The sequence below is a fragment of the Sciurus carolinensis genome, chromosome 6 (assembly GCF_902686445.1).
Source record: "Sciurus carolinensis chromosome 6, mSciCar1.2, whole genome shotgun sequence".
NCBI lineage: Eukaryota > Metazoa > Chordata > Mammalia > Rodentia > Sciuridae > Sciurus > Sciurus carolinensis.
Window position 1 is genome coordinate 19,311,492 of NC_062218.1, and position 144,179 is coordinate 19,455,670.

A 144,179-nucleotide genomic window follows, 5' to 3' on the forward strand; every position below is an offset into this window, starting at 1 on the left:
TAAAAGTGAGAATATGAATAATCATACCCATTCTGATTTGAATGTACAAGTTACCCTTGGGCATCAATTATAACCTAGCTGAGGACATAAGTAATAGCTAAAAGCTGATAAATGTGTGTGTAGAAAGTCCCTTAAAATATAATCACTTTCCCATCAGAGAAGGAGCAAGGATATCATAACCAGGCAATTGGGACACCTTGTCATTTATGTATGAATTGGTCAATAAAGAAAATTGCTTGACATAGGGATGCTGCATATGGAAATAGCTGCAGAGGTGAGGGAATCTTGCCTTTAATGTGGGCATGTCTGTAGTATGTCTTCAGAATCATAAGGTCCCACATCAGGCAGTAGAGTTGATGTATGTATAAATGTTCCAATAGCTAAACAGCAGATTGCAAAAAAATTTCCTCATACTATTAAAAAAATCGCTTGTTTTAGTTCTTAATTGGAATCTGAAATAATAGACTCCAAAATATATCTATGACATATAAAAATTATAAAAGACATTTTGGATTTATTATTCAAAAGTCCCCAATTGTAAGTTTTCACTTATTCCTTTTTTTTTAGTTTTTATTTATTTATTTATTTATTTAAAGGGAGAATGAGTTGTTTTATTGCCTTAGTTTCTCTGTCAGTAAAAACTCATTTCCATCATTTTAGAGAGGAAAGATAATTTTAAATGGAATCTCTATTTTCTACTGCATTTATAATTTTAATGTATTTCCTTAGTAATAACCACCTCACATATATACAAATGACCCAGTAATCTATATATCCGCTTTTGTAACTATTACAAAATTAAATTTATTCATACAAAGATTTGATTCAATTTTAATGAGCATTCACTTATTCTTAATTCTTAAGCTACAGTCTTGAGTATCCAATCTGCAGGAGGCCTCTGTCAAGTCCCCTCTAATAGAATATTTTAAAATTGAATGTATTGCCTTTCAAAATTTTCCCCATCTTGAACTCCTGTTTGATAATGAAGATTCATTTCAGGTAGTTGAGCATTATTGTTTCAGGATGGGGTCTCTGAAGGCAGATGCTGAATGGTGTTTGGGGTGCAGGATTTTTTTTTTTTTAATTGTCATCAGTCAAAGCAAAGGAAAAGAATGATTAGGAAAAGATAAGGACTCAGTTGGTAGAGTGCTTGCCTTGCAAGCACAAGGCCCTGTATTCAATCTCCAGCACCGCAAAAAAAAAAAAAAAAAAGATAAGGTCAAAGTTCCATGATGACTGAATGAAGACTCAGATGAAGCTATGAGCCAGCATGGGACATCAAATGGTCCTCAGCTGCTTTTTCCCTTTCTGTCCCTCTTTGGATGTTGGCTGCCCTGGGAAGGTGTGACCTTGAGGCAAGTGGTCAACCCTGAAGGAACCCACCATGCAGGCCATCTGCTGGCCCTGCTTGCTCTTACACAGCTGAGCAGCAAGTCCTCCAGGGAGGCATTACTGTCTCTATCACATTCTGCATAACCCTCACATAGACATGCACTCACTCCATAGGTCCCATAAATATTGACTCTAAATGTTTTTTTTTTTTTCTTCTGTTGAACCCTTTACAACTTTGTTATCACCCTCTTAAATCTTTTTCTTCATCTTCTTTTTTCTTTCTTTGCATATCTGTGCCCACTTCCCTGCCTATTGTCATGCTAGGCAGCCTGAATGGTCTTCTTTCATGCAGTGCTTAATTACACAGCAGTCTCCTCTTTCCTTCTAGACAAAGTCCACATTTGTCTTTTTAAACACCTGTTCCTCTGTCCTCCTACGGTTTGGACTGCTATAATTCTCGGTGTGCCATGCTCTTAAGCATCTTTGTGCTTCTGTTGGGGCTCCTGTTCTGACACAAATGCTTTCCTTTACACCCATCATGTCAGTCTGGTAAATATTCAGTCTCCTGTAAGAATCCTTCTGTCAGTCAATTTATAAAGTTCTTGAAATCATCAACATAAATAACAAAAGCTTCATCTTGCGCCAACTTGTATCCTTATTCTTCTTAATGTACTATTGGCGTGTGCAATTCCTAACTAAGAGAAATGCCTGATGCATGTGGACCCTAAGGTTTGATTTGCCTAGTAAAGAAAGGGTGGGGATGGGTGGGGAAGGGAAGAGAAAGAAGAGAAGAGGGGCATGGAGAAGGCAGTGAGAGGAAAGAGGAGAAGGACTAGATATCCAAATATCAGCTACTTAAAAAATGAGGTGGTTTAGTCACCTACTTGCTCTGTGACATCAGGAAAGTTATTTCACCTCTCAAGAGTTTTTTAATCTGTAAACTGTAGCTCATGACATTACAGAAATTTAATGGGGATTCAAGTCATTATTTCTAGCACTTTCTACTCAATAAATTGTAATCATAACACCTCAGAATATAGGGATCAAATTAATGAGACATCTAATTGGTGTACCCACAAGCAAAATAAATAATTTGTTTTTAGTGTTATTTCAGTTTGTGTTAGTATTAAGTAACTGAGTGTTACATAGGACACTGATAGACATTAGTAATAAAATGATGAAAAAATTGAAAGTATGATATTTACTCACTAAAGATCTTACAGTTTAAAATATTTGACCACTTTTTAAAAATTGTATTTAAAAATCCCATTCTTCAATGTAAAATATATGTGTCTTAGGATCCTATTTTCTTTTAAACTTACATTTAATTATATACTGATATGAAAAATTTTCCTGAGTAAAACTAAGTTGCTGCATAGAGTAGATCTCAAGTCATTGATTACAGAAGATCCAATCATTGACTCTAAATTTAAAAACACTGTTTTAAAGAATTTGAGTTGTAAATATTGATACTCTCAAAATACCAATATTTAATTTTGCTAAACTGAGATTATGGAGTTGCATCTCCATTCTTTCATGAATCCTTGCTAGCTGTCTCTAGAGGGCATTAAAGCAGAAGTTCCCACATATCTGGATGCTTTTTCTATCTTTCTCTTCTATGACCTCATAAGCAGCTTGTATTGTGTCTGACACACTGAAGATTGGATAAATCTTTGTCAGATGAACAATCATTTGACATAAATATTTCTAATCAGCCAGGCACAGAGGCAGACACCTGTAATTCCAGCAGTTCAGGAGCCTGAGGCAGGAAGATTCCAAGTTCAAAACCAGCCTCAGCAACTTAGTGAGACCCTAGGCAACTCAGTGAGACTTTGTCTCTAAAAAATATTTTTAAAGAAGGCTAGGAATGTGGCTCAGTGGTTAAGAGCCCCTGAGTTTAATCCCCAGTACAAAAAAAAAAAAAATCTAATCATTATACAAAGAAGTACCATGTTTTCTTGATTCCTACATCAAGTCCATTTAAATTGTGATGAGAGGTCACATTTTGCAATAATCTTGAAATCTTGGAAGCAAATTTCTTTTGAAACCTTTGGCACTGATATGGAAACCACAGGGTACAGCATCAGCTCAATGCACAATGTACTTAGTAGGGGAGATTTAATTTCTACATACTTCCTTGTTTTATTTCACATTCTTTTGAAGAGCAAAGTAGCAAAGATGCTTCTAAATTTCTAGTCTGAGACTAAAGTGGACTTACTCATACTTTATTAGGAGTTTAAGGTGGAAGAGTATCACTCTGAATTGCCCAGAACCACAGGTGTGTCACCTCTGCCCACCTCATCCTCCCTGCCACCCCCACCCACTCCTAATGGAAAGATGACCAAAGCATTTTGACAAGGTACTAGTGGGACACTGCCACCTATACTGTACTGAAGAGCAGTGGTGCTATTTTTTAAAAAATATTTTTACTTGTTGATGGATTTTTACTTTATTTATTTATTTATATGTGGTGCTGAAAATCTAACCCAGTGCCTCACATACGCTAGGCAAGCAGTCTGCCACTGGCTACAACTCCAGCCCTGCAGTACTGCTATTTTAAACTTAACTTATTATGAATGGACAGGATATATCTCTAAGGATAATATAATTAGTCTAAAATTAAATAATTGTCATAGTAGTACATCTGTATAAATGAACTAAAAGCATTTAATTGCATACTTATATGTACACATGTGATGCAAATTATGCTAAAAACTCATACTCAGTTTCTACTACATAATTCAGAAAAATCTCCCCATTTCAAGGTCCTTAACTTGATCACATCAACAAAGTATCTTTTTCTATTTAAGGCTCCATTCACAGGTTCCAGGAACTGTAACGTGGACGTTTTGTAAAGACCATTATTCAGCCTAGAACAATGCCCTTAAGTGCAAATATTCATAACATAAAATTCATTTCCTAAGTGAGAGGGAAAAGCAGATATTAAGAAAGGAACTTGATTATGCAATAAGACATAAGCATATTCAATAATGGAAGATAGGTAAGCCACTTAGGAAACTAGGTATTTAGTACCACACCATAATTCACATGCAATATAAAGGTTAGCTTAGCTAACATATTGAGGATGAAATTAAAATGTGAATCTAGTTATAAACAGAGTGTTCAGAAAACATCCATTGTTCTCTAAATTGTGCAAGGTAACCGGAATAGTAAAGACAAGAAGAATGGCTATGTTCCTAAATGTCCAGAGAACACAACGGATTAGAAGAACAACAAAAATGCGTGTGTTAAGAATTCACAGACACACATAAAGTGAAAGTGAATGAGAACTAAATGCAAAATACTGAAAAGCAATGTTTTTGTGAAATATTTAGAATGCAAATGTGAGTGATCTCCCAGGTCTACGTGATGACCCTCAAACTATGATGTTTTATGGTATAAATTTAAGTTGTGAACTATGATGTTATGCTATACATACATGATGAACAAATTACAACAGTCAAGTAAAATGATATAGCATCACCTCACATGGTGAACTTTCCTTCTTTCCTTCTTTCATTCTTTCTTTCTTTCCTCCCTTCATATGTTCACAAATTCTAATCCCTTATCAAGTGCCCAGTGTACAACACAATATTGTTGATTGTACTCCTCATGCTGGACTTTAGATCTCTAGTCTTCTTCATTCTCCAAAACATAGCTTTGGATTTACACTGTTTTAGGCTTAAAGCAGGTCATTAGAGAATTATCTTTCCAAATGAGTACCTTGATTGATGGCTTCTGCCACTCAACATTCTCCCAAAATAAACCTTCTCAACAAGCTTTTTCATTTAGGGAAAGGGAACTGAATGAAAATTCTATTTTGAAGCCCCTGGCTCCCAGGTCCTTTCATTAATATAAAACAAACAAACAAATAAGAAGATGTAAGAGCAAATCAACAACAACAACTTCTGAATTAACAAAAGCTAAATACAATTAATCATGATAAATCAGCTCAAAACTTTTCTAATTTTATAACACTATGGTTTGACATTTTCTCTTTTGGCATTTTGACATTTTCTTTTTATTTCAAGATAGTCTGTCCCATAGCATCTATGTAATAGAGGAAAAAAATTGATCTTGTTATCCATATGACCACCTTGAGGGCACACTGCAGCTTGCAGAGCACATGGTGATACTTAGGAAGTCAATAACAATGTCTAAATAACACAAGTTTTAATCACAGTCATCTTTTATCATCATGGATGCTCCCTGGGATGTTTTTAATTTGATCATATTGAAATGTGCTGTCCTGATTTTCATGAATTAGGACAAAGTCACCCTTACTCACCATCTGAAGTCTCAGATGTTCCTTCCCATTCAGTAATCAAAATGAAAATGACTTTCCTTGGCAACTCAGACAATTTTCTGGTTAATTATGTGGATGTAATTCTTTGATTATTTGCATATTTTATACTTGGGAAGCCCTCTTTTTTATTGCCAGTTTATTTTAGTTTTGTTTCATAAACATATTATTTAAGATAGTTTATGATATTTTGTTACATTTTAAGAATTTAATAAATATACCTGAAATTCTTTCTGACACAAAACAGATGCTATACATGATGAAATTATATGACTTTTTTTTTAATTCACAATATTTCTAAGTGGTGTTTATATACAATAACTATTTTGATCATGAAGGGTCATCTTATAAGATAGAAGTTAAAATTAGTAACAATACTTGTATTCATTAACTACACTAGATTTTGAAGTAGATATAGAATCCCCATCCTCACAAAATGCAGGATTCATTCAGAAATAAATTATTAGCCAAAATCATACACTCTAGTTGAAATAATTTGTGTTCCGAAGTTATTAGCCAAAAGAATTATTTAGAGTACATATATTATCCAACTGAATGAACTCTGCAAACAGGTTGTCTGAATTATTTGAATTACTGAGTCAGCATACCATGAGTGAATGGATATGAAAAATTTCTACATCCAAGGTTATTTCTTCTCAACAGGCATCTATACAGCTAGCTTTTCAATGGCAGGGATGGTAATATGCTGTGTGCCTTCTCATATGACCATATTTTCTTACCTTTATAAGTCTCTTAAGAAACTACTGAGTTTTTTTTTTTTAGAATGACTTCAAGTCACTAATCTTTGCCAACTGATGAATTCAGAAGTATTTAAAATTTGTTATCAGAAAAGAAATACAGAAAAGAACAAATATATTATTCAAAAGTGTTGTAAACATCCTAAATACAAACCAAATTTTCTGACATTGTATGTTGGCTCAATTTCTCAATATAGTGCTGGAAATGTATCTCAATAGTAGAGTGCCTGTTTAGCATGTGCAAAACCCTGACTTGATTGCCAGCACCACACACACACACACACACACACACACACACACACACGCTCACAAACAAGTACTCAGTATCCCAATTTAAAAATCTTTGAAAATGTTTATAATATCTAATATCTGCCATTTATTGAGCATGTAACTTGCTATGTGGGTCAAACAGGCATTCTTTTATTTATTGCTTTAATAATTTTAAATATGCTCATTCTGGACAACTTGTAAAATACAGGAGTCTGCATAACAACACTGATTAAACCACAGGCAGAGAACTAAAACCCTTCTCTGAGAGCATTACCCTGAACATTATGCTTCCAGAATCTGAACAAATAAACCAGCTGGGCTGCAGTTTACCAAGAGAACATAAATGCCTCTATCTGGGAATGCCCATTTCCTGCAGAGCAAAAGACACTAGAGGTTAGTTTTACATGCCCTGTTATCAGAACCCAGGATTTGCAGGATAAACATCTTCCTTAAAGATGTCAATTGATCAGGTATTCATATTATATAAAATAAAGAATAAGAAAAAAACAAAAAGGAGAAAAAAGAACAAAGAATTTCATGTGTCACATTGGAATCTGGGCAATGATAACTGGTTTTAACAGAAGTCCTCAATCATCTGTAGTGCTCTTTATCTTAAATGTTAAAGAGGTGGGAGAGTTGTACGGAAAAAATAATCTTGACTATTTTTTGACTCTTGGTTATTAAGTGCTCTGGAGACATGGGGAAGACAATCAACTTCACTGCTTTGGGTTTGATAAAACATGAATGAAATGAAATAACTGTGACTCTCATCACATTGCACTCTTTGTGTTAAATTTTAGATAATTAAATGACTCAAGCAGATGTCTGATTGCAGAAGGATGTAGTAGATGTGAATTTTCTTATTCCTCCCAAATAACCCTGGGCTTTACACATAAGATAATATTAGAAGACTCTGAAAATTAGAGACATAAGACGCAGATAAGCCTTTTCAGAATCCAATAAAACACCCAATGGCATGTTCAGTAAGTTTTATTTTTGTGTGTATCCTGGACATGGAGCTGAAGAAGTTGGTGTCCTGGAAAGGCCAACTGATATAGAAAAGTAGCCCTAATTAAATTCTGTAATCTTTATGCAAAAGACTAGGAAAAGCTCAGTCCAGCAGAACAAAAGTTTTCAGGTAACAACCGCAGGACTCCAGCAAAACAGTACAGGCAACAAAACCAAGCTGTTGCCTCCTCCCACCAAGACAAGGAAAGGGTAAGTGGGGCCCTGGACCTCTATACTTACCGGACTTGACAAGATGTTCTACCATCCTGTCAGGGGTGTGGCAGAGATAGCCAAGGAAAGAGCAGGAACGCATCCTCAGTGAAGCCAGGTCCACCCTAACCACAGTGTCATGGAGACCATAGGGGAACCTGGGTTTCCACTCCACTCAGAGCTATGAGAGATAACAGTCCTGTCCCTGTTGGGTGAGGTTAGAGGAGGCCTCAGGAAAGGTCAGGACTTGGACCACTGCCATGCAGGTTCATATCCAGTTCCATTCCCATCCCATTACTGGAGAACACATAGTGGACAGGTACGATGAAGTATTCTATGACCTTCTGACCAAGGTGATATCAGGAGAGCTCTAGTGGCAAGCTGGAACTCACAACTCTGTCTGAGAATAATACAGGTGATCCTTTGACTTGTGTCACTGGGGGTAACTCTTCCTTTTTGCATTATTCAGTGGCCTAGGAAAATCAGCCCAAATTATCTGCAACACCCCAAAGCAGGAAAATATCCACTTGAATGAAAAAAAAAAAAAAATAGGTGCTCACACCAAACTAAAAAAGATGAGAGAATTATCTAAAAAAAATTTCAATTTAGCTATTATAAAATTTTACAGCTAGCAATTATGAATACATATGAAACACATGAAAAAGTACAGTTAACAAAGAAACTGTCCTCAGCACAAAATAAAAAGTATAAAGTAAAATCAAATAGAGGTAGCAGAATGGAGAGGACAGAAGAAAGCGTCAGTGAATTGGAACACAGAATAGCAATTACACAATCTGAGAAACAAGGAGAGAATAGATTGAAAAAATAATGAACAGAGCCTCAAGGTCCTATGGGACTCTAACAAAAGATCTGAAATTCATGTCATCAGAGACTCAGAAAGAAAGGAGAAAGCACTCAGAAGAAAAGTAGCTAAAAACTTCCTAAATTTATAAAGGACATAAAACCACTGACTCACTAAACTGGGTAAACTCCAAACAGGATCAACTCAAATAAATCCACAAGAAAACACCATCATAGTCAAGCTTCTAAAATCTAAAGACAAAGGAAAGATCTCAATATAGCAAGAGAAAAATGATACTTCATGCATGTGGGAAAACCAATATGAATGTCAGTAGGTTTCCCATCAGAAACCATAAAAGCAGAAAGAAAGTTTAACAATATTTTTCCAGGGCTAAGAGAAAAGAACAACCAGCCAGAATTCTATTTACAATAAAATATATCTAAGGGATTAAAGGAATATCAGGGTCAGTTTATTTGAATGAAAAATAAAGAATTATAATAATAATAAAATCATCAGCAACAGAACTATTATAATAAAAGAACGGTTGAAGGTAGTTCTCAAACCAGAAAAGATATGACAGAAATAATCTCAAGATGTTAAGAACAAATGAGAAAAGCAGATGTATGTGTAGATATTATATCACCTTCTCCTAATTAGTTTTCTAAATTATCTTTGATGATTAAAACAAAAATATCAATAGCATCTGATGTATACTTAATTATACAGAGATTAATTAAAACACATTATTAACTGGGGAAGTAAGGGAGACATAAAGGAAGTTAAGATTTTTGCACTTCATTTGAAATGGTAAAATGTCATACCAGTTGACAATAATATATTATGTGTATATAATACAAGGCTTAGGGCAAGAAATATAAAACTGCATTAAGATAAATACTTAAAGAGATTTCAAATATATCAAAATGGAATTCTAAACTATATTCAAGTAATGCATCAGAAGGCAAGAAACAGAAACAAAACCAATGATTGTTCAGCAGAAAACAAAAATAAAATGGCAGCCCTAATATATAAATGATATCAAAAACTGTACCATGCCCTCTAAATTGAAGATGAGGCAGAATGGATTTTAAAACATGATATAATCTTCTTGTTAATAATTTCACTTCACATAGGATAGATTGGTTATGGAAAAACCTGTAACATACAAATGGTCATCAAATGAAAAGAGGAATATTAGTAGTATCAAATAAAGAAGATTTCAGAACAAAAGAAATTCACAAAAGGGAAAGAGGGACATTAAATACTGATTGATCAACCCAAGGAGACATGATAACTACCTAAATTTGTATATAAGAAATGAAGGAAAAGCAAAATATGAGAAGCCAAGTCTAGTAGAACTAATGGAGAATCAGAAAAAATATCACACTAGAAAATCTCATATTCTCTCCTTAACAACTGAGAGAACTTTTAGATAGAAGACATCAAGGAAATACAACACAATACCACCATCAGATGAAAGCATCTCACTGACAAGGTTTAGATGTGGAAGGCAAAATTGTCCAGCACAGCATCTTTAAATTAATTCTGTTTTTTTTGTTGTTTGTTTGTGGTACAAGGGATTGAATTCAGAGATACTCTGCCACTTAGCTACACCCTAGCCAGTTTTATTTTTATTTATTTATTTATTTATTTTTGAGGTAGGATCTCACTAAATTTCTCTGGCTGACCTCCAGTTTATGATCCTTCTGCCTCGGCCTCCCCTCCAAAAAACAAAGAACACCTCCAAACAAACGAAAGTTAAACAAAAGTTCTGCAGTTAATTTAATGTTAAAAAAGAAGTTTCAAGTGCAGAAATACTTCATCTGAACTTATATGAAATCACTGCATTTGTAAATTGTTTGAATCAGTTGAAGTAGTGCTGAGAGGGAGATTTATAGCATTAAATAGATGTTTTTTAAAAAGTTGAAACATCCAATCATCTACAATCTTCTCTCAAAATATTAGAAAGAGTAAGATAAACTGAAAGTTAGCAGAAGGGGGAACTTAATTTAAATTAAAAACAGAAATCATTGAAATTGAAAATAGAAAAAATATATAGAAAAGAGAAGATTCTTAGAAAAAAATCAATATAATTGAAAAACCTCCAGCAAAAATGACCCAAAGAGAGAGAACCACATATTATCAATATCATGAGTTAAATGACATATCACAACAGAACTGACCAACATCAAAGTTATTATAAGGAAACATAAATAACTGCAGAAACATACACTTGAAAACTTGTATGAAATGGCTCACATCTTATCCAATATGATACATATAAAGTGAATAACCCTCTAACACTAAGAAAATTATGTAATCACAAAATTTCCCCTAAAAGAAATCTCAAAGACCAGATAGATTCAGTTGAGAAATCTAACAAATGTCTTAAAAAAAAAAAACTCAAATTCTATACAACCTCATTAGAAACATAAATTTAAAATTATGAACACCATATCACTGTGCAATTCTCAGAAAAACTAAAATAAGTACACTGATGACTGAAAATGTTGTCCGGAATCCCAATAAACATGACCATTCCTACATTGCTGGTGCAAATGTAACTGGCTACAAATACACTGGAAAATATTTTGGCAGTTTCTTTAAAAAATAATAAAAACTGATAAAATTGTAACTACAATGTGACCTAGATATTGCATCCCTAGTCATTTATGCCAAAAAAGGAAAATACAAGGTCACACAAAAAAACCTGTAAATTTATATTCTCAGCATCCTACTTGCAATAGCCTGAAACTATGAAAAATCCAGCTGTCCCGCATCGGACCAATCATTAACACAGTGTGGTACACCCACATCATGTAATTACACAGTAAATACAAAGGAATAAACCATCCATATGTACTACAATCTTGATGGATCTCCAGAGAACTATAGAAAATGATTTTTTTAAATTTCAAAAACTTACATCTTTTAGATTTCATTTAGATAATGACCTTCAATCTTACAATGATGTGCAACTATTGAAATGGAGTGTAGATTACTGATTATCAAGAGTTAGAGGAGGGTTGCCAACTCAGGTGGAAAGTGAGTATAGCTATAAAAGTGTGTCTCGAGGGATGCTTGAGGTGGTAAAAATGTTCAACACCATGTGTCTCTTGTTCCATGTCAAAATATTTTGGTTACTACATTTATTGCATAGGATGATATCATGTGGGAAACTGAGTTAATGACCACAAAATATATTATTTTATTCCCAGAATATGAATCTATAGTGACATTAAAATGAAAACATTATTAAAAAGAAAACTCTAGGAAGTAAGATCAAAAATCGTGAATGGTATGAATCTACATCATATACAACCATAGAAATGAAATGATGTTCCCATTGGTGTACAATGAATCAAAATGTAGTCTCTAAAAAATAAAAAAAAAGAATAATTTTTAAAAAGCATAGTTTTATATTTTTGGTTTTCTTTTATAATTTCCTAGTTATTGATTAATATGCTCATTCATTTTTATTGATTCATTCATTTGTTCTTAGTATTTTAAAATTTAGTTACTCTACTTATGGATGCATGGATTTAAAAAGGATATTTTGAGATACTATTTACTTGGACCATTTCATCTACTATACTCTATTGTTGCAAATAACCCAAACTCATAATAATGATAAACTTACATACAGTCTCCTGTCAATTTAGACAAAAAATTCCTTCTTGATAAATCAGTTACTTTCTACTTTCTACCAAACACTAACATATATACTTTTTTCTTTCCATTCAATAAATATTTATGAAGCACGTATTCTCTAGCAAGAGTTGTTCCTAACTAAGAATTCTGGGGAATATATAGCCTCTTCCCCTTGCATTCAATTGGCTGGGTACAGGGGTGAACAGGTGGACACATAAACGAATGAAACATGAATATCTTTTCAAATGTCTAACAGATATTGTCTACTTTCCCCTGGAACTTTTAAGGGAATAGAGAGGGAGGGGTCAAGGGGAGGGTCAGGGGAAGTACTAGGGAACAAAATCAACCAATTTATGTGATATCCGTGTGTAAACATACCACAGTGGATCACGTATTGATAGATTAGATAGATAAACAGATAGATATACATACAATGCAATAATTGAAGTGATAATAATAATAGAAGAAAGATCAGTAAAATTGAGCAAGTAGACTGGGGGAGGGAAAGGGAAAGTCATGGAGAATGAGATTGATCAATTTATGTTATGGCATTAGGAATATGACATAAAGAATCCCACTATGATGTATAATTCTGCAGCAATAAAAAATTACAAAATGATCAATTGCCATTTTTTAAAAATGTGAGAATAAGTGAAATGGGTTTCATAAAGAAAAATGACAACCAAAAGCTCTTCTTTATGAAGTTTACCTCTTAGGACAAGGTTCATCATGACTTCTGTTATTGGGGTCTGGACTACTCTCTTCAGTGGGGAACAGCACTGTACTTGTTATCAATATGTCAATCTTCTATCCACCACATGCCAGGAGCATCTACTTCCCCAGTTGTGAAAACCAAAGTTTCCAGGCTTGCCAAATGTCCCCTGGACAAAGGGTCAAGTGGAATTTTGGTTACAAATCAGTGCCTGGGGACTCCTGAAGGGTTCATTACAGGAACTTCGGGTGGGTATTGAACCATTCTACCAAGACGATCTGTTCTGAAGCTAACCTGTATGAAGAGAGTAAGTGGAACGATCTAAATATATTGACTGAGACCAAATGAAGAGAAAGAGAGAAAATAAAGTCAGAGAGGGAGTAGAGAGCTTTAGAGGAATTCTGACTATGGCTGGTAGGATGAATCCCTCTGGATACTTTTTGAGCACAAGAGTAACATGGATTCCATCTTGGATTGCCTGGAACTTTCTCCATGATGTTCACCCAAAAAGTGGTGATTCCTGTGAACTCTTAGCCTTGGGCAGACTACAGGTATTGATAATGTTATGTAAATGTAATTTTAATAAAATTTTAATGATCATTGTGGTCACTTTAAGTATATAAGATGAGGTGGAGATTGATGGCAGAAGGTGAAATATATCAAAATATTATAGTCATAATCTATTCAAGGGATGAATAGATTCAAGGGTGGCTTCTTGGTACCATTTTATTCAATTGTGGACATACTGAGTTTAAGATGTGTATGATACATCAAACTTGAAATGTTAATAGAAATTTGGTGCAAATATGGAACTAAAGAATTTGGACATAAATTTGGGGGTAATCAGTTTAAAAATATTTTTTTGCCTAAATTGTATTTCATATGTGAAAGTAATAATAAACATAGTTAAATAAGAAAATGTGGCAGAATGGAGAGTCCAACCTGTGTTCATGAAGCAGTTGTAAAATGAGGTAACACTAATTAGAAGGGTTATGGTTTACAAAGGATATTATGTATGAAAGTGAGGTATTAGAAATGTAGACTCTGGTTTTGATTGATATTAAATAAATAATTATATGTTGGGAGTTTGGAGGAAAGTTCAGCACAATAATTTGGGGTATTATGAGAAAAAACTTGGGAATGCATTTTGGAGAGGGAGCTATAAATAATGATTTTAAAGTTTTGTGTTTGAGGAACCAGTGGCTGAATCATCAAATACCTTCTGAAAAGCCCATTGATGAGGTTTTTGAAATAGAACTTAGAATTCTGCTTTTTAAAATTCAATGAAAGATTGCTAATATCTCTATTATCACATAAAATTAGGGTTTAACTAGGCTCAGAATCATCCAGCTAAGATAGCATTTCTTAACCTCTCTTCTAACCTGGAGTGAAAAGGTGACAAATTCCTGACAAGAGACAACATGCTATCTCCAGACCTTGTTCCTAAAGAATTGGGCTCCTCACCCTGGTAGGTAAGCACCCACAAGGGTATCAGCTAGCAATAAATGGCATGAATTGAGGATGCCAACACAATTATACTATTTTCAATATATACCAATAAAATATTAAATATTTTAAGAGAATGTTAAGAAATTTTGGGGTTTACATAGTTTTTAAAAATCTCATAGAATTATGAATAAACGCTTCAGATATGGAAAGACATTGTTCTATCTTGAAATGAGCTCCCATACACATATATACTCAACATTCACACACAAAATATGTTAAAAACAGAAAATTTGCCAAATGATGCATTTTTTTTTGCTTTAAAATTTTACAAGAACATTTTAAATTAATTTCATTCAGGTCACTTGCTTTAATATGTCTTAGATTCACTGAATGGAAATATTATTTAATTTTGTATGCTTAATACAGATAATGTTTTTTCTAAACATAGAAGGGATTTTACTGCTAAAATAAAAGATTACTTAATGCCTGAATGGCAACCTAGTACATTATGTGGCTGATTTTCATTAGTTGTTTTTGAAATGAGCCACTAGTTTAAAGACGTACCTCATATTTTTGAGCCTCCAAAATTATATCTGTTTCTATAATACTCTATGGTCCTAACTGTAGCAGTATTTAATCTTTTAAAAATAATGAAAAGAGAATAAAGAAGTGATATACAGAAAAAAATAGCAAAAATCGACAAATAGGATTATATCAAGCTAAAAAAAAAGTCTGTACAGGAAGTGAAACAATCACCAGAGTGAAGGGACAGCCTACAAGATAGGGGAAAATATTTGTGATCTACATAACTGACAAGAATTAATATCTGGAATACAAAAGGAACTAAAAAAATACCCTCAATAGCCAACAAACAAACAAACCAATTTAAATGGGGCAAACTAAGTATATATTTCTTAAAAGAAGGCAAAAATACTAAGCTTATATATAAAAAATACCCAATATAACTAATCAGGGAAATATTAATCAAAATTGTGATATTATCTCATTTCAGTAACAATGGCTATCATCAAAAATTCTAAAGATAACAATTGCTGGTGAGGACATGGAAAAAAAGGAAATGCTTATGCACTATTGATAGGAATGTAAATTAATACAGCCATTGTGGAAAACACTATGGAGATTCTTTGAAAATTTTAAAATATAATTACCATATTATGCAGAAATCTTCCTATGGGGTACATAATCAATATGTCAAGTAGACATCCCACTGCCACATTCACTGCAACACTATTCACAACAGCCAAGAAATGCAAGTGTCCATCAACTTATTACTGGATAAAGAAAATATGACCAATATATCAATTACAATCCTTCCCTGAAAGAATGAAATCCTGTCATACAAGACAATATGGATGGAAATAAAAATCATTCTGTTAAGTAAATTAAGGACACAGAAGACTAATACTCAATGACCTCAAATATTTGCTAAATTTTTTTTGAAAAGTTGATCTCATGCCAGCTAAGGTAACAATCATAATCACTAGAAGCTGGGAAAGTAGCATGGAAGGAGCTATAGGAAGAGGTTGATCTATAGAGACTGTGTTAGCTTTCCATCATTGTGATAAAATTCCTGAGATAATCAACTTAAAAAATGAAAAGATTTATCTTGGTTTATAATTTCAGAGGTTTAAGTCTACGGTTGCTTGGGCCTGTGGTTTTAGGCTTGTGGTGGTAGAGCAGATCATGGTGGGATGAGGTCAGTTCACCTGTGGTAGTCAGGATGGGAGAGGCTGAGGCCACAATATCTCCTAAAACAGAACACCTCCATTTATCCAACATCCTTCCACTGAGTCACACCTACTGAAGAGTACCATCTCCTTATATCATCACAGGCTGGGGCCAACCTTCAATGCATGGGTCTTTGGAGGACATATCAGATTCAACCTATAGTAGGTACTAAGTTACAATTAGGAGTAAAATGTTCTGGCTTGTTAATGTGCAGCATGATGATAATACATAACAACAATGCACTGTACTGTGAAAAGACTGAGGAGGGAATTTTGAATGTCTCAACACAAAGGATAAATGTTTGAGGAGATAGATGCATTTAATTTGATTTTAGCATGCATGCATCAAAACATTACCGATACCCCATAAATAAGTGCAATTTTATTTTTTTTTTAATTTATCGGTTAAAATAAATTTAAACTAAAATGGAAGTGACATGTACTACAGCAATATTAAAATCCTATATTTTGGTTATTTACTAATATGACATATAATTTAGTACAAGAAGAAAAAAATTAGATAAATAACATGTGGCTGAACTATGGGTGGGTATCATGGTTTGGATTTTAAATGTCTTCAGAAGGTTGATGTGTTGAAGGTTTGGACACTATTGGGAGATGGTAGAATCTTTAGGAAGCAAAGCATATTTGGATGAAGTAGGTCATCATGGGGAGTATGCTCCCGAAGGGTGTTTTGGAACCCTATCCCCTTCCTCTCTCTCTAGTAGCCATGAAGCACAAAGTTGCCTGCACCCAAGCTCCTTTCCATGATGTTCTGCCTCAGCATAGACCCAGAGTAATAGGTCCAACCAGCTGTGGGTGGAACCCTCTGAAACTGTGAGCCAGAATAAGTCTTCACCCTTATGAAATTGATTGTCCCAGGTATTTTGACACAGTGATAGAAAGCTGACTAGCACAAAGGTTTTTAGAATTTATTACTTTTCTCTATGTTTTGGGATATTTTGTCTTGTTTTTCTTTACTTGAATGTAATAGTACTAAACATTCTATGTGTCCAGATGCCAAAACATAATGCCTATCTACTGGAAGAGTAATGTGCCATTTTCTGTCTTCAGTGGCTTGTATCATTAAATATATTAACTTTTAAATATTCAATATTATATTACAAATGATACTTGTACCTTCTAAATATAAAAGATCAATAGATGTTCTATATGTTTATGTATGTATACTTTTATATACACACATATACATACATATATAAATATATACACATGTAAATATTTAAAGAAATTATAATATGATCATAAACACTGAGAAAGATAAAATGATAGAATTTTATACAGTTTTAGTTTTTGTTGAACTGCAGTTTGTAAAATCTTGCAATTTGGATGCATATTGTCTATAATTTTAGTTGTTTTAACTTTAAAAGTCTATATGATGAGAGATACTTTATACATATTAAAATATCTACTTTGAGCTGCAGGAAGTACTCAAAGCATAAGTATATGAGCAATGATAGTCATTTGTGCCACTGAAAACTCTCATAATAGAGTTTAAAATAAAAATGAATAATGTAATAATCTGTCTAGAAGTAATATGACATACACTTACATTTTGTTTCCAAGCAAAGCACAGGAAGAACTAACAGCGACTGTGAACTGGCACCAGTGTGTTGACATAAAGAAAAACTCACTTTTAATCAACGTGTTTCTCCTAAAACTTCACCACAGTGTTTAGATAATAAGTCCCATAATCATTCAGGCAACTAAGGAGAAGGTTGCATTTTCCGAACCTGTCTTTACAAGTTCTTCTTTCTTCCATCTTAATTTACAAAGTTTGGAACACTTAATAGGAAAGAATGGTTTCAGTTGCTTTGAGGAAATTAAAGAACTGAAATAGCCTTCATTTTGGAAACAATCAGTGGAGTAACTTCTATGTGCCAAGTGGAGTGTCAAATCAAATCACTTTAGAAAGTGATCCTCGTGTGTCTGGATTTCATTAACCAGTGGGAACAAATGAATTCTTGTTACTATCTACAGCTTTGTTGCTGCTGTTTCAGAGTCTACAGAGACATCACACAGCACTAATAAACTTGGCCAATTTGCCTTTTTTGAGCTGCCTCTGATAACACCAACTCCTGACTCTACCTCCTACAATGATTAGCAAACTGCCTTTGCTGACCTACCACTGCGTATCATATGTGCGCTATTGCAATCAAACTGTCAGCTTGGAATCAAAATTCATTATCTCCACATGAAATGTGTAGGGGAAGGTTTCCTTACTTCTATATGAGTAACATTCATCAAAGTTCCAGTTGAAGATTGCATGGCCTCAAAAGTATAATAATTTTGTTCCCCAAAGAATGCTCACAAAAGTTTAATGTACCTGGATTGAGGCAATCCAAGTGACAGGCATCATGTTTTATCTGAAGCCAATACTCTTATAGTTCTCAGGACATCAGCAGCAACTCCAGATCTGATCTTTGCTGAGGGCAGATTTCTTCCGGGGCCTCTCAGGGTTGACCTTGGAAAATGCATTTGGAAGGAAACTGTAGTCTGCCTATCTGCCCAGGCATATACTTGTATATTTACATGTGTATATTTACATGTGCAAGCATATTTCTCAACAATTGAGACTATTTTAATTATTGACACCTTGTGTGAAACAATCATTAAAAGTAGATATCTAATAGGCAAATATTTGCTAATGATTTTACCCACTGCATGTGTGAGTTTTATTTTGGAAAAATAATTTTCAAGAGCCTTGAAAAAAAGCATATAATTTATGAATGTATTGTGTCAAATGACTCCACACAATCTCAGTTTTCAATGGAAAATGAAATTTTTTCTTATAGTCAATCTGTGTATCAGAACTACTTAGAATTTTAGATTTAAAGCAAATCAGGAAACATGTTAGAGATGCTAATTCAGCACTGAGTTAAATAAAGGAAATGTAGATGTGTGCTCTAATTATATGAATTAGAATAGAAATAGAAACTTCAGTGATACTTGAGAAACAGGGAAGATGAGTCGAGTACAGTGAAACTAAGGACTCACTGGAAAACTGGGTGTCAACCTTGCTTATTTTTTTCTCAGGAATAGAACAACCAGATTCACTAAATGCCTCAAGACCAATGTCCTATATGGAAAAGGAGAAATAAAGGCAGCATTCTGCAAGTACATATTATCAATATGATATAAAAATTTAGGTTTTTTCCCTACAGTCAATGGTGAATTTATAAAGATTAGCTTGACTTTACATAGGCCTATTACTCAGGATTGTGATAACTGCCATTACAATGGTAAATAGGAATAAGGAAATAAAGTAATGACCTCATTACACTAAAGAGAATCAGTTTCACAAATTAGTTTTATGAATCATTCAATTACTTTTTCTTCTACAATTGTAGTATCTGATATATGACCAACTTAATTTACCATTTTTTTTTATCCATTTGGGCTCATGTAAGGGTTTTATGAGGGAATCAGGAGTAGTGACTGGTAGGGAAAGGAAAAAGAAGTAGGAGGAGGAGGAGAAGAAGAAGGACGAGGAGGAGGAGGAGGAAGAAGAGAAGAAGAAGAAGACAGAGAGGAGGATGGGGAGGGGAAGGAAATGGAGAAGGAGAGACTGAGACTTACTGATATTTTTATCTATTGACCAGTAGGAAAATTTTGGGAGTCAAAATTCTCAAGGCTTCAAATCTCAACTAAAGAAACTCTTCTGGAATTAAACATGCTTGGATCTGCCCTTATTTTAACCAGAAAAGGGGTTAAAATTTGTTCCTCACCATTCATTTGCAACATGAGGCCTGAGAGAATGGAAAAATAAGAAAAATAGAGTACATCAAACAGAATCAACCAGTACCTGAGAAGAAAGTAGATAGTATAAATTGATAAAAGTGAAATAAATAATTATAGGTGATTCTATGCTTCACATAGGGAATAATTTGAAATTAATATGCAGTGTAAAAATAATTAAAAGGTGTTAACCTATTAGGGTGACTTTATTTATTTACCTTGGATGAGAAAACTTTAAAAGCATAATATAGTATATTTAAAAGATTATAGCTATATCAATATATTTATATTATACACAATGCCATATGATATATATACACACACACACATCAATCATTTTAGAAATTTAGTGCCTTTTCTATTTAAATATTTAGTAGGGAATTTCATAAAATAAAGGTCCCTAGTTGTTATTTATAGAGGGGAATGATCATATATTATATTTTCTATAACAGAGCATACCAATATGGGATTCAAATAAACAAGTTTGAGCAAAACCCTAGGAATCAAATTCATGACTTTTACTGAGTATACATGCATTTAATAATTAACTATATATCAAAGAGACTTAAGATTAAAAATTTTATTCTGGATCTTTAATTTTTCCTAGTATTATTTAGCTTTGGCTCAACTGCAGAGTGGTGACTAATGACCCTAACAATCTATTTCCCCAAAAGGGTTTATTTACCTGCTGGTCAATGGTCATGAGTTATTCTACTTTTTATTACTCAAACCAATGCCTAAAGTGGAGCAACATTTGAAAGAAAAGAGGTTTATTTGGGCTCATAGTTCTGGTACGATGAAGAGGGAGGACATGTAGTGTTGATGGTCTTCCTGCTGTTAGAGTCACAGGCAGCTCAGAGCATCCGAGGGCAGGTAACAGGGAATGCTTTTCTGGTCTCATTCCTTTTCTTGCAAAGTCATCAGGATTCACTCACCAGGGCTCCACGCTCATGACCATCTGTAAACCAGTCAGCTCTAAAAGCCTCACCTCTAAACCCCATTGTGGGATTCCCACCCTTTTAAAATCCCTCAATGGGAATGGAATTTCAATGCAGGAACCCTTGGGGAACACACTCCAACCATGTGCAAAACAGCAGCTATCACCTGCATTTCGGGTTCTAGGCTGATGGAAAGGGAGTCCAAACTAAGTCCTGGTCAGTAATTCTTAAAGTGGGTGATCAGAATATATTTTGAATAATGATACAATGTATCACACTATGTAACAAGAAGACTCCAATTGTTCTAAATACTTGTGCCCCCCCCCATGATAACTAGCACACACACAAAAATAAATAAATAAGTGAACATGCTTTTCCTAATGGTGAGTATTAAAATAATCCTAATTCTATGAAACTTTAATTTCAATTAAAAGGCCACAAAACTGACTGGGGACATGAAGAAAATTACTGTTGTTCAGAAAAATAAGTTCAATATTTAAGGCACTATAATTTTGCATTTTTATAGTTCAGCAGCGTTTTGTTGATCTATAGACCTACGAATAAAACATTCTGTTCTTATTTATTTATTTTGTAGTAGCTCAGTGCAGACTTTTTGTTCACATACTCCTGCAGCTATAGAATAGCAAGCAGCAAACTATCTTTAAAGAAACTCTTGGTTAGGACCAGAATTATAATTTCCTTATTATGATGATTAGGGGAGACAAAGTGATAAGAGCAAAATTTCAGATCAAAAGCTGTGTCTCCAGTACTGACAGAACAATCAGTCTTTGACTTTTATACAATAAGAAAATTCAATATGCATTTCATAAATAGAAATAAATGGACAACCTCAGAATATCATTTTAATGAGTGTGACTTTCCTGACTGTAACCACACATTCGGTATTCACTGATGCTTCCTGTGTAGGATAAGAGTCAGTAAGACTTAAAAAGCACTTAAAAACCATAGCAGACAATGGAAAGTAAAAAGGCCATTTAGATTTGGTGAAAAAGAAGCATAGCAATATGCCTTCAAAAGATTCTCAAGAGGCATCAGTTTAGGACCCATCTCATGGAGATAAGACCAAGCATTAATGGATAAAAATATCAGAAGCACTATAAAATTCATCCTTTTAAAAGAAACATTGAGTTCCATAAATGCATTTTCACCTTTTTTTTTTTTAACTTGGTAAACTGCTTTGATTTAATGTTATTTATGAGTACATGAAAAACATACTCTTTGTGAAGGTTAGGACTCTAGAAATATTTTATCTCATTGTTTTTATTTCTGCTCAGTCAGTTCCAATACTAAATACTCAGTGGGATTTCAATAAATATAAATCAATGATGATAATATTAACTGCACTGAAATAAACACATGCAAGTTAAAAAATTACTTATTAAGTCCATGTGCATTTTAACTTTGAATTTATCTTTCTAAACAACTTCAAATCAGATTTATTTGGCTTTGCCTGTCTTATTTTGATGTTAAGTGAAGAAACTGCAGATACAGACTTTTTATATTGATGATGCAAGATGTATTTATTAGGCTCATTCTGTGGGCAGGTTAGTGTGCTATCTCTTTTGATGTTGCCCACTGCATTCCGAGGCAATGAATCCTTATAAACTATAAACTCAATTATAGCCTGGATTAATACTTAACACATTAAATTTCATAAGTTATACTTGATTGTACAGAGTAAGTAAATTAAAATTTGATTTACAATTAAAACCTTATCAATCACTGAAGAGTCCAACCAATCTGTATATCTGTTCCCCAGGTCTCATTTAAAATTGTGAAGTGACTTTGCAGGTAATAGGAGTAATCAGTTTTAGGCAAGAGACAATTGCTTATGCAATACAGTCATATTTGTAGTTGATCAGCAATGGCATGATGATTTATTGTTCATGAGATTTATCAGAAAGTTTAACTTATATAGTGGAGCATTCAGCCTCAAATCTGAAAACATCTTACAATTGGGACATGTGAATACTTTGTAAATATGCTTCATATTTTTGTTTCTTAAAAACATAAATATCAAACTAATTTGATTTCCCTTTATCATTTAGTTCAAATAACTTAAAATATGACATAAAATATTCATATGATCTTATTGTTATCCATATAAAAATATATTTTCAAATCATTCATAATGTGAAAAAAAATATTGCGGAAGGTGTGTATATACACGAATACAAACATATATATTTTGTAGAAAAGAAGAATAGTTTTCACTTCTATGACTATGAAATACTCATCTATTGTCAGACATTCAATAAAAGTAATACATTTTGGGTTTATTAGCATAAGTTGCTTAATATCAAACGTGGAGAACAATGGTGTGACTAGTCACATTGCAGAAGGCTGCTGATTGAAGAAGGAAGCAACATATTCCCAGACGGTTGGTGGTCTCTGTGTACAAGGTCCAAGGGAGATAGAAATGAATAAATTATAAAATAACATTAAAATAAGGAGATATGAGGTTGTATCAATAAATAAAAGATCAAGTGTTCACATATTGTTGATTTTGTGTTTGCTTTGCATTAAATTATAGAAGAGAGGAAAAGAGAACATGTTCCTCATCACAGTCTACAGTATTCATCCCAAAGTCCTGCATTCAGCATAGCCTGATTAATCAACATCTTGAATATTTTATCTCTACATCTGTAAATCTGAATAAGAATGATTTACTTACCTCAAAGGGTTATGGGAAACATCAAAAAAATAAATGAAAAAAGGTTTTAATAACAGTTCAATTAAAATGTACTGTTGTAACATTTCATTCAATTGATTAAATTTTTCCCACTGTTGGCAAGTTTTTCAAAGGTATAAAATATATTTATTCCTTCAGTATAATGCCCCAAATTCACAATGATTAGTAGATGGTCTATAAAAAAATATTTGCAATGATGACATTCTAATGAAGAAATTTTATTTAAACTGTGTTTCATAAATAATTAATTATGCAAATATAATTATAAAATAAATAATAAATAGAAAGTCAGGACTGGGGTGGTGGTGCATGCCTATAATTCCAGGGACTCTGGGGGTTGAGGCAGGATGTCTGCAAGTTCAAGCTCAGCCTCAGCAAATTATCAAGACCCTGTCTCAAAAAGTAAATAGACCTGGACTTGTAGCTCAATGGAAGATCACCCCTGTGTTCAATCACCAGTATCATAAAAATAAAGTAAAAAAAGAAAAGAAAGTCATTTCTAGTTAATTTAATCAATTTATCTTCTTGAGATAATCACATCATTATCTCAGTAGAAAATGTAGGTTTCTGTAGATGATGCAGAAAAAGCATTTGACAAAATATAGCATGCATTCATGTTTAAACCACTGGAGAAACTAGGGATAGAAGAAATTTGCCTCAACATTGTAAAGGCTAAATGCGACAAACCAAAAACTAATATCATACTGAATGGAAAAATCTCAAAGTATTTCCTCTAAAAACAGGAACAAGATAAGGACACCTACTCTCACCACTCCTATTCAACATAGTCCTTGAAACTCTAGTCAGAGGAATTAAGCAAAAGAAGGAAGTTAAAGGGATATAAATATGAAAAGAAGAGCTCTAATTATCTCTATTTGCTGATGATATAATCCTAAATTTAGAAGATCAAAAAAACTCTATCAGAAGACTTCTAGAGCAAATAAATTATTTTAGTGAAGTAGCAGGATACAAGATGAACACACATAATCAATTGCTTTTCTATATTCTAATAACAAATCTGCTAAACAAGAAATTAGATAAACTATTCCATTCACAATGAGCTCAAAAAAATAAAATACTTGGAAATCAATCTAATGAAAGATATCAAATAATTCTACAATGAAAATTATAGAACACTGAGAAAAGAAATTGAAAAAGACCTTAGAAGATGGAAAAACCCCCTATGTTCTTGGATAGGCAGAATCAATATTATTAAAATGGCTACACTACCAAAAACATTACACAGATTTAGTGCAATTCCCATCAAATTACCAATGTCATTATTCATAGAGCTATAAAAATGGGAAAATAAGATACCTACAATAGCCAAAGAAATTCTGGGCAAAAAAAGTGAGGCTGGTGGCATCATAATACAAGACCTAAAATATATTACAGAGCTATAGTAACAAAAACAGCCTGGTACTGGCACCAAAAGAGACATAAAGACTAGTGGAATAGACAGAAGACAGAGGGATAAACCAAATAAATATAATTATCTGTTACTAGACAATAGTACCAAAACATTCATTTGAGAAAAGATAACCATTTAAATCAATGTTGCTGGGAAATTGGAAACCTATATGTGGAAGAATGAAAATAGACCCCTACCACTCACACTGCATGAAAGTCAACTCAAAGTGGACCAAAGACCTAAGAATGAAACCTGAAACTGCAACTGCTAGAAGAAAATGTTCACCCAGACTCTGACGTGTTGGACAGAAACCAACTTCCTTAACAAGACTCCAAAAGTGCAAGAAATAAAATAAAAAACCAGTAAGTGAGATGGCATCAAATTAAAGAAAACAAACAAAAAAACTTCTGCATAGCAAAGGAAATAATTAATAATGAAAAGAAAAAGCCTACAGAATGGGCAAAGATCTTTGCTATCTTCTCCTCATATAGGGCATTAATATTCTGAATATATAAAGAACTCAGAAAATCTTGACACCAAAAACAAAACAAAACTAAAACAAATAGCCCAATTAATAAATGGGCAAAAGAACTAAACAGGGACTTCTTAAAAGCAGAAATACAATTGCCCAACAAATATATGAAATATGTTCAACATCTCTAGCAATCAGTGAAATGCAAATCAAACTTCACTAATATTTCATCTCATTCCAGTCAGAATGACAGTAATCAGAGTGCAAGTAATAATATAAATAAACGCTGATGAGGTTGTAGGGAAAAAGTATACCATACGTTGGTGGGATTGCAAATCAGTGCAACCACTCTGGAAAGCAGTAGGGAGATTTCTCGAAAAACAAGGAATGAAACTATCATATGACCCAGCTATCTCACTCTTCAATATTTATCCAAAAGTTGTAAAATCAGCACACTACAGTGATGCAGCCACATCGTTTATAGTAGCACAATTCACCAGTTAATCTATAGAACCAACCAAAGGGCCCAACAACAGAGGAATGAATAAGGAAAATGTGGTATGTATACACAATATAGTATTATTTGACCATGAAGAAGAATGAAATTATGGCATTTGTTGGTAAATGGATGGAACTGGAGACTATCAGTGAAATAAGTCAGTGTCAGAATGTTTTTTCTGATATGTGGTATCTATTCTAAAATAAGCAAGAGAAAAAAGAGATAGAAAGAAAGTGAGGAAAACAGACAAGGGGGCTTATTCCTTCAAAATACACAAAGGACCCAGGTGGACTTCATGAAGGTAACTGATGGGGAGGGGAAGAGATGGTAGAAGGGGAGAACAGAGGAATATATCCTAACTTTCCAATGTACATTTATGAATATACCATGGTGAATCTCACCATCATGCATATCCACAAGCTACTAATTAAAATAAAAGTCTATAATTAAATAGCACAAAGATCTGTAGAGTTGAGGAAGTGAACAGGGGTAGGAAATAAAGGAGGGGAAAACTGGGGATTGAATTTGAGCAAATTATATTCCATGCTTTTATAATTATGCCAAAGTGAATTTTAATGCTATCTATGACTAAAAAGAAAAAACTCAAAAATAAAAATTAAAAGTAATCACATGCAGATTTTTGTAAATCATGCCTATTTTTCATTCATTAGAAAAAGTTCATCTAGGTTTGCACAGTGATATGCAAACAATGTAACTTTGGTTTATTCTTCCTTATTTATGGGATGACAGCATAGTTCTTTTAAGTTCGACTTTAACCTGTAGAATTGTATACATTATATTTTGAAAATTTACAGAGTTATAAAGGCCATAGGAAATGAGCCTATCTCCCACTATAGTCTAATAAGAAAGGGAGTACATTGAGAACACATTACCTCAACTTCTCAGAGCAGGCCCCCCAGTGAGAGCCTTTCTGAATAGAACCAGCTCCAATTCCCGGAGCCAGTGCGGCGAGCTCTGGCCCACAAGCAGCTTCAGGGACCAGGACAAAGCAGCCAGGGACTTCCTGAAGCAGCCCAGCCCCCTCCGGCGGGAGATGCCTTTCAAGGCTAGCTTCTCGGAGCAGACCGCCCAGTGAGAGCCTTTCTACACAGAGCCAGCCACAAGTCCCCAAGCCAACAGAGAACTCCGACCCGCAAGCAGCCTCTGGGATCAGGGCAGGGCAGCCAGAGACTTCTCCAGGCAGCCCTGCCCCCTCCGACCGCAGGCTCTTTCCACAGGGTGATCCAAGATGGCGGACTAGAGGGTGACTGCATCTCCAGTCGCTCCAGAACCCAGGACACAAGAAGGGGGGGTATTGAGAGACTCGGACTAAAATAGAGCCATGGGTCAAGTCTCCCCCACCGGGAGAAGCTCGGCCTGGGTGGCAGGCATGGATAGGGGCGGCTTATCAGATCAGGGCAGGGCAGCTAGAGTCTTCCCCAGGTAGCCTTGCACACTCTGGCGGTGGGCTCCTCCCACACGGCCAGCTGCACGGTGCAGGCCTCTCAGTGAGAGCCTTTCCACACAGAGTCAGCTCCAAGCCCTGGAACCAGTAGCAGGCTAGGGGCAGCTTTCTTCAGAAGCACTGCATTATCAAGTTCCTCCAAGACTTCAGGCTACTGAAGGCTGGGAGGTGATACACTGGAAATCTACAGGGACAATATAAGCCAATAGAGGAAATCTGCAATATCTCAGAGTCCCACTGACATCTGACCAATATGAGAAAACAAGGGAAGAAAATGTCCCAAACAAACCTAGATACTATATCAATAAAACCCAATGACAGCACAGCAAAAGAAATGTCAGAAAGGGAGTTCAGAATGTACATAATTAAAACAATCAGGGAAGCAAAGGAGGAGATGAAAGAGCAAATGCAGGCATTGAAGGAGGAGATGAAAGAGCAAATGCAGGCATTAAATGATCGCACCAATCAACAGTTAAAAGAGCAAATATGGGAAGCAAGAGATCATTTCAATAAAGAGTTAGAGATACTGAAAAAAAAACAGAAATCCTTGAAATGAAGGAAACAATAAACCAAGTTAAAAACTCCATAGAAAGCATAACCAATAGGATAGAACACCTGGAAGACAGAACCTCAGACATTGAAGACAAAATATTTAATCTTGAAAACAAAGTTGGCCAAACAGAGAAGATGGTAAGAAATCATGAACAGAATCTACAAGAATTATGGGATATCATGAAAAGGCCAAATTTAAGAATTATTGGGATTGAGGAAGGCTTAGAGAAACAAACCAAAGGAATGAACAATCTATTCAATGAAATAATATCAGAAAATTACCCAAATCTGAAGAACGAAATGCAAAAACAAGTACAAGAGACTTATAGGACTCCAAATATACAAAATTACAACAGACTCACACCAAGGGACATTATTATGAAAATACCTAACATACAAAATCAAGACAGAATTTTAAAGGCCGCGAGAGAAAAGAATCAAATTACATTCAGGGGGAAACCAATAAGAATATCAGTAGATTTTTCAAACCAGACCCTAAAAGCTAGTAGGGCCTGGAACAACATTTACCAAGTCCTGAAAGAAAACGGATGCCAACCAAGAATCTTATACCCAGCAAAACTTACTTTCAGATTTGAAGACGAAATAAGATCCTTCCATGATAAACAAAAGCTAAAGGCATTTACAAAAAGAAAGCTGGCATTACAGAACATTCTCAGCAAAATATTCCATGAGGAAGAGATGAAAAACAACAATGCAAATCAGCAACGGGAGGAACTAGCCTAAAGGATTAGCCAAATAAAGGAGAAACCAAATCATGTCAAAAACAAAAATGAGTCAAATGACTGGGAATACAAATCATATCACAATAATAACCCTGAATATTAATGGCCTGAACTCATCAATCAAAAGACATAGACTGGCAGATTGGATTAAAAAGAAAAATCCAATAATATGCTGCCTGCAAGAGACTCATCTCATAGAAAGAGATACCAATAGACTAAAGGTGAAAGGATGGGAAAAAACATACCATGCACACAGACACAGCAAAAAAGCTGGAGTATCCATCCTCATTTCAGATAATGTGTGGACTTCAAGCCAAAACTAGTCAGAAGGGATAAAGAAGGACATTAAATGCTGCTTAAGGGAAGCATAAATCAGCAAGACATAACAATCATAAATATCTATGCCCCGAACATTGGCTCATCCACATACGGCAAACAAATCCTTCTCAATTCCAGAAATCAAATAGACCACAACACAATAATAATAGGCGATTTTAACACACCTCTCTCACCACTGGATAGATCTTCCAAACAAAAATTGAATAAAGAAACCATAGATCTCAATAACACAATCAACAATTTAGAATTAACCAACACATATAGAATATACTAGAATATACCATCCAACAAAGAACGAATACACTTTCTTCTCAGTAGCACATGGATCCTTCTCTAAAACAGACCATATTTTATGCCACAAAGCTAACGTTAGCAAATACAAGAAGATAGAGATACTACCTTGTACTCTATCAGATCATAATGGATTGAAATTAGAAATAAATGACAGAATAAAAAACAGAACCTTCTCCAATAACTGAAGATTAAATAATACACTATTATATGATGAATGGATAACAGAAGACATCAGGAGGGAAATAAAAAAATTCTTAGAAGTAAACGAGAACAAAGACACATCATATCAAAATTTCTGGGACACTATGAAAGCAGTACTTAGAGGAAGATTTATTTCATGGGACGCATTCAACAAAAGAAGTAGAAATCAACAAATAAATGACTTAACACTACTGCTCAAAGTCCTAGAAAAAGAAGAGCAGATCAACACCAAAAGTAGTAGAAGACAGGAAATAGTTAAAATCAGAGCCGAAATCAACGAAATTGAAACAAAAGAAGCAATCGGAAAAATTAACAAAATAAATAGTTGGTTCTTTGAAAAAAATAAACAAAATTGATAAACCCTTAACCACACTAACAAAGAGAAAGAGGGAGAAAACTCAAATTACTAAAATTCGGAATGAACAAGGAAATATCACAACAGACATGAATGAAATACAGAACATAATTAGAAGCTATTTTGAAAATCTATACTCCAACAAAACAGAAAACCTCGAAGACATCAACAAGTTTCTAGAGACATATCAATTACCTAAACTGAACGAGGAGGACATACACTACTTAAATAAATCAATTTCAAGCAACAAAATAGAAGAGATCATCAAAAGCCTACCAACAAAGAAAAGTCCAGGACCAGATGGGTTTTCAGCCGAGTTCTACAAAATCTTTAAAGAAGAGCTTATTCCAAAACTCCTCAAATTATTCCATGAAATAGAAGAGGAGGGAACCCTCCCAAACTTGTTCTATGAGCCAATATCACCCTGATACCTAAACCAGATAGAGACACATCGAGGAAAGAAAATTTCAGACCAATATCCTTAATGAACATCAACGCAAATATTCTCAACAAAATTTTAGCAAATCGCATACAAAAATATATTAAAAAGATAGTGCACCACGATCAAGTGATCAAGTGGATCACCAGGGATGCAAGGTTGGTTCAATATCAGGAAATCAATAAATGTCATTCACCATATCAACAGACTTAAAGTTAAGAATCACATGATTATTTCAATAGATGCAGAAAAAGCATTTGATAAAATACAGCATCCCTTCATGCTCAAAACACTAGAAAAAATTGGGGTAGTGGGAACATTCCTTAACATTGTAAAGGCCATCTACGCTAAGCCCATGGCCAATATCATTCTAAATGGTGAAAAACTGAAAGCATTCCCCCTAAAAACTGGAACAAGACAGGGATGCCCTCCTTCACCACTTCTATTCAACATTGTCCTTGAAACTCTAGCCAGAGCAATCAGACAAACCAAAGAAATTAAAGGGATACGAATTGGAAAAGAAGAACTCAAACTATCCCTGTTCGCTGATGACATGATTATATATTTAGAGGAACCTGGAAATTCCACCAGAAAACTTTTGGAACTCATAAGTGAATTCAGTAAAGTAGCAGGTTACAAGATCAATGCTCATAAATCCAATGCATTTTTATACATAAGTGATGACTCTTCAGAAAGAGAAATTAGGAAAACTACCCCATTCACAATAGCATCGAAAAAAATAAAATACTTGGAATCAATCTCACAAAAGAAGTGAAAGACCTCTACAATCAGAACTACAGAACACTAAAGAAAGAAATTAAAGAAAACCTTAGAAGTTGGAGAGATCTCCCATGTTCCTGGATAGGCAGAATTAATATTGTCAAAATGGTCATACTACCAAAAGTGCTATACAGATTCAATGCAATTCCAATTAAAATCCCAATGATGTACCTTGCAGAAATAGAGCAAGCAATTATGAAATTCATCTGGAAGAATAAGAAACCCAGAATAGCTAAAGCAATCCTTGGCAGAAAGAGTGAAGCAGGGTGTATCGCAGTACCAGATCTTCAACTCTACTACAAAGCAATAGCAACAAAAACAGCATGGTATTGGTACAAAAATAGAAAGGTGGATCAATGGTACAGAATAGAGGACACGGACACAAACCCAAATGAATACAATTTTCTCATACTAGACAAAGGTTCCAAAAATATGCAATGGAGAAAAGATAGCCTCTTCAACAAATGGTGCTGGGAAAACTAGAAAACCATATGCAACAGAATGAAATTAAACCTCTGTCTCTCACCCTACACAAAACTCAACTCAAAATGGATCAAGGACCTTGGAATCAGACCAGAGACCCTGCATCTTATAGAAGAAAAAGTAGCTCCAAACCTTCAACTTGTTGGCTTAGGCTCAAACTTCCTTAACAGGACTCCCATAGCACAAGAAATAAAAGCAAGAATCAACAACTGGGATAGATTCAAACTAAAAAGTTTTCTCTCAGAAAACTTAACTCTCAGTAATGTGAAGAGAGAGCCTACAGAGTGGGAGAATATCTTTGCCACTCATACTTCAGATAGAGCGCTAATTTCCAGAATCTATAAAGAACTCAAAAAACTCTACACCAAGAATACAAATAATCCAATCAACAAATGGGCTAAGGAAATGAACAGACACTGCATAGAAGAAGATGTACAAGCAATCAAAAGATATATGAAAAAATGTTCAACATCCCTAGTAATAAGAGAAATGCAAATCAAAACTACTCTAAGATTTCATCTCACCCCAATTAGAATGGCGATTATCAAGAACATAAGCAACAATAGGTGTTGGCGAGGATTTGGGGAAAAAGGTACACTCATACATTGCTGGTGGGGTTGCAAATTAGTGCAGCCACTCTGGAAAGCAGTATGGAGATTCCTCAGAAAGCTTGGAATGGAACCACCATTTGACCCAGCTATCCCACTCCTTGGCCTATACCCAAAGGACTTAAAATCAGCATACTACAGAGATACAGCCACATCAATGTTCATTGCTGCTCAATTCACCATAGCCAGATTGTGGAACCAACCTAGATGCCCTTCAGTTGATGAATGGATAAAGAAACTGTGGCATATATACACAATGGAATATTGGTCTACCATGAAGAATGATAAAATTATGGCAGTTGCAGGCAAATGGATGAAATTGGAGAATATCATGCTAAGTGAGATAAACCAATCTCAAAAAACTAAAGGACGAATGATCTCACTGATAAGCGGATGAGGACATATAATAGGGGGTTGGGAGGGGTTAGCGTTAGGGTTAGGGTTAGGTTTAGGGTTAGGGATAAGGAGTGTGGTAAGAATGGAGGAAAGAAGGACTGTATAGAGGGAAGAGAGGGGTGGGGGGGTGGGGGGGAAGGGAAAAAATAATGAATCAAACATCTTTGCCTTATGTGAATTTGATTACACAATTTGTATGCCTTGACTCCATGTACAAATAGAGAAACAACATGTATCCCATTTGTATACAATAAAAAAAAAGAGAACATCTTACCATTCATATGTAATAAATATTATCATTTCATAAACTATATTTTAGTAGTTTATCTATTTAACTTTAAAAGCAAACAATATCTTCATATTTATTATTGTTTTCAGGTTAATTAAATTTCAAAAATAAATATAAGAATTTACAACAATTCAAAATCATTGTCATGTCCTTTTTTATTAATTCATTCTTTAGTTATACAACACAATGTCTCTTTAATTCTAAAACTGAAAATGAGGTTTCCATCTCTCTAATCTGTAATAATATATAATAGTTTATAGAAGATTACTGGTCAGTTTACATTAAGCAGCATAAACCTGAGTGGGCTAACTTAATAAAGCACAGTGGGAAGACCATTATCCAAGTGGGAGGCTGGCTTAATATACTGTCTACCTGTAAAATGCCAGTCATAAAAAAAAAAATACTGACTCAAGATTTATAGTTGTAGATAATAATTCAATGTCAATGAAAACCAGGGCACATGCTTTAGCAACAGAAAGCAACACAGGAGAAAATTGTGGTCTTCTACTACCATGATGAGGGCCAAAGAATATCACTTAGCATTTAGCAAAATACAAATATATATATTATATATGTATATATATATACACACAAATATATGTATATATATACACACACACACATATGTATATATTGTTCATTTTTTACATACACCTGACTTTATATAAAGGAGACTTAAACTGCATTTATTTTATCATATTTAGTAAATAAGTGATAACATGCAGCAACAAAACAGAAAGCTAGAAAACGTATTGAAAAAAATTATTTTTAGAGTAAGAAGAAAGTCTAGTCAGATAATATTTAAATGATGAGCGTTCTACCATGTTGATTTCATAAAACACTATTATAAAAAATAAGTTCAAAAGTAATCAACTTTTATATTTATATCATGTTAACTACAAAAGCAACAGGAAAATTTAAAATTATAGTATCAAATATCTGTACTTTAGAAGGTAGAACTTTATTCTCTGTTCTGATTGAATCATTTCACTTGTGTAACTAATCCCAGAACAGCAGTACTCACCAGCAATAAAGCTCACGAAGATAAGTAAATTGGATTAATGAGTGGGAAATTCATATTGGGTCTGATCTTAAAAAGGAATGAGCGTATGCAGGTAGTTAATGTCACACATATTCCTTTGAAATATTGCAGTATTCAAGACATTAAATGCAGTTTAAAAAAAAAAGTTTTCTACCTCTTTTCCTCCTAATGTCAGTATTTGGAAACAAAGCAAAGCAAAATTCATGCTCTTAATCAAGGATTTGTCTGTTTCTGCAAGAGTCTAATTTCCCAGTTGGCTTTACATCTGATGAAACTACAAAGAATGACTGTGTTAACATTCTAGGCATCTGCAACACATCACATCAAATACATGCTCGAAAATGTCTTAGATAGGATTGTAGAACAAGGAATTGAAAGAAAAAAATGTTTCTGTTTCAGTTGTGAAAATTGTATGTGTAATGTCCCGTCAAATTCCGCATCTAAATTTGACAGCAATAATATACTGTACATCAAATCACCTATCTAGCTCCATCACTGATAATGATCATATGAAAATGGCAAAGTTTATGCTTCAAAATATTCAAAAAGCACTGTAATATGTGCTGAATTTCACTTATTCCAGTTATGAATTCTTCGTCCAAAAGCCTGATTGTGAATATAATTTTCAAGTGTGCGAAGCAGCAAAAAGGTTGAGGTAAATGATATTAACAAATCGTACAACCTTGTTCTTTCTAATTAGTAATGAAAAATAATCACAATGGGATCTCATTTTATTAAGTGACCATTTTGTTTCATACTGCTTATTTCACATTTTGTTAGGAAAGACATGATTCTTTTGAAGGACACAAAGGACCAGAGGAAAATATATTTTCCAGTTAACATGAGATACTTAATACAAAAAAAAAGTGTCTAATTAGTCTCATACAAGATCAGATGGCTTTGTCCCCAGGAGATGAAAGGTATATACAATATATCCAAACCCACCAGGGAAAATATTCATTTTTCCCAAAACACACAAATAAGTTAATTCTTCTTATAAAAATAAGCACAGTGGTATTCATTAAAATGGTAAAGTTTTCCATGAACTATCAATAGCTTATTATTTTAATTAAAAGGGAAGTTTCCTCAGAAGGCCACTCACTGGGAGATAAAATATGTGTAATATGTGTGTGTGTGTGTGTGTGTGTGTGTGTGTAGTAAAAGTGTATTTTCTATTGAAAATGCTTATTGCATTTTGGAAGCAATTTCCATAAAACAGACTGACACCTTCTGCATATTCTCAAGTATCATCTTTGCAAAGTGAGTTACTTCTTTGGAGGGTCTAGAGGGCTAGTCCTAAGCAACAATGTAAGAAGAGAAATTTCTACTTTTTCCCTCTTATTACTCCATTGTCTCCAAAGTTCTATAAGCCTATAAAATTTTACTGTCTTACTATTCTGAATAATCTTCTGCAAAAATACTGTGAACCATTTTCTCTCCCTAGGCTGGGTGACAAACTGAATTTCTAAGTCTTCTTTATTTAAGCAAAATGACCTTATGCTATGATCTGAACTTGAGGGATCATACTATTAAGTATTCATTTGATAGGTTCCAAAAACAAGTTTATGTAATAAATATAAATGGATTAAAATGGTTTAATACATTAGCTGATGGTATATTCACTGAGACTAGATTTATGTACTAAAATAAAGCATGGGTACATAATCCAAGAATATTATTCATGATCTCTTAATTTATCATATTTGGAAGTGGAAAGAAAGGCTAGGTTTAAGAAGAAAAAAGTATAAAATCTTAGGAAAAACTTTCCATAAATTCTCTTGGTGTTATTGTAGAGGTTCATTTATATATTATGTATTTTTTAAATATTTTTTAGTTGTCAACTATTTATTTTATTTGCATGTGGTGCTGAGAATCGATCCCAATGAGTCATGCATGCTAGGCAAGTGCTTTACCACTGAACTACAACCCCAGCCAGATATATTATGTATTTTTGATACTCACATTTTTGAGTAATTTTGATTCTTAGTGAGTGGTGTTTTTGTGCACAAAATGTGTTATTTGGCTCTTTAGTTCTACTAGTATTCATACGTAGTTATAAATTATTGTCTAAGGGCTATATTCAGCACTTTTGTTGGGTGATACTGGGGATAGAACTTGGGGATGCTTTACCACTAAGCTACATCCCCAGTCCTTCCCTTCTTATTTTATTCTTATTATCATTAATATTATTAATATTATTGAGACAGGGTCACACTAATTTATTTGAGGACTTGGTAAGTTGCTGAGGCTGACCTTGAACTTGGGACCTGGTGCCTCAGCATCATGAGTCTCTGGGATTACAGGCATGTGTACTGTGCTAAGCTATATTTAGCACATCATTTCTGGTTTAATACAGTGTTTCTGTGCAATATAGCAAGCATGTCAATGAAGTTATTATGTAACAATTTGTTTATTTGTATAACCTACATTAATTAAAAAGTACCTCATTGATGTGTGATACCAATATATAGTTCCAGAAAGCTATGCATCAATCATTAACAATGTAATTTCATGTGCTAAAAATAAAATTGAATAGTTACATACAGAAAAAAACCTGAAACATTTTTAAAGTGGTGTTTCTATATGCTGAGCGAAAATTTATATCCAGATAAGTGGCTAAATGACAAGGAAGCATGCTGGAGAATCATTTGTGTCATAAATGCCTAGATTTCATGAAATGTGCATTTGTGGTTTGAATTTTAGGAATTCCTAGGACTCTACCAAGGAAATAGGAAGAGTAAGAAGGTCATAAAATCTTGGGAAGAAATCTTGAGGTCAATGATATTAAATGGCATAGCATGATTTTCTTAAAAAAATAAAATAAAAGCAAAATGGCAAATGAATCTTAGGAAGAAAAATAAACCAGGTAAGAGAAAAGAGAATGGAAAGAAAGAAGAATTTTTAAGTAATACTGAATTGTTAATATTTTCTAGGTTCAATGAATTAGCATTCAATTTTAAAAGAGAAAATTGACCTTGGTAAAAAAAAAAAAAAAAAAAAAAAAAAAAAAAAACATGGCACAGGATGGTCAAACAATATCAGAAAAATTAATGCTAGAAGATGGAAAATTAAAATGTAATTTATAAGCAAAGCAAAATGAAACAAAACATATCATCCCACCCACAGCAATGGTCAAACATAGAATGAAACAGCATAGCTGGAAAAGTTCAAAATGCAAATAGAACTCTATTACGAAACTGAACTGAAAAGCACAAGGTTTTAGAGGATAAGACAGGTCTTAGTGGTAGGTCAAATTCTATGATGTCCTTGAGTCAGACTCTCCCTGTCTCCCTCTCCCTCAGTGTCTATGATCATTTTTAACCTCCAGAACATGGTGAAGATGATGGGATTTCATCTGACTCCAAGTTCAGCAGCTAGAGAAAGAAATTCTCTTTCTGGTTTTGTAAGATAGACTGAGCAAGGTCATATCGACTGGAACTAATAGGCCCTCCAGGAGTTGAAGGGACCCTCTGGCTAACACCATGACCTCAACCCTACAAACACAATGAACTGAAATCCATCAACAACAATATGAACTTGGAAGACAACCTAGAGTTCCAGATGGAAACAAAGCCCCATGACATCTTCAACCCAACCTTGTGATCCCTGAGTAGAGGAAGCTGCCAAGATTTGTCCAAATTCCTGACCCATGGACTTTGTGACATAATAAATATTCATTTTTAAGCCACTACATTTGTGGTAAACTTTTATACCACAGGGAAAAAAATAGCGTCTTCATTAGTGCCTTGGAGACAATGGAACTCGGTGGCTAAGCAGACAAAATATGAATCTTAACCAGGATCAAATCCTAGTTCTGATAGTGTTGTGAGCATTATTTCAGTTCTCTGTACCTCAAAGGATGTGCTATTATGCATGTCTCCTAGGGTTGATAGGCATGTTGAATTAAATCAGGCCAAATGCTTGAAGCATAGTGAGTACTCAAATAAATGCTAATTATGCTTATAAAGATTTGGTTCTGAGAGTTTTAGTTTGTTTTATTGTGCTTTGGGGGAAAAAATAATTGAGCTAATTTGTAAACTGAAGATAAAGGACAGATGAAGCTAATAATCCCCAAGATAGAGGTTATTAAAGAGCATGACCCTAAAGGAAAGAGGACCTGGAGAACACACAGAATAAATAGATGTGACTGCAAAAAACATAATTTGGGTTCTATGCATAATGTAACATTAAAACAGAATTTAACTTACTTTAGTGAACATACTGATAAGTCTCTAGCAAGTTCTTGAAACACAAATGAAACAGAACAAATAAGTAGCAAGACCTTCTTGAGCATCTATTCTTCGTGTTAAATAAAGAGTGAAAGACTAAGAGGTAGACATTGTATATGTTAAACTGTTTTCCTAATAATGGGTTGAAATTCTTTTGAATTTAACATATATCAGTTATATATTACTTATATTTCCTATTTATGCATATATGCATATGAGTTTATTTACATACTTAGATCAGTCTGTATCTGTTCAACTATCTTATTTTAAACATTCATAAGGAGATGCATTAAATTACATTTTCTCTGCAGAAAACTCATACTTAGAGTGACTTTAAATAAATTATCTGAGTGATTTGAAGTATGTGTCTTCTGAACATATATGAACATACAATTATACTAATATGTATCTTTACAAACATGCATGTCATTTTCACATTTAGGAAATAAATTTTTTCCATTTGTCTTTTTTAAGTTATTAATCCTAGATTCCTTAGGTCCATTGAGTAGTTATACTTTCAGGGATAATTTTGGAAAACATTTTTCACACTCTAATGGATATCCTAAGTACAAAATATCCTTCAAATGAACTTCATTTATTTGGTATTACTAACTGATTTTTTTTTTCATTCATTGATTTATTTTTTTCCATAGGTGTTTCCTGTATGTGTATTATTATAGGGTGTTTTCAGAAGCTAAATTTTGTGTTATAAAAGAATGATTATAGTAAATTTTTCTAAAATACTCTTATTTTAATCAGTGTTAATAGTGAATATGTCTGAGAGATATTGCAGTCCAGTCTACCAAAAGGAAAGAGTCTGCTTAATTTACTCTTAGGAATGCATTGGGATACTGACTAAAACAAACAAACAAAAAATACATATTTTTCCAAGAAAAAGCATCATTTAGGAATCCTCTTTGATCTTAATTTTTAAAAAATTGACTCCTTATAATTGTGGTGTACATGAGAGATTTTGTTTTAGTTTAGATTTGGGGCCTATACTATCATGAAGTGTGTCATCTGATTTGTAGATATGAAGTCATTCTAACAATCTATGTGGAGGATTCTTACTCTCGGTTACATATTCTCTGAGATTCAGACAATATAGTTTGCTCTATTTTAAGACCAATTTCTTAATAACCAGAAATCATGGTGTCATTCTATTTATGGAAATAAACAGATGATCTTCAATAAAAAAATGATCCAACTTAACATATAAGTTACCTTGGATGCGAGTACTTCCTGACAAGATTAACCAGTTGTCCTTTAGAATTTTTAGAACTGCAAAACTAAAATATGAGAACACCATTTGGACTTCTGGGTGAAGAAGGTTGTGATGGACAAATTAAGATGTAATATAAAACAAGAAAAACAGTTTTGTTTATTAGCCCAAATAAAAAAAACTATACTAAAAAACTTTTCTAAAGGTTGTTGTTGGCTTATTATTAAACGGCTCCTATTTTTGCAACTTTCTTCTGTGACTGCTTCAGGCAGTGCTGAAGGTGTATTTGTTGATTAAACATGAGAAGATTATGAGCAACTTCAAGAAGGCTAGATATTTCAGGGTAAGTTATTAGTCACTTCCTAGTTATTTCCTCATATTTCCTTGGTACATACATTAAAAGAGAGGTCTCAGGTCTCTTCCTCTTTTTAATGGGACAATAATCCCATCAGGGGACCTTATCCACATGGCCTATTCCAACCTTCACTGCCTCCTAGAGGTTCTTCCTCCAGATATTATCACTTTAGAACTTCCACATATGAATTGGGGAAGTTATAAACATTCAATCCATAGCAGAGTGGGATGAGGCGAATTCTTAATATTTTATTATGAATTTATTAGAATGGCTATAGAATTCTCAGCAATCACAGGATATATCTCAGATATTTGAGGAATAGTACTAATATATCATTTTTTCTCAAAATCTGGTGGGAACACAGGATTTAAATAAATGCCACAACCTTCAGCAAATGTATTATTACTGTTCTTCTGTTGTCATTTTTTTCCCATTGGTTTTTTTATTGGATCATTTTTAGTTATACAAGATATTAGTATTTACTGTGATATGATTATACAAGCACCGAATATATATTATTCTAGCTAGGTGTCATTTGTTGTTAATGAAGTTTCAGGAAATAGCCTTGCTGCCTTTGAGAGCCTGCATTCAGTATTTTCTATTTTCTTAAAAGAATATAGACTAATATGGGTAGATTCCATGCATTACTAATTCTCCATCAAAATTCTTATAAGAAATTTAAATCAGAAAAAAAAATCTCAGAATTAGTTTAACAGAAGAAATCACACACACATCCACACTAGAGTACTGACATCACATCCTTCTTCCTTCGTGAGGAATTCTATGGTCATTTGATAGCCTGATTCTAGTTACATAATCTCAAGTCTTTTCTAACCACACAAGGACATATCTGATAGTCATTTCCAAGATTTCAGGAATACCCAGCAACAGCAAAGTATCTCAGCACAAAAATCTGTTGTTAATTGCTCAATTTGCCATGGCATATGTTGGCATATGTAGATTCATTTTCTCTTTAATATCTTGTGATTTTCTTTCATAATGATCACAAACTGAAACTCTTCATCTTTTCTAAATATTTAAAGAAATGCTGCTTTGGGGTAAGCCCAAAGAAATATTCAAGAAACACCCTGAAGAACTTGAAAAGTATATTATGGTCTTAGACTTAGAGAAAAAAGTTTTAACATATTTTGGTGGAGAAAAATGTCTAAAGGAAGTCATAACTAATTGCTTTGTCATAGGCAAACATCTAGCCTTGACTTATTGATGGCAAAGATTATACATATGTAATTACCATATACATTTTCAATTATTTTTCTGAACTCTAAGAAAATGTTTGTTTTCTTGTTGTATTATGCATAATAATCAATTTAAATTCCTGTGTCATGACCACATTTTAAACCTTTTAGAGAAAAAGAAAACTGAGTGTTTTTGTTTTCCAACACACACTAGAAAATAGCATGTATCAAGGAATATTTATACATAGATCAGCAATAAAAAAATGACCATACTAGAGTGCTGATTCATCTAAAAAACTACAATTAAATCAATTTTACTATTCACCCTATAATAATATTAAAAATGTTCACTTATTATGTGGTCTTAATATACCATGAGGCCCAGTTTTCCTCTCTGGCTATCACTACCCATCCATGATAGCTCTGCCCTAGGACAGGCACCTTTACAGATTAGATAGTTACAGACTAGTCACTTGTAATGGGTGTAAGCCCAGGCAAAGGGCTTAATTTCCCTAACTCTAGAGGTTACATTAAGGAATCTAAAAGCAACATGTGTTCTCAGGGTTATTTTGACTCTGGCATAAAGCACTACACAAATATAAAGATGTATTATGTACATTAGTGGGCTTTTCAGATATTTCCAGGGACAGCCAACTTGAAAATAATGAGCTACCCTGAACAGCAAATGAGTATAGCTATTTGAAAGTGTGGTGTGGTGTGTGTGTGTGTGTGTGTGTGTGTGTGTGTGTGTGTGTGACTCAAATTCAAAATCTTCATCATCTCTCCCTAAGATGTCTGAGAGTCACTTACATAACCTATCAAGATACTTTTAATAAGATCTTTCCCAAGAAGGGGCCATTGTTCAAACTGGCTTACATTTGAAAATTACCAGTGTCCTTATTGATTTTTATTTTGAAAATTGCCAACTTCAAATTAAAACAGGATGTCTTAACAGCACACTCAAGCACTGATGTAATGAGGACAGTGTAAAAAGGCCCTTGGTATTCCCATTCTGACAATTACCCTTTCCTTAAGGCAGCTCAAATGACTTCAGATACTCTCTCCTCTCTCTCTCTCTCTCTCTCTCTCTCTCTCTCTCTCTCTCTCTCTCTCTCTTTCTCTCTGTCTCTGTCTCTCTCTCTTTCTCTTTCCGTTTGGCATCCATGTCATGCTGATGGCTCACACTGAGTTTGAGTCAATTATAGCTTGGTACCTGTAATATTTTCAAAGGAAACACTGTTAAACTAGTTCTTTTCCTGAACTGTAATTATCCAGTTAATTCTTTTGAAATTTAAAGTGGAAATTTCTCTTCTTTCTCTTGTATGCATACTTTGTTAAATTGTATACACCATTCTAATCTGGAGAAATTTTCTGAATCAAAATTTAAAATCCAACGCACCAGATCTGTGTCATTCGCATACTCCTCAACATGTACCACTGCCTTTATGAAGGTAGTAATGTGTTAAATGTATTATTTAACACTAATAAATATGAATATATTAAATATATTTTATTAGCCTTAGATTGATGTGTGCAATTTCAGTGACTAGTTCTATTTGAGTATGCTTGCTCAACTAATTAAAAGCACCTAATGCATTATCATGAATTCACATTTCTCCATTTTTTAGAAGAGAATATTAAGAAAAACTTTGTCAAAGGTTTACTGACAAGAAGATGTGCTCCATTTAGCAATCACAATTTCAAACTGCCAAGTTGAGTACTTATTTCAAAAAGTAATCTGAAACTAGTTGGCATCATGTGCTCCTAAAACCAAGACTGACTTCAATGATTACTGCATTTTGTTTTAAACTCTTACGTGTACTTTAAAAAATAGGCCATTCTAGAAATTTGCTTTGGATTGATATGAATCTTAACTGTCCTAGTTCATAGAATGCTTTTTATCCCCATTTTTCAAAAGGATATAATTCATATCCTTATCATTATTTAGCCAATTGATTTATGTAAACCCTTATAAATGTATAGGATGTCTTTCTCCCCAGATTACTGTCAATTCTACTTATCTTATTTGTTTATAGCAATCCAAATTTAAAACAAACAAATCCTATTATTAGTTCCGCCTTCCCCTGAATTACCAGTAAAAATGTGGTAGGTATGTCATTTTCCACACAAACATGAATTCAGTTGATAAATTGTACAACAGACTCTATCTAGCTCTTAGTAACATAAAAATAGTACTTCAAATTTTATGAAAAATAACTTTTGAGTAAATTTCAACCTGGGCAAGCAGTGCATCATGAAAGTTGAACATGAGGCATGACACTCACTACGGAGGTCCTTGACAGTGGAGCATTGCTCAGAGGTTGATTGCCCACTATGAGCTCTTCTACAAAGAAACTATTCATGTACAATACAACCTGCTGGAAAAGGTCAGGGGGGAAGTCAAGACCCTTAAAGCTGGGGAGTTTTATATCTTAACAATTCTTTGAAATGTTACTCACTAAAGTGGAGTGTGTATACTTCAGATCACCTATAGGCAACTGGGAAGGAAGCAAAAAAAGGGAAAAAAAAGTATTAAAGTGGGGAGAGGTGGAAAAAAAGTATTAAAGTGGGGAGAGGTGGATGTGAGTTCCTGTTTCCATTTACTGGGTCTCTTACTTTGAATAATACAAAACAAAAATTTTCAATGGAATTTACTCATTTTAAAAGTGAACTTAATTTTCCTATAGGTCTAGAAAATAGATTGTGACTATAATAGCTATGCTTAGTACTACATGAATATTTACTTTTATTATTGTGTATTCATATCTCAGATTATCAGAGGCTTATGATGATAATGATTACTCTCATTTATACAATTAGAAGCATCATCATTCATATTACCATTAGTATTGTAGTGTTAGTGCTAATTTCCTGGGTTTCTGTATCCTAAGCTCTATTTACTTCTGGTGTTGAAAGTTGTTTTGTCTGCTGAACCAGGGTAGTGCAATGATAATCCAGTTAGAGTAAGAAGGACTTTATTAAATTCTGTTCACATTTAAACCTTAACTCAAAGATGTACTTTTATTTATTTATTTATTTATATTTTTAGACTACTTCATAGTGTTTAGTAAATTCTCATGTATAATATATATATACTACATATGAGCACATGCATGTTCATATATATTATTTTATACTGAAAAAATTAAGGGTATTTGAAATAAATATTGTCTTTGATCTTGATACTTCTATTCCCTTGAGTGATCAGTGTCAATTATTTGTTTTAAACTGCTATTAATGGATCGATCTATAGCATACTAACATGGATTGAACTAATTCCTTTCAATCGGTGTAAACGAAAAGTCCATGATGTTATATCTCACTCATCAGTGAGATATAATTCACCTGTAACTAGACACCAACCTGCATTTTGCATCTCAGTGTGGTCAATGCCAGGAACACAGTTAACATAGAGACTAGCATGTCATGCCAGGCTCTCAATAAAACACCAGTGCTGTAGTCTGAAAGCACATGCACTTCCTAAATTCAATTTTGAAAATCCTAAACCTAAGGGTTGTTCAGATAGTATTGAGAAATTATTAGATCATGAGCACTGAGCCCTCATGCATGGGACTATACTCTCCTCAAGAGGTTCCAGAGAGTCATCTGTCCCTTCTGCCATGTGAGGGTATGCTATACAAGGAAAAGTTGAAGGTGCTATCGCTGAGAAGTGAACCCTCACAATGCACTGTATCTACTGATGCCTTAGACTGCGCTTCTCAGCTTTCAGGACTGTGACAAATGTTTCTGCTATTTATAAATCCCTCAGTCCCTGCTATTTTCTTAGAATAACCTGAATGACTTAAGACAAGTTGTCTGCTTGCTCTGGATTGCATGACTGTGAAAAGACACTCCTAGTTTAAAAGAATGGTAATATTTTGTCAATGATATAAAGTGTTTTCTATTTAATTTCTATTATCTGAAATCACAATTTATTTTTCACTAGTAATATGCATTATTTACATTTTAAATCATAACTGTAGGTTTTGTTTTCTATTTTTTAATTTATGTTTTACCCACTGGGTATGAATCTTATACATATTTTAATCCTTTCTTTCCCAGTTGATGATATCAATGCAATTTCTTCATTGGTATTCAAGGTATTTGTCAACAATTCTTTACTCTTCATCTTGCTCAACCAATCAACCATAAGACTGTTGCTCACCTCCAAATATGATTTCTGATTTCCTAAGCCTTTACATTTTCATCTACATTTAAGGATTTTTACTCCCTATCTGATTACACACCTAATCTTTAAACAAAAATTGTGAACAGGTAGCTCATAAAAAGATTTACTATGTGAACTAATAAAGGAATCTGCACATGGTTTGAGACTGTGGACCTTGTGAGAGTGAAGGCTCATCTATTACTTTCTTAAAAATATCATTTTAATTGTAGATGAGTAAATACTTTCATTTTATTTATTTAATTTTCTGTGGTGCTGAGGATTGAACCCATTACTCACATGTGCTAGGCAGGGACTTTACCACTGAGCCACAAACCCAGCCCTCACCTATTACTTTTGTAATATATAAATGCATTAATCATATATGTACATTTATTTATACAAGTTCTCAACCACCAAGTTGAAATAAATCAAATTGCTTCATAAGTTAACTTACTTTTAATTGATAATTTTAGTGACAGGTAAAAATACAGAAAATAATAAATTAGTAAAGTCTATGTATGATTCTAAACATTTGATTGACTATGATTCTGATTTTGCTATCAGGAAAATTGTATAAAGCTCAGATATCCACAGTAAAAGACCTAAAGTTATTAATAAACAAAATGCCTATTGATAAATAGTATTCTCAAAGTTTATAAGATTATTGGAGATTTTTTTTAAATTGGGTCTCTTTTTCTTTTATTCATTTAATTGAAGTAAATGTCATGCTGGAATATTAGCTGGAATGGAATTATCAGATGTGCTAGGAAGTGAGCCTATGAGTAGAAAATACTGAAGAAAAGCAGAAAACATTCACTTTCCCCTGTATTTTTTTCTTATTAATGTAGAAACGATGGTCCAGTGGTACTTATTTTCAATATCCAAGAAGTCCTTATAGAGTTTGCCCATTATAACTGTTACATAATAAGACTTTATTTACTAGGGAGGGTAAAGAGAGAAATGTATTCACTTTTATCTGTAAGTTCTACTTGGTCAGTATTGCCCCACTTCTGTGGACATAAATATTGTCAATCATTCAGAATTGTATTAATTTGAAAATCAAAATGTAGACAAGTATCTAGGAATGTGTGAGGGAGAGTGGGCTATTATAGAAGAGATTTGGATTTAGCAGGGTATAATTCCATCTTTATACAGTAGAGTAGTATATTCTGGAAGCTAATAAATAAAATCTCAGAAGAAGTTTTGACCAAATTACATGTTAAACAAGTTTTTAATATTAAGTTCAAGATAATGAGATTCAGGTAAAGACTTGAGCTTTATAAAGTATTATAAATTATTTTAAAATTGTGACTTGCCCAGTCACAGTAGGAATGAAAGGTTGCAGATTATTTTGATGAATAGTAACTTTACTTACCAGCTTCAATGCCAAAGGTAGCACTAATTAAAGTGAAGAATAATTTACTAAATATTTTACTTTGGCAGTTAATCATCTGATGAAGCAGCATTTTTATTCCATTGTTACATCGTTTGATTTTGGATATCACTATTTTCCAATGTATCAATTAATAAGATGTTTTAAAAATCAAATTCATCAAAATATTGGATAGGAAAAGCTATTTGGGATAGTCCTTTTAGACCTGGTCTTGTGTTTGGAAATCCAGCAGACTTTTTCTCTGTGTATTGTCTAGCTTACCCTTGAAGTTTTCAGAGAGCTGAATTATTTTACACCTGTTTTGTGCTGGCAATATTATTGAATGCATTCTTGTCTGTTAGCTTTTGTTAGTAGTTTGTTAGTAGTTATTTATCTTCTTTTTCTTTCATATCACTGACCTTTTTTTCTTCTTGCTTGTTGCCTACTTTTGGAAACAGAGTGATGATAAAAATTGTAAACAAAATAAAATAAAGGGGACAAAAACAACCTTACAAGGTAGAAGTTGTTTTTCTGGCAGTAAAAGAATTACCAGGAAAATAAAAACTGGAAATCTGACAGGATTAGTTTGCTGTCCTGTTGAGTTTATGGGTGCTGTAAAGAATATCAATGAGGAAAAAATAGATGATAGAGGACCACATTATAAATTTTACCCACGAACTTCTTCAGTGAGATATGGGAAATAAAATCAAGGTCTGGATACATTAATGGTTAGTATGTCACAAAGGAGAACCAGTTTTCCATGTGCTTCTCTGTCAGGTAAAAATAGAAACACTGGAGATAGAGCTTTCTGTGAATTAGTGAAGTGAACTGCTCAAACCCCTGATAGCTGGGCATTACCCTACATGCAATGAGAACTGGCATAGACACACATCTGAAGACTGTTGATTGGTCTATCTATTATGAGGAACAGTAACAAAATCTACCAAGGATCAGAATCAAGTGTGATAACTAGATGGAGGAATATTGCCATGAAGATGAAGAGTAAGTTATAAATCAGAGCTTGCAACTAATTTTGTGTATGCAAACCATGTAGTCTGCATGATGCAGAGACACTGCCAAATGTGGACACCAAACAGTTCCTCACTCATGCTAGTTAGAGGAAGTGGTCTGTGGGATAACTTTGGAGTACTATGATACAATATGAAGGGGAAAAAATGTCATTCATCAAAGACCCTATGTCATTATTACATTATATCAACCATAGGCTCTTTTTGGGAGAAAATTAAACCCACAAAATTGATTTTTAAAGATCTTTAAAATCTGAACAAATGTGGAATTCTTTGGTGGAATAAATTAACCTATGCATAGATGCAAACATTCTCCACATAAATATAGACAATGTGTAGAATCACTGAAATCTGCTCATGAACTCCAATTCAATTATTCTTCACGTTTTCCTGTATGTAGTAATATTTTTCTATATTTAACAAAGAGAGCTCATGGGAACAACTACCTAATATTCTAAAAGAAAATTAGCTACATATTTCCTATGTGGTCAACATCAAAGAATTAGCTAAAAATACAGTATCTTTTAAAAATCAACATTTTCATATTTAAAATTGTCATTTTTGATTCAGTAGTTTAATACTTTAAATGCATAGACTATACGCACACAATCATAAATAAAAACTGCAAAACTGTGAACACTGTTAAATTCCATTCTTGTTATAGGAATATATACACATAGATACAAAAATAAATTGCCAGAACAATATAATTTGAAAGCTTTATACTTATTTCCTATATTTGACTTATCTATTTTTGTCTAAGTTTTTGACCCTAAATGTGTACAAAACTTACTCATTAGAGGCCAACATTTCTTAATGACATACATTTAAACTATGGATATTTATGAGAAACATAATGCATCTTGAAGTCTTCAACTCTGTGTATATGGTTTGTACCTTAATCGTTTGAAAGGAGACATAACCAGTAAACCCAAATGTAAATAGTGGAAAAGTTGCAAAAACTAAACCTCATCCACGGCATACCACCAACATAAAAGAGGGACCAAGAAGCAACTCTAGCAGTTCAATGGAATATTTGCTGAAATGGAGTCAGCTATGTCCTGTCACCTCCATCCACCCACAGCTACCCCAGGAACCATCACCATCACAGCCAGTAGTCAGTAAAGAAAATTAAGACTCAGTAGTTTCTGTAAGTTAACATGTACCACAGAGATGTTTGAAAACCTAAATAGAAGATAGCAGACTATTTGCAAATCACATATGAGTTAGAAAATACTCAAAAGCAGGGCACAATTGTCTTCCTTTGGTTCTGGAACTAAGCAAAGCTGCTAAACATACCTGTATGTAAAATTAGAGTTGGATAGGAATTTCTAGACCATATGAGAAGACTGGCCAGGGAGGAGGGTTAGCAAAAATCCTAAAGATTACTGTTACATATGCCATACTATTGAAGACAGTCAGCTCTAAAGGCAGTCTTCTCAAATAAATTCCATTGGGGAAACATATGTTTTAAAAGATAAAATGAATTATAGATGCTTAATGTAAGAAATTTCAAAGTTTTTTTTTCCTGCTCACTATACTTTAAATTCTTAAGCAAAATCAACAAATGTCATTCACGTAATAGTTAATGATTTTCTTATTGTTGTCACCTGCATTAAATTCTTTAGTGTTTGTTACCATAGTTAATAACACCACCATTATATAAAAGGGGAGGCTGAAGCACTGAAAACTTAAGAGAGTTGACTGAAACCATATGAGTTCCAACAGAACAGGTACACACACTATAGCCGTCTCAGTCTAAATGACCATATTTAATTCATGCACCATGCTGACTTTCATGACCATATAAACCTGTAAAGAGAATGATGATTTATATTGGGACATTCACTTTTGCTATGATTAATTTCACTGTGGTAAATAATTTTCAATGCCTGCCCCATTTGGACATCTTAATGAGTGTCATTACTAAACAAATTTGCATTTCTAAGTAGAAATAAGGTGGGTGATATTCTTTGTGTGGGTAATTTACTGTCAAAAGGGGATTATGTCATTATACAGTAATAAGGTTCTTATATTAATGTGCTTTTACAACATTAGAAATAAGAATATAACTTGTCCTTAGTGAACTGAAATTGTCACCTAGGAATAGCCTTGATGTTCTCAAGTCCTAATAAAAGCAATTAAAAAGTAATTAACATTGATTATGTGTTTTTTAACAAAACTTGACATATTATGTACTATTATCAACCTACACTATTTATTTTAAAATACTATTTTTTAATTATCTTTCAGTATATTTTAAAATGAAAATATATTAGTATCTTTTTTCCAATTGGTACATAACAATTGTACATATTTAGGAGTGCAGTAGTTTGATATTTCAATACATGGATATAATATGCAATGATCAAATCAGGATAATTACCATATCCATAACCTCAAATATTCATCATTTTTTGTGTTTGGAATACTAAAACTCCTTTGCTGTAGCTATTTTGAAACATAATGAATTGCTGCCAACCAAAGTTGGGGTTGTTCTCAGTGTTAGAGTGTTTACATAGCATTTGCAATGTCCTAAGTTCAGTCTCCAGAACTGGAAAAAAAAAAATGTTAACCATGTTCACTCTACTTCCCTGTAGAACACTAGAACTTATTTCACCTACTTAACTGTATTTTTACCTGAATACCAGCTCTTCTCTAAATAATATTTTTATGTGTAAAATAGGTAGATAGGAAGGTAGAGATATTTGTGTTATTTTTTCTTTTAAAAAGATTACATAAATGGTATGCCTCTACTTCATGTACAAACAGAGAAACAAGATGTATCCTATTTGTTTACAATAAAATAAATTTAAATAAAATTTGAAAGTAAATTTCCACAGATATGATGAAAGAAAAAGATAAACTAATAACACAGGTATTTCTCACAAATCAAAAGTGAACATGGAAGAAATAGGAAAAATCAGCAGAATTCCAAAATTGACCAAGCTGTGTATTCCCATGAGAGGCACACGTCATTTTTTCTTACAGCTACTGTCAATTATTTCTGATTTTTGGTGTTTACTTATACTTGTATTTCTATGTAGGTGGGCAGCTGACAACTATTTTGAAACTGACATATTGAAAAAGATTATATATGTCTAAAAGTTGTAAACTTACAGAATTTCTCTACCAAATATCAACTCAATATTTGAGATAATAATTATTCTATAAAATAGTAACATCATGATTTGTTAAAAGAAGAAAGGAACACCATTTCACACAAAAATATCCTCTACTAAATGCAGGATGAGGAAAATTATTGTGTATAAATAGCAGTATTTTATAATAAAAAACAGTATTGTCATTTTAGCTCAAGTGAAATCATTGGGTTTATATAAGAATATATTCCTTTCACAATGGAGATATATAAGTTAGTAAGCAGCTAAAATTATGTTTATTATTAATAGGTGGAAGTCAATAAAATTTTCCTTCAGGTGTAGAACAAATACAAAAACTTACCTTACTTGCATTTCAATATGTGACATATGGTCAAGATAAAATAGTCTGGTAGAGTGTGTAGAAGACAAGGTAGAGTTAAAAGAGCAACTTTGTCATGATGAAAGTTAATATTAAAAATGTATATTTTTCTGTCAAAAAGTTCTGACCTTATGAAAATTCAGGAGCATTTCTGTTTGGTATTTAATATTTCATTAAATATGGGCTTTGAACATATGATCAATATTGTTAAATATATATGCTTCTTTACCACTACGATGCATTGAAAAAACTAAACAATATTAAATAATTTTCTAAAATGGTATACAAACTGTTTTCTTAAACTAACTATATATCCACCTATGAAGAGATTTTCTTAGATCATGATAAAGGAAAAAGTAGAACCCACCTTGAAAGAATCTGACAAAGGTTGGTATTCTGTTTGGTCCCATGTTTATCAGGAGTGTTAGGTATCTGTCTAATTCAGCAACATGGTATACATAAAATGAACCCATGCAGAAGTTAATGAACAGATCAAGATCACTCTGATTTTCTGATTCAAATGTTGTATTATGTGGTCCAAGACCTTTTGTTATAGAATTAATGAATCCATTTGAAATTTTAAAAGGGGAGAAAAAAGCATTACAGAAAATGTTTATACAGAACACAACTAAATATGTGATTTTTCTCACCCATGGTGATAGTTAAGTAATATTCTCAAATGGTAACTCCCAAACCAATAAACAAATGTGTGGCCGTTCATGTAAATTGATGTGCAAAATTCTAGTTTTATTGAGGATGGTTTACCAAATTCCAAAAGACAAACCAGTTATTTAGTTTGTATAAAATATTATTCATAAAAAATTTTCATGTATTTATATTTTTATATAATGATATTTAAATAACTTATAATGTAGAAATTTTAATAGATAATTTCAAGTGAAAAGTCTTAAAGACTGTGAGGACATAATAATTAAAGTAAAATAATCAATATGTAACACCTAACCAAATCTGTAAATTACTTATGATAATATCCTTGCAACTTTCTTTAATTTAACAGAATTTAAAGTAAATGAAAAATGCAGTTGTTTCATTATTAGCATGTGGTTTTCCAAGTGTACATACATTATAATAAAATACTTAGATCTTTATATGACAGGTAATCCCTTGAATTTAGGGAACACCAACAACATTAAATTATTTGCCAGTTGGCTTGTTGTTTGGGAAGACTATAGTGCATACTTACATGATGCATGGTAAAAGGCATGAGGAAGATAGTTTTGCTCCTCTAAAAATGATTTTCTTGGCTAGTCTCTTTTCATTAAAACTATCTTCATATATTAAGTTTTTTCTTTTCCTCAAGGGTCACCTCCTTCATGAAATTGGAATTCCGCTTTTTATACCTGGGACCAAAATATCTGACAAGAACAGTTGGAGAGGAAGAAAAGTTTGGCTCATAGTTTCAGTGTCCTTATTTCACCATCAGCCAACTCTGTTGCTCTGGGCCTGAGTTGAGGCAGAACATCATGGTGGAGGAATATGGTGGAGAAAGTTGCTCAGCTCATGACAAGTAGGAAGGATATATGGGGTGGGAAAGAAAGGAAAGAAGAGACCAAGGATGGTTATAGTCAAAGAACACACCATGAGGATCCTTTTCCTTCAGCCAAACCCCACCTGCCTACAGTTACCACCCCAGTCGTCCATTCAGCTATCAATGGATTACCCCAAAATTGGATTATTCCACTGATGAGGTCAGAGTCCTAATCATTCCCTAAAACCCCTATCGCTGAAGCTTGCTGCATTGGGAACCATGCTTCCAATACATGGGCTTTTAGGGACATTCCAGATCCAAAGGGAACATAAAGCAATTTTAAACATACATATTTTGGTAATTGGAAGACATTATTTTGAGTTACACAAAAAGTATTAAACTTATCACCTGTTATTAGATAACCAAAGAGAGTCAACTAGACTAAGGGAAACAGATTCCTACTGAGGATATTCCTAATTATAGTATTACCTAGAATACCCCTATTATCTCAAATACTTCTACAGCATATCTCGATAGTATTCTTTTCTCCCAACCAGGATACTGCTCATATTTGCCTGCTCTTTGATACAGTGGCTATGTGAAGGCGTTAGCCTAATGCTCCTGCTCTCCTTTCTTCTCCATTAACCTGCCAGAGGGTCTTCAGTTAGTAGTAATGCTAACTGAAGGGTTAGGAAAAAGAAAAGAAAAGAAGAAAAAGGGAAATCTATGAACACTTAATAGAAATGATGGGAAGAAAAGATGATGGAATCATGAATATTGGAACCAAAGATGTGAAAATGTTAATGAAAAAGATTTCTAGGAAAATCATATGTAACACAAGGGAAATGGATGTACAATCTGACTTTGTGTATCTTCTGGGACATAATTTATTTAGCTAATGGCAGATTTGTAATGAAACTTTGGCAGTTCAAGTTCAGCAGTTGTGAATTGTCTTTATGTGTCAATTTATGGCAGGCAATTGGTTTACTTATGTTTGTTAAGAAGATAGTTACAGGGAAGAAAACTATGGGAAGAAGAGGCAAAATAAAAAAAAAAAATAGAGGCATGGTTATAATACAACCATGAGATGGAAACAAATGTGACTGTCATCTCAGAACCAAGAAGAAAATTGCTGGTCACATATTCACCGCCCAGTAATTGAAAGTGTGAATGAATGAATTCTTTCATAAAGTTCTGTTGTTTGTTTTGGTACCTGGGAAGAAATCAGGTGCACTCAACCACTGAGCCACATCCCCAGCCCAATTTTGTATTTTATTTAGAGATAGGGTCTCCTTGAGTTGCTTAGTGCCTCTCCATTGCCAAGATTGCCTTTGAACTCATGATCCTCCTGCCTCAACCTCCTGAACTACTGGGCTTACAGGTGCATGCCACTGTGCCCAGTCAGAGAGATCTATAAAAAGAACAATGCATTCATGTTACTTTAGCATCATGTCATGTCTACATAAATCATTTTACAAATTGGATCTATGAGCAAATTGCTCTTCAGAATATGAGAATGAGAATTTAACATGTGTATACAAGTCTATGAGACTAAAGGTAAAGGCATGCTGAAAGTTGAATTAAGGTCAGTTTTGAAATTCAAGCATTTTAAAATGTTGACAGCATTCACATCAATGGTCATCAAGGAATAAAGCAATAATATAAAAAAACATACTTGTTCCCAATATACACACCTAATTACTAAAGTACAGATGACAGTTAGAAGAGCTCCCCTTCTTAATTATGACTAAGTTCACAGAATTGAAAGACAAATATTTCTATCAATAGTTAACTGAGAAATTCGGTTTTTATTCAAAATTGGTATATTTATTTCTCTGGTGATGGACATGGCCAGTGACTAATTCTCTAAGAGTTGGGGGATACCCAATATTGAGGGTGTGCTTTTGTTTTTTCTTGTTACTGAGTGATAACCTGAAAAAGTAGTGAAGCTTAGGACCTAATCTTTTATTTAAAATACCTACAGAAATCAGATATGACTAAAAAATGCTATTGTTTTGGTAAAATAATCTCATCTCTAGTTTTTCAATGGTATGTTTTTATTGCAATGTATAGAAAGCAATTTTGACAGTGAAAGACATTCATTAGGTGGTATTATTAAATGAGTCCTAGATTCTCAGCTCCTGGCTTACAAAAGATAAATCATATATCTCTTGTCAATTTCCAAAGAGTTTATAGTTCTTAAGCAAATAATTTAAATTCAAAAACAAGCATGTGAGAAATGGTTATTAATAAAAGCCACAACAGGAGAAAAACTGGTTCCTTAAAGTAGAAAAAGTCAACTAGCCAAATTTATTAAATGTCCATGGAGAAAAATTTTGTTTTTAAATAAATCCAGCATAATTTTGATTTCAAAATAAATTGATCTACAAACACTTCATAGCCTCCTTGTGTTTGTTATTTTTGACCATTTCCCTTGATGAAGAAAATATTTCAACATCATTATCCTTCTAGCTAAATTTAATTTTTTAGAACCAAATGGAGAATAAACAAAACAATAAGAAACCCACAAAATATTAGTACAAATTATTATATTACTTAAGAGAAGATAAAATTAAAAAGTGGGCATGAACATTTTAGTTTTAATCAACAAATATCCAGTGGCTATTATGAGTTAAAGTAGATTGAAAAATAGAACTCCATAATGTTCATTGTACTTATCAAGAAAATATTCATATATGTTTTGACAGATACATATTAGAGAGATAGGTAGATGATGAATGGATGGAGGGATAGATAGATAGATAGATAGATAGATAGATAGATAGATAAATGATAGATACTCTCTTGCCCTGATGACTCATTACCATCTTCAGAAGATCTTTCTGGAATGAAAATTGAGTAAAGTTTATTCTTCTGTAATTTTACCCAGTAATGAAATCTCTCATTTTGAGATTTCAGGACAAGAGTCATCTTACACATTTCTCTGGATTTTTATCTGTTTGAAGGTAACCAGTGGATTTCAGTACCTGATTATAAACTGCATGAGTGGAAGAATAGAAATGGGTGGATAAACAAATCCATCTGGAGGATAATCTTATCTCCACACTACTACTAGCACCACAGTTTAGATAGAGCATATGTATTAAAAAGTAATTAATGTGAAAATTAATTCAGTGCTATTTAATAGACTATTAGCTAGTCTGCCACCAAGATCTTGATCCTAACTTTCTGCCATTTACTGTTTGTGTCATTTTGTGCAAGGTGCTAGAAAAATCATGATTCTAAACCTGAGTTTTGTTTTTCGTAAATTCCAAAGAAGAATGCCTGTTGTATAACCTGTGGGACTTTGCTTCTTTTGCTTTGTTTTGGTTTAGTTTTGTTTTGTTCAGAAGATGTTTCAAATAAACTACTTCTATGAAACAATTAAAAGGGAACTATTAAGCTCTTGGCTTGCTCATTCTTTTTTGTTTTTTTTTGCTTTTTATTTTCATACATTTGAAATAATATTTTATCATTCCACTGGTTTTTCCTTCTCCTTTCTGCATCTCCTTGGCTCTGGTCACCTATTGATCTAATTAAACTAATTCTGTCTAAGCCCTTCCTCTCGGCAATTTGGGAAACTCAAAAGGAAATGTCAGAGAGAGAGAATTTAAAGATAAGTTCAATAGGAAACTTTGATGCACTTGAGGAATCGGATTTAAAACTAAGTACAATAACCACAGACCAGTAGACTGTGTGTAAAGAAAGAAGTTGACCAGGTGATAGGCACCTTGCCTTACTCTGCCATCAACAGTGAGAAAATCATCTGAAAAGAAAATAACTGAAAAAAAAAAAAAAAAAAAAAAAAAAAACTAGGAGCAGGCAGATGAAAAATCAACCACAGCAAAGATACACAAATAGGATACACTTCTGTTTGGAGGTTATAGCAAAGCATTTGGAAAAGAGAGATATAAAAAGAATAGTAGGATGGAATTCCAAATAGGCAAATGATTGGAGGTAAAGCATAACAATACAGGTCGGAGTGCAGTTAACAATGAGGAAGAACATTCTTTGCAGGTTGAAATTTTCTCTAAAAGCTTTATTTTAATTGCCAGAGAACTTAATAAGTGTACTTTTTTTTTTCCTAAGTGACAATTTAGGAACAGAATTGAAATATTTGATGAACTATTGAACTCACAAATGTCATGAAAATAGTTCTGATTTAAAGTAGAAAAAAATTCTCAATTAAATGTACACATACGCTTTATGGGCTTGAGCAAATATTAAAAGTTAATGCAAAGCAATATTATATTGATTTTAGCATAATTTTTCTGTAAATAATATAGACAGTCACACTTGAAATAACCAGAGTGAAAAATAGATAATTCTGTTTTTGAACTGTAAAGCATGACAATTTTACTGTTCTGGCAGGTGAGTAATATAATTTGAAAAGTTATTTTCAAGCAAGCAAATGAGTTTGCCCTGGGTTTTCCATGTGTTCCAATCTAATTCTTTATTTTTCTTTCCCTGTTTTTTTTTTTTTTATTTTAACCAAACAAAATTAAGTATATACCTACCTTGTTAAGACTTTGAACAGGACTATTTGTTAGTATATTAGTTAATCTATGTAAACATTAATCTTTTTAAAAGGCAGATCTGTGTTCTCTGCATTAAACAAATTTGTTCGCTTTTAGAACTAATTGCACTTATAGGAGACATATGTAGAATACTAAATACAAAGTACCTACTACTAGAGAAATCAAGGTACTTATACAGATTTTTTTATATAAAGGAAGATTTTTGTGTGTGTGTGGGTGTGTGGGGTGCTGGGGATCGAACCCAGGGCCTTGTGCTTGCAAGGCAAGCACTCTACCAACTGAGCTATCTCCCCAGCCCCTAAAGGAAGGTTTTGATTAGAACAAATAACATGGGGAAAGTGTATGGAAAAATGAATTTGAGTCTTTAAACAGAAGTCAGTCTATTAAAGAACCTTATAGGAGATTATAAGGCGTTTGTACATTATTCTTGGAGATTTGAAAAAACTTTCAAAGGCTTTTAAGATATGGCAAGACAAGATGACATTTGTATTCCCAGCATAGAGTATGGATTCAGTTTGGAGAGTAAATTGTAGGACAAATTTAGAACTAATTAAAAGGAGAGGCTAATACCAGTTACTGGTCCAGGAAAGATGCCATTTTATGTCAGGGTGCTTGACATGCTAATGAAGAAAAAAAATATGCATCGGTTAAGACATCTGGAGTTGCAGGTAAACAGAAATTCAAACTTGATTTGGCTCAGTTATATAGTGTATTAGTTTATAATTTTCTACCAGAGATTTGGAGATCTTACAAAAGGCAATAAGACATGAAAGCACAATTTCTCAAGTTTGTCTTGCTCATCTCCTTACTATAATACTGTAGGTATGGAATGTGTTCCCAACATTGATATGTAGGTTTCTGTATGGACTCAGGCAGCAATTCAGAAACATCAAGGATACAGATTCTTTAAACTCTTTCAACCTACAGTTTTTCTGTCCACATATTTACATGCATAACAGACTGGCTTCCCTTGTATAGAAAAATTTACATACATATTTAGGAGTATTTATTAGTTCAATAAAGTAGAATGTCCAGTGATAAGCAGAGTTTATAAAAGTTTGGTAGATTAACAAGGTCACCAATGACACAGTTTCTCTGTACACTGTCATGAACATTGCCAGCTTTACTCTAAAATGAGCTCTCCGGGTGGAATAGGATGGCTTCCAGCACAGTGAGGGCCAAGGGCTGCCTCATTTGCATCCAGCTCAAGAGGGAGTGCTGCGACAACATGGACAAGTTGTCATGAGCTTTCCTCTTATTGAACTAGCTGAACTAAATGTTTCACAAATGCACAGAAAAGAGCTATGAATTCTCTGCTTTCCTTCCTGTGCATCTGGATTCCAAAAGCCTATTCCTTTCAACACCTTACCTTCGTTGCAAATTTGCAATACAATGATTTCAGTTTTCACTAACAATGAAAAAACATTTCATTTCTCATTTGACAGGTGATGCTTGTGTCATATTTCCTTAAGGCATAAAGGAAAAAAGGTGAGTGACACTCAACTCCTAACAATAAGTGTCCACCAGTGCTGCATGAATTTAGTGTGCATGATAATATCAAAGGTAATTTATTAGATCTGGAAATTCAAACTATGCTACATTACCAATCTTTTATAATTTGCTTGAAATTTGTGAAAGATAATTTATACAGTTAGCATTGTTTTAATCACCTATGGAGAAAAATAGTTTTAAATGATAACAATTTTGAAAACTGAGATAGCCATATTTTATGACTGATAATACATGTTTTACCCCAATAATTACAGCAAAAATACATGCTTCAAACTTACATTTTAAATATCTTTAGTTCTTAGTACTGAACATTATTATCTTAGTGAGGAACTGATAACATGTACTGGTAAATTCATTGTGTAAATGTAAAATCAGCTGCTATTCTAGAAGGTTTTGAAATTCAAGACAAATTGTGTCAATGTATTGTAAAGAAATAAAATGAAGGAATTTTTCCTCATTCTTAAAATTAATATTTTCCTTTAATAAATATAGATCACATATTTACCACAGCCTGCCCCAAAACTACTTCATTACCAATATTTATGTACTGCTTTTTGGTTTGGCTAATGATGAATGTTTTGGAATGCTACATTAACTAAAGAGGCAGCATCATAACTCAACAACAGTAGACAAATACAGCAAAAGTAGTTTTGGTCAGTAAAATCAAATAGTTTATAGAGTTAAATGAAATAAAAACTTTTGGTTCTGATAAGTGTAAAGAAATAATTCTGAATTAGACTTTAAATAATTGAAAATGATCACTTACATAATGTCTAAAAGCAGAGGAAAGATCATTTTACAAACGTTTTTACTTAGAAGAATTTTATTTTGTATATTTTGCTGTTTAATGTCACTGAGATGTATCTCCTCACGTGAACGACCAATCTTTCCTAAACTTAAAAGTAAATTCAATAACATTATTTTGAAAGTTTAATTATGCTTTTGGAGAGTTAAAAAACATTTGTTACAGAATAACCAAGTTACTTTTACAAGCTAAAAAATTCTTTAGCAATATTTACTTTTTTAAAACATAAAGTGTATATGACGACATTTATTGCTTGATGCATAACTTTTACTTGAAGTATTTTGTGAAGCTCTTCAACTAGATGAAATGAGTGCAATTGTTTTTTATGTCCAACAAATTTATCTCTTGTTTTATAGTTGGGCTGTTTACTTAGTATTATATTGAGTATAAAGCAAAACAAAGCTATTTAAATATTATTTTAAGTATTTATAATATTATTGTCAAATAAATAAATCAAGGGTTTGAGACTCATGTTAGTTTTCCAGACACCAGGAAAAATAAGCCATAGTGGGCTCAGAATTACAATAAGAAACTCAATTAAGGCCGGGGAAATATAAAAAACTACTTTGATGCCTTTAAAGGAAAAATAAATCTTCTAATATATGGTGAAATAGGATTGATAGAAAGAGATCATGTTGAAGAAAGAAGTGTTTTGGATAAATTAAGTTCCAGTTATTCTAGTGTATTGAAAGAAGATAATGGGGTATATTGTTAGGTGATATCCATATCCTCCAAATTCCAAGTGTTCAAGTTGCCTTGGATCATGTCTGAGACAAGAAATAAACTAGCATTTCAAAAGATTAAGTGACTTATTAAACTTGGATAATAAAAGAAATTTATTGAAATTAATCTTAGCAGATCTGTGCTTAAAGTCCAGAGTATTCTCCTGATCCATCTTAAGTCTTCTGGTCATGATTTATATCCTTAGCAATGAATAAGGAATAATATACCTCTCTGAGGATTCATACAGGCTCTATTGGCAGAACATTTGATGTGTTTGGTAAACTGTGAAGCTGCATTCAAATTTTAGAAATGAGAATTTTAACTTCAATTTTAATACTGGTGCAATATTGAAATATAGTCGAGATATGAAACCAAGATCCAAGAAAAGGAAGGGAAAATTCACAGAGGTGCTGAGGAATAAAAAGATTTTGAGTTAATAGACTTAAAAAGAGTCAAAATCATTACTTTTTAAGCAACGTTTAAAAAAATGTATTAACAAGGGCTGGGGTTGTAGGTCAGTGGTAGAGCACTTGCCTTGAATGTACGGGGCACTGGGTTTGATCCATAGCACCACACTAAAAATAAATAAATAAAATAAGTTATTGTGTCCATCTACAACTAAAAAGATTTTTTAAATGTATTAACAACAACAAAAACTTTAGGAGTTTTATTTTAAGTATATATCATATTATTTCTTCAGAAAACCCTAACATTGGCAAACTAATTAGTCTCTTCTAAGTTATTTAATCTCAAGTGCTTTCTGTTATATATCCCTTTGAGAAAAAAAAATTGAAATGAGTGGAATCAACCCAAAACATCTTTTCTCATTTCTTATTTGATTTAATCCGTTTGGTATTTTAATATTTACTTGCCACAGCATTTTGAACATTATTGTCTCCGGTAATCATAATAATATGAAATAACTTGAATGTAGCAGTCTAAATCATTATTGTCATAGAATTAATTAATTCAGATAATCATATACATTTAGAACTACATGCATTTTTACAACAATTAGATAATTATAATTTCAAATGCTAATGTCTATTTTTGTGAACAAATGATATAGTTGTGTCATATTAAATTAAATTAGTAATGTCTTACTGTTTTAGTAATTCATGTAATTGTTCTGTAATTCTGAAAATGTTTGTAATAAGAATATACAAATGAGCTAAAGCTCATTTTTATGTAAACAGAGTAATTAATACAGAAATCTCAAATTCTCTTAACTGTCAAAATCAATATGCTTATAACTAAGAAAAATCCTGGCTTAATGCCTTGAACAACTTAGAAAACATTAGGAAATTGGCTTTGAGCACAATAAATATATTCATAAGCATGTAAATGAGATTTGAGAAGGTATTATATAAGAAATGCTGGAGGTTATGATACTGCATTTCTCTTTTTTTCTCTGTGATAATAAAGAAGACAAATTATGACAATGTTCATTTGAATAGAAATAAAGGCAACTGATCTTAGTACGAGAGAATAAAAATTTATGGAGTTGATCACAACTGCAATCTTTCTATCTTTCTCTTGGGGGTAGTGTCATTCTTATACATGCTCATTAAAATTTAATTGGAACAAAAGTATACTTACTCTCTTCCCTCAGAATATTTAAAAATATTACATGTATCTCTAAACACCAAGTTATAGTCAATTACAAATCATGCTTTTGATCTGTTTACATTTTATTTTGAATATCTCAAAAGTGTCAGTATTATTATATTTAGAAAGTAGTTTTAAACTCCAAAGATAGAATGTTAATGAAAAAGAGCACAAATTTATCTTTTGTTTTATTCTATTTTCATTTGAGTGTGTCATTTAGTGACATTTTTCAACATGGAAATTTATATTCTCTTGGCCCATTTTATATATTTATGTTTCTTTAATGTTTTAATTCTGTACAGTTTCTCTATTTTCCATTATCGTTTGTTTTATCATTCAGATGTTGACTGCTATGTCAATTTTCCATTTCTTTTCTGAGTAAGAATTGGAAAAATTGTAATAGAATTTTATGAGTACTCTTAAACTTTCTGTCATACCTCTTGGTTTTGGCTATGTAATAAAATTTGAATGGTCTCTTCTCAATGTGTAAATTTTCACTCTTTTTCCTTGTTTACATTTTGGACACTTGTCCTCAAATCTGCCTAATCTTCTATAATTCACAGGGTCCGAAGCATCCTGTCCAAAGAATAAAGCTTCAGTCTTCAGTCTAGATCAGGAAAGGATGTATGAGAACAAGGAGTTAAATAGAGAATCATGACCAATGTGATCCTATAATATATAAAATCAGAAAAATGAGAGATTACACTTCATTTATGTATGATCTATCAAAATGTATGAATGTATTCTACTGTCATGTACAACAAATTAGAACAAATAAAAAAATTTTTAAAAATAAGAGAATTGAGAAATCTAGTATTTCTCTTTGTCAGTCCAAGGTTTATAGAGTTTTAGAGTTTTCTGGTCCTTTGGGTACGTGGTACCTCTGATTTTCATCTTCACAAAATTTTACTAATGATACCTCTTCTCTTAAGACATTGCTAGTTGGTTTATATTACCAACATCATTTCAATGATTTCATTGGAAGCATTGAGAACTGATGTCAGTATAAACAATTTACCATGTTTTACCTGAAGCATCCCTTAATTTTAAATGTGTGAAATACAATTTATTGTTAATGTTGTATTTAAAAAGGATAAAATATCATTTCCAAGGCAGAAGACTGGAGAAACCTTGGGCTAAATTCAGTATTAAAATTTCATAATGAAATAAATATAATTGCAAAAATTGTGTTAGCCCTACTGAGGATGTGAAAATGAATAACAGATTCCACTCCCAAAGGACCAGCATTATCATTAAGGAGATTTAATGACTATTATAAAGTGATTAGGATGTAAGGAGGAGAGAGGAAAATATTACTAGAAATACTAACCCAAAGGGTTGCATAGAGTAAGGCATACATTTGGAAAAATCCCAAAATAACTTAGAAAGTTTCAATCAATGTGAACTTGTGAATGTTAGTACATTTACTGTCATTCATGATTAAAGATGGGGAAGGTCAGGCTTGAGGATGTCACCTTGGAGAAACATGAGTAAAGTGTGTCATGACAGTGTATGTGTTTGAGGTCACTAAATTGGTTCATGGGCTGAAGTATAGAATATACATGGAGATTAGGGATTCTGGCTGGAAGAAATTTCAGTTAAGGGTCCTTTTCCTGCCAGGCAACGTAGTTCTCATAAGGTTTTCTAAGAGATTTAAACCCTGGATTCACAAGGATATGTCCCTAGCCGGCATAAATCCACTAAGGAATATCTGAAATTCCAGTGGTTACTTTGGGAAACTATGCATATGAATATGATTATTCATCTAAGACACTAATTACAAACAAAAGAAATTATTCACATTTGGAGGTATCTCCCACCCTACCCTCCACTCACCCTTCCTCTTCCTTCTGCACGCTCTTCTTCCTCTGTAAACACTTTTTTTTAATGTTTATAACCCTTCTTTTTTGTTTTCTTGTTATAGGAATAAACAGTGGTATTTTAACCATATAATTTGATGGAATTGCCATAGATTTGAGTTATGGTTTAATTTAGATATAAAAACACTCTGCTCTGGGTCTTGAAATTAATTTCTGTGAACTTAAACTTCCCAACTTGGAAAATAAATAAAGTAATGCTTTTACAGTAAGTATTCCATATCTGTTCCAAAACAGATTTTTCTCAATGTTTTTATTTTTGTTCCTTTTTCCCCTTCTTTTGGGAAACCCTGTTCGGTACTATATACAAGCTGTAGGGATATGTTGTGCTGATCAATACTGAAGAATTTCCAAAACACAGAAAAAAAATACTTTTTTGTGCCTTTAATAGTTTTACCTATTACAAAACAATAACTTAGAAGGAAATGTTCAACTGTGAATTTGGCACAAGAGAGTGGGAACCTCACATTCGTAAACACCAAGCAGCAAATACAGATGAGATGACCTAATCACATTAGCCTAAGTGCCCTGATCATTCTGCAGTACTTTTTTCTTGTGTGTCACTTTAGTGCTTCAAAGCTTTACTCCACCTTCTTTTAGGGCAGGTAAGTTCAATCCCTTTCAATAGTTTTGAAAAGTTTCTCCCTATTTAATTCCATTCAGGTAATTTATTTTGATACCCTAAAAATAGTCAAAGCAATATGAATTACATGTTCTTGAGAAAAACATGTAAATCATTTTTGGTTTTCTTTCACCTAGATCTCTCTTATGTCTGTAAAAACCTAAAAGACTATTACCTTGTTTAAATGTAATAATTCACATATTCCATCACAGATAAATTATAATATATATAATAATAAATACATTCTACTGTCATGTACAACAAATTAGAACAAATAAAAATAAATAAATAAATAAATACCTCGTTTGCTATTATTCATTAAGATGAAATAATAGAGCCAATGTTGCTTAATATAGCAATAAGATTATACTATTTGCATATTTTAACACAGACATACTTATAATTCAAATGTTTATAATTACTAAAAATGAGAATAAATTGAAAAATTGAGGGCATATTATAATTTTTTGAAGTTTGTGAAATGATTCCTTCTTGCTTAAATTCATTATATACTTATTATTTTAAATATGAATCATTAAGATGTTGAAAAATAGAATGATTCTATTCATACAGCAATATGATTAACTAAAAGCTAACTTGAATTTTTTTTTTTTTTAATTAGAATTTAGGCATTTTTTTTTGTAAACTGTCTTAAGTTATCCTGCGCCTAGATATCAGAGTCTGCTTTATCACCAAATTGTTAATTATTTGAGCTTCTGACATATTGCTAAGTTATTTTGACCAAAATGCTTTTAAAAAGTTACTTACTTTAAGAAAATCATTTTTATTATTAATACTTGTTTTAAATATATTGTCTCTAACTGTATTTTCCCTTTGTTTTTATAGCTTCTTTCTCCAAAACTCCTTGAGTTTATTTTACTAAAACTCATTCCATCTGTGTTTTAGACCTAACTATCTTCGGGTTTGTTGTAGTGACCTTGACTAAAGCCATATCACTGGGTAGTCCTGGTGCCTGGCATTGACTTTGTAGCATGGGTCCATTGGTTACTGTTTACTAATTGAGCAAGATTTAGTTGTCTCTGTAAAGTGATAATCATTTTTTGGTCTTCTGTCTCAGAACAGAGAAAGAGAGCAAGGTGGAGGGAGAATAGAGAGAGAAGTTTGGGTTTCTTCAGATACTTTAATTTTTAAAAGGACAAAAATAGCCTCTTTTTGAGTTCACAAAATTGAACTACCAAAGGGAATTTTTGCAACATCTACTTCTGCTCCCAAAATGCTTTTTAAATGTTTTATAACAGGCATGAAAGTAAGCAGACTATGTTGTGCCACAGTTCAGAGAATATATGAACTAGAGAGCATCAGTAAGACTGTCAAACTCATCATCAGAGAAGTTCATGAAATTGGACAGGCAGTATTTCAAACAGAGCTATTGTAGAAATAACACTGTCACTTGAGGTAAAGTATATGATGCCTTAGAGAAGGCCATTTTATTTTCCTTCCCACAGACTTATTTTTATATAGAATATTAATAAAAATGCTAGAAAACAAAAAAATATTAAATTAAGTATGATTTTTTTCAGAATTTTCATTTACCCTTGTGGCATTTTTGGTTGTTGGATGAAATATGCTTTTGTATTTTATTTAAACTCACTTGGCTTCTGCCTTAGAAGTGTAGTGCAAGTGTATGTTGAAGTGGCAAAAAAGAATTTCAGGAGAACTCAATATTTCTGTGCTATTGATAATCTATTAGAAGATTCAGCCACTGATGTTCAAGAAAGGAAAAAAAAAAAGAATAGAAAGTCTGGCACAGAATTTGAGAAACTGCCTTCAAAAATTTATCACATGATGCTGTGAACATGTACAGTGTTGAAGACCATCACTGGTCATGTTTCATTACAACAATGCTGTACCTTCCAGTTTAGGCTAAGGAAAGATGAAAAGGAAGTGACCAATAACTGACAGCAACATAATTCTTTGTCCCTACGTTAAACAACTCTGTGACTAATTAAAAAAAAAATTTACTTGAAATTTTACTTGAAGAAACAGTGGTTCTTTTCATTTATGGCATGAATCAATTAAAGAGCTTACAGGACTAAAAATTTGTTCCACAACATGTAGTTCAGAAACTAACCTGAATCCTTGCCCAGAAGTCCAAGGATGTTATGTGATAAATCCCAGCTAATGCCATCTAATTGCTAGTCTTGCTATTTCAGTGTGGAAATGCCAGAACCTAAAATCAATCTTATAAACATCCCATCTTGATTTTTCCAGTTGAAGAAGTACATAACAATTTTGGAAGCTGGTATTCTTCCTTACAAGAGTAATTCTAGTAAACATGTTTGATTAGTTGACAGTTGAAGTCTAACAGTCCTATGTTATTTAAAGCGATTCACTGCAACAGGATCTTAGGATTTTTATACTATTGTGGAAAAATAATCCCAGAACATGTAGGAAGTGTCAATTTCATTTAAAGAATCAGTAATCTACATCCATGTGAATTTTATTTATACTCTATGTGTACATACAGTGGAAATTACCACTTATATATAAAGCAAATATAGATAACAAGGACAGAAAATAAAATTGTATTAATTCCTAATAAGATATTTGATTAAGGAATAAAGCATGTTATTTTTAGAGGAGTTACATTGTTACAGATCAAATGGAATTTAAATAGAGGATAAAAAATAATTAAAAGCCATAAAAATAATTCCCTGATACTATGAAGACTAAGAAAAAAATATTTCATATTAAGATCTGATAAGGACATTGATCAAAATTACAAATTCTAAGATAACATGAAAAAACATCTTAAATTTAGGTTCATTTTTTTACGTTAGCTTTTGCATAGAGACTAATCTGATGCAACTCAACAAAATACAAATTTACATTACATTATGTACAGTAGTTCTATTATTTACAGTTAATTTTGAAAATTCTTAAAATAACAGCAACTTTAATTTCACACAGACTACTAGCATCTGAATGTGAAATACTTTTGGTAAGGTATCTAAAGGTTAACTTAAATGTCTTAAATATAACTCTTCTGATAATCCTTAAATGCAATTTAATAAATATTTGAAATTATGGGAAGTATTGAATGACTATGAAAATCTATAGTTAAAAAACTTACACTTATTTTTTTGTAATGTTTCTATGAAAAGGAAATAGTACAAACAATGAACCACAGCTGGAGTTTAAGCAAATGGTCATCCATTAAAGTTTTTCAAAACATTTTAAAACATCTTCTCTTATGGTTCTTGACAGCTGAGGGCAAACAAGGTTCTTTGTCAATTTATGACTAAGCCAATACCTATAAAGATCCTCTGAGATTACTGTAAGCTCCAACTAATGTCCATTTCCTTTATGCTACGTTTGGGCATTCAAGAATGATGTCTTCCTAGGTGGCTATCTGTCTCCCAGACTCATTTACCTGAATGTATTAAATGAAAAGTGATGAGCTTTGGGGGTGAACTTAATATTTGGCACATTAAAAGCTAATTTATTATAGATTAATATGACCTTAACAATACCATCTTTTCTTCATTTCATTTTACTTCTCAAGTGAGAAAAAAAAAAAGACCTTATGGGATAAGGACAAGCTGACCTAAAACAGGTTATGTATTGTAACTTTTATGTATATGTATAACATATAAACATGTATTATTCTTAGTTGAAATTCATGTGTAGTCAGACTTCTAGATCATAATGAGGATCTAATTTTGATTTTGAAGATTGGGTAGGCTTTATTGTTTTACATACCATAAATAATAAGTAGCATTTTTTATTCAAGTAGAAGTGAGTTTTGCTTAAAATAACTAAAATTGCAAATGCACTATTTTGTGTGAAAATGCAATTTATATGAAAAGAACACAGTCTTAAATTCTATTCTTTATAAAAGACTATTTTTTAAAACTACATAAAATAATGCTTTATAAGATTGTATCAATAATTTCAGAATATATACATAGATACACATTGATATATGTATTATCATAATTCACACATAAGCTAGTGTCCTTGGGTACATACATCATCTAGGACTTATTTGGATATACCTATAAAGTTTTGTCCTACAAGCCACTGAAGTGCTATGGAAAACTCCCTTCAAGGAAGAAGGTATCATGGCACTAAATTCAGGATTATTTTTTCAAGTCCCTAGACCTTCAAAATTTTGAGTTCCAATAACAGTATTAAAGAATTAAAAATTATTAGAATTAACATTTGTATTTGAATAACAAGTAAGTATAAAACTAATGAAATTTGCTTCAAATGATCTTAATGGTGAAAGTATATCCAAATTCCTTCAGTTCCCTTCATAAAATGAAAAAATGAAATTAGTATCTATCTGCACAGAGTAACTAACACACGTTTATTATGGCAATCCTACATCTAAAGAAAAATTTTGCCCATATAATATTTTTGACCTTTGCCTATATAATATTAATTTTCAATTTCCATATATTTTAACTTTGAAAATATTTTTATGACATCTTCTGGGTTTGAGGAAGCAGCTGGTTTGGCAGTTGCTGTATTAGCAGTGGGAAGACAGAACTGTGGCCAAGAACAAAGGGCAACTTACTTGCATGAAAACTATCACATAAAGCTGAAAATAAATAAATCACTTCAGTCTAGAACTTTTTAATCCACAATCTTAAATGTAAGTATTTCCTAAGCCTGTGGAAAATTAAAAATAGTACCCTGAGTATCTTGACCTTAACATCATAACTCAAATGCAAATGTGAATTTAAAAATATCTACTGAAGAGACAGAATTGCATGAGACCTTATTTAGTTGAAGTGATGCTAACTTTTATGTAGAGCTAATTACAGAGGTTTGCAGCTATATAACAGAGCTAGGAACAGAGGTTGTCCCTCTATGATAGGTTAGGGACACAACACTGTCTCTGTTTCCGTGCTACAGCAATGTCAGGACAGTAAGGCCAGGAAGGTTTTCCAGATGAGGTGACATTCCAGATGAGGACTGAGGGATAAGTAGGGAAGGTCAGAGAACGGTATTCCAAGTAGGGAGACATGACAGTTTCAAACCAAAAGACACTATAAAATGGAAAATTAATAACTCTTTGTAATTTATTATTGTTTGCTAGCCATTCATTCAACAAGTATGTATTAAGTAGTAGCCATTTGAGTGCAGATAGGTCTTAAACCAAAACTTCAAAATTTGTGTTCAACAGTTCATTGTTTAAGTTGTTCTCAACTTACGTGCAACCAGCATCTCATCTTTACAAGATACAGTGCCATAACTTTCAGGAATCTAATCTGAGAACCTGGGAACTCAGCTCAGGGCAGTGATGAAAAGTGTGACAGAGGTAAAGGATGGGTGTAAGCTCAGGGAAAGGGTCAAGTGGAGAAAGGTGCTCTTCACCCTACATGCTCCCATACGGAGAGATGCTGATCAGATCATATTCCAGGCCTCTGATTCACTTTTATTCAATGGGGTTCATGAGAGTAAGAGAGGCTCACTGAAGGGGAACTTGAGGAGAACTTAGACATAAATGACTTAGTCTCTGCCTTATTTTCTAAACAACCACTCTGAACACCTTCTGGAATGTTATGAAGTCCAAAGTCTCCCTGGTTATTTTTACTGTAATGAGAATGTTAGAAAACCACAAATACTTGCTCTCTGAACTTGCCTCTCAACTACTTTCATACCATTATCGAGTTTACCACTTTGCTCAAGACACTAAACCCACCCTATCTTGATTTATCCATCTATTAAATAAATATAATTTTTGAGAGTTAAGTTAGTATTATTAATATTTAGAAGTTCTTAGCCACATTCATCACATAGCAAGAACGATTTAAGTGTTATTAAGTAAATAAACATGATTTATTAGTTCTTTTACAACTCCAACAGTGAGGGCTAAGGCATACCCATGGTTTATCTCATTTAGGTCTTTGTTAAATACAGAAAGAAATTTGGAATGTGCTCAAAGCATAACAGGGAGCACAGTGTGAATCATGGATTTTAGGGAAGTAGGAGGAAGAGTTAGACAGCTGCTGCTGCAGGCTGGATGAGATGAGATGATATGAGCTAATAGAGCAATTCTACAAAGATATGATGAATGTGGCAGAGAGATTGCTTTGGGAAATCTTTCTTACAGTTTACAACACTTCCATATAAGCCTTTCATCCCCTTAACACCATCGGGGAGAGGTTTTCATTGTGGTCAGACTACTCTCTCAACCACCTCTAGGCAGCCTCCATTTCCTCTCACACAGGTGTCTTCTACATGTAGTGGATAAAATGGTGACCCTCAATGTGATATCTCCATGTGCAAATTCTGGAATCTATGCACAATACACTATTAAGGAAAATATCATCTTTGCATGTTTAACAAAGTTAAGAGTCCTGAGATGAAGAGATGACCCAGTATTATCTGAATGCAGTGTCAAATGACTTGTCATTAATAGAGATAGGAAGAGAAAAATATGGGACAGACAGAAGAAAATATATGGAGAAGAACAAATGTTACCCAATGTTATCAGCCATAAAACAAATACTACAGGGATACTGAAGGGCTAGACACTATTAATGTGACTTTAGAATTGGATAATAGTTAAAAGCTGGAATAATTTGGAAAATCATGATTTAAAAAGATCTGAATTTCTTTAAAGAGACTATTGGTGAGAGATTAGATGGAAATCTCTAGTACCTTAGATGATAAATATATGCCATAAACAGAATCTTGGTATAAATATAAATGTTAATACACAGCAGAAATTGACCTAAGGGAGAAGTAAGGAATATATAATTGGAAATGTGAGGAAAGGTAATTCTCATATAGGGATGAAAACTTGTCTGAGTTTTGTGCTTTTTTATGCTGAGCAGAAGTTGTGATGAACTTTAGCTGAGGAGATTCCCAAGGAAAGTGTTAAAAGGGCAGTCTAAATTTTCTTTGCTGGGTATCAAAAAAATATGAGAAAGAAACAAAAATTATTTCAGGAAGTAACTGTTAAGCAAAAAAAAAATAATAATAATTTGATAATTTGGGAGGTTCAAAGTCTGTCAAAATTGTGAAGAATATTAAAATTAGGAAATTCATCATGGGAAAAGTATACTCTGGCAACAGAACAAAGAGTCAAGGTGGTCAACTTCATGCTGAAAATTTCTGAATTATGGAACTATTCAAAGATTTCATCGGAAGCCAAAATAGAAATAGTGCTATTAAGGAAATCTCTGTAGAGGATTGTCTTATCTAGTAAGGTATCTTTGTGGCACACACAGAAAAACAAGTAGATTTTTGAGAATGACTGAGTGCAGAAATACCAAAAGTGTGGACTAACAAAACAGAATTCAGGCATATGATAGAAATCTTTTGAACTTCCAAAATTCTTCAGGCAAGAAATCAGGATGTCACACCATTAAGCTGTGAACATGTGTAACCCTTTAAGGAAAAGAAAGAATGGACTTGAAAGCTGATACTGAGGGAGCAGGAGGAAGAGTGGAGAGAATCAATGGAATCTGAAGACCAGAGAGCCAGGTTCGAGTCTAGAGAGGGAAGCTGCAAGTCATAGATCACTCCCAGGCCTTGAAGCCTAACAGAAGTTTTTGTTTCTTTTTTTTTGCCAGATTTGAACTTTCTTGGGAATGGTGAATCTTCCATTGCATATACTGTCCTCTTACGGAAATGGAATGTATGTGCTCTGACAGTCCTACTATCATATTTTTAGGGCAAACAACTTGCTTTCTAGAGAAATTTTAGTTCAGTGTGGATCATATCCAAAGTCTCGCTCATTTAAATGAGTTAATGATGAGACTGTGACTTTGAAGCTTCTGATACAGAGATGATGATATAGAGATGATGATCTAGGGATGAGACATAGTTGACATTTCTGGGGATGTTGGGATGGATTGAATATATTTTGCACAAAAGCTGCACATGATTTTGACAGGCCAGAGGATGACTATAGTAAGATGAATTGTCCAAGATATTTTCTCATTGCAAACCTTGGTATTAGTAAATGTTAACTTCCTTTAGAAAAGGATTTTTGCATATGTAATGGAATTGAAGATTTTTTACTAAGAAATTATTCTGGATTATCTGGGTCAGACCTAATGGAAAGTGATATTATATGGGTAAGGCAGAGGAATCTTTGATATGGCAGAAAATGAGAACATATAGATAAGGGAAGGCTCTGATGTGAACACAGAGGGAGAGATTGGTATAGTGTCTATGAAAGACAAGGAATTTCCAAGACCAAAAGAAACAGGAAGATTCAAGGGATAAAATTTCCTCTACAGAATGTGGAGGCAGTGTGACCCTGTCCACATATTTACTCTGCACTTCTTTTTTTCCATGGTTGTTAAAGAATAATTTGCATTTTTTATTATGACAGACACAGGAAACTAAAATGCCCTAATAACTTCCTTTCATGTTTAATTGCATATCTGGACTATTTCTCTGAGGGCATGCACTAAGAAAACTGAGAAAGATTTTGTTAGTTGGAACTGAGAATCATTTTTATTTCCTTCAAATATATTAAATATAAGAATCCTCTAACACATTTTAATGCAAATATCATTTAAGCACTTCAATGTATGGGGCCAAAGACCAGTGGAAATGCCTGTGCAGATGACATGAACGTGGAAACAACGACACTTAGGTGGTATTTAGAGACATGAGACAGAGGTATCCTGTTTTACAGGTTGTGAATAAAGAGGGAGAGATTGGGTAAGCCATTCCCTGGAGGATTTCAGTATTTCAAGTACCACAAGAGAACAAGAGGAGTGAGGAGTAGTAGCCAGTAAGGATTTGTGCCTTGTCTGTCAAGTAGTCCCAGCTCCATTTCCATCTTTGACCTCCCAACTTAGCCTTCCTCCTGTCATTTACTTTTTCTTGATTCAACATCACAGTATTGAGACCCCTTGCTTTGTATTGATTGTTTCATACATTGTATATGAATTCTTTCAGCTAAATTTTTTTTTTAAGTGTTTTAAAATTTTTCTTAATCAAAGACCTGTATCATATGAAATTGGAACCAAAAGAACCATACTGATATTGTCACAATAAATCATTTTTCTGTTCAGGCTTTTAACTGTCCAAAGGGAAAATGAAGACATAAGAAATGTACTGGAGAGGTCATCAGTAGAGGACAATAATAATTGGAAGATAATGGTAGCCAACAGAGGACAATAATGGTTGATAAAATTTCTCCAGCCACTTTTCTTGTCTGCCCTACATACGAAGCTATCTCCTTCACTTCTTTTTAAATGACTTAAAAGCTTGTCTCTTTATTATTATTTTTTCTTAAATTTACTCTAGGTCAACCTAATGTTAACACATTCATTGTTTTACTCTCTTATTCTTACGTTTATAACTTTGATATATCTGTGCCCACTCGTTATCTTCCAATACTTAATATTCACCTCCTCTTCTCCAGTTGGGAATATTGATACCTATAATAAAGGAGACCTACTTCTGCTTCCCTTATTGCTGTTTGAGGCTCTGTTACTAAAATAAGGTGGATGACATAAAAGAAGTATATGAAAACTCCAAAGTTATCTCAGAAATAAGATGGATAAAGTGCAGATAAAGCATTGAACTTAGAAATGGAAGCTTTGGTAGATAAGCAACAATATGAAAGGGATATGTGTCAGTTGGAACATGTGGAGTCAAACTACTCTAAAATCCTATTGCCCTCCCTATTAAATTACCTTTAAGTAAAAACTATATTTTTTACACAACACTTTTCATTGGTGATCATTATCACTTACATTTAAAAGTAATCTCAATGGATACAGACTTTAATTTTTTAAAATTTCAAATGTGTTGCTACCAGTAACAGAGTACGTGTCACCAGCTTAATGGAAGTTGTCCGGCAGCAGATGGCAAGGACTCATTACAGACTGGAAGGTTGTGACCTTATAATGCAGTGACAAAATATGGCAAAACTTTCTTCTGTTCTCCTTTGTAAGGTATATCAGTTTCTGTTGAAGTTGTAAATTAAGAAGTTATAATACATAGCCTTGAGTTGAAGTGTGTTTCTCAAAAATCAGATGTTGAAATCTTAAACCTCAGTTCTTCAGAGTATGGCTATTTTTAGAGACAATACATTTAAAGAGGTAAATAAGTTAAAATATGATCATTGTGATGAGCCTAATCCAATATAACCAGTGTCCTTATAAGAAGCGCGTGTTAGGACACAGACATGCGCAAAAGGAAAAACACGGGAGGACAAACAGAGAAGATGGGTATCTCTAAGTGCAGGAGAAAGACCTCAGATGAAATCAAACCTGGTGACACCTTAGTCATGAAATTCTAGGATCCAGACTCAAGAAAATGAAATTATATTGTCATTAATTGCTCTCGCCTCTATTAATAGTTTTGTAAAGAAAGATAATAACTTAGCATGTAGATAAGCACATGACAAGAGAGGAGGGAGGAATACCTTATGTTGGGGAATACCTTCTCCAAGGGTAGCATATGCTTATTCATTTACAGCAATTCAGTTAATGGGTTGAAAAAGCCATCTGCTGCTATAGCTAAAGAGAGGCAGTTCCAAGCACTGGACCTGGAGTAGAGGAGATAAGGTTGTACTTCAGGTCTTTCTCTAGAATCTGCAATTAAGAGTACAAAGCCAAGCAATGGAAATCACTCTAGGTAAAATATATAATTTAATAACAAATTAAATTACTCTAGGTAAAATACACAATTACTGCTTCATACCAAACCCTCCTTTTAGCAGTTTTTTCAATGGAATCAGATGAGATGGGGTTGTGATCAGAGCACGAATTACATGAGATTTCAGACTTAAAGTGTTCATTCCATGGACCTCTTAGGGACCTCTTAGGGATATTCTTTTTTCCATGGTTTGAACCTCTGAAGCAACAGAAACTCCCTTTCTATAATGAGATGGAAGGTCTTACCTTCTTTATCACCTGTTCTTTGGATTCTAAGGTGGGTAGGTAAGGAGTCTTTTGTCCCCTTTCATTGGAGATGTCAGTTAGTGCTCAAACAATAATAAAGCTTTTCTTTGTAACACCCTCATCCAATGTTTACAATCCTGGTTATAAAATTCTTCTCACCCAAGACAGGATCCCAGAGTAACACATAAGCCCTTTGCTTTAACTTCAGAGAAGTAGAGGTATCAGGTCCCATGTAAGCTAAAAGATTCAAAATTTTGAATTTCTTCTGCTTTCATGCAGTCTGTTCTACACATGCAGGGTAATATTTCCTCTCCTTATCTAACTCATGAGGGACTGGGGTACAGGGAAATCACAATGGCATTAAGATGTCCTAAGACAAAATTAATTTTTTTAAAATTCTTAATATCTGGTTTTGCTCTAGTGAATTTTTATATGTACCCATGAGTGTGTGTGTATCTATTGATCTATATTTATAAACATATCTGTATCTATCTGTATCTTTCTCTAGACCTGTATTCATGTATTCATGTTTATTTATCTATCCGAGCGAGTAGGGTGACATCTGATACTTTCTACAGATTGAGACTTAACTAGTATCTATACACCCAAACAATAAAGCAAAAGGCAAATATGTGAGAATTTTTCAAAGGTTATTTTTTCCTTTTGTGCTTTTAGAATTGTATTTTAAAAAAAAGAAAGAAAGAAAGACACAAAAAGAAAGATATTCCAAGTCTAGCCTGCATCTTTTTAAAACAATCCCTAGGCCCACAAATGTACATCGATATAAGTGTCATTTTTAAGCCTTTCAGACTCTGAAAAGGACATCTGTTTCATTGCCAACTTCACATGTGGACAGAGCACATAATGGATAAAAATAAACCTTCCAGAAAGAAGGATCCAGAGGCCATAGAGGACAATGAAAAATGTAACTCCTGCCAAAGAGCAAATCCAGTCACTAACAGATGGTCTAACAGGAATTAACTGCACTGCCAGCGCAAGGAGCCTCAGTTCCTTCCCAGGCTAATGGCTGCCTTGTGTTTCCTATTCTTCCTTTTTCTGAATGCAGGCTTTGAAATGGCTTACTCATTACCTCAATACAATAGTACAGTGAATGTGTTAGGAACACAGAACTTGAATTTTAATTTGTAGGTGGAAAGTAAATGATTCTGCCATAAATCATAGAAGTTAATAAAACTCACTGTTGTGCTTTATCATTACTGTTAAACAAAACAAAAGCTATTAAATATATAGTGAGTTTTGAATGCTTCCCCCATTACAGACCCTCACTGGGTTGACCACTGAATGCTGGCTCTTCTTTAATGAATTGTGTATGCATGCTGCTGGATTTAGTCCTTCCTCATCAGGGAACTCCTTTCCCAAACTTCATTTGCAAAATCAAGAAGCAATAATAGAGGATAGGTTTCATGCTTCCTAAACATTAGACACTGCCACTTTGGTTCCTTAGTGATCCACTCACAGATGTCTCCTTGTTGGGACTAATGACACGTTAACTAACTCAGGCTGACTCCTTACTCCCTGGCGAGTGAGCAAGATCAAGGCTCAAAGGCGGTTTCAAAGGTTCATGACGATGATAAACCGGACCACCGTCAGGGATTGGTTAACAACAGTTCCGCGAACATGATCAACTCGTGCTTGCCATATAGTCCAATGGGACTCTCGCCTGCGTGAACCCCCCACCCAGCCTTGCTGACCTTTAAGCCCATTGGTTCCCACCTAGCCCCCACCCTACATAAAAGTTGTGTGTTTTCCTCAATAAACGAGTTCCTGCTGTGAGGGGTCTCCCTGACTCGTCTGATTGTCCTCCACCGGGAGGGCTGGGGAGCGGGCAGTCAGTCGGCCTTACCTATCCTGATCTGACCTTGTTGGGGAGTGTCCCCTTCCCTTGCCGTTGGTTGAGAAGGGCAAGGGGGCTGAAGACCCCGACATCTCCTTGTCTGGTTATTTAATAAATTGGATTTGCTCTTGTTGCATGCTTGTTTTCAATGCATGCTTTAAAAATTGCTATAGTCCATTGATACAGAGTTCACTCTGTAATAGGAAATTGCATTTTGGTTGTATAGAAAAGACTGCACATCACATAAGTGTCCTGGACCTTGTATGGAATTAAGTCATCAATTGGGACATTAAGATTACCTCTCCCTGCTCCTAGGAGTAGGATAGAAAGCTTGAAATAGAAACAAGATGATCTGCCCAGATATTTATGTTGGTAAACAGATAATATTAGGCAGAAACTTGATAAATTTTCTTCACTTCTATGATATCATTAGACTCTCTATATGGAGCTGTCATGAAGCCATTTTATCCTCCCTTGTGAGGAGTATCAGTGTAAAAATTCTGAGCCCAGAAGTAAGTGGAGGTATGTAATTTTGTCAAGAAGCATTCATTAATTACAATTGGTATATCAAGAAAACAATGATAAGTGCTGGAGAAGATGAGAAGAAAAATAAACATTTTTACACTGTTGGTAAGTTGTATGTTATTCCAACCACTGTGGAAATCAGTATAGAGGTTCTTCAAAGGACTAGAAGTGAAACAACCATATGATCCAGCAATATTGCTCCTTGGTATGTATCCTAAAGAACTAAAGTTAGCATATAAAAGTGATATATGAATACCCACGTTTGCAGCAGCATAATTCACAACAGCCAAATTATGAAACCAGCTTAAGTGTTCATCAGTGAATACATAGATAGATAAAGACAATGTGGTATGTATACATAACGGAGTTTTATTCAGTATTAAAGATGAATGAAATTATATCTTTTGCAGGAAAATGCAATGTACTTGAGAACATTATGTTACATAAAATAAGACAAATTCAGTAAGTCAAGGGTCATATGTTTTCTCTCATATGTAGAAACTAGAGAGGAAAAATGAAAAGGAAGTTGTAGAGAGATGGATATCAGGAAAATCAAAGGGAGATCAGATAGATAATAGGAAAGGGATGGGGGAAGGGAAGAGGAAGGGAAAAGGTAAATGCTGGGGAATGGTATTGATCAAGTTATATTGTTATATCATGTGCATGTACGAATATGTAACAATGAATCTCACCATAATGTATAATTATAATGTATCAATAAAAATAGAAATGTATAAAAAGTTACAGGTGCCATGCCACTTAGTCCTTTCTCCTTTAATATGGCTCTTCCTGATGAATGGAATGAAAATTAGAAAGCTGTTGGATTGCCCAATTAGAAGTGGGTTGACTTTGGGAATGGAGGGTACATAAGATGGAATACAATAAGAATAATGAATTTTTATTTATTTTGGACAACAGCATCATGCATCATTTGATTTGTAGACATCCAAATACATTTATAAAAGAAATACATTTCTTTTTTAAAAATTCTTTATTGTCTGTAATCCTGGTTATTTGTGGTAAAACCTAATCAAAACTAGTTGTCCAAATAAACTATTAGAGAACATCTCTGACCAGTTTTAAAGTCTTTGCTTTTTTCTAGATACCACTTAAAACTTTTTCTCTGTGAATAATATTTATTTACTGTCATGATTTTAAATTTATAATCATATCGTTAACTGCCACCTAACATGTTAAACTTAGAGCTCCCCTCTATCATAACACATACTTCACCATTCTCTAAAATCTATTGAATAGATTTATGATAATCTCACCAAAAAGCAGTCATCAATCACTCATACATTTTCTCTTTATTCTTTTAACATTTATGATTTACTTCATGCATTTTGTTACTTTATGAAAGAGTGAATTATATTCCAAGGTAGTTTCATATTTTATTGTTAGATTCTCTTGACAGTTATTGTAGGAATATGGTTACACTAAGCCACTGAAACACTAATTATAGACAGCATTATTGAGTTATGGTGCATGTCAAATGGTATGATCCTTAATTCAATTTTCAAACTACCACAAAGGTAGTTGTTATGGTTTAGATGTGAAGTGTACCCCAAAAACTCATGTGTAAGATAATGCAAGAATATTGAGAGGTGAAATGATTGGGTTATGAGAGTCTAACCCAGTCAGTGAATTAATCTCCTGACAGGAATTAACAGAGTGGTAACTGAAAGCAGGTAGAATGTGATTGAATGAGGTCGATGTTTGAGGGTGTGCTTTAGGGTATATGTTTGTGAGATAAGCATAGTCCCTCTCTCTGCCTTCTGATCATCAAGTCAGCTGCTTCCCTCCACCACACTCTTTTGCCATGGTGTTTAGCCTCACTTCTGGCCCCAAAGAGTGGAACCAGCTGTCTGTGGACTGGGATCTCTGAAATTGCAGGCACCAATAAACTTTTCTCTCTTAAATTGTTATTGTGTGTGTGTGTGTGTCTTTTAGTCATAGCAACAATAACAACAAGAACCAAAGAATTGACTAAAACAGTAGTTAATAATAATGTGTAATGCTGAATACTGTCCCCCAAAAATATATTTTCAAATTTTGTCCTCGTGTCTACAAGGATAACATTATAAATAAATGCAAGGAATATTTCTTATTCCTTGCATATATAATTAAAATAATATATCAATATGTTTGCATCCTGGATTAGAGATGGTCCTACCTTTATTGAGAGTATCCTTAGAGGAGACAGATTAGATGAACACAGAGAAACAGCAGGAAGATCATGCAGAGATAGAGGTAGAGTTAAGAGTTACAAGTCTAAAAGCCAAAGAACTCAAGTGTTGCCTCAGCTACTGGAAGGTGGAAGAGACACATATAATAGATTCTTCTTCACAGCCTCCAAAGGAATCGATTCTACTAACAATTTATTTTGGAATTCTGGCATCTGGCACTATTTTTTTTAAACACTAAATTTTTTCGCAATTTATTATGGTAGCCCTCGGAAACTGATATAGATATTATTATTATGACTTATCATGGAGTAGTGACAACTCTTGATATCTATAAGTGAGTGTTTCCAGGGTTTTCCATAATAAAAATAATACATAGATGTTCATTTTCTTTCTATAAGATAAAACAATATTTGCATATATTCTGAGTACATTCTCTTATTCATTAAAATTTTCTCTATACCATTTATAATTCCTAGTGAAATGTAAACAGTTTTCATGCCATATTGTTTAAAGAGAAAACACACCATCTTAAGTTTAATTTCATTTTCTTTTATTGTAAACAAATGGGATACATGTTGTTTCTCTGTTTGTACATGGAGTAAAGGCATACCATTTGTGTAATCATAAATTTACATAGGGTAATGTTGTTTGATTCATTCTGTTATTTTTTCCCTTCCCCCCACCCCTCCCACCCCTCTTTTCCCTCTCTACAGTCCTTCCTTCCTCCATTCTTGCCCCCCTACCACCACCCCCCATTATGTATCATCATCTGCTTATCAGTGAGATCATTCATCCTTTGGTTTTTCGAGATTGGCTTATCTCACTTAGCATGATATTCTCCAATTTCATCCATTTGCCTGCAAATGCCATAAATTTATCATTCTTTATTGCTGAGTAATATTACACTGTGTGTGTATATATATATATATATATATATATATATATATATATATCACAGTTTCTTTATCCATTCATCAATTGAAGGACATCTAGGTTGGTTCCACAGTCTGGCTATTGTGAATTGAGCAGCTATGAACATTAATGTGGCTGTATCTCTGTAGTATGCTGATTTTAAGTCCTTTGGGTATAGGCCGAGGAGTGGGCAAGTATGTGGGGAAAAAGGTACACTCATACATTGCTGCTGGGGTTGCAAATTAGTGTAGCCACTCTGGAAAGCAGTGTGGAGATTCCTCAGAAAGCTTGGAATGGAACCACCATTTGACCCAGCTATCCCACTCCTCGCCTATACCCAAAGGACCTAATTTCATTTTTGATCTGTTGTTGAGTGAATCCATTCATATGGAACCCACAGATAAGGAGGGTCAATTGTATCTGTGAATTTAGAATTTGATTCAGATTAATGGATACAGGGTGACAGGATAAAAATGCCTAGGTGTTCTTGAAGAGAGGATAGGTAGAAATCTGTATATTTAGACTAATCTGATGAGGGCTGAGAAAGAAGTGAAATCCTTCGTAAATAAAGCTTCTATCAGCTTAGAGAACTTGAAGGGATGATGGTGGAAATACGACCATTAAAGCTGCTTCCTGTAAAATCTCAGAGGAAAATGAGGAATGCGTTATTGTGAACTGGAGGAAAAGTGATCATGGATAGAGCAGCAGCAAACCATGCTCCATTGTGTTCTACCAATGGATGGAAAGGAGGATTTGGAAACACTAACTTGAATATTTAGCTGAGGATTCTTTTTTAAGCAATGTGTTGAAGAGTTCAGTCAGCAGTGTCCTTGATGCTTACAGTCAGAAGAAAAAGACAAATTGAAGATGGAAGAACTATGTAAGAAAAAAACAACATTTCTTGATTTTGGGGATTCTCTATCTAGACTGCAAAGATCTAAGGAGGAAATCCACCTTTTAAAGAGTATGTTCTGAAGAGGGGATTAAAGGTGTGATCCGAAACATTTTTGTCAAACAGGTTAGACGTGATTCATGGATCCAAGCAACCATGTTGGCGGATGCCAGAAATAGAGATGGGATCTTTCTGAAAGTGCACAAATCTTTTCCTGATGATGTGGAGACTCTCATACACAGGAAACCTGCAAAGTTGTTGAGAAGGTTATACCAGGAGAAACACTTCCAACTCGGATTGAAAAGGAAAGAAAGAGGATGTAAAGAGGGGGGTTTATCAAACTTCTGGGATTCCACAGACAGGAAATGGATTAACTCAGGTACAAACTTGCAGTACAGAATAAATGACTATAGAAGTGCTTAGGGCAGTAGGGCCACCGCCAAGTGGGCAGCAAGGTCTGTATTGCTAGAAGACACAATGCGGACATGGATGTGAGAAACATAACTCTGAATCTCTTAAAGGACATTTAATCATTTAAGTTATTCAGTTTTTGTCAATTTGTTATACTAATCCTAGGAAACTGATAGATAAGGTATTCATTTTTAAATTTACCGTTATTACACAATTAAATTATACAATTAAGTATAATAAAGCAAGCATTGACATTTGACTTCATTATTTTACTATTTATCCTCACATATTAATCACAGTATATGATTTCTCCTTTAGTTGATATTTTCTTTTGACATTCTTCCAGCAGAGGATTTCATGACTGAAAAAATTTAAGGATGAAAGAGCAACAAGAGTCCTTCTCAAAAGTAGTAATTATGAAAGCAATTTTATCAGACATATTTGTGTGTTGATGCCCAATATTCTGGCAAACATTAGGAAATTCCAAATGAATTGCCTTTAAAATTATATATATATAATAAAATTATATATATATATTATATGTATATATGTATAATATATATGTATATATAATATGCATATAAACACATGTCTATATTTTTATCCACATAGAGATATAAATACAAATTTTATGCTTGATTAATTTCTGAAGTTTGTTAATCTTAATTTTTAAAGCTCTCATTTCAAATTGAGAAAATTTAAATAAGTTATATACATAAACTCACCTATGAAGATTAGCTAGAATTTTCATAGGAAAAAATTCCTGATTCTCTTTAAATTCCTGTTTTTAATATAGTCTATAATCTCTACACCTTTTCTGTGCTACAAACTTCTCTGTTTTAGTGTTACAAAAAATATAAAGTTTAGTTTGTCCTAAGTTTATTTATTCTTCTAAGTGAACACTTAAGTTTTTTTTTTTTCTTTTTTGTTTTATTAGTTAAAACACATAGACACATCTTCACAGGACAATAATGTGTAGAAAAATGTTCTTACATACTTGCCTAAATTATGTATTTGATTAAAATTGCTGCAACAGCTATGCCTTTCTAACCAGTAAAATGAATCTCATGCATCAAGGTAATGACTAGACCTTTAAAATGATATATTGTACAGCATAATACCTCTAAAAATGAGCTAGGAAAGAATAATTACAAAGGAAGTATATGTTTGAGAAACAACTTTTGCAATTAGAGGCATGTGTGTAAGGAGTGCTATGTCTGTATTTGCTTGTCCTATATATTATTAGCATCGAGTAATTGTGTTATAAAAATTATAAGGGAGTATAAGCTATTAAATTTAAAATAAGGGTTTATCCATGAGAAAATATTAATTTTAAAGTTAGCCACATTTCATCATTTTATATTTGTGTGTCAAAAATATAAAGAGTGTGCATATAAGTTAGCAACAGTTTATTTTCTAAGGCTAATGTATGTATCTTACTAGCTCCATAGTCTTTAGCTCCTTGGTAATTTGATTCTATGGTACTGACACCAATACTGAAAAAAAATGTAAAAAAGATGAAAACATAAATGCTTTAAAAATATCCAAGATTCTCCATAATATACATTAACTCAGTCTTTGAAAAAACATGTAGTCGATTCACTTTCATGAAACCTTGAAAGCTCTCATACATGATCAATTCAGAATGGAAGTACTGTTCACCAGTGAAAATTCTATCAGGCTAAAGATAGGAATACAATTAAAAAAATAACTAAATATCCTAATCCTACTTCCCTGTAATAGAGAAACCTATAGGCAGAATGGGAATTAATTTTTTTAAACAATAAATCTATTTACAATCAATGTGACTTAGTAGTGATAGAATGGAGTTAACTGCTTTGTACAGACTAATCTGGGAGATCATAGGTCTGTAAACAAGAGATAAGACAACACTGTAATGATACTTCTTTATATATATATTGTACTTGTAGACAAAAAATGCTTTCATCAGATAGTCTGTTTTTTTGTTGTCTCAATTGCCTATTTGATTGAAAAGTTAAGGAATTTCTCTGCATTAACGTCTTTGCATTCCTTTTATTTAGATAAGAAAACAAACTTTCAGAAAAAGTAGCCCAACCACCTTTCTTTAGTAACTAAGATGGTAAATGAGAACTATAATTTAATGTTAGGTCTTGTCAAACCTGTCATTTTACTCTTCTAATTTATAGTAATAGATATGACAATTATAAATACATGATATTAAAAGTATATTGATTAATTGTAAATCCCTGAGATCCAGTTTATTGTAGTATACTTAAAAATTATAAAGTTTGTGATTTTTCTTTTAATATAGGGATTTGTTTTCAACACAAACACTTAGGTAGATGATTATACAGTATTATTATATATATTATGTATTATCCATCAGAGAGTATGTGCTTTAGATAAGTGTCTTCCAAAGACCAGATGTTAAGTTCTTGGTCCTCTGCTTGGTTCTATTGCAAGGTGTTAGAACCTTCATTCACATTGGATTTGAATGCAGTTGACTCCATTCCATCACCATTAAAACACATTCACTGATTTTAAATAGACTTATTGTTTTAAACATTTTAATTTCTAAGCTGTTTAAAACCACGTGAGAAGTTTAGATTACTGAGGGTGTGCCCTCAAAGGGAATTGTGTGATGCCATTCTCTTCCTTTTTGCACGCAGTCCTGGGGTGAGGTGAGTGAGCCCCATCTGCAATGCACTCCTGCGGTGGTGGATGGTGTGCCACAGGCCCAAAGCAATAGGATCAGTTGCCTATCAACTGAAACCTCCAAAACAGTGAGACAAAATATTGCCTTGTTCTTCTAAGTTGATTTATCTCAGGTGTTCATTATAATAACAGAAAGCTGGCTAATGGAGAGTAAAAAATAATTTTAAAAAATAATAAAAATTAATAAATAAAAGTCAAAAAGTAAATATCAGTTCAACATAAAGCTAATTATATGCAAAAACAATGATTCAAAAATGTATACTTAGAGATATACTTAACAAAGCCCTCAGAATTAGAGATAATGATAGTAGCCAAGTGTATGGTAATACAGAGAAATGTTTTATCTGGTTTTGAGTGTGGATTATTCAACAAATGGTTGTTTAGAAAAGAGCATCTGAAGGAAACCATATGTAATAGAATTGAATGAATCTAAACCTACAATGAACATATGAAAAACACAGAAGTATGAACTTTTAGAAAAGTAAACAATATATTCACAAAAAGTAATATTGGAAAACAAAGAAGCAAACGTGAAAGAACATAAGTCAGAATAGATGTGATCATTTTATCTATCCCAACTGTGATCATTTACCTAATTCTAAGTAATGAGAACATTCAAAACTTTGGCTCTGTTTTGTTTCTAATGTACTGACTACTACCACCAAAAAAAAAAAAAAAAAAAAAAATCCAACCCAGATCTCTAAATAGAATTTGTATCAATGCCAATATTACATAGAACAGTGGAGTGGTATTTCCCCCTGAATAAACCATTGACAGGCATTTCAACAAGCTCCAAAATTATAATTTAAACTAATTATTCATCCCATGTCTCCAGAATGTCTCCTCTTAGGATCGTATATTTTAGTGAGAGGCACTATTATAATTTACCCTGTTTCTTAAACTACAGTAGTGAATGCCTTCCTTGATTTCTTTTCTCCCAAATTGGTCATAGTTGAAAGATCACCAAATTCTCCATTCTGTGTTTCCAACAGTGTAGCATCCATTTACTTTTCTCAATCAACTATCATTGTCAGTCATACCATCATCACACCCTGCTTAAATTGCTAACATATTCTCCAAATCTAAGCTTTTGTTCCTCTCAAATTATTTCTGCACCCTGGATTAAGAATGATTTTTCTGAATCCCATATTGACTATAGTACTGCCTTATTAAAATCTATTTTACTTCCATCTAAGCCTGAGAAACCTCATGGGTTTGTTGTCCTTACATGTCTCTCATAGTTCTTCACCAGTTACCAACACCTTACTTCTAAACAAGCAATTTGCACAGGACACCCAGGATATGTAAAACCTGCTGGATTGTTCTTGCCTATAAGGTCTTTGGGGATATTGTTCTCTCCATTTATATAATTCTTACTTTCTCTTCTTCTAAGTTACTGGAGAATGAAATTGATCAAATTATGTTATGAGCATGTACAAATATGCATAAGGAATCCCCTATTTTGTATAATCATAGTGTACTCAGAAAGAATAAAGACAAGGACAGCAACAACCTCCCTTATCTTTTCTTTACCTCTGTCTGGAGTAGACGTCACATCAGATTAGACTACAAGTATAGCCACAGCTTCACACAGGACCCAGTTTTGCATTGCCTTACTGATCACCATACTGTATGGAAATTTCCTGTTCCTTCTCTTTCTTTCCACCACACAGTGAGTGTTTGGAGGGTACATAGCAAGTCTTGACCAACCTCAGAACCTCAAAAATCTTCATATTCCAATCAGTTTACTTTTAGTTTTCATAAACATCTGTGTAAAGCCTCATGAGGCACTGGTGTTAACATTCATGTAGGTGGACCATCTTATTTTACAACTAGACACTACTAAGCAAAACCCAGAGCAGAATGTTGAGACTTTCTCTCAACTGTTTATAAGCAAGCTAAATCCTTAAAGTTAAAACAAAAAAAGAACAAAACACACAAGCTGTGCCTGGTGAATGCCTGTAATGCCAGCAACTCATGAGGCTGAAGCAGGAGGTTCATTTGAGTCCAACCTCAGCAACTTAGCAATATCTTGTCTCCAAAAAAAAAAAAGAAAAAAAAAAAAAAAAAAAAAAACCAAAAAACCAAATAACATAAAAACAAGAACACAAAACAAAATGACAACAACAAAAGAAACTAAAAAGGCCTGGGAATGTGGCACAGTGTACAAGTGCCTTGTAACCACCTACCTTATTTAAAAAAAAAAAAAAAAGACTTTTTTTCAGAGACAACTTCCTTTGTAGTCTGGTCTGGTGGTTATTGAAACCCATGTCTCCAAAACTGTAGAGAGATCTAACCCAACACAAAAAGATCCTAATGGTGTTTTCTTTTCTTGTGATTTTTTTTTTTTAAATATTTGACCCCAATGTACATGAATTGTCCAATCTGCAGGTTTCCAACTATGAAACACATGCTCAAGACATTCTTTAAAATAACTGGCTATCTTATGACCTGGAGTAGCAGTGGTAATCTGAAACTATAACTCAAGACCAAGGAGTATTTTAGAAATTAAACAGTATAGTATATGTATATTATATGTACAAAATGCTATATTCTACCTATAATACATATGCATTACTTATATTTGTATAATGTATATGCAAATACATTTTGTCGTATGCCTTAACATAAATCTATTTTTGCCTATATATTGTGTGCACAGATGCAAATGTGAGTGCATGTCTTGTAACCCAAATTGCTAAATTTGACTTAACATCACTTAAATCAAAATGATCTCTCAAAATGTATGAATGCATTCTACCACCATGTACAAGTAATTAGAACAAATTTTTAAAAATACCTAGAAGTAAATTCTGCATTCTGAAGAAACCCTAAATGCTGACCAATTCACTGGAAAATGAGTCTCCTACAGTTGCTTTATTTTCCCTAAACAACAGTATTAGGTGTTTTTGATTAATGTAGTGAAATTTTGCAGTAATTATAAGTTTTCTTTGAGTATCTCATCATTATTCTACAATATGCCTTACTGACTCATCACCAGAAGTAGTAAATCATGTGTTTTATGGTAAAATATTTACATTAATAATTTATTTAAAAGTTCCAGAAAGCTCTCTGCACATGTAATACCTAAAATTCATCTCTATGGATTCTCTGTATGTATTTATTTCTTTTCTCGGGGGGAGTGGGTGTGGTACTGGGGATTGAACTCAGGGGCACTAGACCAGGGATCCACAGCCCCAGTTCTATTTTGTGTTTTATTTAGAGACAGGGTGTCTCTGAGTTTGTTATGGTTTTCATGCAAGGTGTCCCCCAAAAGCTCATGTGTGAGACAATGTAAGAAGATTCAGAAGAGAAATGATAGGATTTTGAGTGTCTTAGCTTAATCAGCGAATTAATCCCTGATGGAATTAACTGGTTGGTAACTGGAGCAGATATGGTGTGGCTGGAGGAGGTGGGGGTTGGGGGATGTGGTTTTGGGATATATATATTTGTATCTGATGACTGAGTCTCTTTGCTTTCTTATCACCTTCATGTAAGCTGCTTCCCTCCACTTCCTCCCTCCCTTCTCCTGCCATGATGTTCAGTTTCACCTTGAGCCCCAGGTTATGGAGCTGACCTTCTATGGACTAAGACCTCTGAAACCGTGAGCCCTCAAATACACCTTTCCTCCTTTATGGTTTTGCGGTCAGGTCATTTAGTCACAGCAGCTAAATAGCTGACTAAAACAGAGTTGCCTAGTGCCTACCTTTTGCTGAGGCTAACTTTGAACTCACCATCCTCCTGCCTCAACCTCCTGAGGCACTGGGATTACAAGTGTGGATCACCACATCCTGCCTTATAAATATTTCAAGGTATCTTTTGTATAACAAATAGCAGAGTAAATTCTATTATATAATTTCAAAAGGATTTAAAGTACTATCTTGAAACTGTGTTCTTGACATTAAAGACTTCTTTAGCAGCTGAACTTCTTTGGCATCTGCTCTTAAGAGAAACCTTTTACAACTGGTCCCATCTGTCTTTCAGGTCTGTTTCTCTGAGGTTCACATTTGTACCCCAGCATGTTCTGAGGTTCTGCGTACATATGCAGAATCCTGTAAGGTCAAAAAATAAGACATTCAGAAATATATGCTATGTTTTACTTATTTCTGTTTCTTTTTACTAAATTGAAAACTGACTGAAAACTATCTATTTTTTAAAGTTAAAAGAGACAAATTGTTAGAATTAATATTTTTATTTGGATTATTGATATTATTAACAACATTTTTTCCTTGAATTATTATTTAGATTTTTATTAATAACACTTATTATTTGGATTAATTTTTTATTTAGGAAATAGAGTATAATATGAGAATCATGTCTGTTTTCCCTAATAAAAATCCATGTTGATGGACAAGTACAAACCTCCTCTACTTTAATATTGTTTTGGATTTTGTTTCTTTACCATAATTAAAGACTACATTATGGCTTTTACTTGATTCTCTGATTGAAGTAATGTAATCTCAGTGGTGTCATGAAACATGAAATAGAGAAGCAGGCTTGATTTTCAGAAAAGCAGATAGGCTATTGCCTTCATACCAATCCCACACCATGATAATGATCATCTGGAGCATAGTGTTGTTGATTTGGAAGCTGAAATGTGATAATACTGAGGACCAGTGTCTGGGTCAATTGGGGTTACTTTTGACAGTCAAAGTAAAATCTTGGATTAGTGGCTGGTATATAGTAAGCATGATCATATTGTCATGTATAACTAATTAGAACAAATTTTAAAAATACAGATGATGATTATCACTTTTTAAACATGATTATAATAGTGCAAATGGTTGCTATTATTCAAATTTCTCTTACTATTTGAACACAAACTGAGATTTCAATTGGATTATGAATAGTAAACATGACAGGAAAAATTATATTATTCTAATGAAGAATATAATGCTAGATTTAAAGATGACGATTATTAAAAATTTGTTTAAGATTCAAAATAAATAATCTATGCCAGAGTTTATGCAACAAAATTCTGAGAGGGGAGAAACATTCTAAGAGAATAGATAGCACCTGGCCAAAGAAGGGTGGGGGAAAGTCAGAATAATTTGAATATGCCACTACAACCTGTCTTTCCAGCTTTCCAAGTAAATGAGAAAAATTGAGTAGAAAAGAAAGAGAAAGAGAAGTGAGTTTGAGTTTAGGATTTGGAAAAATGAAATTCTGAAGAACAAAGGATATCATATTAGAAATAAGGACACTTTATAAATGAGAAAGCTGAGATGCTTTATTGTAGGTAAGTAGATAATAATTGAGAGAAAAGTTAGTCAGAAATCTAAGATAAGATACTTAATAGAGAAAAGGATATAAAGAGAGAAAATAAAACCTTGAGTTAATTTAGTTATAAAATCTGTTAACTGAGTATTTACATGTGAATGCATCCACTCAGAAGTGATAACATCTATAACTGCAATGTAAAAAGTATACATTTCTTAATATCTGACTAAAGAAATTTCAAGTTGATACAAGGAGTAAAGTAAAACTAAGCCATCAGAAAGCAATGTTGCTTCTTTTTCCTTTTATTTTCATGATAAAAATCTTAAAACCCATTACAATTTTTATGTTGCTTCTTAAATCAGAAAAAAGAAAAAGAGACTTGGATAATTGTTATATCCAACAAATATAAATGGAGAACCATTCTTAAAATGGTACACCTATGAAGTATGAATATGTATTTGAAGATGCGTCTGTGTCACTACTTTTCAACATTACTTTCCCCCAGTGGACAATGTTTAAACAATACATAAGCTGTTAGTGTTCAAAGTATTATAATTGATATACTTACATTATTGAAGATTGCATTTATTTTTCATCTTACATATTTGACCTAACACTTATTTTTTTGCTACATTTTAGACATCTAGACAAGAAAACTTACGTCAGTGTTATACATTATACAGAAGAAGTGATCCTTACATAGCTTCCAGGGAAAATAATGACATGAGAGAGTAGCTTTATATGAATTTTTATGAAGACTCCCTGGATCAACTCATTAATCTGTCTGTTGAAGTGAAGACTGAGTTTGATTAGTTGTATAATGATTTTATCCTATTTTATCAATTGTGATGGTTTGACTTTCATCTTTAAAAGCTTCAACTTATTCAGTTGACAAGTGACAATAAACATACAGGTTAATGTGTCCTGTTTTAAAACAACTTTTTAAAATTTATGTTAACTGATACTTAAAAACCATTGTTCATTTTACTGGGGTACTATATAATGTTTCAATACATATATATGCTGCATAATGTTCCCATCATATTAAATATAAACGTACCCTCAGACATTTACCATTTCTCTATGTGGAAATCTTTACAAATCCTTCCTTTTAGCTCTTCCAAATGCACAGTACAGGACTGTTATCTACAGTCATCCACAGTACAGTAGCACACTAGGGTATCTTACTCCTTTCTACTTATAGGTTAGTGATCATTTCCCTATCCCACCACTACCTGCCTGGACTAAAAACACCATTGTTTTTAATTAAAAATTTCTCCTTCAGGCTCCTGAACTGACTGATATCAACATTATAAAATTTCTATCATTGGAAACAATTTTAGTATTCCCTAGATCTTGTGTTTCAATGTTTACTAAGCATAAAAATCAACTAGTGTCCACCATTATAATTACAATAGAAAAAAAAATCTTTTTTCTCTGTCTTGTAAAAACAAATATTGATCACCATGTTTACATAATATTACTATAAAATATGTACAGAAATTGTTCTGGGTTCATATGCTATAATGGAATAAGAATTCAAAGTTTTTTTTGGTTGCAATTCAGAAGGAAGTTAGTGCTTTCCAGTTTCTTTTATATCCACAGTTAACCATTACAGTTAATCACTAATTCTGGTATAAATACAAAAAAGCCCCTTGAGTTATATTTTATAAATGTGTTTATTTAATAAACATAATACTGATTATATTAGTATCCATTTGTACATTTTCTGAGAAAGTTGAAATTCTGAGTAGGATTATAGCACATAAGCATGATTTGGCAAATAAAAAATCTATCTCAAAAATATGTTAAAATAATTTATGAAAATGGTCATTTAGTTGTCACGTTTTTATAAATAAACAGTCTTATAAGGAGAATTGTGTAAGTATTACATGTTATTGAGACAGAAACTATGGCATAATTAAGGAAAATTCATATTATGAAAACGATGCTTAATAATGAGAGTAAGAGGTCTGCGCCTATCCTTTGTGACGGGGTCCAGCCCTAGCAGGGGTCGTAGTGGTCACAGGTGATGGAGTAGGCGTCGGCGAGGTGGAGAACAAAGCAACACAAACTCAAGGAATGGATGTTAAGTTCTAAATTTTATTTTTCCCAGCCAGCTTTTTATACATTAAAAGGTAGGCAGTTACACATGTTTTTTCAGAACAGGAAAAGGTCCCAAGGAGAAAAACAAAAATATTTTGTATGATCATTACTAGACTAGACAAGGAAGTATTCTAATTATTCTAGTAATTGTTTACTTGTGATAACCTATAACAAAACAATAAGACATTAATATTTAACTAATCGTAAAGGTTAAAGCAAGCTCAGTAAGGTTAAATAAACGTCAGTCGTGTGACTACTGCTGTAGTTAATAAATGTTAGACATTTAAAGCTAACATATATGATATCATCTTATACTGTGTGAACTTAACATTGAGAAAACCTTTATTTCTTCTGTTCCTGTTATTCCTTCCTGATGGGGTTGGAATTATTTGCCTAGTGTTTCAGGTCATCTGAGAGTAGTCAACAGGGTATTGGCAGCTAGAATCTTTTTGTACTTTCTCATAGCAGTCTTGGTTACTCAGAGTTTCATAGCAAATGAGTAAATCTGAAATCACTGTTCCATAAGAAGTCTGATTTTTATGTTCTAACTCTGGTTCTGTTAAGACCCCTATTTTCAGGGAAAACGCATAAAACATTAATAGTAAACCTACACATATTAAGCAAGCAAGGAAGGAAAGCCCACAATCCAAATTCCCAATGAGATGAGACTTTGCAAACATCTTTTTTACTCAGTGGAATCCTTGTCAAGCACTGAGGGGAATTGCAGGTGGCATAACACCTTTGCTGTCAAATAAACTTGATATTAACAGTCAGCCTTGTTTTGACCTCTGGTCTTTGGGGAAACAAAATACCTTTTGTGTCTGTGGGTAATTTGTGCACATGTGATTTATGCCCCTAAACTTTCTCCCCTTTTAAGGAATTTTATTTTACCCTCGACCTGCAGTCTATAGTATTTTCAACATTTCTTTCCCTTTATCTGTTTCTTTCTAAATATTAAAAATCTTTAATACTCATTCACCATCAAAATTTTCCTCTTTGCAGTCTGCAGCCCTGTGAACTTCAGCCACCATAAATTCTTGTCTCTCATTAATAGCATCTCTTAGAAAGATAACTACATCATTCTTACTATTTTTTCCTCAATAAAGCTCTTATTAACACATGTAAGTGGTACTCATGTGATGTTCCATACATGTGTACAGTGTCCACTGATCTATGTAACCACCCCTACCCCTCCACCATCCACAGTACTTCAACTGCCTAGTCTACTTTATTTTAGTTTTCACATAAGAGAGGGAACATATGGTACTTGTCTTTCTGTGTGTGACTTGCTTCACTATATGATGTCCTCCAGTTGTAACCATTTTGCTAAAATGCCAAGATTTTATTTTTAATGACTGAATAATAATCCATTGTGTACATATACCTGTTTTTCTTAATTCATTCATCTTTTGGTGGGTATCTAGGCTGATTCCGTATTTTAATTATTGTAAAAGCACCACAACAAACATCAGTATTCAGTTATCCCTTTTGTATGCAAACTTCATTTCTTTCAGATACTTACCAAGGACTGGAATAATTGAATCATGTTATAATTCTATTCTTAGGTTTTTGATGAACTTCCATACTGCTCTCTATAGTGACTGCACTAAATTACATACTCACTATCATGGAAGAAGGATTTCTTTTTCTCTGTATCCTTGACAGCATATGTTTTCATTTATTTATTTATCTCATAATAGGCATTCTGAGAAGAAATGGCATTTCAATGTACTTTTAGTTTTAGTATGATTATTTTTTTCCTTGTGGATAATTATATTGAGCATTTTTTCACATATATATTGACCATTGGCACTTCTTCTTTTGGGAACTGTCCATTGAGATCATTTGCCCATTTATAATTGGATTACTTGTTGGGTGTTTGTTGTTGTTGCTAAGGTTTTTGAGTTCTTTAAATATTCTGGATATTAATTCTCTCTCAGATAATAGCAAACATTTTCTCTGATTCTGTAGACTGTTCTTCATTTATTAAATTGTTTGCTGTACAGTTTTTTAATTTGAAGTAATCCCATTTTTTAATTTTTGCTTTTGTTTCCTTCACGTTTGAAGTACTATCCTGGAAATCATTACAGTATCACTATCTTGAAGTGTTTTTCCTAGGTTTTCCTCTGGTAGTTTTATAGTTTCAGGTTTTACATTAAGGTCTTTGATCCATTTGAGTTGAATTACAGATAGGGTGTGAGATGTGGGTCAAGTTTCCATCTTCTACACGCATCAAGTAGTCAAGAGGCTGCCCATTCTACAACCTACGTTTTTAGTGCCCTTGTACAGAGTCAGTTGACTGAAGATGTGTGCTTTAATTTGTTTTTTCTTCTGTTCCATTGGTCTGTGTTTCTGTTTTTATGTTAATACCATATTGCTTTCATTGCTATGGCTCTGTAGTTTGTATTGAAATTAGGTATTGTGATGCCTCCAGATTTGCTGTTTTTGCTTAAGATTGTTTTTCTGGGGTTGCCTGCCTAGCATGTGTGAGGCACTGGGTTAAATCCTCAGCACCATGTATAAATAAATAAATTAAACATTTATCAACAACTAGTAAAAATATTTTTAAAAAGGCTGCTTTGGCCATGCAAAGTCTTTTGTGCTTGTGCGTGAATATTTTGATTTTTTTTCCCCTAGTTCTTTGAAGACTGTCATTGGTATTTTGTTGGGGATTGCACTGAATCTGTAGATCATTTTGGTTAGTATGGAAATTTCATCATTCTTCATTTTTTCAATCCATGCACATAGGAAGATGGAAGGTCTTCCTGTGTTTTAGTGCCTTCTTCAATTTCTCTTCTCTGGTGTTTTGTAATTTTCATTGTATGCTTCCTTTGGTTTATTCCTGAGTATTTGAGTGAGTGTGTGCACATGCAAGCATCTATTGTGATTGGTGTTAATTTCATGATTTTTTTTCTCAGCAATTCATTACTGGTTTATAGAAAAGCTAATGAATTTTCTAAATTGATTTTGCACGGGGAAAACCTGGGAGAATGTCTCCTAAGATTAGGAACAAGACAAGGGCACTCACTTTATGATTGTTATTTAATGTAGAACTCAAAATTTCAGGTTGAGATTAGGCAAGAGAATGAAATTTTAAAAATGCCAATAGGTAAGGGAGAGGTCACATTATGCCTGTTAACTGATGGTGTGATTCTGTACTAGAAAAAACTGAAGATTCCTCCAAAGGACAATTAAAATTTTTAAATTCGGTAAGGTAGTTGGATAAAAAATCTTACTATTAAAAAAAAAATTGTTTTACTCTGTCTACTACCATTAACCAACTAGTGGTTATACATTTCAAAACCTTGGGGGTAGGTAGAGATACAAATTTAGGAATCACCAAAATTTTAAAGGACTTTGGTAACACATATTGGGGAAAAATGTTTCCCAGAGATGAAGTATGGTATGTGAAGTTTGGAGGAGAAAGTTTAGAGCTCAAAGTACATTAGAATTTAAAAATGAAACAAAGAAGTTGAATAGGCATGTCCAGAAATATTACAAGAAAAGTAGAAGAGATTGGCAAGAATAGTACTGAAAGATTAGTATTTCAAGAGAAAATCTGGTCAAAGGGATCAAATGTCATGCAAAATGTAAGGAAAATTATACAAACACAATGGTTATGGGTGACTTTTTTGACTAAGGTTCCAGTGCAAAGGTGGAGTTGAAGTAGGAGTTATGACTTCGAAAAGAAAATAAATGGGCATTAAGGATACAGACATAATATTTTTATATATCTATTTTAACAAGTCTTGCTGTGATACAAAGTTGCAAAAAAATAGTTATGGTATATGGACCTAAGGCAAAATTGTACTTTAAAATAATACCTTGTCTTTAATAAATAAGCATAACATAGAGATGTAAATAAATACTCAGAGTACAGCAACATTGCCTTAACAGCTTTTCAGTATTTTATTTAATTTCTTCTCATTAAATTTACAGTTTGCTACTTTTTTGATTTGTTAATGTCACTATTTGGAGAAAATAATCCCAATAGAAACTATGTTTTCTACTTTTCATAGCTAATGTTGAACGTTGTTTCTATATAACACTAGTATTTTGTATTTTTACTTTAAAACACTGTTCAATGAAAATTTTCTCAAGCTTAGTGATTAATTATATTTATTCCCATTATCCAAACACAGTAATTTATACTCAGATGATTTAAGTTTATAATTTATCTGTTTACCTAAATAAGCATGTTCACACTTAAATATTTTGTTTCAAAATAAAAATACTTGGGAAAATTCTAGACAAGAAATTTCTAGGCCTTTCGTTAGGTAGGCAAGAACACTCAGAATTATAAGTCAGTTAACTTGTGCAAGAAAAGCCTAAGCAATTGTTGTATTTTGGGTCTTAAATGTCCTCTTAAAACTCATATTGAAGGTTTGGCCACAATGCAGAAGTGTTCAGAGATGAGTCCTTTGGAATGTGACAGGATTATGACTACTCTGATCTTATTTTAGCCAGCTTTTTCACGATGTGACCAAAGAAACTGTCAAGAACAATCACAGGAGGAAAAGTTTATTTTACAGCTCATGGTTCCAGAGGTCATAAATGGTCAACTCAAATCCTCAGGACCTGGGGTAAGTCGGGACATCATGGAGAAGAACATGGCGGAGGAAAGTAACTCACAGCACCACATCAGGAAAGAGATAGAGAGAGGGAGGGAGGAGGGGAGAGAGAGAGAGAGAGAGAGAGAGAGAGAGAGAGAGAGAGAGCGCCACCAAAAACTGCTCAACAAGTACACAATATTTACAACAAAGGCTTGCCCCCTGGGACCCTGGGACCCCATCCTCCAGCTGAGGGTGGGTGGCAAAAGGACAGTGTAGGTAAAAAATGATCAGGTCTGATCCGGAAGACTGGAACTGGTTCCAAGGGAAAGGAAATTAAATAAGGACACTTCCCCTCCTCCAACCTGTTGCTAAGGTTACCTGCCTCCAGGGGATTGTTCCTCCAAGGAGTTGTTAATGAATATCCCCTGGATGATCCCTTTCTTGTCTGCAGCCTAGGTGGCTTCCTTCCTGCCCTTGAATCAAACCACCTTTTGGTTCACATAGGCAGAATGGGAAGAGAGGACATGAAAACAAAGGAAATTTAAAATCTATAAAAGGGGCAGGACACTCCCACTCCCTTGGGTACCAACTTGTACCCTTCCTCCTCAGAGGAGCCTCTGTCCCTCTATCTCTCTCTTCTATCTTTTAAATAAAACTTTTTGCTCTTGTTTTCTCATTTCTCAGGTGTTCATTCTTGAACATGAGGAAGAGGACTCCCTGATTCTCCACACCAGTATCATAGACACACCCTGCCTGCCTACATTTACTACCCAGTTAATCCCTGTCAGAGAATTAGTTCGCTGATTAGGTTAAGACTCTCAAAACCCAGTCATTTCACCTCTAAATATTCTTGCATTGTCTCACACATAAGCTTTTGGGGGACACCTCAAATCTAAACTATAACAGACCTGATGCATTAGTCCATTTATGAATTGATTCCTAATTGGGTGTTGAGAGAGGAGCTTTGTTATAAAAGCCAACTCTCTCTCACGCTCTCTTTTTCCCAGAATAACTTTAGAACATGATTCTGAATATTCTTTGAATTAATTACAATATTTATTTAACAAAATTCACAATATTTCTTAGATGCATAAAATCATAATGAAGTCTATGTATTTAGCAGATACACCTTAGGTGAGTTGCTTCTATTATTAAAATATTTGTCAGTTGACATACAGGAAGGATAAATATGTCTATGGCAAATACAATCTTGTCTTTTAGAATATGGAAATTATCATTACAAAATAATGAAAAAACAAAAACCACGCCAATGAGAAGTAATTCATCAGAGTTTTAGAAAGAATAAAATGTCCAAAAAATTGAGAGATACTGATAATGCCAGTCTCAAAATCATTATTTCTTTTCAGTAAGTTTCAAAAAAACAAAATGGACAAAGATTCTTTCCCTTCCTGTGTCAACCTCTCTTGTAAAACTTTGCTCTCCATCTTGACCTTGTATGAGATTATCTGACTTTCTCGTTCATTGAGATGTTAATAAAAGTGACAGTTACAAGCTGTAAAAGTCCTTTAACAGTTGAATTTTTCCTTTTTCTTGTTATTTTGTGATTCCTTCTAGTAACAAGAAGTGGAGAAACCCAGACTGGCCTGTGAGGTATGAAAGACAAAAGACATATGTCCTCCTGATAGACACAGGCTTCCAGCTGAAAGGCATCTGAGCACAAAGAATCATGCCCAGTGAGACTGGCCAAGTGGGAGTATCCCTCGCAAAATTGAGAATATGTGCAAACCTCTTTCAAGTGGGAAGAGCTTGCTACGTACACAAATTGGTAAGGTGTTGCTGTAACAAAATCTAACGTATTTGGTATTGTCTTTCAAACAAGGTTTGTTTGGCTATGTAAATACGACAAGAGAATTGTCAGCAAAGATTCTGTGATGTCTAGTACAAAATAAAACAAAAGAACAAGAGGCAAAAATCAATGGAGCTACAAAAGTAAGGAGTGATGTGCTACAGCAGATTTAATAAATAGTGATCCATGTTATGTATTTTTGAGACAAATAGTAAAACTGTTCCTTGCTGTCAATTGGAAGACAGTAATTGTAACTATAATGCTATTATAGATCTTGGTAAGAGGACGTCCTGGAATATGATCAAAGTGCTGATGGAAGTACATATATGATAATGTATAGAAAGAAAATGCTGAGTTGTTGGAATCATTTGGAAATATAAACTCTTTCCCTATTCCCTATTCTGTTTTAACTCAAAAAAAATATATAAATGATCTCAGGGTAAAGTTCAAATCAAAAGTGTGGCTACAGTACACTTGTTTGAGACCCTTGAAAGATTTAAGGCAGTGACTAGTCCAACCTCTCAGTTGGGGGGGAAAAAAGATTTTAAAAATCTTCAGGCTTCTACTTATACCAGGCTCACCCAAAATAGAGAAGCCCTTCTTAAATGAATTGTGAATGTGGTTTTTAGAATGGACCCAAATAGGAGATTTACAAAGTTTTTAAGGGACTTGTCCTACCTTCTCATATTGGAAGGGACAAAGACAGTTCAACACCAAGACAAATCCATGTGGTTTTATCTCTTCGCCATAGTAGTCAAAATTACAAAGCTCTTCAACTACAAATCTGAGCCTTTTCTTAATGAATGGTTTCCTCAAAGAGGGGAGCCATGGGCTAAAGAGACAATGCCCTAGATCCCAGCCTCTCAAATAATACTTTCAAGAACTGTTTATTCTCACAATAATTACTCAAAACTTGGAGAGATTTTTCATTACATATATTTATCATTTATTGTTAACCATCTAGATACGAAAACTATGAATTAAAATTTTGACATTTAAAATAAAATCTACTGATGGATAGTATCACATAATTTATAAAAGTAAATATATTTTGCAAAACAAAATGATTTTAATGAAATGGGTAGAATTGTTTTGCATTTTACAAGTGTTATATGTTTTGTCAAATAGAGCAGATATAGTTCGTATCTGGTATCTCATTAACTATCTCATATTGTTTACTTCTTTAGTCATACATGTTTCTGCATCCAATCAGTCTGATATATTGCTTCAGTTAAAGAATATAAAGAAAATTCATATATATACACATATATATATGTTTATACATATATTTAGCAGGGAAATGGAAATGTATTTACTTAAATTTTTGAGATAATTGTGGATATTTTTGTCAAAAAATACGTGAAAATTTGACAAGTAATAGATTCTTAAAATCCATTCACTTATTTTGTAGTTTGAATGAATCTTTACCTATTAATGTGTCTCTGATATGTAGAATAGTTACTTGGATATGTTCATAATTGATTTATGCATATCTTTTAAAATAATCATGTATTTCATTATATAATTTGTGTCTTTAATACAAAAACTTATTTATTATAGCAGCTTTGTGAGTATTCAAATACTTTCTATAGTAATGGTCTTAATATCTGAAGATGAGTTTTACTTATTATTTATCATTCTTATTTGTTGATGAGCTCTTGTGGATCATATGAGCTTATAAGTTTATATATGTATATGTTTCTACATACATAATTAATTACTTATTACTTTTTTATAATAATATGTGTATAATATCACTTATCTAATAAAAAGGTTTTATTTATTTGGAAGCTGCAAGTTTGTGATGGAAATAAGATTTCTCAAATTCTAGCATGTGATTGAAAGATCACATTATATCATCGGCCACAAATGTGGTCATTCCTCCTGGAAGTTACAAGTTTGCTTCATTTATTTTTCATAATATATCCAACAAATACCCCAATCTGAATTGCCATAGTGTGTCAGTTCTCCTTCCCTATAAACATTAGATTCCATGAGAAAAAAGGTGGTCTAATTGAGGTTGGAATTCTACCTTGTATATACTGTTCTTTGATACAATTTTCACAGTTCAATATGCAGTTGTCATTCTTTATGTGTACTTCCCGTTGGATCAAGATTTAATAAATTTGATCATTTTATAGTGTCAAGGTCATTCAAAATGACACTGGGCTCTTTTATTCCTGAGTGTTGTGCCAAAGAATCCTCCTAGTCCAGTTTGGTATCACCGCTGTGATTTGTGCTCACGTGCCAGCAATTTTGCCCACTGTTGATTTTGTTCTAAAAGAACAAATTTGAACACAGTGGGAATAAAAGTAAATAATTTCTTAAATATTTGAAATTTTTTCATTTCTGTATTTAATGTCCCCTGCCCCAGAGAGGCATACATTATCACAGGTTTGCAAGGAACACTTTGGAGAACAGCTAGATTTTGGATCCACTCCTATGGAAATGTAGAGAATGGACTAGAAGTCACTCACAGGGATTTTAACTGGGATCTGGTCAAGGAAATTTCATGTTTCAGCGCATGTAATTTTGGCAATATTTGACATGGGGAATTGCAGAAAAACTGTGCACCAAAGACTTCTATGCTGTGATCTAACAATCCAGTCTCAGTTTGAGGGGATTTGGGTCTATTACAGGCAAGCTAGCCTTGATTCTACATTGTTAATTAGTGTTTGTATGTGTGTGGAGGGAGAGGGACAGGTTGTCTTTTATATTCATAAGTCATTTGATCAAGAAGTGCAGAATATCAGAGATCATGAGATCCTAAACTTTAAACCGAATGCTGAAAGCATGACTTTTAGTAGTTCTGCCCTGGGATGACTCTCTTAAGCTTCTGGGGGAATTTGAAAAGTTTATGGCCAAAGGCCTAGGTGTGACAGATTGTAAAAATGCCCACAAATTCTTTCTTTCTTTGTATCAACTCCCCTTTCTGTGTATTTGTTGATGGAATCTTATTGTCTTTGGGATTTAGTCTATGCTTTGCATTGACCAACTACTAAATAACAAACAAGATGTAAGCAGAAGATGTAAAAGCACTTGCAGAGTGAAATCTGTCTTCTTTCTTGTTGCTTTTAAGAGTTCTGTGAATGACACTGTGATATATTCCAAGTTAAATTTTTGAGGGTCAGAGTTGTATGGTTGATCACCCCTACTGATCCAGCTTGAACCAGCCAGTCCCAGCTGAGAGGCAACTGACCACAGAAAGTTGAGGGCAACTTGCTCTCAATAGGAAAAGTTCTTTCCAAGTCAGCCCAGTATAATTGCCAACCCTCAGACTCAATCAAATGAATGTTTGTTGTTTTCACTTACTATCTCATGAAATTCTTTGCTACTCAACCACATTTGGCTGAAAACACACTCTGTGTTCCATCTGTGTGAAGCGTTCTGTGTTCTTTACAAATAATTGTATTATTCTGAGCCTATGAAATTCACTTCTTTCAGATTGCTTCACACCTTGCTCTACTGCATATAGTATTATTCATTCAGTCTCCTGCAGTGTTCTTTTATCTCTGTTCTTTATATCCTATATAATGGAAAATCCATTTCAATTGATTTGATTATAACCATAATATAACTCTAAATAATGTAATCTTATAAATAAAAAATGAATGTAGTTAGGCTGTTGATCACATGCAATAGAGAAACTAGATGTTGAACTACTTAGATTATCAAATGTAAGCCATTTTATTATGAAAAGCAATATCAGTAATAACTGAAGACAATATAGTTCTTTGGTTTCTTTTAATAAATATCTTCAACTTAATACATGATTTAGCTAGCATGTCTAAAGTATATTAGCCATGATTATATAGTATGTTTGTCTGCATGGAGAAAGAGCAAGCTGTAGTTTCTTAATGAGTATCAGTTACATATGAAAACGACAATACCAATTTCATGAGTTTATTTGCAGGTATGAACTTTTAATTCTCAGTGTTCAGAGCACTTACCCAGCATGCTGGATGCCCTGGGGTCAGTCTCCAGAATCAAAGATAAAGAAAAATAACTTTATCATTTAAGAATCACATAAAAATCAATTAGCTGAGGAACACAGACAAACATGCACACACGCACAATCACAAAGCATTTTGTGTATATTCATCCAGATGTTAACATATTCCTGGATAGTGAATGCAGACTTTTAGATTTCCAAATGCAAAATTTCATTTTTACTTATTTTTGTACAGTTCCATGCAAAAGAACATGAACATTTTAAGATATCAAAAACTAGTGTTTCATTTAGTTGTCTTATTCAATTTGGTTTCATGATTATTTCAAATTTGTTTGCTTTACATGTCATTATGTTTACTTATTTTTAAAGAATAAAATGATTTCTTATAATTCTTATAAGTTACTTATGAAATACAATATTGAATCATAATTATGGTCTATTTTTAGTCCTTTCCTATTTATAAGTACCTAAATATTTGACTTCATATGACAGTAAATTGCCTGAACTATATAAAACACAACATGATTGGATAATATTCACCAAATTTTTCTAGTGGCCTTCAAAAAAATAAACATCAAATGTAATTAACTATTTATTGAAATATTTAGTTTGTGACTAAATATCTGTTATTTAACAGAGATATTATAGGCACACGGATGGGTTCCTTTAATTTTTTGACAATGGGGAGGAGACTGTATTTAACTGTAGTTTATTGTCCTATGTTTAGAAATTGCCTCTCATCATTAAAAATAGATTTTTTTCACATTACAGTTAGTCATATCACAGTCATTCTCATCTTTAGTTATTATTCAAAATAGATAAAATGGGACCGATAGGCAAAGCCACACCAGAGGGCTTGAGTGTTCTAACTGATGCATGTGCTGCTTAAAGACACTCATGGTCATCTTTCAGAGCATGAAGCTTTTCTCTTCCCCTTCATCCCTCCCACTCCCTCCTCAATTCCTCCCTTTATTCCATACACTCTTCTTCCTCCCCCTACCTCTGCCTCTCCTGCATTCCCTCTCCTTTTCTCTTTTTTTTTTTACTCTTTCCCTCCCGACCTCTCCCACCTGTATTACTCCTTTTCTTCTTCCATTTTTCTCTAAGAAAAATACAAAGATTGTACATTTCAGGGAATAAATGGAATGACATCTCTTTGAACTGCAATATTTAACCACAGATCTGAAACCTTTTAATGAAAAACTCATGTCCTATTTGTTTTTTTTTTTTGTCTTTGTCATTTTTATGTTCTTACAGTAAGTACTTGAAAGACTTTCAGTAGATAAATTGATTTCCATTTGGTAAGCTGAATTTAAAGTACTTCACAACACTTTCTTTCCATGAAGACTTCAATTATTTTAAAGTAAGAGAATCTGTATTCTTGTGCGTATAAAGTTGAGACATGACATGCATTTTACAAGACTGCAAACTACCTGTATATATCATACAATATATACGCAATCCAATATGTAAATGCATAAAATAATGGCTGGCACACATACAAGTTTATAGACTACTTGTAGTTTTCAGGATTTGATGTAATTCAGAGAAAAAACAACCTGTACCTATATATAAAAGAAACTTAATCTATCTCCTAAATAAACATGTAGGCAGATTAATGTTGTCTAGAGACAGTGCAACTGCTCTGTCCCAAAAAGCCATGGGAGATAAAGGTTTCTTCCAGTTTATGGTCTGTAAACACAAAAGGGTGACCTTTTGTTGTCATCAGTCCGGTTTCTAACACTAAGTCAATCCTTTACACCTAAAAGGTGTGAAAAAATAGAAAGAAAAGGAGTGCAAGAAGCAAGAGATGTATCATCTCTATTTCAACCAAGGTTCCAAAGTTATGTATCATATTTCTAGTTTCTTCCATTGTCTAAAACTAGTCAGATGATGGCTCTTAGCTTTATAAACCAAAACATAGAAATAAAGGGTTTTTTTTGTTGTTGTTGTTTTATTTGTTTTTTTCTGGGAAACAAGAAAATGGTTAAAATTTGAGAGAATTCAATTATCATAAAGGAAAGGAAGAATAGTTGTTGAAGGACTACTGATAGATCCAACAATAGTGTTTATTAAATTATATGAAGTTTATTATTCACTTGATAGCCTAGAAATAAATTCAGAGGTAACAATGCTGACAAATTTCCACTTATTATAGCTTTTTTCTAGTTCAATTCTAAAAGGAGATATCCTATAGTATTCTGCAATTGTCTTTATATTATATAGATATATGCTTTTTTAACCTACAGGAGAAATTCCTCCTCTCTCTGTAAGAGTCAATAAGATACTTTTACATCAAATACAAACATTAAACTTATACTGGAATGTACTCATGACTAAGAGTTTATTGGTAGGTTTCCAAACTTTTACAGAATAATACCTAAATATAAATTGAATACATATCAATAGAGAGAGTGGAGAGATATCTTGAAAACAATCCAAACTGTATCATATGCATAACATTAAAATTGTTCATAGCTCACTAAATGATGTGAACTAATCGTTATATCAATGATTGTGGTATAACTAGATAGACGATAAAGACAATTATCCATTAGTTCCATTTTTTGATAATATTTACATGCTGACCCCTGAGTAAAGCACTCCATGCTCATTATATGGGCAGAGGAAGAATATGAGGCAGAGAAAAGCGAAGCTTGGGGAAGCCCAATAAGCAGGTGACAGTTCAATCAGTCGGTCTCCATTTTGAAGAAGCTTGATTCTCTTCTCCAGTATATGTGCATACCAGCCTTAATGAAATTCCCTGTTAAGCTGGGAGAATAACTTCCTTAAAAATATGTTGATGAGCCTAATTACCTCAAATCAAAATCACATATTCTTCAAGACTTCAAAAGCTCACTTTAACCTTACATTATTTTTTTCACATTACATCTTGATTGAAACTCAATTAAGAGAAAGCCAACTTCTCAAAAATCCTCATGTAAAATATCTTTATTATAATTTCTAAAGCTACTGATTTACCTCTCAGTTGGTCTTAAATTTCCCGTCAATCAATACCTCACTTTAAAAAAAAAAATTCTGCTTTGAAATTGATTTCTATGGAAGACTATCTTTAAAAACAAAATCCTTTTAGCTAACACTAGTTTTGCACATCTTTCTATGATGCTTGCTATTTTCTCATTTTTTTTCTTTTCTATTCCTCCAGCACTACCATTTTGCCTTGTCCGTGGTAGTACTTGCATATAGAGTACTGCGTTATGACTCAGGACATCCTTCATAGATTAACCATAAATTCAGTAGATCAGTGTTACAACAACATTGTGCAGAGAGATTACTTTCTTTGGATGTAGAGATGCTTCATGATAAGTTATCAATATTGTGATTTATTGACTTGTGTGATGTTGGCAAGTTATACACAAATTATTTCTCTCATCATACATTTGGAGTTACTAGGTTATTAATGTCTTTGACACTGAAACCTTTGGATCTGTATAATTCACTGGTGTGTTCAAAGTCACAGCATATTGATATGAGAGGTGAAGAGCATGCAATTAATGTGGATGTTAAAATAATGAAAATGACCAATAGAAACTTCATGTGATGATTTCTACAGAATTTTCAAGGACCAACCAAACAAACAAAAAACAGAAAGAAAAAAAGAAAAATGAATTAGGACAGCACTATGGTTAAAGTATCTCATTTTCCTTTTGTATAATCCCAAGATAGAGGATAGGCAGAGAAACAGGTTGTTACTTATTTTTTTTTTTGTCAATTTTTACATGCTAGTTACTATTTTACTAGTTCAGAAAATATGTTAAATACTTGCAATTCTAATGGCGGAGGGATTTTCTGCTGAATTAATTGCTAGAAGCAGTCACCCACTGAATCACAGTGTACTCTTTGCATGCTCCAGAAACTAGCTATTTGAAGTGTTCAAATTAGTATTGCCTTCCAGAAATGATGAGGATTACTTGAACCCCATGGGATACTTGACCCTCGTAGCACATCAGAGAGAGATAAAAGGATTTTAAGTGATACTTCTCTCAGGTAAAATGAAACAGGAAAATAGTGACTCTCTTATGCAGGTAAAAGAGTAAAAAAAAAATACATCATCAACTATACATATTAGAATTTTGGAACAGTAAAATAGAGATAAAAATTATGGAAAATTTTTAATAATAGAGTTTTCTTTACCTATCATTTTTCATATTTTCTTTTCAGTCTCTTCCTGAGAGTTTATTCCATTGAAAATCAGCTGCAAGACTACTTTGTTTGTCATTTTATCTTCTGGCATATATTGGCTCTAAATAGGTATACTGCAACAAATTGTCACTAGCCACTGATGATTTATACTTGGCATAAATGGCTACTGCACTGGAAATATTGACAAACGGAATTGCTTACCATTGTATGTAATGGAACAGCCAGAGTTGTCTGCCAATTGCTAAAATTAGACACTATTCATTTCTTTTTGTTGGCAAGTTTCTCACTACCAAGTTCATGCAGGTTAAACAATCTTCAGAAGTTCCCTTGTAGTTTGCTGATTTCATTTCAATCAAGGAAGAGTGAAGTCTAAACATTCAATGAGAACATCACAATGCAACCCATTTGTGTTAACAGAGCAGAATATTTTAAACCTAAGATTCCGATGCTTATGTCCTGGGATGGCTTTAAAATGATAGTTAATAGGGTATGCTTCTCTTTAGATGTCTATGCATTGTGAAAATAATTTAGTTATTTTCAACTTTGTCAAATATTTTAAATTCATATGTGCATATTTTATTATGATTCTCAATTAAAACATCAAAATTCCAAAGGCTAAATATTTTCTCTGGTAAGAAGACATTGATACATAATGGGGGGGGTAAGGGAAGAATGGAGGAACTTTGGACTGTGCAGAGGGGAATAGGGAGGGGAGGGGGTAGGGGGTGGGAAAGATGATAGAATAAGAAAGACATCATTACCCCATGTACATGTACGATTGCATGCATTGTGTGACTCTACATCGTGTACAACCAGAGAAATGAAAAGTTGAACTCCATTTGTGGACAATGAATTGAAATGCATTTTGCTGTCATGTATAACTAAATAGAAAAAATTAAAAAATTGAAATAAGGGATAGGCTTAAAGTAGACAAAAAAATAACTCAAATGGTATATATCTAATCAATTATTTTTATATGTAGAAATTTATTACTTATCAGTGAACAGACTTTATTTATTTATATACTTTTTTAAAAATTAATCTATGTATTCATTCATTTCATTAGAAAGAATCTAAGTGCCAAGGCTGGCCTCTAACTTGAGATCCTCCTGCCTCAGCCTCCTGAGTTGCCTCTGTGTGCAGTTTATATATATAATTTAAAATAATACTTACAAAGGTTTGTAAACACACACATACATGTAGACAAACATACACATACACATAGATAAACATACACAACACAGGTGTACACATCTTAAACTCAAAAAGTACAGATAGGCAGAAATTATCAAAAATACTGATTTTCCCTCTCCTGGTTAATTTCTTTAGGTGATACTTCTGAAGATTTTGACAGAGGCACTGTTTTTCCTATGAAGTCTAAATTTCAATTCACATTGCATTACATCATTTCTCTGACACTCTAAGGTTACAACTTTTTAAAATATATTTACTTTTACTTGTATGCTATGTATAGCATTAGGACATTTTGACATAATCACAAAGACATGGAGTTTAATTTGCTCTAATTCAGTCCCTAGCACTTCTGCAGTCTCCTCCTCCTCCATCCCCCTGCCCCTCTCCCTCTACTTTATTGATCTATCTGCAATTTACATGTACTTTCTTAATTAGTGTCTTATGGATATACTTGATGCTGAGATTCACTGTTGTATATTTATATATGTACATTCAAAAGTTTGGTCAGATTCATTCCTTATCCTTATTCTTCCCTTATCCTGTTTCTCCTTCCTCCCCCTCAATCCCTTCAGTCTAGTCTACTGATCTTTCATCTAAGAGGAAAAACAAGGGTGGGGGGAGTTATAACTTTCTTATAATTCAATATTATTTCAATTTTCCCCCAGGTTTTCTAAAGAAGGGCAATGCATTACACTCTCATTGTCAGCAGACCTAACTGTTGGAGGTGAGTGGAAGCCTACCAGGCATCCTCTGGTTCATGCATTTACAATCAAGATCACATGGAAGACTCGGGGTCACTCGGTTGAACTTGGGGAAATTTCTGATCCACTGAAACTACCTGGAAAACTTGGGTAATACATTCTTGGATGCGTTTTTAAAATGTCATTCCATAGTTACTGGATTTCCCCAGGGTGACTGTATACCAAGGCAGGACAAGAACTGAACTTGGTGAAAACTTGTACACCCAATGAAGCATGTATGTCTAGGAGAGGGAAGATCAATACTTTTGATAAATTCTGCCTATCTGGTCAGGTCTCCTCTCTCATAGACTTATTGACTTTGATACTCTCCTTCTAGGAACCTCTATCACAATTTTAATAAAACAAGTATTTATGGCATTACTACTGTAATTACAACTACAGAATGGGAATAGCATTCAGTTCTGACTTAATAATCTTTGTATTCATAGCATGTAACTCCTGTAAGCTCTCTGAGTCCTTCTGGTCACAGACCATTTCTCATTTTCATCAGAATATTCAGCCCTAGCACAAGACCTTTAATAAGGCAAGTTTCCAAGAAATGCTTCACAATAGGATCAAGGAATGAATGAGATATATTGAAATAACTCCACAAATATTTATACAGAGCTATTCGAACATGCACTCTATATGGAGTGCTAAAACTTGCTAAACATTGACATAGTAAATAGAATTTGGGGGCAGTTGGAAGAGTAAAAAAAGAAAAAAAAGAAAACCCAAACCAGAGTAAGATTTTTTTCCTCAAATCATGACAATCTTCGTGTCTTAGAGTTTGATGTTGACCAGGAGCTCCTAGCCACATATTATTTATCTGTATACATTTACTTCCTCATCTTCAAATATGAATCAAATACTTACAAGTTTTATCCTCCATTTTAATATACCTTGTAGCCCTAAATTGGTCCCCTTTCCCAGTTATTTATTGAATATTTTTCTTTAAGTGCGTCACAGTAGTACTAAATAAATCAAATAAAAAATGGAGCTAATCATCTTCCTGTCCAAATGATCTAAATCTACTTTTCCCATCTAAATGTGTTAGTCCTCGGCAGATCTTTCCTCATATTTCTTGCCTCTTGTCATAATAGCCACATAATCTTGTGAATTTTATATGTCATATTTTATTGTCATAAATTAATTAATAGGATATCATGTGGGATTGATGATAGCTCAATTTCTAGATTATTTTATTTTTTATCAATTTCTAGATTATTTTTTGAGGGTAGCAAAATCTCTTTGAATCTCACATGTCTAGCAAAGTCCATGGCAAATGGTGTAATTATCTTCACTTAGAAATATCTTAATTTCATGCTGAGGTTAAAAATAACTTCTTCCTGGTAATCTGCTCTCTGGTTTCTCCTCTCATTGGTTTTCATTTCAATTTTGTGCTTTCCTTTCTGAACCCCTACTGCAATTTTAATTAAATAACTCATTATAACATCATTAGATTCATTTCCCCCACAGAATAGGGAAAAAATATCAATTCTTATATAAACTTTATAGTAACTACAGCACTTCACACAGATCATAGCACTGTTAGATCCTCAAAAAGGAATTGCAAATGATTGAATAAAGATATTATTGCTCAGATGAGTGATATGATGATCTTCAACAGAACCAGGAAATAAGTGGAAAAATTAAATAAGAGCCCAAGCCTAAAACAATGCCCCAAACTCTTTTCTCTAGACGTTCACATCCCAATATGGTAGCCACTTAGAAATTTTGGCTCTTTCAATTTGAGTTTAAATGACTTTAATAAACATAACTACAATTTTAGGGCCTCATTTTACCGAAGTCTCAAAAAGTTTTATGTGGCCAATAACCACTGCACTGACCAGTGCTGAAGAACTTTCTGAGTTTTGAAAAAGTTCTGTTAGACCATAGTTTCATGTTTCAATGATATAAACAATGTTGGATAGAAAATTGATGATGCAATACTAATTATATCTACTATAGTATCTACCTTGAAATCACTTATTTTTTTACATAGTAATTTAAAAATTCACAAAATATTCAATAATATTATTTGAGATGTAAACTTAATATTAACAGTCTTAATGTGTAGCTTACAAATAATGTCCATTTTGTAATGACAAGAAGTCTCTGATTTCTCTATGCTGATGACAATAAAAATTAGCTTCCTTTTGTAGGAGAGATTTAATTAAGACAAATAATTTGACATTGCTTGTGTCTACAAAGCACAATGTAAATTGAAGATCAGGTTAATTTGATCATCATGGATAAGCCAAATAAAGAGAAAGGATGAGGAAATGCATTATAACCTCCAATAATAATTTGGGATATGTAAATTGACTCTCTTATCTGGTTAATACAAACAATTATTAAAATTAGTAGAGTTAAAGCCAAGGACAATTGGGCTGTGACATGTTCTATTATACAAAAATAAAAACAGACTCCTTAACTGGGCAAAACCCAGTTTTTTCTCTACATTTAAAAGTTATTTTCTCTACATTTAAAAGACACCATGAAGATTCATTCGATTTCAAGAAAATATTTCTGAAATGTAACATCATTAAATAATCTTTTAACATTATTATAGTGTGGAAATGATTTCAAAAGGTTGAAATCAGTTTAGAGAATATTTCAGGGTAAGGAAACAATGAAAAATAAATCTTACCCATGAGAAACTTTCCTAGAAAGGTAGACGTATTAACATTTTAAAACTAAAAGAATTTATATCAATAGATGCGATACAGACATTTTGTCTTAAGGTATAATTTCAGAAAGAGATCTCAAAAAGACATAAGTTCCTTGCGATTAAGATGTGATATTTTGGGAAATTGGTGGAGTTTTCTGGTTTTGCCTATAAAATCAGTAAATCTGTCATTGTCATTGTATGTATCAAAAAAGCACGTAAGGAATATATCTTCAAATGAACCCTGAATAAAACAGTACCAGCTAGGTGTTTTCAGGTAGTATAAAGTTTCTCTTAGCAATGAGCCTGTGCTGATGTTCATGAGTTGTGAAATGTTTTCTATACAACTAACTTATTATAGTCTTTTCTATGATTAGAATTGTCACCGTAGCAAATCATGATTATTTTTACTATCCTCATCATTACAGTGTTGATGAATCGACTCTGTTCAGAAGCATAAACCCATTTCAGAGAGAAGAGGTATTTAGGTCTGATGTTTGCCCTTAAGATTGTAAGACTAAGATTTAAAAAAAAAATAGAACAAAATATTGGAAAGGGTTGGAGGATATGTAAAATGTCATGCCATTAAACTATCTGTGACATGTAACAGAGAGAAAGTTAAAAATAGTTATGTTCAGTGTGATTTTTTCAGGTATTATAAATGAAAAAGTCTTCATACAAAAAGTGAGACCTGAATTGTTCCTTGAAGTATATCAATGAGAAACTCAAAGTGTTATTAAATATAAGAAACTGTATATTTAGTTCAGATTTTCTGAGTGCTGATTCAAGTGCACGCCACAGTCTATGTAAAGCCAGAATGTGTTCCCTTTGAACCTCTTTTCAGTTTGAGTTGATTCTAATCTATAAGCTCGTCTTAGTTCCCTACTGCTGCCAAAAAGTGCTTAAGACAACATTAGCATCTTATAGTTCTGGAGAAAAGAATTTCCAAGTCAGACTCAAGGAATCATCATTTTCCTTATGGAAATATAAGGGTGAACTCATTTTCATACCTTTTCCCAGAATCTAGAAGGACGCCCGTGTATCTTGGTTCCTGTGGCCCCCGTCACCTCAGGCTTCATTTCCCTCCTTACCTGCCCTTTTCTGACTCTTGCCCTCTGATCAGTACACTACTGTGATCCTATTGATCAATTTGGAGAATACAGGGTGAGTTCCCCATCACCAAATCATTAAATTAATCACATCTGCCGAGTTCTCTCTCTCTCTCTCTCTCTCTCTCTCTCTCTTTTTTTTTTCTTCTTTTTGACGTGTCAGGTAAAATATTCACAGTGTTGGCAACTAGGGCACAGGATTAGAATTGATAGAATGGGAAAGGTGTGTCATGCACTGAATGGCATGTGCTGGAAAATCTATGAAATGCCTTAAAATGTTTTTATAGAATACTTATCCTTTAAGTGTAGATTTTGATTTACTCACCTAAAACTGGTCAATGACCTTTATTGGAAAGACATTCCAATTTTAAATCATTCCAAGATTCGATCAGTTGGATTAACTAATGAATTACTTTCTCCCAATACCATACACACACAAAATTATTAGGGAGTACATACATTTAAGTATATTATTTTGTTTATTTTCACTTTAATGCAGTTCAGAATGAAGAAGAAAGGAGAAAATTTGCCAGACACTGTAGTGCATGCCTGTAATCTCAGCAGTTCTGGAGGCTGGGGAAGGAGGATCAAAGCCAGTTTCAATAACTTAGCATGGCCCTAACATGGCCCTAAACAACTTAGCAAAACAGTGACTCAAAATCAAATATACCCAAAAAGGACTGGGGATATGACTTAGTGGTTGAGTGCCCCTGGGTTCATTCTCATACCAAAAAAAATTTTTTTAAAAACCAAACTTATAGTATCATAAACAAAAGTGTTTAGGTATTCATATGGAATATGAATGTTTAACACTGCTTTAAGGAAAACAAATTGTTCTAAAACTTATTTCCCAAACCATTTCAATTTCACTATTTGATACCTCCAGATTGTCAGTACACATTAGTTTGTCATTTAAAGTTCTGAGAACATCAGTTTGTCTGTGTTAGTATAAAATCATGACTAAAATGCTAAAAGACAATTTGTGATAGCAGTTATTTCACTCGCTAGCCCAGAGTAGTACCTGAAAAAAACAGAATAACTCACTGTTATTTCACCACTAGAACTCAAACATTTTCTATTAAAAAATAGTTATGGTCCAGATACACATTCAAAAGTCAGTTACTTTGAAAAGTTTTTGTATGTTGTCTTTCTAGAAGATCAACTATGATTCTGGCTTTCTAACTATGATTTTAGTTAGACTCAAGTAATTATGCTAGGTCATGAGGCATCCTTTTATTAGATATTTTCACAGTAAAATAATTCCACAATGATGAAAAATGACTCAATGATTTTTAAAAAAGGAAGGATGAGTTAGTGCTTTAAACCTTTAAGTAATTAGAGATATTTAATTTTGTACATTTTTTTGAGAGCTGAACTATGCAAAAAGAGAAGTCTGAATTTGCAGTCAACGTATGACCAATTCCTAAATGACTGTGATATTGGAATTAGACATAGTTTTATTTATGTTGGTTGGTTGGGATTAAGCTCTTAAAATAGTTTACAGCAATATTAAAAAGAAAATATAAGAAATATTTTTCTCCTATGAGGTCTAAAACTAATAAGGGCAACTATTTCATTTAATATGAGAGTAAATTGGCTCACAACTGTAGTTTCAGCTACTGGGATGCTGAGGAGGGAGAATACTTCAGGTCACAAGTTCAAGTTCAGATGAGTGAGCACAATGAGACCCCATCCATCCATCATTCAATGAAGATACTCAGTGACTAACCTATAGGTGGAATTGTTCTTGTAGTACGTTATTCGTGGTTATATTATCTCAATATATTAAAACATGGGTATATTTCAGTGGAGAAAATCACTGTCGTACATGAAAGAAAGGGACAAAAGCTAAGACAGTGACTAATTTCCTGTTGACTCTTCCTTATCTTACACATTCACTTTGGATCTCTTTACTTGCTTGCTATCTTTTCTTTCTATGTATTTACATATTTAATGGGTAATTTTAATGCTGTGAAACGTGAGACTCCCTGAAGTCAGTCACCTGTGTTAATTTTTAATTGTGACACTGGTTTCTTTCTACCATCTTCCTTTCTTTTATCCTGCTAATAATGCTGTGCTAACACTTAACCACTGGGAAAGGTGGTTGTGAGGATGATTCACATTAGTTAGTAAATCAGAAATCTTAAGAATGAACAGGTCCTCTCACAGATTCTCCCCTGACTCTAAGAGGTTGAGAGGGAGGAGTTGAAGGAAAATCAAAGTTCCTTCTAGGGTTTAAAGAACACTCTCCATTCCAAACATGGTGCAAAAACATAACTGAAAAGAAGTTTGATGATTTTTTAGTTTGTTGTGACATAAAAATCCGAAACACAAGCTGGCCTGGTGGTGCACGCCTATAATTCCAATGACTCTGGAGGCTGAGGCAGGAGGATCATAAGTTCAAGGCCAAGCTCAGCAACTCTGAGAGACCTTAAGTAATTTAGTGAGATCCTGTCTCAAAGTAAAAAGGGCTGGGTAAATTGCTTAATATTTTGTGAAATGTAAAATACTGCCTATTTTTTTTTTTTTGTATTTTCAGAGTAGTTAATGTATTCCTTGAAAATTATGATGACTTTATCTTCTCTTAAATCTATATATTTGTTTCCTTATTGCTTGACTAAAGTCTTCAGTAAAATTATGAATAAAGCTGCTCATGGTGAGTATTTTGATGTTGCAACTGATAAAAAACAAATTCAACTTTTCATTAAAAAAAAGGGCTGGGGATGTTGCTCAGTGGTTAAACACCCCTAGTTTAAATCCCTGATACCCAAAAAATTAAAAATTAAAAAATAAAAATCCCAAACAATTCAAATATCAATATTGTACAGATGAAATAGCATTATAAATGCTATTCTTAAAATGTTTCTCTCTAGGAATAACACAGGCATCTCACCAACAGAGGCCAATATTATTTTGTATTTATTCAAGCAGAACATTTTTCCTCTGAATTTGTTCATTCCGTTGAAGCAATGTGCATACTCTCAAAAGTAGATTTAGTGGGAAAATTCTATGTTAGATAATGCATATCTACAGAAGCAACCTTCTTATTTGAAACAGAAGTTCATCATTCAATTTCAAAAATATTTTCCTGTGATTTCATTTCTATCAGGCAAATGACAAAAACTCTAAAATTTCATTGGATCACTAATTTAAGAATTCTCTTGGAAAATATTAAAGCAACCTTAGTAATGAATGACTAGTTTTTAAAGTTCAAGGGATAGAATGTCACATGTAAAAAGGAACACAGAGTCACTTGTTAAATCCTAAAACTACCATAAAATTTAAAAGTAGCATACCAATTATATCACAGTTGATACTTAAGAAGTTTTGGGTAACAGTTGCCAATTAGGTGGTGTATAATTCCATGGTAGTATTTTATTAAAATATATTCTCAAATTTCTATAATCTCTGATACAAACACGTTGAAATAGAGCAAATTTCTATTTATCACATTTAGGTTGTATGCATCAACCAATGGCTATCAGAAAAATGCAACCTGATGGAAACAAATTAAGTGGACATCAATTATAAACTGAGGGGTATAAAATGATTAAATTCCTGGTCTCTTGTTTGTTTTGCAGGCATTTGTTTTTTTGAAATAACAAATCACCTTTTCTTGCAGTACCTATTGTATATATGCACATGGAAACTCACGAGTATATTTACAGATTATATATACTCTTTTTGTGTATGTGTGTGTACACATATTTATGTGCAAATCAGGATTTTGACACACGTAGAAGGAAGAAGCAAGGTTTAAATGATTTCAATAAAATACAGAAGAACAATGATTGGATCAATTTATTATCAGTTTGCAAAGCAAATTAGGAGTAATAAGAGACAATAATGAATAATAGTGGTGTTGTCCATTATAATACCCAATTAAAATCCTACAGCTTTAAAGAAAAAATATACAATAAAAATAACATGAATCTACAATCTTACCTCCAAATTTATTCATACTGGAACGTCACTGAAACCAAAACATAACATGATTTTCTAGGTGTTATTTTCTGTGAGTATGCATGTATGGTCTCGTACACAGAAACACACACTGAAAATTTAATTGTTATCTGTTTTATTCTCTATTTCTAAGGAGTAAAAACACAAATTCTCATAGGAAAAAAATGTTCTGGGAACACTTTTTCCTTTTGTTGGCAGTTGTATAATTAAGCTAATATTATTCAGGAAAATATTTATTCCTCCATGAAAACTTTATCCTTCTCAATGGGACTGAGTGATATGAAAAGAGAAAGCCTGCCAAGCTGCTTTGAGCCTAAAAGATGCAAAGATCAAAGTTGCTGATGCTGTCATGCAGTTTTTAACAGTTATTTTTTTCCAGTAAAACTTCAGAAAATGTTTACCTGGTTTGAGGGCAGCTTTTAATCTTCCACTTGAGATACATGACTTGAGTAGAATGGGAATAACCTATAATTCTCCAAAGCCCCATTTACTTCAGTTGCTGAACTCAGCAGTATTTATTGAGACCTTTAAGCAGAAACGTATCGCTGAAAACAATTTCCATATGAGGACTACTTCAAGCAATGATTAAAGTATCTATAAATTAAACCCTTCTAAATATTATCAACTATTTCTCAGCATGGAAAGTGGGTTTTTTTTTTTTTTGTATTGTATTTTGTGTTTTGTTTTCCCCAATTCTAGAGATTGAACTCAGAGTTGCTCTATCACTGAGCTACATACCCAGACCTTTTTACTTTTCACTTTGTAACATGGTCTCAACTTGCTAAATTGCACAGTAGGTTCTTAAATTTGCAATCTACCTACTTCAGTCTCCTAAGTAGCTAAGGCATGTGCCACTGTGCCCAGCTGGAAAGATTTCTAAGAGAAGAGAAAGACAACTCAAAAGTACCCTTTTGTTATTAGGGCAACATCTGCTGTAAGAAAAAAGAAAATATATTATCTAAGGAGTGGACAGTATAATGATGTTTCTATAAGAATGTAATAGATAATAGCCTTATTTTCTTCTTTTGCATAGGAATTCATGTTGCTTTATATTTTTCTGTTTCCCAATAGAACAGAGTAGTTTTTTGTCCACTCATGCACTAATAAACACAAATTATTTTTGAAATAAAAATATTATGTTTCTCAAGTGTTTTATTATTTATATAATATATAGACTGCTCTTTTCAAGAAGTTTGACTTTCTTCTTTCAAATTAAGTGATAAAAGATGTGTCATCCAAATTAAGCATTTTTAAGGCAGTTGTACTTTGGAGAAGACACTGCATCTAAGAAAATAACTACATTAACAAGAAAATTTTTATTAAATGAGGATAATATAAATAAGCTTTGGAAGCAAGGAAAGCATTTCCTGTACATCTACAAATTCATCGTGGAAGTTCTATTGAATATGGTTGCAGAATGGAGCCAACCAAAGGGAAACGCAAACAGTTATCTAAAAGTTCTCCCTTTTTGAGGAAGCTTGCAGGTAGACTCCCGAAAACGCTAAGATTCCTAGAAGGAATAAAGGCTAAAAAGTGAAATTGGACCTTCAGGCTTAATCTCTGGGAGGATTAAGCAACACACAGAGGATGTAATTGAAACACAACTTCATTCTCCTTCCCACCTCCCACATTTCCAGGTAAACTTATTCTGTGGAATTTGTTCTTTCCTTCTAGGATAAAGTCTGTGACATGCCATCAGGTTCTTTTGCTTATTTTGGCATCCTTAAAGCCTCTGGTAACATCACTCAAATGAAATTTCAGTTTAGTTTAATAACTTTTTATAATTAATATAATCAGCACTGTATTAAAACGTAGTAAATAAACTTAAAAACAAAACAAAACAACTTGAACCTCCTTCCTACATCCACATTTCTCTTTACCACTTCCAGAGATGGGAAGAAAATTAAAGCTGGAGGAGAGGGTGAGGTGCACAGCAGGAAATTTTCCTTTGGCCCTGCCCTGGTGACTTCTCCGGGTACCTGTGGGCATGGATGCAATTGGAAGCTTGTCCTTTCTCTTATGTGCCCTGCATCAATTTTTAGATCTCTATCCTCCATTCTAATATCACCTGCACATCTTACTTGCATTCCCTCCTGCATGAACAAATGTGTCCTTCTATAGTCACAACTTATTGATAGTTTATAATTAATTTTTAAGCTTTTTGGCATCTCATGGTACATTTCTAGCTTCTTCTTTCCACTGATATCTCCCAGACTCCCTCAAGTCCCTCCCTCCTGGCTATCTCTTTCTTGAAGTTCCTTGGAAAACACTTCTCCCTCCTTCATTCTGAACAAGCAGGTTATCCCTACTCAAGTTTACATTGATTTATTCTTTGCATAGACCAATTACCAACCATAACTCTTTGTCCTTGGGTTACTTAAATTTGAGTCCAACATCTCTGTTTCATGTTCCAAATTTGGAGACACACGTTGATTCCCAATCAGGCACATGGAAGCTGCTCCTGAGATGTTAGGACCCATGATGAACTGAAACACTTTCAAAATATTTCTCTCTGAATCTCCAATTCCCTCAGTACTATAAGCTTTGATTTTTTTTTTTTTAACTTTCAGTAAACATGATGCCAGTTTTCAAAACCAGATAAGCAACAGATTTGCTCATATTTTTGAGTGTTCTTATTTAAGGATAAGGGATGGTCTACATTATCTTCAACCAAACTGAGATAAAAAGTTTCCACCTGGACAAACATTATGTATTATTTTATCTGCATATGATGCCAATGGAAGGTTTCAAAGCAAATAGAGAAAGAAAGAGACGGAATATTTTCTTTCTGATGTAACTAAGTTCCTTCCTGATTTTGGACTTAGAATCCTGAAGGAACCTAGAAAGAAGCAGGTACTGCATCTGGAAATAGGTATAAGGGAAAACAGAAAAGTCTCTTGCCTTCACTGAATATAGCTATAGTAGTCCAATGAATAAATCACTTACTTATGTAAATAGTGATTTTTTTCATTTTGTTTATATTCAAATCATGTATATCGATAACATAATTATAATAAACACATATTTCAATTTGGAAAACATTTTTCAAGTTTTATCCATGGAATCTGATAATTTTATATTATTAATTCTTAGGTCAATCCAGATTGAGTTCTAAATAATCAATGAATTAAAATGGCCAATATGGACTTCTTCCAGTTACCACTGAGATGAGATTTCTATTCTTCTCTTCCAAACACTGTTCGCTATCTGAAAAACCCAAGACAATTTTACATACAATGATAACTTCCTATACTAATGTACCAAAGACATTTTCAAAATGCACTTTTCTTTGTCTAAAATATATAAAAACGATTTTTCCCTTATGAGAAGGGGAGTATGAAAATGATACATTCTTCTCATAGGTCCCTAATTTTAATTTATTTCTCATCAAGTTTTTCATGCACTAATAATTGTTTTCTCTCCATAGATTAATTTGCTTTATTTCATTTGCCCCATATATAGGGTATTAATTATTTTGGGCAAGGTTATTCTAATATAATATCATTACTTTATCAAAAGGGACATGCTGACAGCCAAATCTAAACAATAATGATAATGAGTGACCTTGTCATGAAAAGTTTACTAAATTACAAAAGAACACATTAACATGCCTCAGGCAAGACCAGTGTCATTTCATTTAAATTCTCAAATTGATACAAAAATTTCTCATGAATTTGATCAGTAGAGATGTTATCACAAGAAGAAAACTACTAATTTCTATATTTAAATATAAACATGGATTATATATATATGGAACTTGAATATGTTTATGAGCTCATATCTGTAGATATTCAATTGATCTACTATTAATTTGTTATTCCAGTTTGGTTTCAGTATTCCTTATATAGATCTTTCCAGACAACTGCTTATGATTGATTGACATATGAAAACTATTTCTAACTTTTCAATTTCTCTTGTGTTTCCCAATTTATGAAGACAAATTAAACCAAGAAAATAAAACAAAGCAACGAAAACATATCCTGAAAACAAATTTCGGCTGGCTGCAATATACCTAAAATGATATTTTATCACATTTAGCATATTAAAATGCAAAAACAAATTATTTTATTTAAAATAATATTAAGAAACAAAGGTATTAAAATGTACAACATGAAAAGTTTTTAAACATAATGAAAACTTTAAATGAAATCGAACAAATAATTTTATTAATCCTGTGAGTTTTCTTAACACATCTTCAAATTTTAACTTCACTCAGTGCACAAAAGTTAAGCTAGTAAGTTTAATTTTCTTTATTATCCCCCCACAAATGGTCACAAACCTAAGTAAAAAAGATTCTAAATCATAATACTACCATAATAAGATTTAAAATTTTCTTAAAAGTATATTCAATAGAGATGAACTTAACAGGAAAATCTCATTGTCTGATAAAGTATGTCCAATACAGTCAAATAATTTAGATAAATAACACAAGGTATTAATTATTTGTTTGCCTAAATTCCCTGAATAATTAAACTAACTTTAATTCTCCTTCTGATTATATGGTTCCAGATGTGATAAAATGATGTGCCAAGATTAACTTTAAAATTATAAGAGCATTTACAGGGCTGAGTTTCCAATTTAAGATTTTAATTTTTGTGCTGGGAATTTAAATTAGTATAGTCCTTATGGAAAACAGTATGTCAGTTCCTCAAAAAAATTAAAAATAGAACTAGCATATGATTTAGCCATCTACTACTATTTATGTATCCAAAGGAAATGATAACTGTATATGGAAGAGACATTTGCACTGCCCTGCTGCAATATACCTAAAATGATATTTTATCACATGGCAGTATTATTTGCAGTAGCCATGAAATGAAAACAACCTAACTGTCCATCAATTGATGAGTGGATAAGATCATTGCTACATATACAAATCTGCATAGTTTATTCATTAAAAAAATGAAATCCTGTCATCTGCAGCAACATGGATGAACGTGGATCATTATGTTACATGAAATAGGCCAGGCAGAGGAGGATATATCATTTTGACTCATATTTTGAATCTAAAACAGATGATCTCAGAGAAGTTGGGAGCAGAACAGTGGTTACAAGAGTATTGGGGGAGTAGAGCCAAGTGAGGGATGGGGGAAATTAATTGATAATAGTATGTTACATTAAATAGAGTAAGAAGTTCTGGTATAATACTGCACAGTAGAGTGACTATACATAATAATTATGTATGGGTCATTTTATTTATTTATTTATTTTTGCTTCATTAGTTTTGATTTAGGAAGTAACACTTTGACTTTATCCCAACATTTTTTTTTTTTTTATTTCTGTGAGTTCTACTTGAGCCAGAATACTTTCAATCAAATCAAACATACAGAGAATTGAATGGAGAAACTTAAGCTGAATTTCAGAAGGCATATTATGGACCTTTTCTCTACCTACAGTTACAGAATAAAGATCCTTAGACTTCTGGACTGCTTGACTGTTTTATTGGCTCTTTTTAATTTCTGCTTCATAATCTGCTTTTGACATATTAAGTGCTATACGAAGTGGCTTTAAGAAATTATTCTCAATCTTTTTAAGTTCTGTCCATAATCCAGTCTGACTTATTTTCATTATCTTTGGTAATCAAATGCTTCAATAAAGTTAATGAAGTCATAATCCTATCTGAGTTTTGCAATAAATCTGTTTCAGCACCCTGTGGGAGAAAAAGTACCAAATCTACAAAAGAAATCACCTGTGATCCTGTAAACCATTTTTTATATATTTTCTTAAATGACAAGTCAATTGGGGATTTTTGAAATTTTGAGTTTTAAAGGCCTCCACACCTGAGTGATTACTTGTATTCAATAAGCATCTAAATAAAGTGTATTTGCCTTGTGAATCCAACTTGTAAATATACAGCTTATGAATGGCTAAACTCTTTTTCCTCAATGTCTCAATGGGGCAAAGTGTGATTATTTTGACTAAACCCTGAGGTACAGTAAAAACTCTTGATTTCTAAGTACTGGTAAGATAGACTCTTGTCTCTATTTTCAATAAAACATTTCAATCCTTTGGAGAAAACAGACTCTTCTGTTCTTTACAGAAAGAATTCAATATGTCCCCATATTAAACTGAAAAAGGTATGATAGGCTTAAGACCTTTGGAAGTTGATCAATACTGATGTCCTGAACAATACTAGATATGCCAGAGAAGCCATAGAGTCTGCTAATTGTTTATCTTCTTCCTAAACTTCAAGGCAATCCCAAGTCCTCTCTTTCCTTCCATGATTATAAATAATTTGCTGGAAAGGGTGTCCAGTTGCTGATAAAAACCCTATTATTTCAGATGCAGAATATCTTAAAGGATACTTTCAATATCTTCAGACTATTCAAGGATTGTGCAGTCAGCAGAGATCATTTGAAGCTTTTGAAACAAAATTTTAGTAATTGTTTTCTTCATCATTAATGACTTCTTCCACAAAAGGTTAAGTGAATTCTATTAAGGTCTTGCAACATTGACAAAGGTCATAGTCATGTGTTTGTGTTTGTTCTTTTGATATGGAACAGTAAGAGGAGATAGTTGACTTCACAGGGTAGACAATGCTAATCCAACTGAACATGCCTATCATTAGGTAGTTTCTGAATCACTGTTGGTGAAGGTTGAAGAAAAAGAGGAATAATTTGGGATATCTGTTTTCCAGTGGGATCTTTAATCAGTTCAAGTGAACCCAACAATAATTCCTTTGGATTACATAACTTTACTAATAAATCAAGCATCAGAAAATAATCTTATCTTTTATTATTTCCATCATTCCATAAAAGGCACAAACAACAGGATCAACAAGATTTCAGCCCAGAGTCTTGATGATGACTTCATTCTTTTCATTTTGAATAATTGCTATTAGGTTGGTCTGTGTGCCCTTCTTCTATACATCTTTGACCTGCTAACTGAAACAGGTCAAAAACTTCTTCTTTAAAGTCATGCTTTTCCAGAATTTGACATCTCTTAATTACGGACTAAAGTTCCTGCACAGTCATTCCTAATTATGATTCCTAGTTTTGATGTCACTGGATGTGTGGTCCATTTCAAAAAGCCACAAAAAGAGATTTTACAAGTTTTTATCATAAAGTGATAAAAATATGATGAGATAAATATGTTCAACTTGATTTAAACTTTATATAATCCATACATATATTGAAACACTACAAAGTACACCATTACTATCTTCAATTTTATGTCTTGTATGTCAATTAAAATATTTTTTAAAAAATATTTAGAAGTCCAGTGTGTGGCATAAGTCTGTAATCCCAGTGGCTTGGGAGGCTGAGGCAGTGCATGGTGAGTTCAAAACCAGCCTCAGCAACTTAGCAAGGCCCTAAGCGACTTAACAAGACTCTGTCTTGCTAACATGAAAAATGAACAACAAGCAAGTGACATGACTCAGTGCTTAAGCACTGCTGGATTCAATACCTAGTATGAAAAAAATTAAAATTAACATTTTTATAAAAGCAAAAGAATATAGACTGATCCTGGATGCAAAGAACTTATATTACTTGCAGTTTTTCATGATATTTCTCCTGGTATTAATATATTAATAATATTGTATAAGCAATGGGTTTTTTATTTTTTTGCTATTGAACTACAATAATAAATAGATCAATTAAATGAGGTAATGTATATATAACTGCCTTACCATAGTTATTTGAAGAAATATCGATTAAAAAGCAATTATGATTATTAGTACACAATCAGAATACTCATTCACCTTGAATATCTCCATACAGAAAAGAACAAGCACAAAACAAAAATTGAAATTTTAAAAATGTAAAAAGGGGGAGAAGACAAAGATCTCCAGTCAGTAATACACATAATGCTTTGAATACATTAATTATTTTACTACCTTTGTGTTTAGATGAATTTTTCACTTCTACTCCATTTTTTTGTACTAGATTCCAACATAAGGTTTGATAAGAAAAAAAGTGACATTGGCAGAATGAAAAATAGTTTTCAATAACCCTTGAGCACAGTCATGTACCACCTTCAGATAATTGCTAAGGAAATCTGAAACCTCTTGTGTTTGGAATGCAATGTGAATATGTGTCTTGACTGTGATCACAACCCATCATTTTTCCTTTTATTTTTCAACTCCTTTGGTAGAAAATGCATGCAGATCTTCAGAAAATTCAAAGTCTTATATTTTAAGGTTTCACATAAACTGAGCAGAAAGACTGGACTGTCATATCAATTTCACTTGATACTAAGTATTTTTCAAAATTAAAATTTTCATAGGTATCTACAGAATCTTAATCTAAAATCCCAAAGAAATTTTCTAATTTTGTTTTCTACTTTGAAATTAAAGATGCATAATCAGAAAATAATTCCACAATTTGTTATAATCAATTAGACAGTTTGGAAACTGATTGTAATCAATTGCATCCTGCAGTATGTTACCTACATTAATGAAAAAATATTAAGTTAATTAAACAAGACGACCACAGTTTGTACAGAGATACTTGGATCTGCTTCTTTGTGCAATAGGCAACATGAAATATAAAATACTTATTTGTTTTCTAATTTTTGATTTTTTTTAGATATACATGGGAGTGTATTTTATTTATTTATTTTTATTGTAAACAAATGGGATACATCTTGTTTCTCTGTACATGAAGTAGAGGCATACCATTTGTGTAATCATACATTTACATAGGGTAATGGTGTTTGATTTATTCTGTTATTTTTTCCTTCCCCCCACCCCTCCCACCCCTCTTTTCCCTCTATACAGTCCCTCCTTCCAACATTCTTGCCCTCCCTCCCACCCCCCATTATGTGTCATCATCCACTTATCAGCAAGATCTGATGCAGCCACATCAATGTTCATAGTAGGGTGTATTTTGACATATCCTACATACATGGAGTATAACTTCCCATTGTTGTGGTTATACATGATGTGCAATTATACTGATCATGTCTTCATGTATGAACATAGGAAAGTTATGTCTTATTCATTCTACTGTCCTTCCTATTCCTATTTCTCTTCTTTTCCCTTCATTCCTCTTTGTCTAATCTGATGAACTTTTATCCCCGTCCCCTCCACTGCTCTTGTTGTGTGTTAGCGTCCACATATCAGAAATAACATTTGACCTTTTGGTTTTGGGGATTGGCTTATTTCACTTACTTCTGCAAAATGAAAAGTATTGGTCAGGTCATACAGTAGAAGAGAAAATGCTAAAGGAAGATTCCGAAATATTTCTTTCAGTTTGTGATATGTATGTTCTGGTTTTGACTTATTTCTTCTTTTTTTAATTGTTCTTGGGTTCATTTGTTTAAAATGTTTATAAAATGGCTTGCTTATAAAACAATAAAATTTAATATAATTTATCTTGAAAACTAGATGGACCCAGTACCCCTAGCAACTATCGATTTAATTACAGAAGATCATTGTTGGCATTTCACAATTAACATTTCTATAACATCTGACATCGCTCAAAAATTGCAATAACCTCTTTCATAGCTCAGTGAAGTCAGTGAGTTATAACTTTACAAAGATACCTGTATTATTTATCAGCTCTTCCAAGCTTAGTGAACTGCTAAGTTAGTGACCACTTAATATGTTCTTGCCATATATCAATGTTTGATTTATATTAACCATCCTCTCATGAATAAATACCTAAGAGACAATAGTTATCATGACCAAAACAAAAATATGAATCTAAAGCTTTTAAAGTTTTACATCCAAAGGCTTTTTTACCTTTATCCAGGTGCTCAAGACAAAAATGTGGGGTTTGCATTTACTTATTTTTATATTAAATGATTTTAGTAATGCTTTTCCAAATTCAAATTAAAACTCCATTCTCACTCTGTCCATTTTTCCTATTCTTAGTATTATTATAACCTTGTACTTGCACTACTGCCAACAGTTTCATAAATTTCATCTTGCATAAATTATTGCCTTGTATTACCCAGAAAATCAAATCTTTAAAACCACTAAAACAAAAATCACATGAAAAAAAATTACGTGATGTATTTTCTCTGCTTCAAGTTCACCAATGTCCTTTACTCAATTTCAAATAAAATTAAATCCTGCCCTGACTAAAATTTCCTGATTTACCAGTCGTAGAATTTGAAGACCCACTTATGTCCTGAGAACCTTATGATCTGTCAAAGTTCTCCCTTTCCAGTTTACTAGGGTCATACAAATACTTTTCTCCTTTAGAAACTATGATGTACTTCTACTGTTTTTTCAAACTGAATTTTCTTTTGCCTAAGATTTACATGCCTGTTTCCTTTTAGATCTTAGATCCAATCCATATTCACAGATAGTCCATCTCTCATTCTCCAGTTGCTACCTAGTAATTCTCTGCTCTGTTGTTCTACTCTTGTTCTATGCATTGCTCTATCATCATAATGGATTTTCTTATTAAATATGCACAAGTGCTTTCTGAAAACAGGAACATTAATTTTCATGTTCACTCCTTCATCCTCTGTTTAGAATAGGACTTGGTATATACTAGATGTCTAAAACATACTGATAATGTGTAAAAGAATTAGTGACAAATCATTTTATAAAACAATTTTTAAATCTTCTCAAATTAAAATGAGCCCATTAAATTTATTATGCATTAGTGAATAAATGTCTATTTATTTTAGACATATCCAGTGCACTCTAATATCTACAATAAGTTAGGTATTATAATAACAAAGAGTACAATATCTCCTATATAGGATAACTTTGTAAGAATGTACAGTATTTGGTACTTGTCAGATAATCTTATGCACATTAGACATTTTTGTATATGAGAGCTATAATACCAACATATTTTCTGAGCCATGAAAGAAATGATATATCCATAAAGAGAAAAAAAAAGCAAGCAATTCATCCTTTAGAAATAATTTATTCCTTTATTTTTGCTTTTTGTAATTCTCATGACCCTGTCTAGTAAGTCATCATTGTTTATCTTTACATCAAAAAAGATAATCTAGGTCACACTGTGATGATAAACATCATCTAATGCTTAGTGGCTTATCAATACAAAGTCTTATCTCTCACTTCTTTCCACCACATGTCAGTCAGGGGCTGAACTCAGATACACTTCTACTGGGCCCAGACTGTTCAAGGAGTCATGATTGCTACCATTGCCAAATTTTGGGGCAGAGAGAGAAGAGTTATTTTTTTTTCTTTCTTTACCATCCAAAATTTATATAATTTTTTTATGTGATGTAGATATTCTGAAAACTGTATGTGTGAAAAAAAGGGTGAAATCATTTATAAATGCTCTAGTGTCTAAATATTATAAATTTAAATGGGTCATTTATACTGAGAAATTCTTTCACCTTTCAGATTATAGTTTTCCAAATCTGGTTTTTATGCTATGTTTTATTTTTTTTTTTTTATAATTTTGTATAGAAATTATTTCTGGGTAATCTAGCATTTCAGTTTATAATTTATTCAAATTTGTTATTCAAGCCTTAATTAGCCCACAAATATTGGATACTTAAATTATGTTAAACAAAACATAGAAGACATTTATTATTTTGAATAAGATACAATTATAAAAGCAAAATATTAACCACAAGTTAAAAATAAAGGCGTTTCACATTTTCAAAAACTTAAATGCATATTCAGTATAAATGAAATGCAGTTATTAACACATCATTCCTTCTCTAAACTTTCCTACTCTTTATTCTACTTTTAAAGAAAAATCTGAACTTTCTTTATTTTAGTCACAAAGTAGCAAAATACAATAAAATACTTAGAAGCAAATGATTGAGTATTTATTGCCAATGTTGTTGTCTAATGAATATATAATTATAAACATGTAGTCAACTCTTTTTTTATTTTTTAATTATTTTTATTTAGCTTTTAAGTTTTTACAGACTGCATTTTGATTAATTATACACAAATGGGGGTCAACTCTTAAAAATAACTGTGGTTAACAACAATTTTGCAAAATTTCCAGGAACTGAAAAATGTACTCTCATGAAGCAGCAAGATTTGAGTTCTGTACACAATTGCTTCCACATGTAAGATCTAAAATGAGATTTCACCAGGTCCTACAAACATCCTATTTAGATACTCCTGTATATTGAACATTTATTTATTAGCTTTGTATTTTTAGCTTTATATTTTCTAATAAATTTAAAATATCTAAGAGAGTGGACTACATTGTATTTTGTGATATGTATCCTAAATATCCCAGAATTCAGGAAATACTGATTCACAATAAAGTACTGGATTGTTTATACAGTCATGACCTCCTTCTACTAGCTCTACAAATGCTTTTGAATGAAAAGGGAGTTTCTGTAGGAGACTTCGAAAGCTATTAGGGATAAATTATGTTAGAATTATATTCATGATATAAAAGAATTAGCTCATGCAAGTTTCAAATCTGACATAATTTATGCAAAAGTCTGACATATTTCCTTTAGCTGAAGAAATGTGTCCTAGGAGTACAGTGTCTCTGCATGGTTGACCTTTGCTCTGCTTTCAGGGTATAAAGGTGACTGTGGTGCTAATAACTGATGGATTGAGAGGACGCACAACACTTTTGAGCAAGGTTGGCGCTTAATTTCTGCCTGACTCTGTATGGAATTATTCATGGATTGTAGCTTAGTGCAGAAGTGACTTTTTCCTAAAGAAAAGAAAAACCAAGGTTAACTTATCTCCCGAAAATACACAATCCCTCTCCTGACATGAAAGTAATGAGGCTGCAGGCACTGATCTTGATTGTGAAACTTTGAGCCTGAGTGGAATTCATACAAAGTTAAGCTATTTTTCTTTGCTAAACAAGACCCCCTATAATTGCCAAGGGAAACATTACCAATGTGGCATGCCTATTTAGTTTATTAGGGCTGCTGTTTCAATAGAGCACAAACTGGGAGTCTTAAAGCAATAAAAAAATCATTGTCTCCTTGTTCCAAATGTTAGAAGCGTAAAATCAAGGTGTCAGCGGGGCATGGTCCCTCTGGAATCTGGAGGAGAGAATCTCCCTTTGCCTCTTCTTGCCTGCTGGTTGTATGCTGGCAATTCTTGTTCCTTAGTTTGCAGAGTCATCACTCTAGTATCTTCCTCTGTTGTTACATGACCATCTTCCACCTGTATGTATCTGTCTTCTCTTCTTTTGCTGACACTAGTTTATATTGGAATAGAGCCCACCCTAATACACTCATTTTAACTCCATACCATCTGCCAAGACCTTATTCCAAATAAGGGAACATTCAGAGGTACCAGGAGTTAGGAATACAGCATAACTTTTTTTAAGATCCAATCAAAACCATGTCCCATAACCTTACTAAGTATGACATATTCTGTGTCTAGAGAAAGAAAAAAAATGCCTCCTGGAATGTATCATAGCTATTACTTAAAAGATCAACCATTGTTTATTTAATTATGACATTGTCACATAATTCATTGTCTGTGTTGTGAAAAAAAGTCAACATGAAATTGATGAGTGAGTTGGGCATGGTGGTGTATGCCAATATAACCCTAGCAGCTGGGGATGCTGAGGCAGGAGGATCACAAGTTCAAGGTCAGCCTCATCAATTTACCAAGACCTTAAACAACTTTAACAAGACCCTGTCTCAAAATAAAATATAAAAAGGGCTGGGGATGTAGCTCAATGGTTAAGTGCCTCTGGGTTCCATCCCCTGGTACCAAAAAAAAAAAAAAAGAAAAGAAAAGAAAAGAAAAAGTGATACATCAATATCATCAAGAAAACTGAATAGATGGGCCTGCCTAATTTCCCTCCACCGGAAGGGACCACACAACAGGTGTTTCACTGGAGTGCTTTAGAAATGTGATAGTGATGTTGTTAAGGAAAACACAGGATGGCTTCACAAAGAAGTAAACCAAGTACCTAGCATGCGCTGTCCTGTTTCCCAAGATTAACCCTGAACCAGGAAAGACTTCACTGAGGGGGGATAGGGTAAGAAGGAGGCCCTCAGCTGCTTAAACTCATTTCATGAATAACTGAAGCATTTGCTTCTAGAGAGAGATGCAGGTCTCACAGAGTCTGAGCACACTTTTAGAAACTCCAAGGTTAACACACTGTTGCATTGCCCCAGAGAAACATCCTAGCCCACATTTTACCCTTCCCCACCCAGCCTCCTGCTTAACAGTGCCATTCTGACACACTACCCCTTGAAGGTATTAGGAAGTTGCCAGGTAGGTGCCTCTAACAGCTAAGTCAACCAGGACTTATGATATAGCCAGGGAGCCCTGTTCAGCCTCTATGCCCTCAAGATAAAAAGGAAGTCCTCCCTAGTAGCTCAGCCTACACATATCTCCAGGAAACAAATAGGCAGCCCTGCCCATCCTCCTGCCAACCTGGAAGATGACAGGTGGTCTCAGCCACCCTCTCACTATGCTAAAAACCAGGTGGATCTGCCTCCCCACCTTCAGCTCAGGGAAGCAGCCAGACAGAAAGTTCTCAGTGGTTGAGTCTGCCAAAGCTCCTAGGAAGCAGACAGATGGTTTTATCCAAGAACACACAACCATAGGAAGTGCCTGAGCAGCCTACCTTCAGTGACCTGGCCTGCACATGTCCCTGGGAATTAAATCATGGGGCCATGTTTATCCTTCTGCAGCCACAAAACTATTTACTGCCCCATTCTCAGAAGTTTTAAGTGGTGAGATCCTGAGAAGAAGATGGGTAGCCCTCACCACTTAACCCCAGATCAGGAAAGAGACAGGCAGTCACTGTGAGCAGATCAGTCTCTGAAGGTCCCATGAAATCACCTGTACAGTCCTTGGACACTGACAGGTGCCCTGTTTGGGTACAGCAGTAAAGCCAAGCTCATGAGCAGCTCTCAGACACTAAAAGACACTATACTAGTCTCCTGGGAAACTGGTACTGTCCCCGACTCTGGACCCAACAAGGTTACCCCACCATCAGGAACCAAAGGAAACTGACATGCACCTCACACCCAAAACATGTGTACCATGCCCACAGCGGTCAGTGAATGTGTCATGCCAAAAAAGAGTAACAACTGAACTGGAAGTGCAATTTCATACTCCCTGCAGCCTAGGACACTTAGACACCCACAATCATTTATGACATTGATTACAGCTGAACACGATACACAGACACTACATGAAATTGCCCACCTGAAACCCAAACCAATGTATCACATTCAATTGACAGCCTTGGACACACTGCCTGAGGAAAGTCTTCTTATGAAAGCTACCCTACACAAGTAGTAGAGGCCACTGAGCCATCAGATGCACAAATGTCAACATAGGGACATAGGAAGTATGGAAAAACAAGGTAATATCATACTTTAGAAGGATGTGGCAGGTCTCTAGCAAAGGTTTACAAAGGAAAGGAAATTGATGAACTCATGGAAATATAATTCAGAATGATTTTAAGAAAACTGTTAGATGTAAGAAAATATAGAGACAATTCAATGAAATTGGAATACAATTCCTGATATGATAAGAAATCCAGGAGATTGAAATCATTAAAAAGAACCAAATACTGGAACTAAAAAGAAAACTCAGGAATGAAATAAAAGACAAAGTTGAGAGCTTCAAACATAGAATAGGAAGAAGGCATTTCTAAGCTTAAAGACAGTTCTTCTGAAATAATTTTGTCAGGAAAACAATAAAAATAATAACAAAGGAATAAGGAAAGCCTTCAAAATCTATGGAGCACCAATAAGTGAGCAAATATTTGTATTATAGGTGTTCTGGAAGGAGAAGAGAAGGAAAAAGACACAATGGACAGAAACTTGCAAATTGTTGGAAAGAAAATGATTCACAGGTCTAGGAAGTATAGGGAGCCTATAGTAGATTCACTCCCCCCAAGAGGGATAATATTGTCAAATTGTCAAAAATACAAGATGAGAAGAATTTTTTTTTAAAAAACAGCAAGTAACATATAGTAAATTTGCATGAGAATAGCAGTAAATCTTTCAGAAGAAATTTTATAGTCCAGAAGAGAATGGGGTGATAGATTCAAAGTCCTAAATGAACATACAAAAACAAAACCATACAAACTAAAAACAGACACCTAAGATTATTATTACTAGCAAACCTTTCCTTCAGGAATGAAAAGGATATAATGAATTTTCAGGACAAATAAAAACTAAGGGAATTTATTATTACTTCATAATTCTTACCACATACTATACTGGTGAAGCCACATCAATGTTTACAGCACCTCAATTCACAATAGCTAGATTGTGGAACCAACCTAGATGCCCTTTTAATAGATGAATGGATCAATAAACTGTGGTATATATACACAATGGAATTTTACTCAACTTTAAAGAAGAATAAAATTATGTCATTTGTAGGTAAATGAATGGAGCTGGAGAATATCATGCTAAGCAAAATAAATCAAACCCCAAAAAAAAAAGCCAAATGTTTTCTCTGATAAGCAGATGCTGATCCATAATAGGAGGGTATGGAAGAATGAAGAAGTTTATATTGGGCAGAGGGGAGTGAAGGGAGGTAGGGGGTGTGTGGTGAGGAAAACGGTGGAATGAGATGGATTATTACCCTATGTACATGTGTGACTACACTTGCAGTGTGACTATACAACAAGTACAGAGGAATGAGAAGTTTTGATCCATTTTTGTACAATATGTCAAAGTGCATTCTACAGTCATGTATAACTAATTAGAACAAATTAAAAGATAAAAAAGAAACAAAGAAAAAATTAAAAGAAAATATCTATCAAATAAAAAAAAAGATCAAAGGAGTACTACATTAGAAGTGAAAGATGATAACTACTGTCAAGGATATGCATAAAAATGCCAAACTCATGGCCAGAGCAGAAACACAAAAGAAAAAATGAAGAGAGTCTATCATCAATGCAAAAAACCATCCAACCACAAACCTGAATAAGAAGACAGGAAGGCAGGGGAAAGGGATACACAGAAGAGTGAAAAAATAATCAGTCAAAGGACAGGACTATGTCTGTAGGTATTGGTGGTAATCTTGGACTGAAGCACATTAAATTTCCAATTTAAAGTCAAAAACTTGCTGAATGGATAAAAAACGATATCCAATGATAATCTGCTTCCAAGAAACTCACTTCATTCGAAAACATAGAGACTGAAAGTTAAGTCATGGAAAAAGTTACAAGGCAAAGAGAAACCAAAAGCATATAGATGTGCCAATACTTACATTGGTGAAAAAGACATTGAGTCAAAATAAAATATGGAGGAATAACTTTAATCAAGGAGGAGAATAAGATCTACAAGGGAAACTACAAAACACTGAGGAAAGACATGAAGTCAAACAGGGTGAAAGTAAATATATGCCAAGTTCATGGATAAGAATAATTAGTGTTAAAGTGCATATTGCCAAATGTGTCTATCGATTTAATGCAATTTTTTATCAAAATACGAATGACCTTCTTCACAGAAGTAGGGGAAAAACAGTCCTAAATTATTTGCAAGATTAAAAAAAATACCCGTAATTGTGAAAGCAATCTTAAGCAGAAAATACAAAACTGGAGGCATTTGTAACACCTGAGTTCAAAATATAATATAAAGCTATAGTAACCAAAAGAGCATGGGATTACCATAAAGTAAGTATATTTACATGACAAATTAGAGAACCAAAAAATAAACCTATGTTCATAGTCAACTAATTTTAACAAAGGCATCAAGAACATGTATTACAGAAAGGAACATCTCTTCAATAAATGATGCTGGGGAAAGTGGACATCCAAATGCACAGGAAAGAAACTGCACCTCTGTCTTATGCCATCTAAAATATCAATTCAAAATGGATCACAGACATAAATGGAATTACATCAAACCAAAACCTTCTGTACCTCAAAGGAAAAGAATCAGTATAGTGAAGAGATGGCACAGAGAATTGGAGAAAATATTTGCCAAATATGTGTCTAAAAATGGAGTCATTTCCAGAACACCTAAGGAGCTCAAATAGCTCAAGTGAAAACCAAAAACAAAATTAATTAATCTGATTGAAAATGACATGAATGGACATTTCTCAAAATACAACCATGCAAATGGCCGGAGTACATAAATAAGTACTGTATATCACAATCACCAGGAAAAGCAAATGAAAGGCACAATGATCTCACTCCATTTAGAATGGGGATTATCAAGAAGAAAAAAATAGCAAGTGCTTGTGAGAATGTAAAGAAGGGTAACTATCATTCACTTCTGGTGGGAATGCTTTCCATTTTGGAAACCAGTATGGCTGTTTCTCCAAAGTCTAGAATTGGAAATGCCATATGGTCCAGCATATGCACTACTAGGTATATTTCCAAAGGAACTAAAATCAGTATGTTGAGGAGACATCTGCACTCAGAATTTATTGCACAGCTCTTCACTATTGCCAAGATAGAAAATTAACCCAGGTTTCCATCAATGGATGAATGGGTGAAAAAAATGTGAAATATACAATGAAACATTATTCATACATAAAAGGAATGAAATTTGGCAATTTGCAACAACATGGATGGAACTGAACAATATTAAGTCAAATAATTTGGGCACAAAAGACCAAATACTACATAGTCTTACTTACATTCAGATTCTAAAAATTAGATCTCAAGGCAGTAGAGAATAGAATCAGAGTTACCAGATCCTGGGCAGGGGTTGGAGGAGAGAGGTAGGAGAGGGGTTGGTTACCAAGTACCAGAGGTATAATTGGATAGGATGGATAAGGTCTGATGTACAGTAGGATCAGTATATTGACAACAACTAACTGAATCTTCCAGAACAGCTAGTGGATGTATTTGGAATGTTTCTAACACAAACAAATGATAAACATATGAGGTAACAGAAAGGCCAAGAACACTGAGCAGAACATTACACATTGTACACATTTAAGGAAATGTCACACTGTAAACCATAAATATGTGCAATTGCTGTGCATCAATTGCAAGTAAAATACATTTTAGAAAAGAGAACAAGTACATTGTTCTCCAAATAACAAAAATTGATGTTTTGCTTTTATATTAGTATACAATGTGCCCTTCTAGATATTATACTATTTTAACAGTTTACAATAATATTCTAGTAACACACTATGTACTCAAAATTAATATATATTAAATGTAAGGCACAAAAGTGTTTCCATTTAGTTCTTTTTTAAATTTACTTCCATTGTAATTAATCATGTTCCCTGTTCATTTCAACTTAATATAAAAACCATATGTGAGGAAACAAAAACACTTCTTTTTTTCTTACTTATTAAAACCTGCTGTCTTTCATGTACCTTGAATAAGTATATTCATTTAATAGCACTCTAAAAATGTTGGTTTGGCTATAATGTGATCATTAACTTTATTGCTATAATCATTATATGAGGTTAAACTATACCCTCAGCAACAAAATTAGTGTCCAATTGGTACAGGTGTCTCTTCAAGAATTTTTGAATATAACATACACTCTTGTAAGTGAAAAATTAGTTATATGCCACTCATGTTTATTTTTATCTATTAAAATGATAGCACAACATATTAGGTCATACAGAATAATCTCTGATTTACCAAACTTTCATTTGTTTGCTTTGTTACATTTATACAATAAAATTTATATTATATATTTAAATCACTATTATTATCAGTCATATAACATTTTATTCTCATTAAAATTCACAAAATGTGATTTCAATTACATATCATAAATTTTATGCAATCAGTTGAAATTATTATATTTCAGCATTAAAAATGTTGTCTTTCTTTACTCAAATAGTAAGTAATGAGTTCAATATCATATTAGCCAAGCTTCTCTATTATTGTGAGATGAAAGTAGAATAAAATAAGTATAAATACTAAGAAGGCTTTAATGGAATTGGTTCATACTTTTCAAATGAATGGATGAGACTCATGTGACTGTGATACTTATAGAAACAGGAAATTACTTTGCTGTAAAATAGCAATACAGAGGGTAGAGCAGTTAAATCCAGGAATAGACACACACACTGTCAAAGCCAGAGAAGTGGTCTGTGAAATGGAAAGATATATATATATGTAAGACCACATGTTGGAGGGAAGCTAGAAGTGAGCTTCCTGCACAAAATCTGAGGGAAGAAGAAAATTTCCAACTGTTAATCCAGAAGTAGAGACACCCTTTGACCCATGAATGTATCATGGAGGCAGGACGACTACCTCAGACCATGGGTAGGAAAACAGTAACTGAAGAAGTACCAGACACTGCAAAAATCTGAATTTCAGGAAACAACTCTGTGAAAATTGAACCAGAACGAATGTAATTCACTGTACTCTTGACAAACTGAAAAGTAAAATTCAACCATAGAAATGTTTATAATAAATACCTGAAAATTTCCTGAAGAAGGAAACAAAGGGGTAACAACAAATCCCACCATTAGGTACAACTATAATGAACCAGTAAAAGTGGAGGAAAAAAGAAGGCAACGCAAAGATTAAAGCCTCAAAGTACAAGAAAGTACATGAAGAAACCTATTGATAGGATGTCCACCAATGTGAAAAACCCAGATCACTCCATAGAAATAGCTTCAATTTAGCTAACTGAAAAATTGAGGTAGAGTTTTGAAAATCATGTCTAAAGTACATGATCAAAAATTTGTGCCATTAAAGATGTCAAGAGAACAACATATCATTAAATGAAGAAATAATGTAAAGAAGAAAACAACTGTGATTCCAGTAAATGGACAGGCAAGGTCCACGAATGTAGAATTTACAAAAAGTAATGTACAATTATGAATTAGTCATCAAGAAAAATATTTAAACTAAAATTAATAAAATGAACATGAGCTAAAAAAATGAGTAATACCTTTCCCACAAACCTAATTAAATATGTTAACCAATGCAGGCGACAATAAGTTTTAAGAGAATATTTTTCTAATCATATTTGTGTGTGTGTGTGTGTGTGTCTGTCTGTCTGACTGTAAAACTGTACAATGCTTCTGAATAAGATTCTGACAATGTTCACACAGAGCACTAAAGAGTCTATGATTGACTTCTTAAAAATTTTTGGAAGCCTAAATATTGAAAAGCACGCAAAATGTAAAATGTTTGGTAAATTAAAATGCTTCACTATGTACATAGTGTCATAAAATGCAGGGCTAAGGTACATAAACAGTCTACATACACAGATTATTGTCTCGACTGGACAAAAAGTATTGGAGGAAAATATAAAATAACACCTAGTACTAGCCAAATACTAGTAAGCAGTTGTTCATTTCTTGAATACATAAACAAATGAAGGAGTTGCTAAATCAATAAAAGAAGGAAGAAATAAAAAAGATATAAAATTAATTGGGAAATATAGGAAGGCATAAATAAAATTTTAAGAATTTTAAGAATGTTTGCATAAAATTGTTCCAAAGCAAAGTATTCAGATTATAAACCATTAAATTGAACTATTTACTGTTATTTTAGTAAATGGATTTGCTAAATGTATAAGGTGTTACATATCACTTTCATTGTAGTTTTAAAAAGTAGGTGATATTTTATAATAATAAGAGTATTTTTTAAAACTATTCAGAATTCATTCTCTTTAATTTATACATATTACTCACATGCAGATGGTGATGAAAAACATTTCCTTCCAAGAATTGGTAATCAAAAAACCTGATTTAAAAAAAAAAAAAAAGTCCCTCTAGCTCTAAGACTCTGGAAACTCTTGGATCTCTAAATTCAGTACTGAGTTCTATCAAGTTTACCCATCATATATCTTCTCCAAATGATTGGTAGAACTTAATATTATTTGTATTATCTTGAAAACTAACCTATCTACTGCACCAGATTATACTGTGCATGAAGTGAAAAGCAAACTAATGTTTGTCAACTAAAAACTTAATATTTCCTTTGTCCATTTGCTAAGACTACCATGACAAACCACAAACCAGTCATCTTAAACAACAGAAATGTATTGTCTAGCAATTCAGCATGCTGAAAACCTGAAATAAAGTTACTAAGATGATTGATTTCTCCTAAGGGCTGTGGAGAAATGTGTTCCCGGTCTCTCCTTGACCTACAGAGGACAGTCTTTTACCTATGATTTTAAATGATGGTCTCTCTATGCATGAACATATCTAAATTCCCAAATTGTATAAGTACACGGTCACATTGCACTGGCTCCTACCCTAAAGACCTCACTGAACTTTATTATTTCAGTAATGAAGACTCTACCTCCAATAAGGTCACATTCTAAATACTAGTACTGTAAGACCTGAATATATGAGTTTGGGTGGTAGAGTATACTTTAAGACATAACAGGGTCAGGAGGAAATATTTTTTCTAGTACTATCTATATTTAATATTATTAATTACTATTAGGTATATAAGCACTAGTGGTTTTCTTTCTAAAGTTTCTTGCTTCTACTCTCATGACAGAATCATATTCCAAAGCCGACTTTGGAACCCAGTACCAAATACTTTCACAGATAGGAAGCATGAAAGTCCTCACTGTGCAATCTCACAAAGAAATTTCTTATTTATTTCTGCCAGAAATTCGGAGTTGGGGTAATTCAGCAAAGCCGTTCACTCTTGTTTCATTTGACATAAACAAGTGATTTTGTGTATCTTTTTTTTTTTTTTCTTTTGAGGATAAAATAGGAACCCTTTAAGACAAGAGAATGAAACTGCTGGGTTAACCCAGTCAGAGGTGAAAAGATCAAAGATGAGCTATCGGTTTCTAATATGGGAATCTTTTCTCATGATAAATAATGGATGAGCAATGGAGAAAACAATCTTTTGTTTCTAAGCATCCAGTCTATACAAGACATGGCATATGAATCCCAAGTTGCAATAAGATTCTTATTTTGTAAGCAAACACCTTGAAGATCTGAGGTTTTGATTTAAAGTTTTTACTACATGTAAGTGAAGTGAATTATGAAGGTAGGTTACAGGAAGCTATTGTCTTTTTGTTTGTGTTCCTACTATAGGTACTTCACATTTTTTTGTCTTATTGTCTTTAATTTTTTTTCATTTTATGAGTGATAATTAAAAGTCATTTTTTTCATTGTTAAGATACGTATGATCATATTATTTGACATGTCTGAAGCCATAGTATTTCCATATTGAAACTTTTAAGCATAGTGTGTTTCTCAGCCTTCTGTTTCCTGCCCCTTTCTCCATCCAGCATACTCTTCTGGAAAGCCCCCAGTTTTTGTTTTGTTTAACATTATACACATTGTTCCAACACCAAATTCCCAAACTCCTCTTGGTATACATGTATGAATTTGTGTGACAAGTTTATGATTAATTATTCCTGCTCTTCTGTAATTTCAACATGTCTTTGTCCTGTGCTTGGGATTATATAACCTCTTACCTACCAAAGCTCTCTTACAATAATCTTCCACATGACCTATCTTTAGTTTATTTACTCTCTAGTGAATCACAATTATAAAAATTTTCTTCAATACTCTATTTTGTCATAAATCAAACAAATATTCCTTTAATTCCATGTTCTACTCCACATTCAAGGGTATGTCTGCTCCAATATTTGATAAATCTCCCTTAGGGAAGGAAATCTCTTTCTTCTGTTTCCAATTCATCTTGGTCATTTTCTCTGGATCAAATTCAAAATAATGCTTCATTCCTATTCCTTCAGTTCAGGGTCTGTTCAAGGTCACCAATAACTTTATATGGTCAGCAGTTCTTAGTGATGATCTTGCTCTAACAGCACCATATGACACAAATCAATCACTCCTTATTTTTTGCTGCAATGTTTACTTTGTTTGGTTTTCAAGACATAATTCTCCAAAGGCTTCCTTTCTATATTTTTTTTCAACTTTGTGGATTGTTTCATATCAAGTTGAGCTGTAGAATTTTTAAAGTTAAAAATTATGTGGCAGTTTTGAAAAGGGAATTTGTTCAAGACAAGCAATGGAAAGGGAGACATCATGCCAAATTCCAAATTCAGCAAAGACATCCGGGAATTATAAGTCAAGGAGCAGACTGAGTGTGTTACTTGATGGAAAATCCCTAAGAGGAGAAATCAAGAGTAGGGGTATATTTGCTAAACTAACTCAACAAGATTCTTGCAGAAGACAAGCCAAAGGCTTACACATCAAATATAATGAATATAATGTAAAAGGGAATTTAGGAACTTGTTCAAATATCAAAAGAGATTAGACAACAAGTGTGGGTGAATACTTGTTAAACTAGCTTTGGATGATTCTTGCTAAAACTGACCAAGAGAGGCCAAACATTGGACGTGGAGGACAAGGTCAAGGCAAATTCATAAAGAAAGTCCCAAGGAGCCTGATAGAGGAAAGTCTTCATCAGGTACCATGTACCCTTACCAAATTCTGAATTTTGGAATGCCCCAGGATTTAATCTTTGAGAACTTCCTCTTCTTTATCTATATTTAACTCCCCACATAACCTAAACTGACGTGGTGACTGTCAACATGATGTATATTATCCTAATTCCATTTAAAAATTTCTATCCTAAATATTTTCTAAAATCTCAGATGTGGATATCCCACTAGTTGCAAGACACATATATTTGAATTATTTTTAATTATATATATGTTAAAAATCCTAAAATCTTACCACTGATCTTTACCCCAAAATAAGCATCTCTGCCTTCAGTGTTATAATCTTAAAATCCCCATTACATGGCAGAGTTATCTTTGATGTGTCTCTTTTATATTCTCCCATGTGTTATATCAAGCCCTTGCAACTTTTTCTTCAAAATAGACCAAAAGTTTTATCCCATCCAGCTGCATGATCTAAGTTCATATGACCTTTAACTCATACTGGATTATTACATTAGTCACCTACAAACTCCACCCATTTCCTACTTTGTCTTCATAACATGTATACTTTATTCAGCAACTAAAGAAATTCTTTTAAATTGCAAGTCATGTAACGTTAATCCCTTGTACAATGCTCTCCAATAATTTTTCATTTTACAAAGATTTGTGGAGTAAAAATTTTTACCATGACCTCTGAAGTTTTATCCGATCTGTTCTTGACATTCTCCTCTATTCTCTATGTGTCAGTCTGTATTTGTCACTATAATAAATTACCTGAGGTAGAAAACTTAGGAAGGAAAAATGTTTTTTAAATCAGTTGTGGAGGTTTAACATCCAAGATAAGGAGGTCCCAATTCATTGGATTCTGGTAAGAATGGTAGATAGTGGCACATTTTTGCAGGAGTGCATTGTGTGGAAAACATGTATATTGTCAAGTAGAAAGTTAGAGAGAAAGAAAGAGAAAGAGAGGGAGGAGTGTACTAGCGACCCATAATCCCTTACAACAACATGTCCTCAATAACCTAAGAACCTCACATGTGTAGTATCAAATTCCAACAGTGCCAAGGGGAGGGCCTAAAACTTAATCGCAATGGACCCTGGGTGAACATTTCCACCAGACCATGCACAAACCAAAGCACTCAGCTACTTCTGATTCTTCTCCCCTTTTTTACTGTGCTCAAGATATGCAACTGGTGAGCTTTGAACAATTCATGCATACTCCTCCATCTGTGTCTTTGCATTGGATAGGCCCTCTTCAAAATTTGTCCCTCAATTTTGAGTATGACTCAGTTTCTCATTTAAATTACATCTTGGCTCAAATATCAATTTGTTCAAGAAATATTCTCCAAATTCATTGTAAAGAGATCTACATAATGCTCCATAAGTATTTGGGCACTTACTCTGACATATTATTCATAGACCTTGGCATCAGCTAATATGTACATTTATTGAATATTATCTCCCTACTAGAATATAAAGTAAGGTATAGAAGGAATTTTGACTTTGTTGTATCTCAACTCTGTTAATCTTTCATGGTAGGTATTTATAGTTACTGAACAAATATATACACATATATATAGAGATATATATTACATGCTTCATATGCTTAATATATACTTTTCAAAGAAGTAATAAAAACAAATGAATCATGATATGGAAATCATGATATTGAAATTTAGAAGAAAATGGAGGACTGACATAACTCAGTGGTACAGCGCTTGCTTAGCACGTGGCAGGCACTGGGTTTGATTCTCCGCAGCACGTAAAAATAAAGAAATATGTCCACCTATCAAAATGCATAAATTCATTCTATTTTCATGTTTAACTTAATTAGTTAAACAAATAAAACAATAAAAAATAAACAAATAAACAATAAAAACAAATAAAACAAATAAAAAATAAAAGAACTAAAAAATAAAGAATAAAAATAAAAAATCACACACAGAAAAGAAAACAGGATATAAAGCTAGTTCTAATTTTATTAATTGCAAAATTTTGCACAAAAAAACTCTCAGATTTTGGAGGTGTATACTTAGTTTTAAAAAGGAATTAATATGTAACTAATAGGAATACATAATTCATAGACCCACCCAAATTAATATATGTACGAGGATTTTGTTTATGTCAATTTCTAAGTTTTATTAGTGGTAGGTATGGAAGAAAGTAAATTGATGTAACTACATATAAATTGAAAACCTGACTGACATTTTTCTGGGTCAGTGTCTGTGTATCCACTTCTAAATGACCTCAAAAATGTCAAGCTGGAATTCAGTTCAAATACAGGTTAAAAGTTTATAGATTTGGAGAAAAAAATGCTGGGAAATAACGAGAATTTTAATAATTTTCCCAAAGGTAAACAACTATTAAATGGTGAAACAATGAAGTTATGCTTCAAAGCCCATTTTCTTACATTATAAAGAATACTAACTCAGAGTTGGACCAGTTAATCAAAAAACTTAGTACGAATTCCAAGTTATGGCAGACTTTGCAGAGGATTGTTTTCTTTTGTGAACATTTCCTGAGAAATGGAGGAGATGCTGCTGCTGATCACCTGGTTAGAGGATGGAATGTTCACTGTTTGGAAAGAAATTAAGGAACAATGACTGCAGCAAGGTGCTTAAGGAAAAGTTGAGGAGTATCTTTTGAAAGGTCTTTGTCCCATACTTGGACACATGAACTGGTGGAAGAAGAAACATGACACCACAAAGCCAACCAAGGAATAGTGAAGAAATTAGGTGGACATGTGTGACTCTTATCAGGGTGGGATGATCAAGAATAAAGAGGTAAACCCTGTTGAATTTTGAAGAAGATCCACAGCTTAGTGGTAAAATAAAAATAGGTAGTTATAGAAATCTACCCATGAGAAATGCCAGAGGTGATTGAAAACATTTCAATGCACTGATGATAACTAAAAATGCTGGCAAGGGAATTAATTCGATAGAGTTATGATAATGAAAAATGATTATTTCCATTGCGACCCTGGAAACAAGTGAATATATATGACCAAATTAACAGAAAACTTTGCATGATAAAATTAAGATGATTTCTAATACATGAGGCTATTAATGCTACATATGGATCAATCTGTGGGTATTTATCATCACAGAGAAAGTGTCTTCACTTATTTTTGTTGTGCATATTCACTATCACAGACACTCTGACATATACAGGGCTGAGGCAAGACTACAAATGAATAATCATATGGCTGATGAGGCAAAAGGGAAGCTGGTGAATCAGGCTCACAAATTATTCAATTAAATCTCTTCTCCAACCTGGGCAAATAAACCATTACAACAGCCTGTAAGTCCATGTTAGATGGAGAAAGTCCTATCTCCACAATCAAAGAAACTCAGGAAGCAGGCTCTGGATAGATTGGCTATAAGATTTTTGAACATCTAGTGGACACTTCATCTTGAACCCTGGAACCCATTCCTTCATGACAAAAGGTAATGCTAGAGATGATTCTGGGCACAGACAGAGACCCTCCTGCATAAATCTACAAGTCAACTTGTCCAAATGACATTTGTACTGTTTTTTTAATCACATTTTAACTTGTATGATATGGCTTTGAATTTAACTTTCTTATACTATTTTATATTAATAGAATTTTTCTTGAGATAATATTTTAAGTCTTTTACAAATGAAAACACATGTAGTGTTTTATCATCCAATAAAGGAAAAAATAATTTACTCATTAATAGGAAATAATTTAAAATATTCTCTCAGCTACTTCTGATTCTTCTCCCCTTTTTTACTGTGCTCAAGATATGCAACTGGTGAGCTTTGGACAATTCATGCATACTCCTCCATCTGTGTCTTTGCATTGGATAGGCCCTCTTCAAAATTTGTCTTATACTTAACTTAAGGTTAAGTATAAATGTTTGAATTAAGTATAAATGAAAGTGTTTAAAAGGATAAATGGAAATAAAAATATTGACCATGTTAAATTAATAGAAACCATATTTTCCAGTGCAAGGGATGCATAATGATTCTATATCAAATGTTAAAGACAT

The 144,179-nt window shown here is 33.2% G+C and overlaps 1 pseudogene; it reads right to left on the bottom strand.

Moving 5' to 3' along the window:
- Nucleotides 1–121,305: 121,305 nt before the first annotated feature.
- Nucleotides 121,306–123,029, bottom strand: LOC124986989 (glomulin-like; annotated as a pseudogene).
- Between the last annotated feature and the right edge of the window lie 21,150 nt (nt 123,030–144,179).